Source organism: Pogoniulus pusillus, chromosome 26 (genome assembly GCF_015220805.1).
Source record: "Pogoniulus pusillus isolate bPogPus1 chromosome 26, bPogPus1.pri, whole genome shotgun sequence".
Lineage (NCBI taxonomy): Eukaryota > Metazoa > Chordata > Aves > Piciformes > Lybiidae > Pogoniulus > Pogoniulus pusillus.
Genome location: NC_087289.1, coordinates 1 through 134,428, shown reverse-complemented (window position 1 = coordinate 134,428; position 134,428 = coordinate 1). Strand labels below are relative to the sequence as shown.

Sequence of the window (134,428 nt, the reverse complement as noted above, 5' to 3'; positions counted from 1 at the left end):
ATGGCCTGGACGGCCACACGCAGGAAGCCCTTCACCTCGCCCTTCTCGCTGACGATGGCCACGCGGTGCACCAGGGGCACAGGGTAGAGGAGGTTGCTCAGGTAGACGAAAGCCCTGCCAGAGAGGGGGGACACACACACAAAACGGGGGGCGCGGTCACTGCTCCCACCCGCCGGTCCCCAGGCAGAGGTGGCGCGGCCGGCGGCGGCCGAGGTCCCAGGACACCGCTCACGGCGCGACCACAGCGCTGCAAAGCAAAACTTAAGGAGAAGGCAGCCAGGGCCAGCCGAGGGGCGGGGGGCAGGCGGGCAGCGTGCCACAGGCAGGCGGGTGGCAGCGCCACGGGCAGCACACGAAGCAGACAGGGTTTGCGTACCTCTCCAGCGGTCACCTCCGTGCTGGGCAGGGAGGGGAGGGGGGCTGCGTTGGTGCCACCGTGAAGCTGGGAGGGAAGAGGGCGTTCTCTGCGGTGGAGAGCCGGAGGACTAGGGCAGGAGAAGCTGCAACACGACTCGGGGGGCGGCTGCAGAGTCATCGTGAGCGGGACAGGGGCGAGGCAGGGGTGGGAAGGGAGGGTGAAGACGGAGGTAAAGGCCAGGAGTAAAGTGGGGAAGAGGAGGTCCTGTCTGGAGAACAGGAGCGTCCAGAGATGAACCTGCCAGCAGTGTTCTGGCCCCAGCTCCGCTTCTGGTGCTGCAGGATCACTGTTGGCTGCAGGTGGCCTTTGCCTGGCTGGGAGGGAGGCTGCATGACGTGGCTGGCAGCACGGATTGTGTGCGTGTTCCCTCCACATCCCTTTGCCTGCGTGGCTGCGGGGTCCCAAGCTGCCTGCCAACATGTCACAGGGACGGCAGAACCAGCTTCTCCCCGTGGGCAAGAAAGGAGCTGCCCACTTCCCATGTGGCAGTTCTGAGCCTCCTCACTGTCCTCTGTGGCATCCAGGTCACTGGTGCTGCTGCAGCATGGTGCCACACCAAGGTCCAACATAACAGCTGCACCACATCTCTGCTAGCACCTCCTGCCAGGCCACAGTTCCCTGTTTCTCAAGTGTTTTGTCTCTCACCATCTGATGGTCTTTCTGGCACTCTGGCAATGGTGATGTGCCATGCCCTCAGCAGTGACAAGTCATGTCCACAGCCCCTGGCACCGAGCTCCCTGCCAAGAGATGCCAGCTGCCATTGTCTGTGGGCTGGCCTCTCTCCCAGAAAGAGGGGGTGCAGGGTGCCCAGCGCCCCTCCCCAGAGTGCCTACTAGCATCTTGACAGGCAGCATAGCATCTTCAGGTATCATGGGGTGAGCTGGTTCTGGGGCCAGCCAGGACACTTCTGCTTCAGGAGGCTCCCATGAGGTACCCACCTTGCAGGTGTCTCTAAATACATCCATCTTTACTCAGTAGAGCCCAGGGGGCTCTTGCAGACAAATCCAGCCCTACATTTGCAGACTGAGCCCCCGAGTCCAGAGGTTCTCCCTGGTCTAATGACTCCCACTGACTTGCAGTGGCTACTTGAGGCTTTTTCCACACAAAACATCCCCAAAGATTCAAGTTGTGGAAGCAAAGGCAATGCCCTATCATTGTCTCTTGCCAGGCTTGTCTCACCACATTTCTTGGAGGCCACCAGAGACTGTGCAGTCCTGCTAGGGCTTCTGAGCTGGACTGCATGCCTGGGGCAGAGCCCTGAAGCCATGGGGAAGTCTCAAAAGCACGAGGATCTGGGAGTGTCCACACACCCCCCAAAATTGAAGGACAGCTGGTGTTGAAGCCAAGGACGTGGAGAGGGAGGAAGGGGGGTGGGAGGGAACTGGGAATGGACAGGCAGGAGGGGGACAAGTGTGTCACTAGAGGAAGGAGGGCAGGGACACTAACCACAAGATTGGTGAGGTGCAAAGATGGCATGCTCAGACCAAAGAAAAGCCTTTCCAAAGGAAGACAAAAGTGAAATAACCTCAATTTTTGCTAAAGCTTTGGATAGAGCCAGTAGCTAAAAAAATAAATTAAAAAAGAACAAAACAAAACAAATTAAAAAAAGAACTGAAAGACAAGGATCCAATCATAGACCAATCCAAGCACACTTCACAAGAAATGTGGCCAGCGGAGCTGCTGCGCGGGGAGCCAGACCCAGGGCAGACTCAAAAGAGCTCAGAAGGCACCAAGCTCCGGGGCACATGCCCCCAGCACACAGCCAGGCTGCGGCCGCAGGGCCTCCTCGGGGGCTGCTGAAGTGCCCCCAAGAGTTTTGGTTGGTTTTGTTTATTTTCGTGGTTGTTTTAAATAAGAAAAAAAGGGGGAAAAAAAGAAGGGGGAAGAACCCAGCTCTTTCAGTCTGAGGCTGCAGGACTCTTGCCCCACCTCCACCCTCTCTGCCTGCACACCTTGCTCCTGCATCCTGTCTGGCGGGCATGAATCTGACTTTAGCACGTGAAGGAAGAGAAGCTCCAACTCCACCCTATTGGGACAGCCTCGACAAGGAGAGGTTCATTGTCATGAGCCCCTCTGGCACCTGCTTGGAGCAGAGGCTTCAGGACCAGCTCTAGGTGCACATCCCCTTGGGAAAATCCCAGAGCAGAAATGGCAGCACCACATCCTACTTTGGGGATGGGCAGATTACAACTGTGTTTGGCAGCACAACTGGTTCTGCAGGGGCTCTTGGGCCTCTGCAAGGCCAAGGCTGTTTGTCCTTGGTCAGAGCCAAGGTGGAGTTGGAGCCTGCACCCCACAACCTCCCCAACTGTCTCCTGTGCCAAGCTGGCAGGGATGGCTCCAAGCCAAGCACTGTGTATGAGTGGCAAGAGAAAGTGTCACTTTTTGCAGAGCCCTCCTCTCCCTCCTGAGCTCAGCTCTCCCCTCACTCTACTTGGCTCTGTCCCCCCAGCCACTAGGGACATCCAAGCCTCCAGGTCTGGAGGCTCTCCAACTGGCCAACACAGCCAAGACAGCAAAGCTGGTGCCAGAGGCATGCATGACTTCAAAATGTCTGCGTGTCCCCAGCCAGCAGCATCACAGGGGGCTACCTCAAGCTGGCTAGGAGCCCTCCCTGTGACAGAAATGCCCAGGACCAAGACATCCATGTGTCTCCTTTGGTACGGGAGAGATAGCAGAACTCCCCTTTTGGGGTACCACCACGAAGAGGGACCTGCCTAAAGGGTCTCCAGCAGAGCTGGTGCTGTCCACCTTCCTCTGCTATCCCCTGCTGCCGTCTACCTCAGTGGGCACCTCACTGAGTGCTCTGGGCTTGGCAGCAATCCCTGCCGGCCATGCAGCCCCTGTGCCTCTGGGACACCTCGGAGGTGGGAGTCGTGTCCGAAGCAGTCCCCTCAGGTGAAAGAGCTAGTTCCTTCCCAGCATGCTCTCCTAAAACCTCACCAACCTTCCTACTAAACTGAACAGGGGGGAGCGGTCGTAAAACGGATCCCGGCCATCACACAACGGGCACTCCGGAAAGATGTCTTCCTCCAGGTCCTCCGCCTCCTCCTCCTCCTCCTCCTCCTGCCCCTGGTGCTGCTCGTCAGCAGGCTCGGTGATGTCGGAGTCGGGGTTCGAGAAGGTAGGGGAGGGGGTGAGATCAGCCATGCGCTCGCTCATGCATGTGTTGAAAAGAGGAGAGCTGTTGCAGCCAGAGATATCTGAACTAAGGTTAGTACAACAAGATAGAAGACAGGTTAACACCAGCTGTTCCAAACAGAGACTGAGAACAGGAACTGTGCTTTCACTTGGGCTTCATCTGAGTTGGGGGTTTTTGCTTTTTCTTATTGGTTAGGTTTTTGGGTGGCATTTTTTTCTGCTTAAACCAAGGGATATCAGGAAATAAAGACCTGCCCATTGAGTGCAGTTCTAAAGGAAGCCATCAATGGCTGTTGGCTATAAAGGGCAGAGAAAAGAGTGACCCAAGGAACCGGTGCAAACAGTGGGGTCTCCCCTCGTTGGCTTTGCAGGCAACATGGGGACGGAGCAGGTGGCACAAGGCTCACTGTCCCCCCCGCCGCCAAATAGAATCTCTCCATGTGCCGTGCCACAGGGGGATGCCTCCACAGCTGGTGCCATTCATTGAGCCTTGTGGCTTGGACTCCTGCACCCCCTGCCCGCCTGGGCAGACCCCCTTCTCTGAGATGGCCCATCCTTGTCTCCGGCACTGCACCCTTCCAACTGGCATGCGGAAAGCGCACGGAGACGCACGGCACATACCAGACAGACGGATGCTCAGACACCAACATGTGCACATGGACATGTGCCCACCGGGGCAGACATGGTGATGGCACAGGTTCTCAGCCCGCTAGACAGCCCCAGCCCCCTGCCTCCCCCTGGCAGCCAGCCAAGAGCCCCTGCCTTGCAGCATGGTGTTACAGCAGGCAGCAGGAGAATGGCCAGTGGCTCATGGGTCCCTCAAGGTCCCAGCAGCCAATGTGGAGGAGAGCCATGGCAGGCAAAACAGGCCCTGAGCAGCACGGGGAGGGCAGCACATCCTCCCCGGCAGCCATGGGAAGCTGCAGGTCCTGCAGGCAGTACAGGCAGCCTGCAGGCTGTCGGTGGGGCCCAGCCATGCCTAGAAGGAGCCGAGGCTCTCACCTGCCCACCAGCCTGAACCAGGGGAAGCGGTCATAGAACGGATCCCCGCCGGTCACCACGTTGTCGCAGTCTTCGATGACGCTGGAAGGCACCTCTGCTGCTCGGTCATACATCTCACGCATCAGGTCCAGGCGCTGCCTGTGGGCAGAGGGGGGTGCCGAGCACAGCAGTGAGAGATGAGGCTGAGGCTGGACAAGCCCTTCCCAGCATGGGCATCATTTGCCCACCTCAGCTTCTCCAGGGTCCAGTAATGTGTTGCCCCATTCTTCTGGTCTTGCACCTCCACAGCCACAATGGTCCGGGGAAATGGCCTCTTCTCCCGGTCCTTGGCAGCATCAGGAGGCAGCAGGTCAGGAGGGAGAGGTGAGTACAGTGTGTCTGTGAGGAGCACGAACTGGAACTGGACCTGGAGAGGAGTGTGGGGGGACAGTGAGCCACCCAGAAGGACATCAGGCTCCAGGTGATGCCTTCAGCAATTCCCTCCCCAGCACTTCCCCAGCTGCCCAAGCTTGTGGCCTCTGACATGGATGCCACAGCAAGCCAGAGGAGGCCCAGGCACCCACCTTCTTCTTCAGCTCCACGCTGATGGCGTTGGCTTCCTTGAGGAAGATGGCATTGCCCCAGAGTAAGTCACGAAGCGAGGTGAATTGGTACCACTTCCACTTCCTAAAGGCCCAAAGGGCCAGCTCAAACTCCCGCTCTGTCCACTGCACTGTGGGAGACATGGAGGGACAGTCACTCCACTGCCAGGAGGGAGAATGCCACTACCCAGGGGACTCATGGTCCACTCTTCTTCCTCCTGCAAAGAGCTTCGAAACCTGGTGCTGACATTCAGCCCTCACCTTCATCCTCAGGTTCTTCCTCTTCCTCATTTGCCTCAGGGTAATATCTGGAGTCCATCTGCTTCTGCAAAGCCTCTAATTTGCTCTCATAGTCCTGGGGGAAGCATGGAGAGGGATGATGCAACTCACGTGATGTGACCTTGCTGCCACACAGTCCTTCTCCCCAGCCCCCTGCAGGAGCCCAGCCTTCTCCCTTCTCTTGATTCATGTTTATGGGGATAGCCTCAGGCACAAGAGGTTTGCTTTTCTTTTTAGGGGACTGTACAGGGTTAACCCTCCAGGGGGAGTGACCTTGAACCTGACCCTAAGTGGTCTTGACCCCTCCCCAGGGGTGGGTCTGAACACTACCAGGTGATGGTTAGTGCCCTCCCCTTTCCTGTCTAAAGATCCATAAAAGCAGGGAGGACTTCCTGTTCTCTCTCTCTCTCTGCCCTCCCTGCCTACCTGCTTACCAGCATCACCATCCTGTTCCTGGTTCTCTTTGTTTTACCATGTGGCCATCACCGTGAGGTGGACAAACTCATTGCCATCAAAATCTGGCCGTACTTACAGATTTTGTATCTTGTTTTCCCCTTCCCTATACCTTTGTAACTTCCCTACCTCAGATACCTCTTGAATTTATCGTTAAACTTTTCTTCTTTTAACTTCCAAATCGAGTGAGATTATTTATTTGGGTGTGCTTACCTTTCCTCTCTCTACATCTAATTCCTTTCATTTGGGAAAGAAGGGGGAAGAGGGAAGGGCACTCTATAAATTGTTATTGGTTCTATCAAATATATTTGAGTCTCTGGGAATTTAAATTAGAACTGAGACAGGGACACAGAGCCACTCCACACAAACTTCTGCCAGGGTTCAGTCACATGTGGGAAACTTGAGAAGGAGACAGGTCCTGGCCACCTACCAGTCTCTGCTGCTCAAGAAGGTAATTTGCCTCCTCTCGCTCCCTCCGGTACTGATCTTCCAGTTCCTGGAGCCTGGGAGGAATAGGAAAGGAGAGAATGACCACCCTGTAGGTGGATAGCCAGCTCCCCACTGCCCAAACCCATGCCCTCACCGCTGCTCCATCTCCTGCTTCATGTCAATGCCCTGTTTCTCCAGCAGCTCTCTCTGGGCAAAGGCCCAGTCCACGGGCTCGGCGGGGGTCTCTGCGCACGGGGTCCGCTCCCGCTCCTGCCGCGCCTGCTCGGGGTGGTTGAAGCGAAACACGTGGCTCTTGCCCATGATGATGCGGTTCCCTACAGGGGTGTGCGTGGGGCCAGGGAAAAGGAGATGGGTTTAACGTGGGCCGAGCTGCAGGGCCCTGCGGGGTGGATGGAGGTGGGTCAGAGCAGTGGTGGTGTGCCAGCTCCGTGGCCCACCTGAGCGCAGGATGCTGGGCTCCGTCACTTTTTTGCCATTCACGTAGGTGTCGGCACCTTCACAGGGCTCCAGGGTCACAATCACTGCGGTGTGGGGAGAGAGGGAGGGGAGGGAAGGTGGAAGCAGAGGGATAAGTCCTGCATCTCCCACAGCCTCAGAAAGGGAGAGCTGCCCCAGATGGCACCCCAGATACGGAGCAATGGACACCAGAGTACCCACCAGCAGCACCCACACCCTGGGCAACCAACAGGGCTCAGCCATCCTCATGTTAATCAGAGCAGTCCCAAGGATTGAGAGTGGCTAGACATTGGAAAGTCAGAAGAGATCAGGGCCCCCAGCAGGCATATCCCATGGCCCTTTTGCCCCTAGGTTCCTGCTAGTTTAAGGGGTGTGCTGTGCTCTGCGTCTTGGCTGAGGGACTCATCTATGGCCTGCTCTTCTGTCCTGCCCCATCGATCTGGGTTGCCTCACCATGGCAGGCTTACTCTAGCTTCCCTCCTAGCTAGCTGAGGGTTGTATTTCACTCTGAAAGCAAGGGGCCACCACGGTGGTGCAGGAGAGCCCCACTAGTCTGAGGGGGCAGGTGCTGGGGATATGTGGAAGGACAGGGTGCCTGGGGAGGTGGAGCCCCTCCAGACAATACCTTCGCCACCAGTTTTGGTGTCACTGCGGAAAAGGCAGTGCTCTTCCTTGATGAAGTGCCCACTGAGGACAATGTCCTGCCTCTTCTCAGCATCTTCTCGGCCAACCCTGCCAGGAGGAAATTCAGTTCAATCCTTCCTCAAAGCAGTCCCTCCTGAGCCTCTTCCAGAACCACCCTTGGCACTGGAAGGAGCTGGCCTTGAAGCACAGCAGCACCAATGTCCCCAGTAAGAGTGCTGACAAAACACATTTTTCTGGCACACCTATGGCATTTTGGAGATGCCCTGGGAACACTGCTCAGCCTGGGGACAGCTGCCACCCTGACATCCACTCAGGCATGTCAGGCACTGAAGTACAAGTAGGCTCCCATTGCTGCACAGGATGTGGCCCTCACCTTGTTATCCCATCCTTGATGTAGTAGAGAAGACATTCAGACATGAGAGGGTCCTCATTGAGGTTGACCAAGTGGGGTGTCTGGGAAAGACAAAGAAGGAGTCACTCTGGTGCATCCTATATTCCTAGGCACTGAAGAATTTCCCAAGGGAGGTGGGAACACCTCACTCTGCACATGGACAGGCTCTCCTGCCCTCTGTAGCTCTAGGACAATATGCCCAGGCAGGTACTTTTCAGACAACTGAACAGCCAGAATGGGCATGACCTGCCTCCACACGCCTCCTTGCCCTCCTCCTCAAAGGCATGAGCCCTGTGTATCTTTCCTGGGGCTGCCTTTGAAAATGCAAACAGGCTCACCATGGAGAATCTCTGCTAACGTTTAGTGTCCCTTGGAGCAGGACTCTGCTCACCTGCACTGTGTCCACAGGCCCTTGCCTTACCATAGCCTCCAGCTGCACTCTGGGCAGTGTAGCTGAGGCACAGGCAGGTCGCCTGTAGTGGCTAGTTTAGGATAAAAGGAAGTCAAAGTGCCAATTCTTCTTCACTGACAGCACAAGGACAGATGAGGGACTCAAAAGAGCAGGTCCCAGAGCAGAGGTTCAATGAAAAGTAGTTGAGACCTGAAGCCGTATCTCCAGTCTGAATTTCATCCCCTGGTCTCCTTTCTAACAGTTTCCTTTCATCACTTTCTTTCCCTGGGTCACAAACCACTTTGGTTTTGTTGAGAGAGAAGTTTCACTCATAGCACAGACCACTCCAGCTGCAGCTAGTTTATCTCACCCCATTCAGAGCTGCTGTGTTTGCACCTTCAGGCAACAGGCAAAGTCCTGGAAATGTTGGTAGGTAAAGTTCTGAGTTTCTCAAAAATAAGAATAGAGACCATAGAAATGTCTTCTCAGACAAGCATGCAGAAGGTCTCCTGTCACACCAATGCTACAAGCCCTAGCTGTCAGGAGAGACTCACTCCAAGGAGTGTGGGAGAGCTGGAGGTCAGGAGGAGCACAGATTCTTCTCCACAGTGGCTGGCAGGGAGAATTTGGCCATAAAGTTTAGCCTCAGGCCCCAGGATCTTAGATTGCAGCCTCATGTTTTAATGAAGGTGTGCAAGGCTGGCTAACAGAAGTGAGCTGCTCCACCTTTCATTGAGCTCCTTGGAGATGTCACCACCCCAGTGGTAGCACAGCAGAGCCCTGCCCTGCTTTGCCCATATGAAATGGGAGCTTGCAGCCTGTCCATGCTAGCTTTCCTTGCCAGCCACAGGACAAGTCAGAGAGAGCTAAAGAGCAAGGAGGCACCAAAAGCACCACAGCAATGCCCCACCTCCAGCACCAACCTGCTTTGGAGAATAAACCCCCACACTTTCTACACAAAGGTCTGGGGTCCTAAAAGGCAGCAGCTAAGACAAGATTGAGAAACAAAAGTGATGGTGTAGACAGCTGTCCTAAGACCCATGCTAAGGCGCACAGGGGGAAGGTCCCAAAGCCTTCATCACTGAGTGGCACCCCCTCAGCTAGGGACATAGCCATCTGCTAAGACATTTGGCCAAGCCAGTCAGCATCAGCTGCCAGGGTGCTCTCAGAGCATCTCTCAGTGCAGCAGAGGGCTGAGCAAGTGCATCTTGGTCCCACCGGCACAAGCCTGCCCGTGCTGCTCTAAAGGATCCATGGTGGGTGGTAAACTGGACATCCCCACCATGATGGTTGTGCAGCCACATGAGGGGCAGCAATGTGCTGTAACTGGTGCTTGGTTCACTGGCGCACAAACTCTTTGGGGCATGGACAGTATTCGCTTAGGAAACACTTTCCAGGGTGCTGGAAGTAATGAAAGGTATGGAATATTTCCACACTCACATTTCACAGCAAGGACTTGTGAGAACAGAGGCAGCAATGTCAAGTACCCCAAAGCATGGATTTTGATGAGCTGATCCTGAAGCCCAGCACAACCACTGTCAGCAAAGCCTAACCTGAATGGGGACAGCATACAGGCAACAGGGGCTGGGTCTTTAGCCACATCTCCACTGATGTTTGTACCCAGCAGGGTCAACACTAGAATTTCCCTCACAGGTTTCTGAGCCAAGAAGAGGCAATCAAAATGTTTGGGGCTGGCCAGGAGTGAAAGAGCGAGTCAGAAGGGTGCTGCAGGGGTACAAACCAGCCTTTGTTTGACAGGAAGAGAACAAGATGATCCTACCTTTTTAGGAGAGAAAACACCCAAGGTGCCTCCATCCTCCCTCATGGCCACCCCCATTTCAGCCAGCAACGCCTCCCTGAAGGAGCAAGGGAAAGAAAAGCCTGTCATGGCCTCTGGAGCTCACACTAGACAAGCAGAGGACAGGATGCAAGCTCACGGGTTTGCCTCACAGTTCACAGCCATATGACTTGCTTCAGCTCTGTGCTTCAGGGAGGTTTCTCACAGAATGGTGGGTGTTGGAAGGGACCTCTGGAGAGCACCTAGTTCAACCTCCCTGTTAAAGCAGGGTCACCAAGGGCAGGTTGCATAGGAACATGTCCAGGTGGGTTTTGAAAGTCTCCAGAGAAGGAGAGTCCAAGACCTTTCTGGGCAGCCTGCTCCTGTTCTCTATCACCCTCAAAAAAGTTTGTACCACTGAAAAGAGCCCTGCCCCATCTATATGACCTCCACCCCTTAGATATTCACATGCTTTTGTAAGATCTCCCCTCAGGCTGCTCTTCTATAAGCTAAACAGCCCCAGGCCTCAGCCTCTACTCCTATGAGAGGTGCTCCAGTCCCCTCAGCACCTTCATGGCCCTCTGCAGTCCTCTGTCTAGAACAGAGCAAACTACATCTGTGCAAGCTTAACACGGTGAGGACTGGGGTGCCTAGGAAACAGCCAAGGTATGTCTGGATGGCAGGAGCTGAACTGCTGTAAGCATGGTTCAGAGGAAGAGAGATGCCTGGGAAAGCCCATCTTGTTACGTCCCATCTATACCCCAGCCCACTCACCTCTCCATCCGGATCGCTTCTGTTCTCCGCAGCTTTTCCTCCCATGTCTCGTTCAGCTCCGCGATGATCTTCTCCGTTTCCTGGCAAGCGAGGGGTCAGCAGGGGTTAGCACATCCCATGGGCAGCAGACCTGCCTGCTCCACCAGGCTCTGCCCAGCCTCCCACAGCAGGACACCGCTCGCAGTTTCAGGCTGGCTTTGAACAGGCTGAGGCAGCATTTCACCCACATCTTTCCATCATCCCCATCTTCAAAGAGCAAGACACAAAGGCCATCCTCTCCAACGCCTTGCTGCCAGCCTGCTCCTGCACCGTGCTGAGCTGGAAACACCCTTCTGCAGCCAGGAGTGCTCATCCCTCAGGCAGCAGACAACCCATGGGCAGGGTGGCAGCACCAGGTGGATGTCACCACACCAAACTCCCTCCCCTCCAGCAGTCCAGAGCACTGGGCACTCCTGAGTCTGTCCTAGCATTGTGTTGACCCCTCCCTGGAGGTGTTCAAGGCCAGGCTGGATGAGGCCTGGGTTAGGTGGAGGTGTCGCTGCCCATGGCAAGGGGTTTGGGACTGGATGATCTTTAAGGTCCCTTCCAACACAACCCATTCTGTGATTCCAGTAAGGGTCTCCAGAAAGCACCAAGTGCTGTGCAAGCCTCAGAACAAGAGCACTGAGCTGAGCCCTCCGTCCTGCCAGCTGCTGGCCTCCTACCTTGAGCCTTTCAATGGCCTCCTCGCTGCCCGGAGCAAACATGATGCGCTCGTGAAGGCTGGCCACAGAGGCAGCGCGGCTGGACAGGGCTGACAGGGAAGAAGAGGGACTGATCCCAGCGATGGCATTGGTCACTGTGGAGAGATTGTCACGGCAGTAACTCAGCTCTGCCCCTCGGGCATCGTTATTGTTCTCACGGTTGGACACATCTATGGATGGGCCAGGGAAAGACAGAGAAGAAGTGAGAGAGAAAGACAGAGACAAGAAAAGCTGTTGGGGAAAGAAAGATCCCAAGGAGTGGCCAGGTGCAAAGAGGAGAAAGCCAAGAAGTCCAAAGGGAAGGCACAGGCGGCAGCACAGCGGCACAGGCGGCAGCAGGGCACAGGCACACACATCTCCCCCGCAGCCCTGGCAGACCCCAAGGAGCATGGGCCTGTTTTGGGAAGCAGCTGCTAGAACAGCCCTGGAGCCTTCCCAGACTCTTGGGGATGATTCTTTTTTTCCCCAGCACCAGATCCTGCAGCCATCAGGTCTGGAATAAACTGTCCTCAAGAGCATACCACTGCCCTTGTCATCATCCCTCTGCAGACACAGCCTGGGTGGGTTTCACTGACCAGCTGTCCCAGACCAGCTGAATCAAGAAGCAGAGAATGAGAAAGGAAGGGAAGGAGAGGCAGTGGCCCTCCATCCTACAAAAGGGCCAAAGGGGCAAAGCAGAAGGGGCTGTGGGATCCCCTTGCTGGTAGAGGCCAAGCCTCTGGCCCACCTTGTCCAGGAAGCCAGAAAAAGCAAAGTGAGAGCAGAGGAACAACATGCCCGGTTATGGGCAGTGGCACTTGCCTGCCAGCAGCCCAAGCACTGCCTGCCACCAGACCCTACAGCAAAGGCACCCTGGTATCAGAGATTCTCCTCCAGCCCTGAGAAGTCACAGGGACTTGGAGCACTGTGCTGGAGGCAGGCAAGGCACAGGTTAGCGGCCGCAGCATTGGTTGCCCACCTCCATCAGCCTGCATCCCGGGAAGCCAAGGCAGGAGGGGACAGGCCAGGTCCCCAGCTCCTCAGGGGGCTCATCGCAGCCTGGCTGCACTGCCTGGCCCAGGGCAGGATGGGGCAATAGTGCTCATCCACAGGCAAAACCCTCCTGGTCCTCATGACACACCCCTCCATCAGGAGAGCACCGTGCCAGGCTGCCCAAGCATCGTGCTGGGCCTCAGCAGAAGCAGAAGCAGCAGCAGCAGTGACAGGAAACATCTTGACAGCATGGAGGAAGGAGTCCCTGTGGGGACTGGGCCCTTGGCACAGCAGATGGGGAGGACACTGGTCCCTCTGAGTCCTACCCCAAGCCCAGGTGCTAACTACAACTCTGCTAGTGTCCCTGGTGCCAGCTCCCTGGAGATAGCCAGCCTGTGGGCAAGCACTCTCCAACGGATGGGCCTGGCTACAGAAGCCCTTCCCTGTGCTGCGCAGGGTGCCCCTGGGTGCAGCCTACACTTCCCAAAGCCGTGAAGCAACAGAGAGTACCAGTGATGTGGAATACACACATTTGGATCCTCCTGCAGCAGGATGGGCTAAGAGAGAGAGAGAGAGGGCAAGGAGCAAGGGTAAGACAGAGAACAGAACAAGAGTGGGTTCATCTGAGCAGGGCATCCAACAGCACGGAGGGGAGGCCATGGGTGGCTGTAGCCCCGGAAGTTCTTCCAGGCAATTCTACTGGACAAAGGATGCTGAAGATGGGAGGTAGAGAGGGAGAAGGGGAGGTCTGCTAGGTACAAAGCAGCTCCTCTTGCCCACAGGAGTGGGCTGCAGGTTGTGAATGCATGTGCAGGGGCTTGCCAGAAGCATCCCAACCTCCGGCAGTGTGATGCTGCTGCACAGCTGGCAGAGCAGGATGCAGGGCAGCTGTGGGGCCACTGTTCTTCCAGACAGAGGGGACTCCAGCTGGCCTCTGCCTGGAGCCATTGCCTGAGGGCACTGGATGGTACCTACTGTCAATGATGTCTCCCAGACCCTGGGCGTAGAGAAGGTCGCGCAGGCGTGCCACCTCGTCCTTCAGCTCCCGGATGAGCTTGTTGTTGGGGTCCTCGTTGATGACGGCGTTGCAGCGGATCTGCTTGGCACGGTCAGCATACCTAGGGAAGGGCAGAGCCCTCAGCAGTGGCAGAGGGTCAAATCCCCAGATGCTGGGCAAGGAGGAGTGCCACGAGCCCCTCCTGCAAACGATCCTTTGGAGGATCCCAGCACTATGGCAATCCTTCAGCCTTCTGCCTGAGGTTGCACCCCTCAGCCAGTGTTGCTACAGAGGTGAGAAGAGCATGTGGCAGTGCTGGCATTTCAGAGACAATCTTTGCCCTTGCCCACTCTGGGGAGACAAGGGTATTACTTCCTACCTGAGGGTGCTGAGGGTCTCATCATAGTTGATGTCAGCAGGGCTGAGAGCAGCAACCATGGCTGTCCTGGAGTTGCCCCCTGCCCAGAAAGATGTGCCCACCTCAGGGAGATACTGGTTCCTGTGCCAGCCACCACCCTCTGCCCAGCAGTCATGCTTGCCCACACCCTGACCCATGTCCTCACCCAGGTTCTCCCGCAGCAGCCAGGTAAGCACTGAGTCCCGGTAGGGGATGAAATCAGTCTTCTTCTTCTTTTTGTTCTGGAGCATGGAGAGTAGAGAGAAGAGCTGTCAGGCTGCCTGCTGTCTTTGAAGGGAAGGTGACAGCAGGTCCCCAGCCATGGGGACTCAGAAGGATAGCTTTGCCAGGCTGTGGCAACCTCAGGCAGCTCTGTTCAGCTCCACGTGCCCTGCCTAGGCCAGGGTGGGCATTTTAACACCAGATAGTGTGAGTCACAGGGTGAGGAGGGTGAGGAGGATGCTGAGGGCTCTGCGAGTCCCTGGAAGAAGCATGGCTTGGGTCTAGGTAAAGTCTAACCCCAAAGCCACCCTGTGACACACTCCCACCCAACTGTGCTAAACACTGACCCTCGCCTTGCGCAGCCTGGCCAGGACACCTACCTTGTTTGGCCCTGAGTCCTGTAAAGAAAGAGGAGAGACCGTCTGAGTGAGCTGCTCCCCTCCTCAGCACCCGCCACAGCATCCTGTCTCCCAAGACAGCAGTGGGCACAGGGCTCTTGGGAGCCCAGTAGCCTCACCAGACTGGGAAGTATCTGCCCATTCCTCAGAGCTGGAATGCACCATCCATGGGAGCTGAGCTCACCTCTGCTGACCTGAGCCCATTACCCCATGGTGCTGCTGCTTGTCTGTGCTCCAGCTACCTACCATTTCAGCCAGGGCAGAGATGACTTTCCCCAGTGTGGTCAACGACTTGTTGATGTTTGCTCCTTCCTGGTGGAAAGAGGAAAAGCCCAGCTGCTCAGGTTCCATTTCAGAGAGACACAAAAGCCCAGAGTACCAGGATAGGGGCAGAATGGGGTGGGCAAAGAGCTCTGCTGGATAACCAGCACCTCCCAGCAGGGACTCCTGGATCCCAGCAGAACTGGCAATGGGCAGCTTTCAAACAAAACCATGTCACAGATTCCTAGAATGGGTTGGAAGCGACCTCAGAAATCATCCACTCCTCTCAACTAGACCAGGGGATGCTCAAGGCCTCATCCAACCTAGCCTTGAACACTTCCAGTGAGGAGCCATACACAACCTGGGCAACCAGTCCCAGGATCTCACCACCCTTGTTCTGAAGAATTTCTTCCTAAGATCCAGTCTAAACCTACTCTCCTTCAGTTTCAAACCAACACAAAGGATTTTAGCAGTACAGCAGCCAGGGAGCCAGGCAAAGAGGAGGACATGGTGGTAGGACACAACATCCCTGCTGGCAGAAGAGGGCCTTCTGCCAGCTCTCACCTTTAGTCTTGTGCCCTTTGCACCAGTGGAGTCAGCTCGCTCACTCCCTGCCAGATCCACCAAGCTGATCTTGCTGACCTGCAGGCAGAGAGGAGGCTGTCAGCCCCAGAAGGCACAGCAAACCAGGCCAAAGAGGGAACAAAGATCTCTTGCAAGGTGACACTGCTCTGCAGGCAGTGGGATTTGGCCAGGAAAAGGGATAACATCCTTGCAGGCAGGGTGGGAGGACACAGGTGCCAAATATCCTGTCCAGGGGGCAGTTCCTTGAAGGATCATGGGCCCAGAGTGCATGTGGGGCCTATCTCCATCATGTTTCCACCCTCCACCAGGCTGCACCATCCCATCTCAAGTGCTGTCAATCAGATATGAAGCCCTTCCCAGATCCACACAGGTTCTCCCAGTCCCTCAGGCTCTGCTCTCACCTTCTCAGTGGTGATGTCTGTCTCAGCATCGTGCCGCTTCTGCGTGAAGATGATGTTGAAGACGGCGTGGGAGCGGCTGCTGGTCTCATTCATATTGGTGGCAGCCACTGTGCTGTGGGAAGAGGAGGACAGGGAGGTGTGACACTCTGTAGGAGACACGGGAGTAGCTGGCAATGGGGTCGAGGCTCATTTCAGGACAGGGTACATGATGGGAAGGCAAATCTAGAGGACAGGAGAGGACTCTGGGAGGAGATGTGCAAAAGTCCAGGCTGCTGCTGCCTCCAGGGCATTTTGAGGTGAGGTGAAAATAAGGAGGTGGTACCCAGTGCTCATACAGGAGGAGACTTGCACCTCCAGAGAAGCTGAGCTAGCAAAGCAAGGAAGTTAGGCAGGACCTCCTGGAAATGTCTGCAGGCTATCCAGTCCTGGCCATCTCCTGCTGCCACAACTCACCGGGCCTTGTTCCCAGAGTCCATGAGGTCCTGGATGTCATTGTAAGAGGTCACGGCCAGCTTGGAAAGGTCCTCGACGTATGGGCCCATAAGGGGATGCTCCCTCACCCGCAGGTTCCCCTTGTTCTTGGGGTTCAGGAGGTCTCTCACGCGCTCACAGTATATCTCCATGTAGCTCACCTAGACAGGGCATGGGCAGGGCTAATGGCTGGCAGCGCATTGGCAGATTCAGGTCCTGCTCTCCTATCCCATACCCAGCGATGGGACCCCACAAAAGAGGGACCTGCACAGCAGCATGGTTGGAGCCAGACTAGCAGGCAATGGAGTGCCTACCTCCACAGAGTAGGACATGTTGTCATTGGTCGTGTCATTGATGCGAGAGAAGAGATCCTCACACAGCTGCGGAGAGAAGAACCAGGCTGCTCAGCTTCCTGCCAGGATGCTCCTGCCCAGGGGACTAAGGCCACAGGGATTTCTACCTCTCACCCCAAAAATCAGAGCCCCTGAGCAGCAGGATGGCTTCTCAGGAGCTGGCAGAACCCCTGCTACTGATTTGGGTGTTCAGCATCCCCAGAGGCCTGCCCTGGCACACCACTGAGCCAGCATCCAGCAGCTCTTGGCCAGAATAGTCAGCAACAGCTCAGTGCTGGGTCTCCTGCTGCCCGCAGCTACTGGCCTTGTGCAGCCAGACTGCAATTCGCCCAGGCTCGGAGCAGCTCAGCATGACCCAACTTCTCCCTCCACCCTGCACCAGAGCCATGCTAGGTCAATGCCACGGCAGGACTGTGGTACACCTTAGCCAAGCCTGACTCTTCTGCCCTGCTCCCCTCTTCACACCGCTTTTCCATTGGGCATCCTGCTGAGACCAGGTGGTACCTGTGGGATGATGCCTTGCTGGTCCTTCTCCTGCTTCCCCATCATGGTGTAGGATTTTCCAGCACCTGTCTGCCCATAAGCAAAGATGCAGACATTGTAGCCTTCAAAGGCATGTTGCAACATCTCCTCACCTATGTCCTGGTACACTTGCTTCTGAGATGCATAGTTGATGTCTGCAGGCTGCAGAGAAGAGGACAAGGAAAAATTGGCAAGAAGGTCCTCCTGCCTCTCCCCAGAGCAGCCCTGCATTCCAGGTGGGCTCACATCTCCCACCACTTACCGTGGTGTGGGACCAGTAGGAATAGTCAAAGCTGAAGCTTTTTGGCGTCTCTTTGGGTTGTTTCGGGTTCAGGATAGCTAGGGGCAAACAGATGGGAGTGTGAGGCCACCCAACTGCCTGCAATGACCTTGCCACCCATGTCCCTCTCACAAGAAGAGAAGGGTGGTGGGGTTCAATACAAAGCAGTCCTGGAGAGTGGGACCAAGACCCTCCAGCTTCACGGGTGGGCTCAGAGCCAACAGACTCCAATAGTCCTGGCAGAAATAGTCCTGGCACTGCGCAGCAGCTGCTCTGCAGATAAGAGCTTACAGGTGCGGGGCACGTGGGCTTGAGAAACCTTCTCTGGCTGACCAGTTACGTGTGGCAAAGGACAAAACAGCAACATCCTGCAGAACCAACTCTTCTTACAGGCTGCAATCTCTGACTGGAACCTGCTTTAGGTTATATATATGGCTGTGATAGGAAAGAGTACTTCAGCAGTTGCTCTGAGCAATAGTGTAGATGGGCGCTCGGGACACTGCCAGGGTGGCTGCTAGGGATATACTCAGGAGAGCTGCTGCTGCTGCTGGCTGCTTCCTCTGTTAAGGGCTGCTGGGACCACTTCTGGTAAGGATGCTCTAGGACTCTTAGTGCTGGGGATTTCACAATGCTCTGATAAAGGACTTCTGAGAGGATTTCTGAAATTCTCTACTCTCTGCATTTCTGGAATCTCCTGATGCAGCAGTGGGCTTCATGCTACATTTGTCATCCAAAGGCCCTTGAATCTGAGGACTGCAATAGGGCATCATGTCCAGCAGAGCCTGCACCAGCCCAAGATCAGGGCAGAGCCTTGCCTAAATGTCAGGCTGAGCATGATGTGGCGGACATAGCTCCATCCTTCAGGCTCCTTCTTGTTTCAGCAAGAGCCCAGACCCACACAGGAGGATCACAGCCTTCTTCCACCCCACAGTGGGAGGAGACATACCCAAAGCCAGACACCCTGGCATTGTGCCTGCCTCCTGCCTCCCCTTCCCTGAGCCTCCTTTTTGATACCTAGCCCCAGCAGGGTGACTAAGGACTCTCAACGGTGGAAATAAGAGCCTGCTTTTTCCCATCCTCTGGTGTAAAGGACGTTGCCATGGAAATGGGAGACTGCATTCTCTTCCTCATTCGCTGACTTTTCTGCTCCCTCCTGTAAAGCGTTTGCAGCGTGGCTTTTTTCTGCAAGAATAGATGCATCAGAAGAAACCCAAACCAGAGGGGTGATCACAAGATCCAGCCACCAGCTATATTAGGTGGCATTGGAATGACCTTGCAGTCTGGCACAGTACAGCTCCTGTGCCCGCAGCCTCCAGATGCTCCCTGCCACTGCCAAGGATGAGGAGGCCAACAGAGCTCCATTCCCTGCAGCCCCAACCTTGCCCTGCCTCAGGACCACTGTTTGGCCAGGATTTGCATCTGCTCTGAACTCAGGCTGGGACATTCCCAAACAGTTCCAGGAATGCTGCAGACCACTCCCTGTGAAGCCAGATGCCCTGATGTATTGCATTAAGCACACAGGCGCCCTCTGCTCCAAAGTCCTCATTCATTGCCACCACTATCTGGCAGAAAAGCACCTGGGGATGGTGGTTGACTGCAGCTGAACAGGAGTCAGCATGTGCCCAGGTAGCCAAGAAGGCTAGCAGCATGCTGGCCTGGATCACCAGTGTTGTGGTCAACAGGACCAGGGCAGTGTTTTTTCCCCTGGACTCAGCCCTGGTGAGGCCATATCTTAAATACTGGATTCAGTTTTGGGCCCCTCACTCCCAGAAGGACATTGAGGGGCTGGAGTAGGTCCAAAGAAGGACAACACAGCTGGAGAAGGGTCTGGAGAACAGGGCTGGGGAGGAGCAGCTGAGGGAGCTGGGGGTGTGCAGTGTGGAGCAGAGGAGGCTGAGGGCAGAGCTTATTGCTCTCTGCAGCTCCCTGAGAAGAGGCTGGAGTCAGGTGGGGGTTGGGCTCTGCTCCCTAGTCTGAGGTTTTAGAAGGAGAAGAAACGACCTTAAATTGTGCTGGGGAAGGGTTAGGTTGGAAATAAGGGAAAATTTCTTTGCTGCAGGAGTGGTCAGGGCTTGGCACAGGCTGTCCAAGGAGGTAGCGGAGAGCCCGTCCCTAGAGGTGATCAAGAAACCTGTGTCCATTGCACATGGGGACATGGTTTAGTGAGTTGACAGCTGGACTCAATAATCCTAGAGGGCTTTTCCAACCTAATCAGTTCTATGGTTCTGTGATTCTGTGACAGATTCTTCCCTGGAAGGGATGCACCACTTCTGGCCTGAGACCTGCCTATCCCTGCCTGCAAAGGCAGCAAGACAGGCAGAGGGAGGGTGGGAAGTGGGATCAGAATCCAGCCCCGACCTCAAAACTGCAGCATGGTGCTTCTTGGATGCCCTTTGCTGCAGGCAGGAGCCAGCTCCAGCACCAAAGAAGAGCTGGGCATTAGTTCCTCACCTGCCTGGCCCCTGGCCTCCTGCATCCAGGGCAGAATCGTTACCACAGCCAGAGCTGCTGCCTCAGGAGAATGGGCTGGGAAGTGACATCTCTGCAGCAATTGTCCATCCTGCAGATGCTAACAGGGAGATCCCTGCTGAGATCCAGACTGAAAGCACTCCTGGCCTTTCAGGGTCACAGAGACAGTCACAGGGACTGCCCATCCCTGATGGTGCCTAACTGGGGTGTTGAGGGCATGTGAGTGGCTGTGCCAAAAACAAGAAAGTGCAGAGACCGTGAAAGAAATCAGGTGGAGCATCTCCCATAGCTCCCAAGGTTCATCTGGCAGCTCTGCCATGCCACACATTCCCCCCAGCTCAGATCTTTCTCTGCCCTGCAAAGGCGACCCTCATTAGAGTGAACAGGAGCATCACCACCCAAAAAAATGGAAAACCAGGAATGGGCAGGATGCAGTTGCACAAGGCAGCTGTTCTGCATCCCAGTGCCAGTCCATGCCAGGCACAAGGCAGAGGAGCAGCTGAGGATGGTGCCAAGTGGCTCTGAGCATCTCAGCTGCAGCTGCTCTGCTGCCCTGTGTCTCACAGGGCAGAAGGGAGCACGCTGAGATGAGCAGGATTCCCATCCCCCAGCTGAATGCTCTGCCCATGTCCCTTCCATTTCCACTTCTCGGCCACCGCAGCTTTAGACGCTGCTGCTGGGACTTTCCCTCTCCGGTCACCAGGCATCTCAGGGCTTCTGCAAAGCTGCTGCAAAGGAGTCCTGCTCTGGCCAAAGGGGATTTAAAAAAAAAAAAGGGAGGGAGAAAGGGAGACAGACATACAGTCAAGAGGGGGAGGAGGAAAACATCTGGAGATGACCTTGGTCCTTGCCCTAAAGAGACAGCAGAGTGGGCAAGCACTGAGAATCATAGAACCCAAGATGCACAGGAGAGAAAATATTGGCCATGTTTTAAAGCCTGTGGAGGCACAGCTCTGGCCAGAGCATATTAATGCTCTCCTGGAATGAAAGCTATGGCGCCTTTCTTGCCATCCTGACAAGAGTTGCCAGGAGAGGGGCCTGGGTGTTGGTGCCCAGGCTGGTCCCCAGAGAGGGGAGGGATACCAGGAGAACAAAGCAGCAGTGTCGGCAGGCAGGCAGCCAGCTGTGGCACAGTGAGCTGAGGAGGTGGCGGCTTTATATGTGAGGAGAAAAGGAGGGCAGAGAAGGGCTGACCCCTTCCTGTCCTGTTTCCCAGCCCCCACTGTCCACCACAAGGCTCAAAGAATTTTAGGCAGCACAACCAGCCCTGCCTTGATACATGCAGGGCACTCTGCAAAGAAACCAAAGCAGGAGGAATCTTGCTCTTGCCCCCCTCCCCCTCACACATTTATGTTTGGCCTTTCTGTGAGAAGCTGGGGGCTGAGAGAGTCCTGCTCTGCAAGGGGAGCAGGCGACACTACTGCCATCCTCCTGCCTCCCCCTGGCCCCAGAGGAAGCAGGCACCAGAGCTCCCCTGGCACCCAACGCCCCCAGCTGAAGGGATTAGCTGGCAGTTTGTCCATTCATAGAGGAAAAGCCTTGCTGTCAGCAAAGGGCTGGCTGGGACACTGCCCCTGCCCACAGCCCTGCCAGCCCTCTTGGGCAGGGTCTGGGACACTGTCGGGTGCTGCAGAGCAAGCCGGGGCGGCAGGATGGGCAGGGGCAGATCACCCTAGGGAAACACAGCCATAGTGGAGGTGAGAGATGCCCAATGCTCCTGACTGGGCCTGGGGCATGCCGGGTTCTCCCTGCAAGTCAGGGCCAGAAGGGATATCTCCCCACCTGCCGCCTGGGGCCGGAAAGCTGCAAGGGCAGCAGCTCCACACGGCAGGCAGATGGAGCATGCCTACACAGCCAGGCAGGGAGAGCTCCCCCAGCATGCCAAAAAACAGCAGGCATTGCCTCCCGGATTCCCTCATTCCTGCTCCCCCAGGGCTAAGGTGAATGTGGGACCCAGCAGGGTCAGAGAGCTGCACTGGATGCTTGGGTGCCCTACTCTCCCTCCCCACTCGGGTTGTCATGGCAGCCCGGCAGTGCGCACTGCGGGGGTGGCTGGCGCCGGTGTTTCACCCACCAGCGCCAGTGACGCAGCAAGCCCCAGGCAGACAGGCAGGGAGGGAGCTATTTTAGACACTGCCCCATCTGGAGGCTTCCAGATCCAAAGAGGAGGAATTCAAATACTTCTCCCACCCTGTACTTCCAGAAGCCATTATTAAGAGGGGCAAATGCCAGACAGGCTCCTGACAGGACAGTTGACCCCAAGCCTCCATGCTACATCCCCACTTCTCAAGCACACTCTTCCCTTGGCAAATCATGCTTCCACCCCCTCCATCCTGCTTGTGTTGCAGCTTCAGGCCCCATGGAAGCAGGGATGGGTCCCAGCAAGCCACAGTGCATGGCACTCAGCCACACAGTGCTGTCATCAGTCACTCACTGGCCAGTGCATAGTTGCTACATTTGGGCAGGCAGCTACCAGCCAAGCACCCTGAAACCCATGTCCACACATCAGCATCCTCAGGTTCTTCTGGTTCTTCTTCCTTCATTGCCTGCCCCAGAATGTTGCCCCATTCAGCATCACCAAAACCCAAGGACTCAGTGCCACGTGGACATCACCACCACTGTTTCAACAGGAGGACTGCATTCCTCTCTGGGAAAGGTGACATACACCCCTAGATGCTCTCCTCCAAACAACACCAGAGATCCCAGCAACCCAATGCTCACTGCTGAGGCCAGACCGTGAGCACTCCTCCCCAGGCAGCACCCAAAACCTTTCCAAGCCCCTTAGCCCCCAACAGTGGCACTCACTGGTGGTGCTTCCTGACATCTGGATAATGCATTTGGATTCCCGGCTCATCTCCCGGGAGTTGAAGGGCCGGACACGCACTGCTACTTTCACTGACGCTCCTGCCATGGCGCCAGCTGGGGGGAGTCCTGCTAGCAGGGAGCAGTGGCTGTCCTGCAAGGGGAGAAGAAAAGAAGGTTGGTTAGGAAAGCTCACGCCCCAGGCCCCACCTCATGGCTGAACTGGAAACATGAACAGAGAGTCTGTGCGATGCAAGCTCCCATGCTCTGAAAGAAAGGGGATCATTTGCTTTGTCCCAGTCTGCCTGCATTTGGCCTCTCCCACTTACCCCTCGTAACTCAAGTCAGGACGCCCTGGTGAATCCCAGAGGACATCCCTGCCCTTACCCTAGGGCTGCACCCGTCGCTTCCACCACCCTGCAGCATCACTCAGTGGGCACCCACAGCAGCGGAGAGGGACACATTGGCACTGTCAACATCAGCATGACCCCACGGAGCAGCATTTGCATCCCAGAGTGCCAGGCAGGAAGACCCTCACCTGAAAGCAAGCCCCTGTCCATCACTGAAGCCTCCTGCCTGTGCTCCAGCCCCAGCAGAGCAGGGACCAGGCAGCAGGACCATATGGAGGAGGGGCAGGAAAACTATAGCATTCATGTGAGAAAGGAGGCAGCTGCTGAACACAGCCACTGGTATTTGCCTCTCATTCAGCTCCTGGCAAAAGCAGAAGCCTAGAGGCAGCAGGAGCGGCATCAGCCAGCAAGTTGCTGCCAGTTGCACCCCACTGGAGCTCCCAGGTCACCTGCATTTTTCCACTCCTTTTTAAATCATTTATCACAAACTCACAAGATGAACCAAACAGCTCTTTAACACTTCTCAGAGCCATCCTTCATCCCAGCAGCCCTGTGCAGGCTTTCTGCAGCCACTCCCACCTTTCACAAGCCCCAGTTAAACCTCACAAGCACTGAAAAGGACACTGGGGTCCTTCCCTTGAGCAGTGGGTCCTTTGGAACCAGCCCTGCCAAAATCAATTTCTGACTTCTACAGTCCATCCCCTTTCCTGCCCATCTCCTGCTCCTTGGCTTCTGCCAGCGGCGTGGGAACTCAGCACCCCACAGCATGGGCAGTCATCAGCTTCTTTGGCATCCCTGCCAGCAGGATTCCTGCAAGGGTGCTTGCAAATGCCCTGCACCTTTCTGAAATGGGCCTTTGTCAGCAGGATGCTCTCTGCTATATGGAGGAGATCAGACACAGCCCTGGTTACACAGACCTGAGAAGAAAGTGGAACAGTGGGTCCTGACACAAGATGGGTTTTCCTAGGGTGGAAATGAAAACCACATGAGGAAAAAAACCATAAATCCACAGAATAGAAAGTGTCCCAAGAGAAGGGGATGCCTTAAAAACTAACTGCTCTTTGACAGCTCTGGTTTTGTATCCAAAGGAGGTGGAAAGAAAACCAATATATGCTCTGCAAAAAAAGGCAGGTATATTCATGGCTCAGTGGAAAACTCTGCAGCTAGAAAGTATGATAAGCTCAGTGCTGTCTTTCAAAAATGCTCTACCTGTTTTATAAGCAAGACTGCATCCCTGGCAGCAAGAGGAGGACAAATCTCACATTATTCCCAAACCCTCCTCTCATTGCCCTGCTGAGAAGTCACTGAAGCTCCCAGTGTGCTTAGCCAGCAATCCCACCCTTAAATCCCACCAGTCCGAGCACCTGCTCCCACATTTTCTTGAGTGAGCATTGCGTGAGTGTTTGACAGAGAGTCCCTGAGCCAGCGAGCAGGCTGCTGCATGCCAACAGGCCTCTGCCCTCCCCACTCTCCTGCTTTCTCAGATGGGAGAGAAAAGGAAAATGAACCAAGACTCCTTGCCAAAGAGCAATAAACAAGGTGTCTTTCCCATGAAATGTGTTCCTGGATGGAAGCACTGCATCCTGACAAGGCTGTCAGCTCCAGCTGCCCCACCCTGTGGCACTGATGGTGATCAGGAACAATGGATCCGTTTTCAGGATAAATTCCATGCAGTACCTGAAAACTGCCCGTCAAATGCTTCCCCCTCCTCCCCCAGACTCTTTTAGTTTCTCCAGCTCCAAGACATGCAAAGTGGATGGGTCAGGTCCCCGGGCTCCTACCTTGCAGCACAGCCCTCAGCGGAGACACTATCACCAGGCCAGCACATCCATCAGCAACCCCACCACCTCCAGGGCTGACTGCTGCCCTGCTCCCCTTCCACCCTCGTGCCATTTGCATCACAGCCCCCCCAGCCCTACCACTTCTCACAAAGAAGCTCCAGTTTTTCCTTCACCCCACTTTTCTAGACATCATGTCTTGCCTTGCTGCATGCCCTCCATCGGTGGCTGCTTGACCCCTGCTGCCAGGACAGCCTGATCAGCTCTACACCAGCACCACCCCCAGCCCACCCTCGCTGGCTGTGAAAAGCCTCCTCTTCAGCAGAACCTTTTCTCTCTCCAGGCTATCCTGCTGCCCACATCCCGGTGTATTCCCAGCAAGCCAATCTGGCTCACCTAGCACGGCACCATGGGCTCCTCTCCCTGCCCACATTCCTTGCTGCAGAGCTGCAAGCTTGGCTCCATTTTCGGTCTCCATCCACTCCCTCCAGCCTCCTCAGCCAGCACTGCGCAGCTTCTTTTCTGCTTGCTAGCAGCTCTCTTGGCCCACCTCTGCCACAGCAGTGTAAAGACCCCAGGCAGCACCATGCACCCAGCTCAGCTTCTTCCTGAGCCTCTGCTCCTTCCTCCAGTTCACACTTTCCTGTCTTGGTGAGGATTTGGACCTGCAGCCCACACTGACATGGCAGCACCACTAGCCAGGGCCAGCACCCACATCACTGTCCACAGAGAGAGGGAACAGCCTGCTGCAGACAGGCTGTGGACACGCAGGGCAGGGGCAGGCAGGCAGCCCAACCCAGCCACCCCGCTCTGCCTGGGGACAGCCAGCCACCGCCTGCTTAATCCTCCATCGAGAGAAATTCAATAGGCTGCTATCAGCCTTTCACTGGGAGCGGGCCAGGCCAGCACCACGGCCATGCTCCCTGCTCCCTCTCTCTGTCTCCTCCCTGGGTCACTCCCACCCATGAAGTAGACAGCATAGGAGGACAGCAGAGTCAGTGGGGCCATGGTGTCAGCGGGCACATCCAAGCCTGTCCCCAGCTCTGCAGGGCATCTCTTTCTGCACTTTCTGTGCAGCCCACTGTGCTCTGCCCATCCCTACTGACGCATCCACTAGCCCCTGGTGATGAGCAAAAGGCATAGAGAGCAATGATTAAGTGGATTAGCTAAGATTAACTGGGCAGAGATTAGCTAACGAGAGCTACTGACTGACAGCCCTCCCTGCCATGGCTATGAGGTGGCCAGCGGGCAGGAAGCATTGTCCCCAAGTGCCGCCTGCAGCAGCCTTTCCCTAAGGATGCGGCAGGGACATGCCATGCAGCCCGGCCTCTGCTGCAGGACGCTAGGCTTGGGAGATTGCTAATATGGGCCGGCACAGGCAGGACTCCGCATTCCCTGTGCACAGCATGGGTCAGAGGCCACCTTCCTGGGGCCACAGGCAGCTCCGGCAGATCAAGAGCTGGGTTTCTCCTTTTGTCTGAGAGCATCCCCAAGTCATCTCAGTGGCAAGGATGATCACTGCATCTGGCTGTGGCTCTCGAGCCATGGTGCCCGCAACTGCTGATAAGCTTTGGTTTAATGAGCCCTTCACCTGCACCCCTCGTTGGGGCCCCTCCAGCCTCATCTCAGACGGTGGGAACCTGCCTGCTGTTTGGGGGCAACAGGGACAGTGAGGGACTCTGGAGGCAGCTGGCCCAGATGACAAGCCACCATCTGTGCCTGACAGCAAATCTCAGCAGCAGCTCTTCACTTGCGTCCTGCCCTGCACAGGGCAAGGGCAAGGGACCGTGACGGTGCAGTTTTCCCTAGAGCGGCACCAGCAGCCGAGGAAGCAGCCTGGAGGACAGCATGGGGCAGGGGCACGAGTCCCACCATCCCCAGCTGAAATTCATCCCCTCTGCTTCCCTGATGCCATTATGTCTGTCTGCCCTGTGTCTCCTCACCTCACATCCACCCCCAAGCTTCAGGGCAGTGTTTGAAGCTTGTTGAGAGTTCAATGTGGATTAAATTTGCAGTTGGTTCTACTTATACTGATGTCCTACTATGCAAGGATGTATCACAGAATCACAGAACTAATCAGGTTGGAAAGGACCTTAGAGATCATCGAGTCCAACCCATCACCTAACACCTTCTAATTAACTAAACCATGGCACAAAGTGCCTCATCCAGACTCTTTTTAAACACCTCCACCACCTCCACTTGCTGCCAGCCAGCTCCCTGTCCCTGCTATAAAGGCAAGGCCACTCTGTCATCTGTTCTCTTCATCCTCTTTTCTGCATGCTAAAACCCACGGCAGGGAAAAAGCTGCATGTAAAAGGCAGTGTGAGTTCTGACAGGTTACCAGCGTGGCTGAATACAGAGAGGGTTGGGCAGCCAGGCATGGGGGATGGAACACAGGTCCCAGCACCCCTCAAGGTTTTGGGGGCTGCAGCTCTGACCATACATAGGCAGGCAAGGGCGTGGTAGTGTCAGCACCAGCTGCAACCTCCCATTCAAAATGGAGGTCAACAGCAGTGTGTGGGGATGGCAGAGACTACCACATCCCTGACTGCACCCTGGGAGGAAGTCTACTGTATCTCCCTCCAATTCTCTGTGTCACCAAGGCCACCACCTGAGGGGCTGCTCTGGGCACTAGGGTGTGAAAGGATGGCCACGGGGTGGCAAGGTTGATGCTCAGATGGTTCTCCCCAAGCCCTGCATTGGAGGTGTGGGACCTAAGCAGGCAGGCAACTCCAGCACAGAGGAGGTCTGTAAGGTCCAGGAGAGGAGATGCTGACTGATGCGGGAGGAGGAAGACAATGGGCAGGTGTAGGGCTCCTCCCTGGGAGCCAGGGTGCCCAAGCACAGGGCTCTGCACCTGCCCCTCCACCCAGAGACCACCTCATCCTCCAACGACAAGCCATCAGCGCTGGTCCGTAGTGACATGGCAGCCCTTGCCTAGCTGCCCCCAAGTGCAAGCTCAGCAGCAGCAAGCAAAAGCCTCGGCTTGGCAGCCGTTTTGCAAGCCCACCCCGACGCCGCGACAGCCTCGGGGGCACCTTCAAACACTGGTGCTGCTCAGCACCGCTAAAGATGTCTCCGCTTCACGGACAGAGACACCTGCCCTCAGGGGACAGCGGAGCTGCCTCGGAGGTGACAAGGGCTCCCTGTGCTCCCTCTCACAGGCTGCAGGGACGTCATCCTCTCCTTCCCCGCCCCAGGCGGGTAGCGGGGCTGCAGAGGCGTCGCCTCGTTCCCAGCAAGCCCCCCCCCCGCCCGAAGCTCGATGCTTCTGGAAGCCAGGGAGGCACCCGCTGCCGGCCGCGATGCGGACCCGAGGGAAGCCCTCCCCGTCCCGGCCTCATTCCCCGCACCTCGGTGGTCCTCGTAAAATGGCGGCCAGCAGCAGGCCCCCAGCCCCGCCGGACTCCCGGAGGGGCGTATCGCTCCCCCCACGCCTCGCTGCTGTCGGGACCGAGAGGGACGGCAGCGCTAGGACCGCTCCTCCTGCAGCGTCCGTAGTGGCGAGGCTGCCCCGTCTGGTACCGTGCCGTCCGACCCTACCTGTGTCTGTGCCCGTGCCCGTGCCCGGTTCGGCGGAGCTCAGCGCTCAGCCGCGGCTGGAGGGCGCAGGCATGAAGCCGAGCCACGCCAAGCGGTGCGGTGCCGGTACTGGTGCGGTGCCGGTGCGGATGGAGGCAGCCCCGCCCCTGCGGTCCCCGCCCGCCCCGCCCCGCCCCGCATGTTGGTTGGCCGCCGCCGCCCGAGAGCAGAGGGGGAACGAGATAACGCGAGCTGGGGATGGAGCGGTGACGTCAGCGCATCCCACCCCCCATCCCTGGTCCGCGCTGCGGAACCGGCTGCAAGGGCGCGGGCAGGGGCGAGGTCCTCAGGCCACCTGGCAACCGTCGCCCGGCAACCGACCTCCCCCCCTGCCCCCAGCCCGGTTTCCCCGGGCGCAGTACCCCGGTCTCGCCGGCACCCTGCCTCTGGAACTGTCTCCCCTGGGTCTCCTGCCAGGACCGTGATCCCCGTTCTGGAGCCAGCGCTGGGGCCCCAGGCTCCGGCAGCCCTCGTCTGCCTGCATCCATCCAAGGTGTGGGACTGCTTCAGCCCCCGGCCCGGCCAGCCCCCCACCCCGCAGCCCCGGGACGACACGTCAGGCTCCCGCCCATCTGCGCTGGGGAATTGAGGCCCATGGTGGAAAGCAGATTATGCCACTGCTGCCAGCTGTTTCCAGCAGCACATCCTCCCTTGCCCCTCCAGGCCAGCCACGAGGTCACATGTCCCCTCCCTGCCCCAGCCTTTCCACAAGTCTCCCTGGAAGACAGGCAGCAGAGAGGTCCTCATCCTTCCGCCCACCACAATGGTGGTAGGTGTCCAGCGAATCTTTCCTGCCAGTGTCTTAGAGACCATTTTCAGCAGGCCATGGGTGTCTGGCAGCAACACCAGCAGTGAGAGTCCTCCCAGCCAGAGAAGGACATGGCTGGGGCACAGAATGAGGGGCTGGCTTGGAACGCCTTAGGACATCAGGACTTACAATCCTTACTTTGGTAGATGACTGGGCAGAAGCCTCCAGCTCAACCACAGTCTCCATCATCCAAATGTGGTGTCAGCCACAATGGCTCCCAGCTGCTCTCAGACATCTAGCTGCCTGGGCAGAAGTGCACTTGCCTGGCACCACTGCCAGCCTGATGTGCCTGTTCAAGGTGTCTTCACCACCAGTCACCAGTGATAGCTCTGGAAGGACTTCCAGTCACCAATGCTAGACTGGAAGGAGTTTCCACCCAATAATTGTCATTTCAAGACCAAAGCTTTGCTCACTGAATGATATCTCTGGCCAGGGACCCACTCCTGTACCCACCAGGAGCTGACAGCAGGCAGCTGGTTTGCATTTCTGACTACAGGTGGCAGAGAACATGCCAGAGGATGGGCATGATACAGTGGATTGTGGACATGTGTGGACAGCAGCAGGCAGGGCATACTGAAGAAGCACATATGGCCTGTGGCATCACCAGGACATGTGAACCAGGCCGAGCACAGCTGTCTGCAGTGGAATCTGTAGCCATGGCCTGTGGCTCTGCCCTTGTGCAAACCATCCCAGTGACCTCTCTCCTCCAGGTGGCTGTCATTAGGCCAGGTGTTATACAGTCATAGAAGTGTAAAATGCTTGGGTTGAAAGGGACCCTTAAAGATCATCTTGTCCAACCCCCCTGCAGGCAGCAGGAATATCTCTAAATAGAGCAGGTTGCTCAGGGCCCTCTTAAGCTTGACCTGCAACACCTTCAAGGACAGGGCTTCCACCACTTCTCTAAGCCACCTGTTCCAGTGTATCACTACCCTCACTGTGCAGAACTTCCTTTTGGCATCCAACATAACCCTGCCCTGCTCTAGTTTCAAACCATTGCCCCTTGACCTGTCACCACAGGCCCTGATGAACAGTCATTCCTCAGTTTTCCTGTAGGTTCTCTTCAGATATTGAAATGCAGCTCTAAGGTCTCCCTGAAGCCTTCTCTTCCGCAGGCTGAACAGCTACAGCTCTCTCAGTCTGTCTTTTTAGAAGAGATTCTCAAGGCTTCTGATCATCTTGATGGTCTTGTCTGGACACTTTCTATCAGGTCCATGTCCTTCTGTTGGGGCCCCTATAGCTGGACACAGCCCTGCAGCTGAGGCCTGCCCAGAGCAGAGCAGAGGGGCAGGATCCCCTCTCTCCATCTCTGGCCATGCTGCTTTGGATGCAGCCCAGGCTGCCCTTGGCCTCTTGGGCTGGCAGTGCCCATTGCTGGCTCCTGTCCAGCTTCTCACCCACCAGCACCTGAAGTCCTTCTCTGCAGAGCTGCTCTCAATCTCATCGCCGCCAGCCTAGACTGATATTGAGGATTGCCCTGACCTAGGTGCAGAACCTTGCACTTGGCCTTATTGAACCTCAGGAGGTTCTTCTGAGCCCATCTCTCCAGCCAGTCCAGGTCCCTCTGGATGGCATCCTGTCCCTCAGACTTATCAACCACATCACTTAGCATAGTATCATCTGCAGACTTGCCAAGAGTGCCTCAGTCTCACTGCCTGTATCACTGATGAAGATATTGAATGGCATTGGTCCTAATACAGACACTTGAGTGACAGCACTTGTCACTCATCTCCATTGGACGTCAAGCTGTTGACTACTACCCTTTGGATGCAAACATCCAACCAATTCTCTACTCATTGGACAGTCTACCCATCGAATCCACATCTCTTCAGTTTAGAGAGAAGAACGTTCATAGATTCATAGAATGGTTTGGGTTGGAAGACACCTTAAAGGTCACCTAGTTCGAGCCCTGCCACCATGGGCAAGAACAGTTTTCACTGCACTAGGCTTTACAGAAGTCCAGATAGATCACATCCATTGGTCTTCCAGTGTCCTTCTATAGGGCAGTTCCTTGATCAGCTGGCAGAGCTTTGTACTGCTGGAGGAGGAGTGATCGTGGCAGCTGTGCCAAGCCAGTCTCAGCACAACCACCCCATGCCACAGGACACCTGCATACCCAGGAGCAGGGATCCCACCTGCTACGACACTGTTAGAAACCATCAACCATAGTGCCCTGCAGGCCATAGGGATGATGTCTGCATGAGTGTTTTCCAGTCCCAGAGGCTGACATGCCTGGAGACCGCCCCTGCTGCAGCACTAGCAAGAGGGGAACCCCCAAACCATGGGGGGTGAGACAGCAGGGGCAGTGCTGGTGGCACATTAACTGGTTGAGGAGGCAGCCAGGGGCAGAGTCCAGACCAGTGGCGGGGGGGCACCAAGCCCCAGGGTCAGGGTCCATGGGGGTGCTGGGCACTGCCAGCACAGGATGTGCTGTGGTGCAGTGCTGGCTGCTGTGAGGGCAGCCTCCACTGCTCCTCTGCTCTGGGCTCGGATCCTGAAGCTGGCAAGTCACACTATGGCCGCCAGCCTACTCCGTGTTCCCCCACCCCAGGGGCTGCTCCGGCCCCTGACTGTGCCAGAGAGGTTGCTGCTGGGGCCAGGGCCCAGCAATGTGCCCCCCCGTATCCTGGCTGCTGGTGGCCGACAGCTCCTGGGCCATATGCACCCCGAGGTGCTGCAGGTGAGCTGACTCAGCCTGGCCTTCCTCCCCTTCTCTTTCCCACTCTTCCAACAAGGGGTCTGCTGGGATGAGGAGGTCAACAATGGTGTCAGCTGGTGTCCTGCTGCCACAGGTGATGGATGAGATCAAGGCAGGCATCCAGTATGCCTTCCAGACACAGAACCAGCTGACCTTGGCCATCAGCGGCACTGGCCACTGTGCCATGGAGGCTGCCCTCCTCAACCTCTTGGAGCATGGTGACACTACACTGGTGGCCATCAATGGCATCTGGGGACAACGTGCTGCCGACATCGCCAGGAGACTAGGTAGGCTATAGACAGCTGTATGGTGCTGATGGGGCTCAGGGGGATGGGCTTGCAGGTGGGATGCCAGAATACGACCTCTGGCTTCAGCCCCAGCAGCAGTGACGAGTGACATGGCTTCCACAGCCAGAAAGTGCTCCGAGTTTCTTTCCAGGGCCATGTCTCTCCATTTATGGTGGTTGTGGCTTTCCCACTGGGCCAGTCTGCAGGAGGTCAGACCCTGCTGGGCAGCTGTGCTCCTGGTTCATGCATGACCGACTCTCTTGTGGAATAGATTGCTGCCCAGTGGGAGGTATGCCCAACCTCACCACCCTCTTCCCAAATCCTTCCCAGGAGCCAATGTCCATGAGCTGCTGAAGCCGCCGGGTGAGTACTTCACTCCGTGGGACATAGAGGAGGTGAGTGCCAGCCATGTGTGGGGTAGTGAGCATGAACTAGCCCTGGAGGTAGTCACCTTCCCCTCTATTTCATACAGGGCCTGGTGCACCACAAGCCCTCAGTTCTCTTCATCACCCATGGCGAGTCCTCCACGGGGGTGCTGCAGCCGCTGGAGGGGCTGGGCAAGCTGTGCCACCGGTCAGTGTATGGTGGGCACCTACAGGGGCTGGCAGCATGCCAAGGTTGCCACTGGGGTTTGGGGCGCAGGGATTTACATGCCTTGAGTTCTCCTCTGGCTCTGCTGTGCTGGAAGCAGTTGATATCAGTGAAACAGCCTTGGGGGAGCCAGAATTTGGGGGCTGGGCTAATAGGAGTGGCAAGAGGAGGTGGCAGAGACATCAAGCCAAGCTTTGCACTCCTACAGGCATGGCTGTCTGCTACTTGTAGACGCAGTGGCATCACTTGGGGGAGCCCCCATCTTCATGGACCAGCAGGGTAAGAGACACAGTGCCATCAGAGGCACCTGGGGAGCAAGAGAGCTCACTCCTGGGCAAGGCAGGGTAGGCAGTGGGGTCAGCTCAACCACCCATGTTTCTCCGGAGGACAAACAGCAATGACAGGTGTTCCTCAAAGCAGGCCAAACACAGCAGGACCTGCAGCATGTGCCCCCCTGAGCTTCCCATTCACCACTCACAGACAGGCTGGGGGTGTGGTATGTTCCCGATGGGAATCCCAGTTTCCAAAGCAGCTCTTTCCTCTCTCAAGCAGAGGTTGATGCTCTGTACTCAGGGTCTCAGAAAGTCCTCAACGTCCCCCCTGGCAGTGCCCTCATCTCCTTCAGTGAGAGAGCCAGGTAAGAGCAACCCTGTCCCACTAGAGGGAAAGGCAGCGAGGAGACTGTAGCCCTCCTTGCTGTGCTGTCCTCCAGCTCCAACCCCACATACCCAGCAGCAGCTCTGCATGGTCAGAGCCCAACCTATCCCTGGGCAGTGATGGGCACTGGGGCCAGCCTCTGTGCCTGCTTTAGGGGTGCCCTCCCACAGGAGGGTGCCCTCCCCATCCTACAGCTGGTGAGGCCAAGGTCCAGCTTCTCCCCAGCACTCTACTTTGCCAGGGAGAAGATGATAAGGAGGAAGACAAAGCCCTTATCCTTCTACTTGGACATGAGCTGGCTGGCAAACTACTGGGGCTGTGATGGGGAGCCACGGAGGTGAGAGTAGGCAGTCCCAAGACAGAAGGCCACGGCCACACTTACCCACAGCCTTTGCCCAGCTCGGGGGCTGACTGCCCTGCAGGGCTCAGGCCCTGTCTCCACATCACCTTGTCTGCTGCTCACAAAGCGGTCCTGGGAGCTTTGCATCCCCTCTGTGCTGGTTGAAGAAGAGGGAGGATGTAATGCCTCAGCTCTGCCCATCATGAGCTGGAGTGCTGCTCTGCCACAGGCTGGACTGAACTCACCTGGGTGCCCCTTGGTTTTGCAGGTACCACCACACAGCACCGATCAACAGCTTCTTCAGCCTGCGAGAAGGCTTAGCCATGCTGGCAGAGCTGGTGAGCAACACTAGCCAGGCAGGGGGGCACTGACAGTGCTTGGGGGAATTGTGGATGCCAAGAGGTCCACCCCCTGCAGCAATGACCTTCTCCATCCTCTCTGTCCACAGGGTCTGGAGAACTCATGGGAGCAGCATCGGGCTAACTGCGCCCAGCTGTGCCAGGGCCTGCGTGATCTGGGCCTTGAGCTCTTTGTGAAGGAGGAGGTGAGTATGGGCCAAGCCCATCCCTGTGGTGCAGAGGTAGGATGAGGAGGACATGGTCTTGAGTGGATGAAGATGTGCCTGGGAAGGTTTTGATGCTTAAGAAAGAGCTCCCCTTACAGTAATGCCCTCTCCTGGCAGGCTACAGGCTTGCTGGGGGTCAAGGCCATAGCAGGAGCTGCATGTTTAACAGAGTTTCTCTCTTCCCCAGAAGGCAAGACTTCCCACCATCACCACCGTCAGGGTGCCCAAGGGCTACGCCTGGAAAGATATCGTGGCCTTTCTCATGGACAACCACGCCATCGAGATTGCCGGGGGCCTGGGTCCGTCTTTGGGCAAGGTGGGCAGCATCCTCCCCTCCCACTGACCACAGCCAGGCACTGAACCCACCTGTGGCCACATCGATCAGCAGCACACCTCACAAGTAGCTGCTGCTGGCTGGTGAAAATGCCAAGCACGGGACTAGATGCATCACAGTGCACAGGGGCTCCTAACCACACACAGCTGCTGCCATGGAGATGTGTGCCTGCATAACCCTGCATGTCACTAGTGCCACTACCAGGGTGACACGGCCTGGAAAGAAGCCCGTGTCAGGCAGGAGCGATCAGGGAGCTGCGCACACTCACTCGAGCCGCGCACATGGCCGCTCCTGTTTCGGCCCCTGCTCTGCATGGAAGCCTGCGCTCTGCCACTGGCCGCTCCGCTGACAGTGGGTTGGCCGCTGCAGACACCCTTCTCTTCCCAGGTCCTGCGAATCGGCCTCATGGGCTGCAACTCGACCAGCTGCAATGTAGACCGTCTGCTGCGTGCACTGCGAGATGCCCTCGGGCGCTGCCGCCGCAGCAGTCTGTGAGCAGCCCTGCAACAGGGTGGGGGAGCCAGGCAAGACGGTCCAGCACTTCCCTCCATGCCCAGCTGCAGGCAGCTGGCTAGCAGAGGGACTCCACTGCCTCCCTCAGATGCTGGCAGGAAACACTGCGCAGTGCAATTCAAGCCAGAGCAGAAAAAAGAATCTGGAAGAGCAGGAGACGTGGAGGTGAGGGCTACAGCTCGGCAAACACAGGATGTGACTCAAAAGCCTTTCTTCGGGTCCCCCATCCAGAGTCATTCCTCACTCTGACAGCCTAGCCCCCCAGCTCCTCCTCTTTCCCCGGCCCCAAGGCATGGCAGCCCTCACTGCAAGCTGACCGGATGGCTGGATGCAGGATAGAACAACAGGTCCCTCCCCTCCCACCACCATCAATCCCGGCTGTCCCTGTACCAGAGCCCAGCAGTGCAGTATGCCAGCCATCCTCCCCTCAGATTAGGTACCCTGGGCTGAAACACCTGCTCTGAAGGCAAGCTCTGTGAGAGGAAACAAGAGACTGTGCACCCTACCCAGCTGCAGCAGACATGCCCTCACTCCCCGGTGCCAGCTTTCCTCAATAAAGTGACATGCCAGCATGCTGCTCCCTGGCTCTGCAGCTCACCTTGCGTGCCTCCACTTCTGGAGTCTTCCAGATGGGGCAGCAGTGGCGTCCTGCTCAGCTATGCCGGGGAGTCTCTTGTCTGGATCCTGTATCCATGAAACTAAGCAGAGGCAGGAGAGGATTTAGGGGAGAGGGTTCCCTGCTCGGCTTGAGCCCCATACCCTAAAATTGCCATACTCCTGCAGCCTCCGCAGCTGGTATCTGCCAGGTGTCAGACTGCTCGGCGGAGGGGAGGGGGGTGTGGAGGTGGGGGGTAACTTCCAGTTCATCCTAAAATGCCCAAACCAGGTGGCTTCTGATGCTGCCACACAAGAATCACCAGGAGCCTGAAGACAGAGACATCCAGGTCCTGTCAGTCCTCTGTGGACAAAAAGAGCTCCCTGCTCGCATGTGTGCAGTGGGGAGGGCTGCAGGGCTGCATGCTTCCCCAGAGTGGAGGGTGGACTGGACCCCGAGGAGGGACTGTGCATGCGACTGCACCGTATTGTGCCTGAACAAAGCCTGGGCTGGTCCAGCCCCTTCCTTGAGGCCAAGCTGCCAGCAGGCCGGACGTGTGTCACCTTGGCACCTCTCCCTCCTGCAGCCCACCCTGGGAGATACCTCATTGCTGCTGCTGCTGCTAGAAACCCAGGTTTGCACCTGAAGGCTAAGCAGGGATCTGAGAGCTGCCACCCTCCACATGACCAGGCTTGAGCTCCTGCAAACGATTTGCAAGGACTTCTTCAGCTGCACCTCTCCCTCTTTTCTTGAGCTGTCTGAAACCTGGCTGAGATTTTCTCCCCAGCACAGAGCACTGGGTCTAGTCATCACAAGGGGGTGACTTCTCCCACCTGTTGAGATGTCCCCCCACTTTCCCACTCCCCTTTTGCCCACACCCAGCAGTGCTGCCAGCCAAGCAGGATCCTCAGCATAAGGTCACCTCACTCTGCATGCAGCCAAGCCACCCACCTCCTGCAATGGGGAGAGCCAGCGAAGAAGTGGGCCTCTTCTGTGGCCTTCCCAAGGCTACCTTCAAAGAAGCTCCTGACACCTTTTCACCACAGGGATAATGTCAAAGTGAACAGAATTCCAGCTGCTGTGGATCATCACAGAGATCTCCATGGCGTTGTCCTGCCAGTCTTGGTGCTGAGGCCACACAGAAGAAGAGGGTCTGACCATGTTTAGCTTACCACAGTGAGTCCCACAGGCTAAACCAGATCTGTCTGTGCCGCAATTCCCATCAGCACACTCCACTCAACTCAGCCCTTTCCAGAGCCATGATTCGTTTGTGGTTCTCCAGCAAAAGCCATTCTCCAGACTCTGCTGGGGTGGTTTTGGGGGAAGGAGCATTGCTCCAAGGGGGCTCAGGGTGAAGCCATCGATGTAGGCACAGCAGGGAGCCCTGAGCAGCCAAACAGAGTCATGTCACTGGGTAGATGAAGAGTGCTAAGAAAAATTACATGGTCCAAGAAAAACAGGTGAGGAAAGGCCTCAGATTACGAGGGTAGAGCAAACTGAAGGGCTCTGGCTTGGCTATGGAGGAAGGAGAGATTGATGAGCTTCCTGAGGCTATGTTAGGAAACTTCTTCGGAGATGAGGTCCCCCCACATTTCCCTTTCCATTAGGTCTGAGATCTCATCCAAAAAGCACTTTTGGATATAGAAATGGACAAAGAAGCTAATGAGATCTTTATGACAGTTTCCAGAGTTCCTTCCCCAGAAAGGAACTGCTGTCACTGGGGGCTGCTGTCAACAGGGGCTCATGTGTGCACAGTCAGACCCATGCCTCGAGGTCTCTGTCCACCTCTGATGCATTTCCAGCTGGACCTCCAGATATCCTACTGCAGGCAGCAGGCGCACTTAGAGGCCAGGAGAGATGGGAGGGTGGTTAGGATGAGCCAGACACACCAACTCCCTGAGCAAACCCTTCCTGGGGACTAACCACAGGGATCCGTGAAAGCTTCATGGAGCTGCCATCCACCAAGCAGGATACCATCAGCCCAGAGTGAAGACACTGCAAGATGATTCTGCTGCAACGGGACAGCAGGAAGAAGTCTGCATCTCCTCCTTCTTAGCCGAGCATAAAGCCTGAACTAGCACATGGCAGGGTGCTTGCTCACTTGGGCAGGCTTTGGGTGGGCCACGTGCCTGGGGACTTAAGCCTTAGCCCACTTGCACAGGAACCACCACCAAACTGGGTTCCCCGGTTGTGCTGGAGGCAGCTCCTGGCTGGGGAAGTGCCATGCCAATGTATGCACCTGGCTGGAGCAGGAAGCAGTGTTGGCAGCTCATGATGGCTGAAACAAGGAGCTCTTTCAGGTGCTGGAGAACTTTGACTGGAGCCAGGCACCCTGCACCACCTCCTTGCTCCATCACACCTAACTGTGCTGGTCTAGTCCTCCAAGTCAGTGCCTGGTGAGAACATTTCCACAGAACAAGGTCCTAGCCCTAGGTGGTGTCGGGCCGGGTTGCCCCTGGACTGACAGGGCAGTATACACTGGGCATCACCAGCAATCTGCAGGGTGACCTCCATGGAAGCAGCATCTTTGGAGGCACAGAGAGACAACTCTAAGGCTTCCAGGTTCCTGACATAGTCTATGAGGAAGCAGGGCTCCCTGACACAGACATCCTCCAGCAGGTTGGCAGGAAATTCTTCAGCCGCTGGTTCTCACAAAACACAATCACCCCGAGGCAGCTGTGCCAGTGGGAAGTGCTGGCTACCATGACTGCTCCAGCACCATTCCAAATCTGCTAAAAGTAGGAGTAAAAAAACGCGGGCAGGGAGGGCAGGGCTGGGAGCCAGGGCACAACAGGCTGAGGGAAGCTGCAGCTGGGTGTTGACAAGAACCACTGCTGGGCTTCTGTCAGGGAGAGCTGCTGGGAGGATTGTGTGCCCACAAGGCAGATCCAGGCTGAGGCACTGAGTCACACCATGATCCCTCTTGGCAATGCAGCAAAGTGACAAGAGATGCTCAGCCTGTGGATCATGCCAGGAAAATGCTGTGGTCCCTCATACCCCTCTCAGTCCCAGCAGCATCCCTCCACAAGCAGTGCCAGATGAAGGCAACCTATCACCCTTCTGTCCTGGCCTACCTGTCCAAGGCTGCCAGGGCAGAGCTGCTCTGAACTTGTGTTGTATCAACAGGAGCTGACAGCAGGCACCTGCTGGAGCCAGGCCATGCAGTGGTGGTGGTGGGAGGGGCTGCAGGACTCCATGCCTGCCATGTGAGTGCCCAGACCATCTCTGCAGGCCCAGGTCTGGTCAAGGTCAGACCTGTAGATGTGGGCAGCTCCCAATGCCCCTTGCCCAGACAGACCTCCTGGATGAAGCTCACTCCCATGTATGGAGCTTCCAACCCTGGAGTGGGGCTCAGACTGGGATCCATCTGGCCCTCTAGAAAGGGACCTGGGAGTCTTGGTGGATGCCAAGCTCAGCATGAGTGGACAGTGGGCTGCAGTGGTGAAAAAAAAAAACAAGACGCTTGGTGCATCACCAAGGGCATCACCAGAAGAGAAAAAGAAGTCACTGTCTCACTGGGCTCAGTGCTGGTCAGACCACACCTGGAGCACCGCCTGCAGTGTCCCTGCTGAGCAAAAGAGATGTGTCCAGAGATGGGCCAAGAGAATGGTCAGATGGTTGGCAGTCCTGCCATGTGAGGAAAAGCTGATAGAGCTAGGGTTGTTCAGCCTGGAGAAGACACCCTGGTGCCCTGCTCCCATCAATGCCATCACTGCACACCCTGATGCCCTGCTCTCACTGCTGCGTATGACTCCCCCAGTTTCTCATTACCTTTGGCATTGAGCTTTGCACACCTCCAGATGCCATTGTTGAGAGGTGGATGCTGAAAACTGTTGCCCTCTACCCCTTCTCACAGACCAGTGCCTTTCCCCTTCCTCCCTTCTCTTTCCCCCTTCCTCTTTCCCCATCCCACTTCATCTTTCCCTCGTCCTCCCTCTCCTCTTGCTTCCTTCCCCTTTTCTTCCATTCTTCAACTTCCTCCTTCCCCCTCTCCCTTTCTTCGTTCCCCTTCTTCTCCTAGAGGCATAGAACAGTTTAGGGTGGAAGGCACCTTAAAGACCATCCAATTCCAAGTGCCTGCCATGGGCAGGGACACCTCCCACCAGCCCAGGTTGTTCGAGGCCTCATCCAGCCTGGCCTTCAGCACTTCTACGGAAGGGGCATCCACAGCCTCCCTGGGCAACCTGTTTCAGTATCTCACCACCTTCTCCTTCCTCCTTATTCTTTCTCGTTTTCACTTTCTCCTTCCTCCTCTCTTCTTCTCTCTTGTTTCCCTCTCCTCTTCCTCTTACCTTTTCCCCTTCCTCTCCCCTGCAGGCAGGGGCCTGGCACAGACTCTGGAGCAGTAGCCAGCCCACTCCTTCCAGGCAGTGCAGGCAGAGGCCCTACTGCAGGCACAGCAGGAGAAGGAAGAGATGGCTGCAGCATGGTACTGGCTGGGAGCACAGCTGGCAAGACAAAGGGCCAGCTGAGAGAGTTTGGAGCAGCCAGAGGTGCTGCCAGATGCTGCCTGGTGCCCCATGTGGGGTGGGGGCAGCTCAGCAGGGGGGTGTTAGTGTGCAGAAGCTGGTTCCCCTCCAAAGCAGGAGGATGACCAGCAGGGCCAAGCAGATAGCTCACTGTGGCAGGTCTGGCTCCTGCCTGCACTTCACCTGCTGGGGGAAGCTTGCCCGGTGCTGTGACCTGTGCACCAGGACCATAGAGTACGACGCCACCTTGTGCCCACTGGCATCCCTCCCTGCTGCCTCAGGAGAGTTTAATCCGAGTGCCATCATGGTAGTCCAGGGCAGATGTCCTCTCCCTAGCAGGAGGGAGAGGGGCTGCCGTGGAAGGAGATTGGTGCAGATCAGGATGGTGGGGAGACACCAGGAGCTCCGTCCCGTGCAGAGGAGATGCACTGCATGTGAGGGCGAGCAGCACAGCCAGGCATGGTGCAGCACTGGGTGTTTGGGGCAGCAGCAGGACAGGTAACCCAGCCACAGGCTCAAACGTAAAACGGCTCCGTTGAAGGTGAAATGCAGGGGGAAATGTTCTAGCGAGGTCTCCAGGGCCATGGAAGGCATGGCTGGAGTGTGTGGTGTTTGCCTGGACCAGGCAGTGTAGCTGGTGGGGAGCAGCCTGGCACTGGCAGAGGGGCTGGGCTGAATGAGCTAATTGCTTATTTTCCATCTCAGCATTTCTTGTTTCTATGAATTTTTGCTCCGTTAGAAACCACAGAAAGAAAACAACCCAAAAATAAAAGCAAGGGCAAGTGAAAGAGAGGGAAAACCCGGGGGGCGTGGGAGCACCTGATGTGACATGAGGTGGACAAGGGAGCTACAGCAAGCACCCAGGGTCTTTCACCCAGCTGTCTGGTCTTTAGGGCATTGTGTACAGCATCACTGCTGAACCCTGCAAGATGCCACCCCAGCAGAAAGCCATGAGGAGTTTGAGCTGACAGAGCTAGGACCTGGCAGGGCACAGGGAGGTAGGTGATGCTCTGTCACAGCACCCAGACTCCGCGCTGGCCTCAGCACCACTGCAGGAGGCCACCCAGAGTAGCATGGTCTCTGGCAAAAGGCTGGAATGTGATGTGGCGATGCAGGAAAGGGAGATAGAGAGGAGGAGAGTAATGTAACAGGACAGGCTGTTTATTTTGGCAAAAGGGGGCTCTTTGCAAAAGATTTCAAAGCCTAGCCCTGGTGCTGGGGGGGACCACACAGAGGAGCGGGAGAGCGGGAGTGGGAGGGGGAGTTCAGTGAGGCACCCAGACAGAGAGGGATGAGGAAGAATCTCCGGCCTGATTGTCCCAGCGGTGAGCGCAGGCTCCAGCAGAATGCGCCCTGCAGAGTGCCCCCGCAGAGTGCTCCCTGCGGAGCGCCCCGCAGATGCCCGCTGCTCTTGCACACACGTGCTGGCCGCAGCACCCGCGCGTTCGCACGCTCCCCCAGCCCCTCTTCCTTCCTCTGGGCCAAGGCTCAGCTGGAGTCTTGGCTTCCCCCAGTGACATTTCAAAAGAGGCTGTTTATTAAAAGAGAGAGAGAATTGCTAGGACAGAAATAATGAATGGCTGCAGCGGCAGGAGAGCCTTGGCTGTAAAAGCCCTGCCGGAGTGCAGGCGAGGAGCTGCGGCTGCTAACGGCAGGGAGCACGGAGGTGGTTTTTCTGCCTTGTGCTCTGTACTTTTTTTTTTCAGTCCTGGTCCAACATGACACCTCCCCCTCCTTTTCCTCTTCTCTATCCTGGGAAATGAAAACAATTTACTTAATGATGGATCGTCCCTTTCTCTGGTCACTGACCTTCTGGGTGAATTTCTGCTGAGTTCGGTGGAAAACGAAAGGCTGGCTTGTGAATCCCATCTGTGGGTGGGGGAGGGGAATGTGGGGAGCTCACCCTCACCCTTCTCAAAAGCCCCGGCAACAGTCCTGGGGAACAAGACGTGGCCAGCAGGAAGAGTCCTCATGATATCAGGAGGCTTTTGTTTGGCCATTGTCCCCGCAGCCCTGACCCCCATGTTTCGGGAGCCAATGCAGGGGCTGCAGTGGCCCTTAGAGCCCCCCCAATCCATCCTTTTCTCTCTCTGGAAGACTGACAAGGGCTTCCAGCACCCACTACCTCCTTCCTGACCTGGCCTAAGGTGCAAAGGGAGGAGGCTGGGGTGAGGTGATGGACTGGAAGCAGAGAATGGAGTAGCTGTATCCAGAGTAGGAGCAGGTAACAGAGCGGTCTCCATCTCAGCAGCAGCCACATCCCCCCTTGCTGCCCGGTAACAGGGTGGCAAAGAGACTTTCTCAGCTCAAGGTGACCATGGCAGGTAGTTTCAGACCTGGCCAGGCAAGGAGGCCAGGGACAAGACTGGGAATGCAGGCAGGGTGGCATGGGGCTCCTAGTACTGGCCAGCAACATGCATCCCTCAGCAGGCAGCTCGGTCCCTAGCCAGTCCTTGGCTGATCTCTGATCCCTAGGGAGGAAAAAGCTGAGGAAGTGAGGAAAAGGGGCAGCATCACATTGGCCCCCCCACCTCTCACATGGGTGGGTTGTCAGCATCCAGTGTGCATCATCACTGGGCTCTGGGCATGGGTACAGCACAGTATCTCCCACCAACCCTGAGCTGACCTGCAAAGTAGGAATGGAGCAATCTGGCATGCAACCCCCTCCCCTCTGCTCCTTCCTCTGCTATGGCCTGTTGCTCTGAGCATGGTTCTTGTAAAAACGTGTAAATATTTATACAACAGTAATTTAAAAAACATGGTCTGTCAAGTAATCAAAGCAGCAGAACATCCCAGGAGCTTTCAGCTGGATTGGGAAATCTGGTGTTGCTTTCTGATGCCACGCTGTGATGCTGGATGTGTTCATGGACAGATGAAGCCCTGTGAGCTGCTAAACTTGCTGGCACGGGTTCACAGTAGGTTTGAGGTCCTACCTGTGGATGGGACTTTGCCAGGCACCAGTTTCAGCCTGACCTCCTGGTTTCTGTACTGTCTCCTGTGCTGGGGCTACAGCAAGAACCAGAGAAATCTCTGTGTGAAGCACTGCATTCCTGTTTTCCCTCAGGCTGAATGACAAGGCCAGGGACTAGTGTGAGGAGTGGTAGGGTGGCAGATGAGCTGGCAGGATGGCTCCTGGTGCCACAGGGTGGCAGGAGTACTCCCTGGTGACATCCCCATCCATCTAGAGCCAGCAGTACACTCATAATTTCAAAAGCTTGGCTTTGCAGTGCTGAGGAGAAAGCCTTGAGCTGGAGTTTCCCCCAGGAAATGAAATTTGTGTCCATCTGAATGTTGCTACATTCCCATTTGCACTGTTGTCACTGGTCAGATGCACAGCCACAGCTCCTCTCCTTCATGCCAGTGGCACCATGCCAGTGGCACCACTGAGAATCCCTGAGCTGCTACCCTAGAGGAGGGGATAGAGTTAGGGGAATCTGGACATCCCAAGCACCATTTCCTTCTGACACCAAACAGTGACCCTGGCACCTGTAGCTCAGCTTCAGCCCTGTGGTTCAGGGAGTGCCAGAGTGGTGAGGGAAGGTGAGTGAGCAGCAGAGAGGAAGGGGTCTCCTCTGTTGCTATGGCCCTGCGGAGCGAGGCGCCGTGGAGGGCTTAGGCAGTGCACGGGGGGTGGGAGCTGCATGCAGTAACCTCCTTCCTCCTGGCTGCCCTCCAGCCCCATCCCACCACCAGCATGTATGTGTGTGATTCATGTTCTTGCATTCTTTGAACACGGGCCAGACAACCAGTCCAAACCCCCTCCTTACAACCTCGGGTCCCCTGAAAAAGTCCCTGCACTACCTGGCTGTCTCATCTGCCCCAAGGAGGGAGAGTCAAGGGGTCAGCTCCCCTGCTCTGGGGGTGATGCTTGTGCTGTGCACGTGTTCCACATCCACAGGGAACAATCTCTGCACTTGACCTAATTAGCTGAAAGGGAGAGGGGAGCCAAATCCAAACCATGTGCTGACCTGCAGGCCACTCTACTCGAAAGAATCCACGCTCAGTGCTCTCTGGATCGTTAATAGCTCCCCAGGTCCTGAACATATGCCCTCCCACTCCGAAACGCGCAGGTCCTAGTGAGGAGGGGGTGGAGAGGGCTTTGTGCTCTTCCCCAGTGTTTTTTCAGGGCTGCTTTTCCTGGAAGGTAATGGGTGATCCCAGGGCTGTGAGAAGCAGACAGGAGGAACTGAGGAACAACTGACTATGGATCTGGGGCAACCTCAGCGCTGTGGTGCTGGAGAGTCATCCTCGGAGTTGACCAAAACTCATCTGTCTCTATCCCTTAGTCTTGGAGGCAGCATTCACCTCTCCCTCTGGTGCAACCTTGCAGTAGGCAAGCTTGCCTTTCAGCCAGCCTGCCTCCTGGTGGCCTCCTCTACCCTCTTGCCATAAGCCTGCAGAGCCGAGGAGGAAACATCAGGTCCAAACTCTGCTAGGAACTGTGCCAAAGCATTTCATGGTGGGGCCAAAATAGGCAGCAGAAGCTTGGGATGGGCATCTTAGGATGCAGCCCAGGACCTGCACAGTTCCTGTGCCAGCATGACAGCTCCACAAAATACACCCCTCAGAGCAGGCACAATTGGTCCTGGACCTATTTTGGAGGCCACTGAGAAGCTGGACACCCTAAACACAGCTGTGGGAGGAGGAAAGGGGCTTTTGCTCCTTGAGAGGGAGTGGGTGGCAGAAACCAGAGCTTGGCTGGATGGTGTGGGGAAAGGGCTGCTTCTCCCCATGTTCCTCACAGCCTTCCCAGCACAGAGCCTGGCTTTGCACCGGCTCCAGCTCCTGGCCCAGAGGAAATGGCTGCTGGCAGGGGCCCACAGTTGTTTTCCCTGCTCAGCTTGCTGCTTTCAATTTAACATGCTGGGGAGCTGGCCTGGGATGGTGCAGGGGGAGTGCTGCAGTGCTTTCCCGTGCGAAGCCTGCCTGGAAGAAAATCCTTCCCTCATGCTCGGGATGCCTGCTGGCAGGGCTGCTCTCTCCTGCCTTTCCTGCCTGTCTCCAGAGAGAAAACCCACATCATAAACCTGTGATGGCCCCTGTGGGGGTGCTTGTGGTGCAGGACTGGGCAGGTTGATGCCATAATGTCCCTGTGTCCCTTGGGATATAAACTTGCAGCAGGACCTGGCATGGTACCATAGAGACAGGAGACAGGACATTTGGTGGGTGTAACCCCAGCCAAAGGAATGAAGAGCAGATGGGGATAGCCAGAAGACCTTCCTATTCCATCTACTTCCCAGAAGAGATGGCCCTCAGCTGGCACCTGCAGAGCTGCAGACGGGCTGTGTGGGGAGGGTGGCAGTGCCCTACTGTGCTCCCTCACATGGTACTCCCCAGGCTAGAGAGGGAGTGAGCAGCCTAATGCCTTCCAGAAGACCAGCTGTAAATGGCCAAGGAGGGTAATTCATATCAAACTCATAAAGCCTTTATTGGTGTCTCAGGGGAGAAATCCGGATGTGGACGTTTGTTTATTTTGGATTTTGCTTTTTTTCCCCTCTCTTTTCCTTTTAACATTTTCTTGCAGGACGCTTTTAAAGGGACAAGGATGCCTTGCTCTGTTCAGCAGCAGGACATTTGGTACTAGAGTGTTCACGCTAGCCAAGGTGCCCTGGCATATCAGGGAGTTGAACAAGATCTCCAAGTTTGGCTTCAGCACCACTTTGAGGGAAGGGGAGAGTCCCAGCGCTGAGGGTGCCAGGGGTGCCATGCCGCCGCAAGGGCATTTCAGAGCCCTGTAGCTTTGCTCTGGGTGTTGCATCCCTGCTGTCCACAAAGTCCCACCTATGCCCAACCCCACTCTTGAACCTCCACTCCACACCTCAGTTTCCCCCACTCCCCAGAGAGGTGATGATCCCCACCCCAGTGCTGTCACCCCCTGGAGCAGTCAGCAGTGCACAGATGAGGATTTGGGGAGCATCACTGGGCCGATGGCAAGGCTGGTCCCCCAGTGAGGCAGACTTTCCGTGGCAGCATCCGTGGCTGATTCTAGCCCAGATCCACTGTTGTTTGCTCCTCTGCTTAGCTCTTTATATAATTTGTTCCTTGGCCCCTTTTCAAACGTACCTCGCAATGGTTGTAGCAGAGGATATTTATACAGCAGGGGTGTGGAATAACATGGAAAATCTCTGGAGCCAGGGACTGGATTCCCACATCATCCCAATGCCCAGGAGCAAGCTACAGCCCTCCCTTTTGCCGGGACCCTGGACTAGGCTGGATGGGGTTCCCTGTCGCCTTTCCCCCAAGCTACACCCAGATGCCCGTGCAAAAGAGTAGGTTGGGTGCAGCCGCGGGAGCCACTTGGTCCAGCTGAATGTCTCAGCCTAGCAGCTGCCCCTTGGTAGTGTGGGCAACACTCATCATTAACTGCCAGTTAACTTTCAATTAACTCTCAAAACCACTCACGGGTTTTAGTGGGATCTCCCAGGGGCAGGCCCCCTAGTTTTCTGGGGGTGTAGATCTCTCTCGATAAAGCCAATTGTTGCTGATAAACACAAGGTGAGTGTAGGTTGCTGTTTTTCCTTCATAGACAAATGGCCTCTTGAGCCTAAAACATAACTTAAAACATGGCATTCCCGAAAAGAATTTCCTGATAATATTTTTAGCACCTGAAAAAAAAAAAAAAAGGGAGGGGGGGAAGGGCGAAATAAAAAAGGCAAATAACATCCTTCTGTTTTCTCTTCGACTTTTTTTTTCTTTTCCCTGCTCCAGTCCCATGCTTTAAGGAACAGAGGGGACCTGCTGCTGAACTGCATCTGGTGGGAGGAGCTGGTCCCAAAGCAGGGGCTCCCAAGCCACACGTGTCTTTGGGTGAATTGTTTTTTTCCCCGGGGGGGATGAGGAGGCGGTGAGGGGTCTCCCCAGGAGGGTCTTGGGATGAGAAAGGCGACAGGGAACCCCCACCCTGGCCGTTCAGCAGCTCCCCGTGGCCTCCTCCTGGGGGGAGGAACTGCTCTCGGGACCCGCCTCCCTTATTTGCATATTCCACCCCTTGACACCACCCCCCTCCCGCCCTCCCAGCGCGCCCCGCGCCCATTGGCTGGCCGAGCCCGGCCAATGCAAATGAACGGCTGTGGCGGGCGGGGCCAGCCGGGTGAGGGGCCGCGTGCGCCGGCTCTGCGCGCGGTTGCGGTGGGTGTCGCTGGCTGCGGCGGCTGCTCCGCTCCGTGCCTGCCGCTCCGTGCCTGCCGCCTTTCTGCCGCCTTTCTGCCGCCATGCCGCGGTGCCCGGCGTCGGCGTGAGAGGCGAGACACGGGTCCCAGCGGCCATGTGGAGCCTGGCGGGCTGGGCCGTGCTGGTGGCCCTGGGCGAGTGGCTGTGGGCGGGCGGCCTGGTGCCCCTGGCGGATTTCTACCCCTTCGGACCAGCGCAGGGCGACGCCGCCACGGGGAAGCAGGATGACGGCGGCTCCGAGCTGCGGCCCCTCGCCGTCCCCTTCCCGTTCTTCGGCGCGGGGCACACTGGCCTCTACGTGAGTAGTGGGAGGCGGCCTCCCCTGGGGCCGGTCATTGAATTTGTTAGCTGCGGCACTGCTCGGACGGGTCCGAGCGCGGCTAAACTTCCTCAGGGCTCGTCGGGCGGCCCTCGTTTTGCTGCGAGCGTCAGGAGTGAGAGCGTGCTGAGGGCGGGCGGAGGGCTGACGGTGCCCCTGCCTTGGCAGGGCCAGGACTGCACCGGGTGCTGCAGCGAGGGGCCCGCCCTGCCGCGCTGGAGGTGCCAAGCGCCGTGCTCACCCGCAGCTGGGAGCACCGAACCCAGCCTATAGGTCTGGCTGGAGCAGGAGATCCCCGTGCCTTATGGGATCGGCCCCTGCAGCAGCCTGTCGTGAGGGTCTCAGTTACGAGGAACTGAGCAAAGCTGGAAGGTGAGAACTCGGAGCGACTGAGCGGCGTCTCTGGACGGCAGGCCTCAGCGAGGAGCAGGCGGCGGTGGGTGCGATGCAGAATAAACACAGCTGCCCGTTGCGTTGTTCTGGACTTGGGTGGCCACTCGGTGTATCCCACTCCTTTTCTTCTTCTTGTGCCCACCGCGGCGGCCGGGCTGCTGGGACCTCTGCTTGCATGCTCCATTGTAGCCCTCAAGCCTCTCAGAAGGGACTGTGCTTGGGTCACACCTGGCCCCTGGGGAAGCAGCAGCCCTGAGTGCCTGGTTGTCCCTAGGGCATTTTGAGTGGTGCTGGCTCCAAATGCAAGTGTTCTAGGTTGGAGGTCTCTGCTCCCCATGCTGGCTCCCACCTGGTGCAGTGAATCCGCTGATGTCCTGGTCCCTTCTCTTCTCCGTGGTTTTCTCTGGTCCGCCTAATGATCCAGAGCTGGCTGGCAGAAGCATGGGCTGGGCGTTGTTTTGGTGCCATTTTGGAGCTCAGCTTGCCTTGGCTGAGTGCAGGAGGACCTTGCTGCTGTTTCATTTTTTTCCCCTTGATAAAAGCACTAGCCTTGCCATCGGGCAGGAGGGACCTGGCCTTGGAGGTTGAGCCCACAGCAGGAGTATAGAAGAGGCTGGGAGAGTTAGGCGATTTGATGACCATCCCATATAGTATTCAGAGGACAGCTCTGGAAGGGGCTGCAGGGGCCAGAGGGTAGTGCATCGTTGTCCCCTAAACAGGGATCTGCCTCGGCTCTGCAAGGGTATCTGAGCTGCTACCAGTATGAGGGTCTGTGTGCCAGGACTGCTTGTCACTAGGGAGCCGCTGACCTGGGGGAGCTGTCTTGGGGCTGGGTTCACCTGAAAACCTTCATCCTGAAGAGCTGCCTTCACCCACCCCTTCCTTTTCTGTAAAAAAAAAAACAGTAACAACAAAAAAAACCCCACCTTGGCTCCAGTTCTCTCCCATCTTGCTTTAATCACGGGAAGAATGTTCCTCCACAAACACCACGGGGTTACGGAGGTTTTGGGAAACAGGAATCCTCTTACCCTTAGTCACAGCAAAGGCTGTCCCATGTTCAAATGCAGGGGCTGGGGACCCTCCCCCAGGCACTGAACGAGGCTGTTGCGGCCCAGTCACCCCCCTGCCTGGGCATGTGGGCAGCTGGTTCGTGGGCATGCTGGCTTCAGCATGGCCCCTGGCACAATGCTGACTCCCAGCTCCTTGTCAGCATCCGCAATGCCACTGCCTGCCCCTGCCTGCTACATGTCAAGGCTGCTCTCTCCACTCAGGAGCCTTTTGACTGTGCTGTGCTCCCCGCTTCCCCCTCTGCTGAGCTTTGCACCCTGGGGAGCCACACCTGGGCAGCTGTTTGCTCCTTGTTTTTCCTGCTGTCACTTGCAGGCAGCACTGTGGGCAGAGAAACAGAGTGACTGGGAGTTACCTGTCCTGCTGGGGTTGCCACTGTGTCAAGGTGCTGGAATTGCTCTTGGGAATTTGGGGGTTGAGTATGACAGAGTTTCCCTTCGATTTCCCACCTCTGTGCTGCCTGCTCAAACAGTGGTGCAGGCAGAGGTTTTCCAGCCCTTCCTTGCTCCCACTGTATCCCCAAGCAAGGCAACAGCATCCAGTATCTGCAGTTTCCTTCCCTAGGCTGATGGCCACCTCCACCGTGTATCCCTGGGCTGGGTGTCTCAGGACCCAAACAGCCCCGTTTATTTAGTGGTGGGGAAGAGCTCAGAGCTTGCCCCAGGTGTCTGGCATCCCTTGCTTTTAAAGAAAGCAGCCTGCTGAGGCCCGGCCAGCACAGGGGACTTTGCATTGGATGGTGCTGCTTGGTTACCTGGGGACCATAAGCCCTCTGTCTCCACCTCTCCATACCTCGCTCAGAGCACGCAGCGCATGCTGGTGGGTGGATTGCTGCCTGGCAAAGCTTCCTCCACCCTAATGTGGTAATTGCCTGCTTTTAAGCAAGACCCTGTCCCTGCCAGGAGGGTGGCAGCGGTATCTAGTCCTAGACCCCAGCCCTGTAGGCTGCGTGTGAGCCATGAGAGCAGGGAGCAAAGGAAACAGCCTCCTGTGCGCCAAGAGAAGTGGTGTGAGCTGGCCAAGCGTGCTGGGCGCTGTTTGTTTAAAGCGCTGGGGCCACCACAGTTTTCTCAGCTGTTCTCCCTTCCCTTGGCCGGGCTGCAGCGCAGAACAGGCCTGGGTTTGTTCAGGCGCTGCCTCCCCGCAGCCGTGCTCCAGCGAGCGCGCCGCTGGGGTGGGGGACTGCCGGCGCCAGGGTTTGTCTCCGCTTCCAAGGGCAGGAAGAAGTGCTTCAATATTTGTGGAAGGGGGGAGGTGAAGGGAAGGAAGGTGAAAGGGAAAGCAGTTCTGAAACATGAATTCCTGCTGGCAGCAGGAATCAGCTGTGGCAGCTCTTCCCTCCCTCCCTCCCTCCCCATAGGTGAACAACAATGGGATCATCTCGTTCCTGAAGGAGGTTTCCCAGTTCACGCCGGTGGCTTTCCCCATCTCCAAGGACCGTCGAGTGGTGGCTGCTTTCTGGGCAGATGTGGACAACCGGCGGGCAGGCGATGTGTTTTACCGGGAAAGTACTGAGCAGCCCATCTTGGAGAGAGCCAGCAGGGACATCGTGCAGTACTTCCCTGAGTTCCCGCACTTCTCTGCGCAGTGGGTCTTCATCGCCACCTGGTACCGAGTCACCTTCTTCGGAGGCAATTCATTCTCCCCCGTGAGTAGCTGGCACAAAGCAGCCGTCAGTTTAGGGGCAACGTCCTTTCTCAGAAAGGAGTATCCCATCAGAGCTTTGGTGCCTTCCACAGTGGTGGCACTGCTGCCGTGTGCAGCAAGGTGCTGTCAGCCGGGGTCAACAGGGAAAGGACTCCTCTCACTCCAGCCTCCTTTCAGGCAGATCTAGAGAGCAATGAGGTCTCTTATCCTCCTGCAGGCTAAAGGCCCTCAGCTGCTCCTCAGCATCCCTGTTCTCCAGACCCTTCACTAGCTTTGTTGCCTTTCAGTGGACCTGCTCCAGGCCCTCAATGTCTTTCTTGGAGTGAGTGCCCCAAAACTAAAACCAGTATTTGAGATGTGGCCTTACCAGTACTGAGTACAGGAGAACAATCACTGCCCTGGTGCTGCTGGTCATGCCGTTCCTGAGAAGCAAACTGTTCTTCTCTGGAACCTTAGGGTTAAAAATAAACCCAACTGCCTTTCTTAGCAGAGGAAGACTGGGACTCAAACACTTCTAAATGCTCGTTTTATTTTCTGACCATGTGTTTAGCTGATTCACCTGCCTTCCTCCTGCCTACTCAATGCTTTCTTAGAATCCCAGAACCCCAGAATTGTCAGAGTTGGAAGGGACCCCAAGGATCATCCAGTTCCAACCCTCCTGCCATGGGCAGGGACTACATCAAGTTGCTCAGAGCCCCATCCAGCTTGGCCTTAACTTCCAGGGATGTGGCTCCCTGGGCAACCTGTTCCAGTGTCTCATCACCCTCAAGGTGAAGAACTTCCTTCCTAACATCCAATCCAAATCTCCCTATTTCTAACTTTGTTGCATTCCCCCAGTACTATCACTACTCAACATCTTAAAAAGTCCCTCACCAGCTTTTTTGTAGGCTCCTTTCAGATACTGGAGGGTCACAATAAGGTCCCCTCAGCCTTCTCTTCTCTAGAATGAATATCCCCAGCCCTCTATCTGTCTCCATAGAAGAGATGCTCCAGCCTTTTGATCATCCCCGAGGCCCTTCTCTGGACATGTTCCAGCGTGTCATAGAATCAGTCAGGGTTGGAAGGGACCACAAAGATCATTGAGTTCCAACCCTTCTGCCATGGGCAGGGACACCCTACCCTAGATCAGGGGGATGTCCATATCCCTCTTGTAATAAGAGGTCCAGACCTGGATGCAGTACTCCAAGTGGAATCTCATCAGAGCAGAGTAGAGGGGAAGAATCACTTCCCTTGACCTGCTGGCCACACTTCTCTTGAGGCAGCCCAGGCTCTGGTTGGCTTTCTGGGCTGCAAGTGCACACTGCTGGCTCATGTTGAGCTTCTTGTCCACCCAAGTCCTTTTCTTAAGGGCTGCTCTCAAGTCAGTCCCTGCCCAGCCTGTATCAGTGCTTGGCATTGCCCATCCCCAGCTGCAGGACCTTGCACTTGATCTTGTTGAACTTCATGAAATTGTCTTGGCCCCAGCTCTGCAGCCTGTCAGGGTCCCTCTGGATAGATCCCTTCCCTCCAGCATGTCAGCCACACCACACAGCTTGGTGTCACTGGCAAACTTGCTGAGGGTGCACTCAATGCCACTGTCCATGTCACCAACGAAGATGTTAAACTAGACCAGTCCTGGCACTGATCAGTGTTCTTGCCCTTCCTGCTGCAGGTAAACACTTTCCAGATCATTCTCATCACAGATGGCAAGCTGTCCTTCACCATCTTCAACTATGAGTCCATTACTTGGACCACGGGTATGCATGCCAGCAGTGGGGGGGACTTTGCTGGACTCGGTGGCATCGCAGCACAGGTAAGTGGTTAACAAGGCCCCCAGAGCACCCAGGTTACTCTGCAAGCTTGCAGCTCTTACCTTGGGATTCTGGAGGTGGAAAGCCTCTTCCTGGATTGGTTTGTGGGTGGTTTGGGGTTGTTTTTATCAGTTGAGTTGGGGTTCTTTGGTCTTTGTTTTGTTTTGTTTTTAAAGCTGTTGAATATCTCTGTGCTCTGGCTCCCACAGCTGAGACCATACAGGGAATTTTGTTACTCTGAAACCACAGGTCTTTGCCTTGGCTACTGCCTCATAGTCCCTTTTCTTTCCTAACTTCGGCCTTTAAGAGCAGCTGCTGCAGTCAGCGCAGCTTTCACTTGTGTTTGTATTTCATCCTTGTGTGTGTTGCTGTGTTTAAAAGAAAACAAGCCAACATCCACACTCGCAAAACCCCAGTGCCCCTTTGGATGTGTGAATTTTCCGGTAGTTGAGCCGTGCTTGGCTCCCTACTCACCAGCCTGCAGCAGGCTGCATGTGGAGAGGAAGCCTGGTGGGTTTGGATCCCGAGGGAGGGGTGGCTGCAGTGCCCCTTGTGTCAGCTGCCGTCCTGGCTTGTGGGCAATGCTGAGTGCTGGCCAGTGGCATGTGGAAGGGAACAGCTGGTCTGGGTGGCGCCGCTGTGGAGCGGCAGGAAGGAGGAGCCCATGAGCTGCAGCCACCTTGCCCCATGTGCTAGTGATACCTCCTTACCCCCTGCCCTTGTCCTCTCAGGCAGGTTTTAACGCTGGTGATGGAAAGCGCTACTTCAACATCCCCGGATCCCGCACCGATGACATCGCTGACGTGGAGATGACGACAAATGTGGGTATCCCCGGGCGCTGGGTGTTCAGAATCGATGATGCCCAGGTGCAAGTGGGGGGCTGCAGCAATACAAGTAAGAGGACAGCAGTTAGGTTTATTTAACTTCCAACCCAACCCCACACTGTTCTCCAGCCCCATCTTTCCTTGCCTCACCCCCCACCTATGTGGTGTGGAGGATGTGACTTGAATGGCTTGGGGAGGGAGGGAGTAACAGCCATGGCAGAGGACTGTCCTCAGTACCTGCAGTGGCTGGGAATGGCACCCACAGGTGCCCTGGGGCTGGGAAGGGACTGGGAGAGAAAGTGGGGAGGGGAAGAAGACTGAGGCAAAAAGAGCCTGTGGGGAGCAATGAGGGAGGCTGGGAAGGAGACAGTGCACAGGAAGGACTTCCTGGCCTGCTACCAGACAGGGCATGAGGGGCTGGCATCATCAGGGGAGGCATCGCAGGAGGCCAGCATGAGCCTGAAGGACTGCTGGGTGCCACCCTCCTCTGGGACTGGGGCTGTAGGGTTGGGCCATGCTTTCTGCCCTGGGAGTCCTGATGCATCCTCTGCAGAGCCACTGGCCTTCCATTCCTTTGTCCCACTTCCTCCCCAGCCATCTTTTACCACCTGTGATCTGTGTGTGTCTCATGTTAGTGGTGGGTTTGCTGTACATGGGCTCTCCTGTCCACCTTGCCCTCTGCCCTGGGTGATAAGTGAGGGTGTGGCTGTGTCCCCCCCAAAGCCAGCAGAGCTGACACTGTGCAGCCTCCTGTTTCCCCCATGAGGAGCAGACCCTGCCTGGCTGTGAGGCAGGCAGCACCCATGGGCACCCTTGAGTACACCAGGGAGCTGGGTGTATGTGACAGCAGACTCTGGTGCTGTGGTGGCTGGAGGGTGGCAGGTGAGCCTTGCCGGGACAGGAGCCGATGAGGGGGCACCACCTGTCCCCACAGCCTCTGTCTGCCTGACCCTGCGGCCCTGCCTTAATGGGGGGAAGTGTATTGAGGACTGCATCACGGGGAACCCCTCCTACACCTGCTCCTGCCTGGCCGGCTTTACTGGGAAGAGGTGCCATATTGGTGAGTGCTGGCCCCATGCTCCCAGTGCTTTGCCACATGGAGTATGTCTTGTTCCTGCTGTCATTGCTGTGTGCTGACAGTCTGTCCCCTGAGCTGTACCAGCCCTGAGCTCCTGCCCCTGCTCGGGGCTCTGTTTCAGATGTGGATGAATGTCTCTCCCACCCATGTCAGAATGGAGCCACCTGCCTCAATGGTGCTGGCAGCTTCAGCTGCAGGTGCCCACTGGGCTTCAGAGGTGCCAGCTGTGAGACTGGTGAGTGTGGGGCTGCTGGCATGGTGGGGCTGTCTCTGCTGCCCTAGGCTTGGGGCTCTTTGAGACCAGGGTTTCTGTGGCAGCTGCTGGGCTGGAGCAATTTGGAACAGCTGGCTGGGATTTCGGCTTGCTGCAAGCAGAGGAAACTTTGTTCTGGCCATGAGCCCTTCCTGCTGCTGGCAGCCAGCTGCTCTGGGGGTTTGCGTCAGTGCTGCTGCCAGCACCTTTCCCCGGCACTGCTCCTCCGTGAGAAAGGCTGGCACTTCGTGCTGCAACTGAAGCCTCAGAGGCCCTGCTTTTGCAGGTGATGCTCTGCTGCTGAGCTCTTCAAAGCCAGCAAGGATTCTGCCAGTGGCTGGAAAGGGGCTGTGTTAGCCAGTTTTGCCCACTGGTGGAACTACCAGCAAAGCATTTGTCTCTCGGTGGGCCTCTGTGCTGGTGGAGAAAGCAAGCAGAGACTTGATTCTCAAGGAGAGGGAGAAATGCCTGGCATAACATGCTAGCGTCCAAGAGACGCAGGAGGATGAAAGGGCTGAGCTGCCCAAGGAGCGATCTGGGGAAGAGATGCAGCCAGGCTTGCAGTCATTGTTTCTTGCTGGAGGGTACTTTGGCTGGGAGCTACACTTTCTGCCCAACCCCAGCCATCACCATGTGTGCAAGGGAATGCCAAGTGCCAATCCTGCACCTGGATTGATCTACCCCTGCCCCCCCTTCTCTTTCTTTGGTGTTCCACTGCAGAAGAGTTGCCATGTGAGAACAAGGTGTGCCAGAACAATGGGACATGCCAGGTGGCAAATGGGACAGCAGTGTGCTTGTGCCAGCCAGGGTACACAGGAGCTGACTGCCAGACAGGTGGGTGGCAGAAGCAGATGTGAAGGGGAGATGGTGACACTTCATGCCTTGGCAAGCTACTTTCCTACCCCGCGTCACCTTTGGGAGAGGAGCACTCAGTGTTGCCAGTGGTGCTGACTGTTTGTTTTTTTCCTGGCTCACCTCCCACCCCCTGAGCATCCTCCAGGATGGGAGGCAGCAGGTGAACCAACAGCCCAGCAGTGCTTGTGCGTGGCCTGACCGCCCCTGCTGGCCTCCCCTTGCAGAGGTAAACGAGTGCGAGTCCAGCCCGTGCCTGAACGGTGGGCACTGCGTCGACTTGGTCGGTAACTACTCCTGCCTGTGCCTGGAGCCCTTCGTGGGACAGCGCTGTGAGACAGGTGTCTGCTTCTGCCTGCGCTCTGGGATGACCCCTGTCAGAGACACTCCCTCCGTCTTGTGTTGGGCCTTGGGGCCCCTCTCCCAGGGCGGGCTCTGCTCATCACCTGTTTGCTTTCATCCCACCCCAGACTTGTCCTCCTGCGAGGACCGGAGCTGCCGGAACCGACAGACCTGCAACTACATCCGCCCAGGCCGCTACATCTGTACTTGCTCCCCGGGTTATTATGGCAGCAACTGCCAGTATGGTGAGTGGATGCACATCTCACCAGCCTGGCACAGGAGCTAGTTGGCTAAAAAGAGGCTGAGTCAGCCATAGGTGCCACCATAAGCTGGCAGGCGTGTGGTGCAGAGACATCATGGTGCTGCCGGGAGGAAGCTCCTCCCAGCAGCACTGCCTGGCTGTGGTGGTGTCTCATGTGAATCTGGGTGAGACCAGCTCTGCCCCAGAACAGGAGATTGTTCTAGCCCTGAGCTGGGATGATTGCGGCTCAGCCTCCTCCTTCCCCACAGGTGGGCCCCGCATGCCCAGTGCCTGCTTCTCCCATCCATGCCAGAATGCAGGCAGCTGCCTGGAGATGGAGCAGGGCTACATCTGCGAATGCCAGGAGGGCTACACTGGGCAGGACTGTCGAGACAGTGAGTACCAGGGAGTCTCTCTGGGGGCAGCCCTTGTACTCCTGAAAGGGAGCCACAACAGCCTTGGCAAGCCTGTTCAGGGCTCCTGGACTGAACAGTGAGTTGATCCTGCTGGAGGTTGTGTCTGGCTGGGGAGTGAAAGGCTTATGGCTGCCACCCATCTGAGCTCCTCCCATGGGTGGCATCTGGCAAGGCTGTTTGGCTGTCCTAGCCCTGCAAGCAGTAGGGTCCTGGATAGCTCTGGTCTCTCTTGCAGAGCTCTCAGATGGCTGCGAGTGTCGCAATGGAGGCAGTTGTCTGGAGGGAAACGTCACTGTCTGCCAGTGCCCACCTGGGTTTTTTGGTCTCCTCTGTGAATTTGGTAGGTGAGGGCTACTCTCTTGCTGTGTTTGGTCCCCCACTGGAATGCTTGAGCCAGACCAGGTTGCAGACAAGTGAGGAGACATTCTCCCCATTCCTGACCCTGGTATGGTACCAGGGGCACAGACTGAATCTGAGCTTGGAGATAGTGTCCCCTGGACGAAGCAGTGCTCCCATCTCCGACACTCGAGCTATGCTTTTCCCATCCCCTGTCCCAGGCCAGCTCCCTTGGGTTGGGGGAGAACCACAGCTTTTGTGTATTCCCGCTCTGAGGCTTGTTGAGCAAGGCTTACCCCTTGCCTTTCACAATATCTGTGGTGCTATGGGTTCCTCTTGTTTCATCATACCCTGTAAAGCTAGGAGACCCCTGTTTCTGGCCAGGCAGCTGCTGGGTGTCTTGCCACCAATTGACAGAGGCTGGCACTGGCCATGTGTTTGCAGAAGTCACCACCACACCATGCAACATGAACACGCAGTGCCCAGATGGTGGGTACTGCATGGAGTATGGTGGGAGCTACCTCTGTGTCTGCCACACTGACTACAGCACCAACCACAGTAAGTGTCACCTGCAGTGTTGCAGGACCAGCTTGGGAGGGACACATATCAGGGTTGGGTGGCTGGGCAGGGAGCACCATCATCAGCTGAGGAGCAGCCCTTGCATTCCAGTTGTACGTGGATTGACAGAATGGTTTGTGCTGGAAGGGACCTTAGAGGTCATCTACTTCCAAACTCTGTGCCATGGTCAGGGCCACCTCTCAGTAGCCCAGAATGCTTGAGGCCCCATCTTATGTGGCCTTGAACACCCCCAGGGAGGGAGCATCTACAACCTCCCTGAGCAACCTGTGCCAGTGTCTCACCACTCTCCCTGTAAAGGCTTCTGTCTGATACCCAGTCCAAATCTACCTCCCTCAACCTTAAATCCATTCCCTCACCACAAGAAGCCCTTACAAAAAGTCCTCAGTGCCACCCTGTGTTTGGCTTTGCAGCGGTGCCATCCCCCTGTGACTCGGAGCCCTGCCTGAATGGGGGGTTCTGTGAGGTTCATGATGACTCGTACACCTGTGAGTGTCCTCGAGGCTTCCTTGGCAAGCACTGTGAGAAAGGTACCTGCTGGCCGTAGCATACCTGGCAGGGGGTGGGAGAAGAATTTGGACCCTTGTGGGAGGTGAGCAGCTGTCTGCTGAGCTGCAGGTGGAAGTGGGTGCAGATTGTCCTGCAGCATGGAGCATTGTGTGGCTCCTTCTATAGCCCCTGTGTTGCCTGCACAACAGCATCAGTGGTGGAGTTTTATTACAGTGCTGAGCTTCTGGCCTCATGAGCAGCCATTGGGTCTGTGGCACCATGTGCCTCTGCCCATGAAGGCCCCAGCAGCTGCCTGCACCGACATGGCTCTGGTGCTGCTGAGGTGTGGCTGCCATGTTGTGGCAGGCTCAGCTTCCCCGCAGCAAAGGGGTTTGGTGGGGTGCGGACAGGAGGTGGCAGCAGTGGGTGATGTTCACTCTTGGTGCTCTCTCTGCAGCCAAGCCACGGCTCTGCAGCACAGGGCCCTGTCGCAATGGGGGCACCTGCAGGGAGGCGGATGGCGAGTACCATTGCACCTGTCCCTACCGCTTCACTGGCAAGCACTGCGAGATTGGTACGGCCCCTCGGCCCCTGCCCGGGGAAGAGAGCTGGCAATTGTCCCCCTGCGCTGCTCAGCCCTGGCCTGCCCTCTGCCCCCAGGTAAGCCGGACCCCTGTGCCTCAGGGCCCTGCCAGAACGGGGGCACCTGCTTCCACTACATTGGCAAGTACAAGTGCGACTGTCCCCCGGGTTATGCTGGCCGCCACTGCGAGATCGGTAGGTGTGAGCGGCGAGCACCAGTGCCAGGGACTCCCTGGGGAGGCATTGGGGCAGTCTGGGGAGCTGCTGGGGTTGTGGGGGATACATTGGGGCTTGTAGGGGGTGAGCGGGGCAGGTGTCTGGGCTGTCGGCTGTGCTTTGAGTCCCCTTCCCTGCAGTTCCAAGCACTCCGGCGTTTCCCTGCGCCCCAGCAGAGGGCAGGGCGATGCTGCTGGAAGGAGAAAAGGGGTGGCTTTTGTTTTGGGGCACTGCCATCTGCACACCGGTCACTCTTCTCTCTGCTCTTGTTTTAGTGCCCTCCCTGTGCTTCCTTAGCCCCTGTGAGAACGGTGCTACCTGTGAGGATCTTGGTGGGGACTACACTTGCACGTGCCCTGTGGGCTATGTAGGGAAGCAGTGCCAGTCTGGTAAGGGCCTTCTACTGCCCCTGCCCCACCATGGGCTCAGGACGTCTCTGTGGGCCCCACTTACTCCTCTTGTCTTTCCCCAGAGGTTGATTGTGGTATCCCCAGTGAGGTGAAGCATGCCCAGGCCTCTTTTAACTCCACCAAGGTAGGCTCACTGGCTGAATACCAGTGTGAGCCAGGCTACATCCTGAGCCAGCACAACCACCCCCGTGTCTGCCGCCTACCAGGTGTCTGGAGTGACCCCCCCGAATGCAGTGGTGAGCACCATGGGATGGCTGAGCCCTGGGGTACAGTCCCACTAGTCTGTGGTTATGACACTGACTTGGTGACCCCAGGATGTGTACTCTAGTTCTCCCCTGCCCAAGTCTGCAGACACAGTCCCCACCCAAGGACCCCTGTCCCTTGCCTGATGCTCACATCTCTTGGCTTGTCTCTCAAATGCCTTCAGAGATTGATGAGTGCCAGTCCCAGCCCTGTGTGAATGGTGGCCAGTGCAAGGACCGTGTTGCTGAGTTCCTGTGCCTCTGTGAGCCAGGTTACGCTGGTCCCCACTGCGAGCTGGGTAAGAGACCTTGGGCTGCTGCGGGTAGCTATAGCTGGGCTGCCTGTGGTTGTGTGCTGGCTTCAGTCTTCTGTCCATGCCCTCAGATCCACCTGTGGCTAGGGCTTTTGTCCCAGAGCCCTGGCCAGCTGCGGGCTGTGGCAGTGGGGAGGTGCTGCTCCCGGTCAGGCAGTGAGGGCAGACCTGTGGCAGCACATATGCTACTTGTGTCCCTAATGGATGCTGTGTGGACATCTACATGGCTGACAGGGCAGGGGCTTCTGATGTGTTAAGCCTGTGCAGATAAGCTCCGGGTCTCTGGATCTAGATGGGAAGTGCCCAGTGTGGCTCCAAAGGTACTGGTGAGGAGGCAGTGGCAAAAAGCAGCCTGAGGTGACATTTTTGGTCGTGCTGTGCTCCTGTGTATACACATGTGAGCACTTGTTGAAAGGGGGAGGACAGGCAGCACAGGGGCCAGTAGGACTGACAGTTGGCTTTAACCTGGCTCGCTAGAGCCCAGCAAGGGATGGTGGTGGGAGAGGGTGGGATGCCTTCTGGAAGTTAGAGGAGGGGATATGTGCCTCTAGAACCCTATGGGGCATCTTGACACAGCTCCATGTGATCAACCATCCCCAGGTGTCCCTGTAGGCATGTCCTCATGCCCAGCTTCTGCCACACAGGGGCAGGTGTGGGGAAGTGGTCTCCCAAAGGCCTCAGGAGCTGTTCCTGGCTGAGCCTGGGGAACAGCAAGAGATGTAGTGATGGTCTGTGCTCTGTGGGCTAAGTGCTGCCTCTCTATGCCCCCTGTCGTCTGCCTCATCACCGTGCTGAGTTGGCACCTCGTCTCCCACTGCTTCTCAGATGTCGATGAGTGCCAGTCAGAGCCCTGTAAGAACAGTGGGACCTGCCAGGACCTCCCTGGGTCCTTCACTTGCTACTGTCCCAAGGGCTTTGTGGGGACCCACTGTGAAACAGGTAGGGACACTCCTTTCCCAGGGCAGTGGGAGGCTGCACTGTGGGCACTGGGACTTGGCCAAGCTTGGCAGTAAGCCAGACAGCTGCTTGCTGTCTTGGTCACCTTGACCCTGAGCCATCACCGTGGATACCTGCTGCCAGTTATGCCTCTTTGCCTGCCATTTCAGGGGCAGAGCTGAAACTGCTTGAGTGGCGAGACAGAAGGGAACAAGATGTCTGTCAGTGATGGATCCCCTTACAAAGGCCAGGGGATGCAGCCACCGCAGTACTTGGGTGGGATTCTGGCTGCATGGCCATTGTGGGGTTCTTTGCTGTTGCTCTACCTGTGCGAGTTGGCTGCCAGCATGTCCAGGGCCCCTGCTCATCACTGGCCTCCTCTTGCTTCCAGAAATGGATGCCTGTGAGTCAGGCCCCTGTCGAAATGGAGGGGAGTGTGAAAGCTACAGGGGCTCCTACCTCTGCGTGTGTCCAGAGGGTTTCTTTGGCTACCACTGCGAGACAGGTGAGATGGGGCAGGGCAGTCGGGTGCAGGGTGGGCACTTGGCCATTCAGCACTGCTGACACCGCTGAACCTGACGCCTCTCCTGCAGCCAGTGACCCATGCTTCTCCAGCCCCTGTGGGAGCAGAGGCTACTGCCTGGCCAGCAATGGCACCCACAGCTGCACCTGCAAAGTCAGCTACACAGGCAAGAGCTGCGAAAAAGGTAAAGGTCCTCAGCAGAGGCACCAGGACATGGCTCGTGGCTCGACGCTGGCCTGGTGGTGGCCATTGCCCACAAGGGGCTCGACGCTATCTGGAACCAGCAGTTATTCTTGAGGCAGGCAGGGCTGGGACCTCATCTCCATGGGGGGCAGCCTGACCCTCACCAGTGCCACAGATGGGTGCTGGTGTGCTGAGCTCCTGCCACAGGTGCCAGGCTCAGCACAAATATTCTGGAGGCAGGTACCTGTTCCCCTGCAGTGACAGCAATCTCTTGGCAGCCCTTAGGAGAGGAGACCAAAGCATCTGGGGGAGATGCCTCTTGCTGCTGGCACCAACCTCCTTGGAGCCCCTTGCTCTGTCTCACTGGTGCCCTGGGCCCAGTAACTAGTGGCAAGTGCTTGGCTGCTGGTGCTGTTGGGGCACAGTGATTGGGAATGCTCCTGACAGCCTGGTTGCTTTCATGCCCACTGGGCCAGTGGTGGCTGGTGCCCACAGAGTTCCCTGTCACGCGTGCTGAGGGGAGAGAGCAAGTGCTCTGTCTTGCATCGCTGCTGCTATCTCTTGCTGCCGGGGTCTGTTCTCTAAAGATTCATGGCGTTACCTCTCCTCTTTGCTTTTGCCCACACCTTGAAGAATTGCTGCCACCAACCTCATTAAAGGTGGAAAGGGTGGAGGACACTGGTGTGTTGATTTCTTGGCACCCACCTGAGGACGCAGCCGCCAGGCAGCTGATTGACGGCTACGCCGTGACGTACGTATCCCTCGACGGCTCTTACCGCAGGACAGATTTTGTGGACCGAAGTCGTTCTGCCCACCAATTGCGGGCACTCGCCTCCGGCAGAGCCTACAATATTTCTGTCTTTTCAGTCAAACGCAACGTGAACAACAAGAATGATATCAGCAGGCCCATCATGCTCACCACGCGCACTAGTGAGTAGCATCCCCAAGGGGATTGCGGGCGTGAGCGTGCATGGCCCCGGCTGGCACCGGGGCTTGTGCCTCCTCCCTGCCGCCGGCTCCAGCTGCAGCCTGGGCCCATGCTGAAACCAGCGGGTTTGGTGGTACACGTCCTAAAATCCAGCTGGGGGCCTTTGGAAAGTGCTTGGCACAGAGAATTGCCTTTTTCTTTGTTGTGAGTAAAAAGGGACCCCTGCTGTGGCTCAGTGGGTCCGTGCCCAGGGGCTGATAAGGGAGATGGCAGTAGGGACCACTCTGGGATCCTGTTTGTCAGGGCCAGGCTGCACCTGCTGCACTGGTACCTCTTTGTGACTGGGCCCAGGGTAATGTGGGTCACTGGTGCTGCTAGGCTGAACTAGAGAAGCACCTGTGTCAACCAAGCAGCAGGGCTAGTGCATCTCTGCAAACAAGCCCCTGGGGCAGTTACCTTGCCCTCCTGCTTCCTTGGCATGGAGATATGCTAGAAAGCAGAAGTTCTCAGGATCTCCACTCTTGTTGGCAGAGGGGAGGGGACACACTGGTGCCTTCTGTGGGGCCATGGGCAGGTATAGTCACTGTGGTCTGTCCTGCTTTCTAGAGCAGATAGATGTAGAAATAGTGTCAGTTGTGGGTGCGAGGGATTAGACATAGAAAAGCTGCCCTCTAACGAGAGGAGGGATAGTGTCAGGGAAGCCCACAGCATTCACCCCCAGCAGGCTGACACTGAGAGAAAACAGGAGAAGGCAAATGTGGTGCTGAGGACAGAAGGGGTCTGATCCCCTGGCCACAGCAACTTAAGAGGCCTTGAGCTGGGGCTTAATGTAGAGGCAGTAAGAACAGTGCTCAGGATGACAGGTTGGGGCATGTGGTGGGCTTAGGGCCAGGCCTAGGCCCTGCAGACCCATTGGAGCTGGTGATGGGTGGCTGGGGCCAGAGAATAGCCCTGGGGGTGCCACAGAGGTGGGACAAGGCCTTGTGGGCAGGCAGACAGATGTGCCTCCCACCTGTTCACAGGAGGTGAGGATGGGAGAATGCAGGTCTAGCAGGGCAGGTGTCTCTGAGCTGCTCCCACTGAGGAAGCTAGTCTGGAGGAGCAGGCATGAACCCCCATGCTGGGGCATGAGGAAGGATTGAGGTAACCCGTGATGACTAGCAGCTGACTGCAGCCCTTTCCACTTTCTCTGGCCAGGACCGCGTCCGGTGGAAGGCTTTGAGATCGTGAACGTGACGGCCAGCACCATCATGGTGCAGTGGGCTCTCCACAGGCTCAAGCACTCCACTGTCAGTAGGGTGCGTGTCTCCATCCGCCAGCCAGGGGACCTGGTGGACCGCACCGTGGAGCTGAACAGCAGCGTGGCCAAGTATACCTTCCTGTGAGTGGGGTGGTACGTGGGCACCAGGCCCACTGGTCCGCCTGGGCTGCCCAGTTCACCTCTTCCCACCCTGCCTTCCTGCTCCACAGGGACCTGCAGCCAGGAGAGAAGTACATTGTTCATGTCACCACACTGAGTGGCCTGGGGACAGAAGACCACCTCTCAGAGAGTCTGGCTATGACCCCCTTCCACGTGTGGACTAGTGAGTGGGGTTGCCTTCACCACCCCCCATCACTGCAGGGGCTCTGGGGCTTGGAAGGCGCAGGGCAGCTGTGGTTCATGGCCAGCAGGAGAGCTGCAGGGAGAGGAAGATGCAAAAGCTGTCAGTCTGTCTGGCCAGCACAGTTGGTAGGTGTGCAGGCCACCCTCAGGGAGGGCAGGCAAGGCAGTGGCACATCCTCCCTTGCCAGATGCTGTGCACTGCAAGCTCAACCCCATGTGCAGCTCACGTGGGCCTGATTCTGTTCCCTGCTGTATAGCAGCTGGATGATGAGGTCAGGACCTGGGTGCCAGAGTACAGTGGGGCTCTCCTTGTCTTGGCAGGGACCTGGTGCTGAGCATCTCTGTGTCTTGCACAGCTGGGGCATGACCAGGCAAGCAGGGGCCCTGGCATGCTGGTAAGGTGGTGTGTGAGCAAGCAGGGTGATTGCCATTCAAGGACACAAGTGCTGACCACTTCTCTCTTCCTTCCTGCCTGCCCCAGGGCCTCTCCCCCCCCAAAATCTCACTGCCTCCCGTGTCACTGTCACTGCTGTGTCCATGGCATGGGAACAGCCACCTGCTGGCACTGTGGAGGGGTACATCATCAATGTCACTACCAGTCAGAGCGTGAAGAGCCGCTACGTGCCCAATGGGAAGCTGGTGTCCTACACGGTGCGGGACCTGCTCCCAGGGCAGCGGTACCGCCTCTCCGTGACGGCCGTGCAGAACACGGAGCAAGGCCAAGTGCACAGCGAGCCTGCCCACCTCTACATCACCACCTGTGAGTGCCCAGCTCGCTGCAGCTGGGGACAGGGTAACAAGGAAGCAGGGCAGAGGGTAGGAAAGGAATTGACCAACAGGGTAATAATTCCATGGGGACCTGCTGCTGCAAACCCAGGTGTCCACACCAGGCGGTGGGGACAGGAGCAGACCTCCTTCGGAAGGGAGATGTGTGTGGTGGGGTGCCGCCTCCGTTAGCAGAGGGTGGATGTAGTGTTACAGCTCAGTGATGATTCACTAGGATTGGCACTCGCTGTCCAGATGTGTGGAGAGTGTGCACAGCCTTAAATGATAGCCTGGGGACAAAGGGACTAGCAGCTGGGTTGCCGTGCAGACTTGAAGCCTGCCTCCTGTTGAGCCTTACCCTTTGCTCTGCAGTGCAGAGGGACGGGGCTTTGGAGAGACGCTGGAGCCAAGCGAAGCCTAACCCCCGGGTGCTGCGCAACAGGCTGCCCCCAGCTTTCCTGCCCGAGCTCCGCTTGCTCGCAGATCGTGACACTGCTGAGGAGCCCTCGCCAGCTCCCAGGTAGGCATTGCTCCAGCACTCCTGGCTCTCCACCAACACTTGCCCCAAGTGTTGCGCTGAGCAGAGACTCTTTTCCCAGCTCCTGTCTCTGACTGCACACGGGGTCAAGTTTTTTCCTCCTGGGTTGTGCCTTTTGCCTGCCCACTGGAATCCTGAGCCAGGAAGGCCTTCACCCTGTGAATAGGTTGCTTCCTTAGCAGGTTGCCCCTCACACTGCCTGCAGGACTTAGACTGAGCCTGATGCCACCAGAGAGTGCTTTATTCGGCTACCTCCATCCCTAGTGCTTGAGGTGGCTGTGGCCTGGTGTAGTGGATTAGGAATTTCTCCCCTCAACTGCCCAGTTGAAACTTACTGGACTAGCTCAGATGACTTGGAAGTAAGCTAAAGCTGTATCTACAGCAAAGCTAAATGTACCAGCATATAGACACAATATATTTACATGTATTTACAGTTAGATATAAGTAAGAAATAATACAGAAGTCTAAACTTGCCCCACTGGACAAAGAAAAGAAGCCCTGAAGGAGCCAAAGCTACAAGGCCACCCCCTCTCTCTCCCAGACGGAAAACAGCCAGCAAGGCTTAGCTGTTACTGTTAGCAAAGGTCAATGGAAGAGATCAGAGCAAAGGAGAAGTGAAGGGAGCAAGTGCCCAAGAGCAAAGAAGGGTGACTCATTGGTACTTGGGCTTTTTATACCTTTTAGCAAACCAATGTATGATATAGACTTGAATTTCTTTTTACAACCAATGATCTAATTGCTCTTACTAGATTATTGCAGTGAGCCAGGGTACCTAAAGTGCCTCATACCTTATGGTTCTTCTGTGCCAGGTTCACTGAGCTGGTGGATGGCAGAGGGAGGATCAGTGCCAGATTTGGCACTGCACTGGACAAATCCATCACTGTGAAAACACGTGAGTCCTCTGCTGCCTTTCTGGCCTGCTCCTGTCACCTAGTACCATCTACTGTGCCTCACACCAAGGACAGGCTGCTGTAGGGCTGGGGGAGCCATAGAGGAGGGCAGAGCCTTCATATCTCTCTCTGGGCAGACAAACTTCAGCCCTGTTTGCTATGCCTCTGCCCATGCAGAGAGGTGGTGCACAGCCAGTTGGAGTGGCCCAGAAGGGACCCTTGCTGATGTAAGGCAGTGCTGGCTGCAGCATGGGATACCTTTCTCCATTGCCAGCAGCAATTGGAGTCCAGGCTGTCACTCTGTAATCCCTTCCTACCTAGCAGCCTGAGCCCCTACTGCCAAGCACAGAGTTACACTCAAAGAGGGCACCTGGGCAAGAAGCCCCTTGTTTGCCATACCAGGAAGATCATAGATACAAATGCCAGCCCAAGATACCACATCAGGCCTGGAAGCCTCATTGTCACAGGATGAGGAAGGGGCCTGCCACTCCTGACAGCAGTCCTGGACGCATTTAATGTGTTGGTTCTGCCTCCTTAGGGCTCTGTGCCCACAGCCCTTCAGGAAGGGCAAGGTGGTCATCCCCTGGGACACAGAGTGGCTGGAGAGCAGCCAGGCAGAAAGGGACCTGGGAGAGCTGGTAGAGAGTAGCTGAAGATGAGGCAGCAGTGTGCCCAGGTGGGCAGCAGAGCCAATGGCATCCTGGGGCTGGCTCGGGAGCAATGTGGGCAGCAGGACAAGGGAGGTTCTTCTGCCCCTGTGCTCAGCACTGCTCAGGCCACACCTTGAGTGCTGTGTCCAGTTGTGGGGTCCTCAATTCACAAGAAATGTTGAGGTGCTGGAAGGTGTCCAGAGAAGGGCAGCAAGGCTGGGGAGGGGCCTGGAGCACAGCCCTGTGAGGAGAGGCTGAGGGGAGCTGGGAGTGTGCAGTCTGGAGAGGAGGGGGCTCAGGGCAGAGCTCATTGCTGTCTGCAGCTACCTAAAGGGAGGCTGTAGCCAGGTGGGGTTGGGCTCTTCTGCCAGGCACCCAGGGACAGAAGAAGGGGACACAGCCTGAAGCTGTGCCAGGGGAGGTTGAGACTGGATGTTAGGAGGAAGTTGTTGGCAGAGAGAGTGATTGGCATTGGAATGGGCTGCCCAGGGAGGTGGTGGAGTCACTGTCCCTGGAGGTGTTGAAGCAAAGCCTGGGTGAGGCACTCAGTGTCATGGTCTGTTTGGTTGGATAGGGCTGGGTGCTAGACTGGACTGGATGAGCTTGGAGGTCTCTTCCAACCTGGTGGATTCTATGGTTCTATAGTCCCGTAGTTCTAGGGGTGCCAAGTGGGAAGGGCTAATCCACTGCCTTGGGCCCGATCAGCCCCCTGATGATGCAGGCAGGCTGGATCCTGTTAGAGAGGCTGTCTTCGTGGGTCTGGCCCTGGCTGCTGGTGACATCTGATACTCTTGTTGTGCAGAGCCAGAGGCTCCATTGAAGCTGGAGAATGTGGAGGTGTCCAGCCAGGGCAGTCTGGTGCTGCAGCTGCACAAGTCAAAGAGCAAGAGTAAGTCTGGGGAAGTGGGATACACGAACAGCAGGGACCTAGTCTGGACCCTGCAGGTATGCAGGGCACTTGGCATCAGCTGCTCTCCTGTTACTCTGAAGCATACAAGCGGGCCTCTAGTGGATCTCCCATCCCTTTTTGCCCACTTGAGCTCTTCTCAGGAGCACCTGGGCATGCCAGGAGACTGGGCAGGGCTCCACTGTGGTCCTGGGGTGTGACAGCCATGTATTTTTTAGGTGAGGAGCAGAACTGCTCAGTGAGCCCCTGCAGGAATGGAGGCACCTGCACCAGGGACTCTGAATCCTACCACTGTGACTGTCCCCCAGGGTTCAAGGGCCAGCTCTGCGAGCTAGGTGAGTGCTGCACTGCAACCTGAGCCCTGTGCTCGGTCCGCAGGCAGATGGCACATGCCCAGAGTGACAGCAGTCCCAGACACAGGTGGCACAGGGCACTGAGCTTACAATGTCAGCACCTAGGCCCTCGTAACTGAGGGAGGACCACTAGGCTGGACAGGACTGTGCTGTGTCAACAGCAGAGAGAGCCTGGGCTCAGCTTTTGCCAGTTGGGGTAGCTCTGGGAGTCTGGCTTCTGCTCTGCCCACGTAATCCTCTGGGCACCTTTAGGCTGGGGGCTCTGTTTCTCCTGATGACTCAGCTCTGTTGAGCCCAGCTCTCCAAGACAGCAGAGGGGAAGCCAGGAGGGCCTTGCTGGCCCCTTGCCATGGGGTGCAGGCAGAGCAAGAGGTGGGCTTGTTGATAGTTCCCCTCTCCTGTTCCCTGAGCAGCCTGCAAGAAGGTGCCACACTCCTGCACACGGCTGTACTTGGAAACCAGGTCATTCCCCATGTGGGAAGGAGGCACCTGCCACTACCTGTGAGTACTGCCTATGGGTTGTGCTCCCCCCTGCCCCTTGTGCTCAGAGCTAGAGATGTCTTCATGCAGCTCAGCTCCAGGGAAAGGAGAGTACAAGGCTTTCTCAGACTGTGGCTGCAGCTGCCTCCTCCCTAGTACAGGCTGAAAAGCCTCACGTGCCCTTGACTCTCTAGGTCTGCCCTGCCAGCTGCATTTCAGGGCAGGGTGAAATGCTGACATGACAGCCTCATAGCAGCGTTACCCACTTATGTGGCAGCAAGGTTATATTTGGTGTACACGACCCCTAGCTCGTAGCAGCCTTTCCACCTGCAAGCAGAGGCCTGGGGCCAGCCCTACTGTGATACCAGGTCATGGCAGGGAGGTCTCTGCCTGCCCTGCCCCCTCAGCCTTTCTGTGATGGAGGCACAAGGGCCTGGCTGTGTGAGCTCAGCCCTCCTACCAAGGCCAGTTACTGCAGCCTGGAATGGAATGGAGAAGACACTCAAGACACCCCCTTGCACTCATAAAAGCAGATCTGTCCCTCTTCTCTGCAACTCGCCCTCTGCTGTGTATGCAGGTACAGGAGAGTCTACAAGGTACACCAGGATATCTGCTACAAGGAGAACTGTGAGAGCACTGCTTCTAAGAAGACCACCAACAGGTACAGCTGGCAGCAGCACATTGAGTGCTGGCCTTCCTAGGGTCTGGGACAGGAATATACAGCCACCCAGCATTTCTGTAGTTCCCCAGCTGGGGGCAGACTTGGGAGAGGGGAGCAGGTGCCCTGTGCAGAACAGAGTATGATCAGAACTCTGCCTGCCCTCCCTGTGAGCATCTGCAAGACTGATGGCACTCTTCTCCTTTTCAGAAAAACAAGCAACAGTCACACACTGAAGAAACCACAGAGTAAGTATCTGCTCCAGGCCTTCCTTGACTCTCTGCAGCTAAGAAGGTGAAGGGTAGGCGTCAGAGGGCATCCCAGGTGCATGGTGCCACATTTAGGGGTTACAAGGGCTCTCTAGCTGCTGTGCTGGTCAAGCTTGGGTACATGATTAGGGCTTGCTCTGTTTCCCTGCAGCTCTGCAGCCCCACCAACAGATTCCTGCACAGAAAAGGCCTTGGTGCTGCCTTACCAGTGCAGGGAAAAGGCTGCAGCCTTGGAGGGGACAGGTTCTTTTTCCTCCAACCTAAAATGAATGCACAGGGTGGGAAGAGGCAGCTGTGGGGCTTTTGGGGGTTCTGCACACCAGCTTATTCTTCTCCTGCTCTTTCACAGGGCTCAAAGCAGTAGAAGCTTCATCTTTCCATATCTAAGGGTTTTTGAAACACCAGGACAATCATATCTGCCCCCTGGGTTGAATACTGGGGGACTCTTTATGCTTGGCATCAGCCTCTCCCTGCCACGCTCGCAGATGGATAGGCATGCTGAGCAGCAGCTCCCTTCTCTCTACCAGACCAGCTCTGCCCTTGCTCCAGCTACATCTTCTGCCCCCCAGGAACTAAGCACCAGTGTACCACAGCAGCTGGCTGGCTATCCCTGAGGGCACCAGCCCTGCTCTTGCCCCCTTGTCACTCATGACTGATAGGCTCCTAGCTCTGCTCAGGCACTGGCAGGTCTGAGCCTGGCGCTCTGTCAAAAGCTTCTGCACCAACCAATTTTCATAACTCAAGGTTATAAACTACCAATAACCCCCAAATAAAACAGTTTAATGCAGATCAAAAAGCTTTAGCTATCACCTGAGATGTGGCCCACAAAAATAGGGTTGAAGACCTTCCCTGTGCAGACCAGTTAGAAATAGCGAGCAGCTTCATTGAGCAGTGATGCAAGCATGGGCAGTAGATGGGTATCCTCATCTCCTCTACTCTAGTGAGGGAAACTGGGGGAGCTTCTACTGATGTTTTTTTTGGGGTTTTATTTGCATTGTAAACGTTTCCTGTTTACAATTTAAACCAAATTCTCACCTCTGAAATCAACAGAGCACCTAGAAAGAATTTAAGTGATCTTCAGGGTGAAATTTGTCAGCTGAGGTGCAACACCATGCTTGTTCTGACTAATCCTCTCTGGGCTGGTGCAGGGTACAGTATGGGCTTAGTGACAAAGCAAGCTCCTTGTCCCATTGCCCTTGAACTGCTCCTAGTGTTTGCATTCCAGCTGGTGCCAAAATGACAGTGCTGTGTTGCTTGCAGAGAAGAGCAGCATACAGTGGCTGCCCCACCAGCTGCAGCAGGACAGGGAAGGAAAAAGTGTAGCTTAGAAACATTCCTAGTTTTTGTGAGTTTGTATGACAGCGACAGTTAAACATAGATTTGTGTATGGGGTGCACAGTGTATATTCTAAATCCATACCAGAGAGATATTGTAGTTAGGGTTAGAGTCGTGTTTTCCTAGCAGCCTTGGTGGGCATGGTGGCAGGGCAGCCCTCTCTCCTCCCAGAAGCTCTGCAGGGTGCTTTATTGTTCAGCCATGTGTGCCAAGCTGCAGCCTGGAAGATGCTGAGTGGAACAGGCCTGAGAGTTTTGGTGCTTCTGGCACCACCCTCTCCCTCCCAGGAGCACTGTAAGAGTGCTCAGGCCAGAGAAGTGCATCCAGCAGGAGCCTGGGAGCAGCAGGAAGAAGGTAAAGCCATGACAGGCTAGTCAGTGTGATGCTCCCTTCCTCCATGGGCTCTAGCTCTGCTCTCGGCAGAGAATGGAGATGGACGTCCCTTGTTTTCTGCCAAGGCTGACTGATCCTGCTGCAGCCCCTCTCCTGCAAGATGAGCACAGGTGTCCTGCCTCCCTCCCCCCCCACACCTATGAAGTCAGCCTAGCATGGAAGAGCAAGGCAAGGGGAAAGTCAGAATAGCTTCTGCTCTCTGGGAGGGAGATTTTGGGCCTGTGGTCAGAAAAGCCTTTGCTCCTCTACCTAGTCAGCCTCCACCGCCCCCACCACAGAAAATGAAGGCAGAGACGGCCCTGCCCTGGGCCAGTCCAGTTGCAGCAGGTCCTGGAGCCTGCAGCCACAGGACAGCATGGTTCTGTGAGCCAGCCCATCAGCCTCCACCTCTCCCCCCACCCCCAGCACACCACCTAATGCAGCCCGCAGGTCTTGACCTAGCCTTGGAAATAAATTAGCCCTTCAGGTTTGAGATTTTTTAAAAATTTTTAATAAAAACACTTTAAGGAAACTGGATAATTGTTCAAGTAATTGATTGAGGAGGAGGGAAGGATGTTATATTCAGAAATGAGAACTGCTGCTGCTTCTCAGAGTGCAGTGGGGCAAGGGACTGCTCGAGCATAGAAGAGCTCAGGCACCTTGCTCTCTCACTCACACTCTGTTTCACTTCCTTCGCTGTCGAAGACATCAGTTTCCTGTGGGTATAGCGCATCGCTATCCTCTTCTTCCTCCTCCTCCTCCTCCTCCTTTTCTTCCTCCTCCCGAGCCAGCAGCTGCTTGAAGACCTCGTACTCCTCTGGTGTGGAACAAGCCAAGCTCTCCAAGAATTCTTTCTCTGGTAGCTGAAGGATGCTCTTCAGTTTCGGGTTACTGGTTTGCATCTGCCCTTTGAACGGGGTCTGGTAGAGCCCCCTCCGCTCCAGGAAGCTGTGCCGGTTCCTGAGCTCGGAGAAGGGCATCTGGAAAAGCCGGGCCTTCACCATCTCCTTCTGCCGAACGCCCATCCTGAAGTAGGCATACTGCAGGCGGGACAGGACGGTTAAGGCCGGACACGTTCTCAGGGTCAGCCGCCGCGGCGAGCAGCCCGGGCCCTCACCTGGAAGTGGTGGTGGAGAAGGTGCGTTTCTTCCAGCACCACTGCGGGGCTGCTCCCCAGCACCTCCCTCAGCTGCTCCGCCGTGAAGAGGCACTGCTCCCGCAGCAGCCGCACTGCAGCCGTCATCCGCCGGCGCGGCACGGTGAAGAGCTGGGGGCAACGGCTCACGGCCCGCTGCAGCTGACCTGCGGGCACCAAGCTGAGTGGGCCGGCCAGGGCCGAGCCCCGCCGCCGCCCCGCCGCCGCGCTGCCCTACCTCCGGCGAGCCCCAGGCGCCGCAGCAATTCAGCCCGCTCACGCAGCCGCTCCGTCGGGAACCGCAGCAGCGCTGGGCTCCGCTCCAGCAGGTCGAGGGCGGCCGCGGTACTGAGCCCTAGCAGCAGAAGCTGCGCCGCCGCTGCCTCCCGGCGCTGCGGGCAGAGCTGGGGCTGCAGCCCCAGGAGTCGCCGAGCCTGCTCCTCGCTGAAGCCCATGGCCCGTAGCCCCGCCGCCTCCCCGCAGCCGCGGCGGGGGCACAGCCTGGGAGCGGCGGGAAGGCAGCGGGGGCGTGGGCCCCATCTCCTTCGACCGCAGCACCACAGCACTCGCCCCGCCATGGCCCGGCACAAGCGCGGCCACCGAGGGGAGGAGCCGGAGGCGGCCCCGCCGCTGTGCTCCGCCTCTGGAGCCCGGCGCGGCAGGGCTCGTGGTACTGCGCCGACAGCGCTGGGGCGCCAAGCGCAGTGCCACAATGAAGCTGCGTAGTGCATCTTGTCCTGGAGTCATAGAATGGCTGGGTTGGAAGGGATCTAAACGAACACCCAGTTCCAACCCCCTGCTGTGGGCAGGGACACCTCCCACCAGCACAGGTTGCTCAAGGCCTCATCCAACCTGGCCTTGAACACCTCCAGGGTCAGCCACGACCTCCCTGTTCCAGTGTTTGTCTCACTGAAAAGAATTTCTTCCCTCTCCCAGCTCATTGTCCCTCATCCTGGCACTCCCAGCTTTTCTCCAAAGTCCCTCCCAAGCTCTTCTGGAGCCCTTCAGCTGCTGCCAGGCTGCTTTGAGGTCTCCCTGGAACATTCTCCAGGCTGCACAGCCACAACTCTCCCAGCCTGGCCCCACAGCAGAGCTTCTGCAGCCTCTGAGCACCTTCATGGCCTCCTCTGGAGCCTCTGCAGCAGCTCCAGGCCCTTCTTGTGCTGGGGTCCCAGAGCTGGAGGCAGTGCTGCAGGTGAGGGCTGAGCAGAGCAGAGGGGCAGGATCCCCTCCCTGTGCTGCTGCTCTCCTGCTCTGGCTGCAGCCAGCACACAGCTGGCTCTGGGCACACTGGCACCAGGTGACACCCCCAAGGCCTTCTTCCCCAGGCTGCTCTTGAGCCACTCCTCACTCAGCTTAGCTTTGTGCTTGGAATTGCCCCGACGCAGGTGCATGACCTTGCACTTAGCCTTTTTGAACTTAATGAGGCTGGCTTGGGCCCACCTCTGCAGCCCATCCAGGTCCCCCTGGATGGATCCCTTCTCTCCAGTATGTCAGCTTGGTGTCCTCTGCAGACTTGCTGAGAGTGCCACTGTCCACGTCACTGACAAAGGCATAAAATCGAGAGGCTTTTAGCAAATGTTCCTGTCCTTGGTACCTCTGCGAAGGGTGCGTCCCCTGGAGGTGTTCCGGAAAACCGTGGGAAGTGGCACTTCGGGACATGGTTTGGTGGCCATGGTGGTGTTAGGCTGATGGTTGGACTAGATGATCTTTGAGATATTTCCCAACAAAATAATTTCTATGACTCTATGATCTATATTTAGAAAATAAGCTAGAGAAGGAAGTCATCCGCAGTGCCGTTCGAGTGCACCTGTTTTTCTTTGGTGAAGATGGAACTTGTTAGGATTTGGAATGCTTCCAGCCTTCTTCCTTAATCTTGAAACAATTGATGTAGGCTTTAAATTGCAGCCATAATAATGGTTCTATGACACAAGCTGAAAGAGGAGGAAAGAACTAGGTGTTACTGCACAGAGGTGTCCTTCTAGATAACCTATGTGTTATCACAGTAATCCAACAGTCGCATTTTGGCTTGTTTGGACACGAGATAAACAAAACACAGGTCCTAATTTTGCTAGAAATTAACCCAGCCTTGCCTGGCAGCATTGTTGCAATGCTTACAGTGCTCTCAGGAGGGAGACTTTGAACAGCCTCTGTCTTCTTTCCTCTCCCACCTGTACAAGAAGATGGCAAGCACAATGCGCTTGTTTGGTTTGTTTTGTTGGTTTGGTTTGTTGGGGCTTTTTTGTTAGGAGCATCAGAGTTCATTGTTACACTCCTGCAAAACTATTTTTATCCCAACTTCACTTGGAAGGTCCTTTGATTTCTCCAGAAGGATATCGTTGTGTCCCTCTGCTAGTGCAGGATGACAAAGAACTCAAGAGTGAAGTTTGGTATAAAGGATACAGCCACTTCTAAATTCCTTTCTTCTTTCTGCATGATTCATGCTCCAGTGGCACAATTAAGAATAGCATCAGAATTATATCACCTTGGAGACAATCGTGATCCTCAGCACCATACTCTGAGCAAGAAAAACAGATGGCTGAGGGAGGAGAGTTTCTATTTATAACACAAAGTTCCCTCTGCAGAAGACTGCTGTACAGGCTTGGAGTAACAAAGCAGACCTACGAACTTAAGGTGGGTTTTGGAAAAGGGCCTCTCTGTCAGAAGTCTGAAGGAAGTGGCAGCCGCAGTTTGCGAGTGCTCACTGCGCAGCAGGCACAGAGAAGGAGCAGCGCTTCGGCTGCCATCTTCCATCAGCACCTCAGGCAAGGGGACCATGGGCATAGTGGTGCCTTTACCACAAAGGAATTCCTGCATACCTCAGAATTTACTCCAAAACAGGTGAGAGAGACTTAATGGGGAATTGCAGTTGTGGTTTACTGTGTCCAACTCTGGGGCCCCCAACACAAGAGAGACAGGGACCTGCTGGACTGGGTCCGCAGAAGGCCACAAAGGTGACTGTAGGGCTGGAGCACCTCTCTTATGAAGACAGGCTGGGAGAGTTAGGGCTCTTCAGCCATCAGACTTGATGTGGCCCTGGGCAGCCTGCTCTAGTTGGAAGTGTCCCTGCTGACTGCAAGGGGTATTGCCCAAGATGATCTTTGACTATCCCTTCCAACCCAGTGCAACCTGTGAGTCTGTGAACAAAGGATAGTTCAGCTTTCAGATGAGCTGCTGACTCACAGTAAACTCCCTCAAGTTATTTTGCATGATGCCACATTAAAATGATTTAAGTCCCTTACAAAGAGGAGAGCACTGTAACCAAGCACTGGTTTAAGTGTGGCTTTTAATGAGGTCTGGGGCAACTTCCCTGTACTTTCCTTCTGAAACAGAGGAGGGGACTCTGTTGCCCTATGTGCTGTGAGAGTTGTGGCTGTTCAGTCTGGGGAAGAGAAGGCTCCAGGGAGACCTTAGAGCAGCCTTCCAGTACCTGAAGGGGAGCTACAAGAAATCCAGGAAGGGACTTTTTACAAGGGCTTGTAGTGAGAGAACAAGAGGGAATGGACTTAAGCTGGAAGAGGGGAAATTTAGACTGAAGATTAGGAAGAAATTCTTTCCAGTGAGGGTGGGGAGACACCGGAACAGGTTGCCCAAAGAAGTCTAAATTTCCCCTCTCCCAGCTCAAGCCATTGTCCCTCATCCTGGCACTCCCAGCCATTCTCCAGAGTCCCTCCCCAGCTCTCCTGCAGCCCTTCAGCTACTGCCAGGCTGTTCTAAGGTCTCCCTTAAGCCTTCTCCATACTGAACAGCCACAACTCTCCCAGCCTGTCCCTATAGGGGAGGTTTTGCAGCCTCTGATCATCTTGGTGGCCTCCTCTGGACTTGCTCCAACAGCTCCAGGTCTTTCTTGTGCTAAGGGCACCAGAACTGGACACACTTATCCAGGTGGGATTTGTCATCAACTATCACCCCCAAGTCCTTCTACCTCAGGCTGCTCCTGAGCCACTCCTTACACAGCCTGTATTTGTGCTTGGGATTGCCCTGACCCGGGTGCAGGATCTTGCACTTGGTCTTGTTGAATTTCATGAGATTGGCTTGGGCCTTCCTCTTCAGCCTGTCCAAGTCCCTCTTGACACTTAGATACTGAGACAAGACATAGCTTGGGCTGGAAGGAACATCCAAAGGTCATCAGGTGCAACCACCTTGCACTCAGCAGGGACATCCTCCACTGGATCAGGTTGCTTAGAGCCTTAACAAGCCTGACCTTGAATAACTCCAAAGATGGGTCCTCAGTCACCTTCCTGAGCAACCTATTGCAGTGTTCCAGCAGCGTCCTGGTGCAGAACTTGGTTCTCACATCCAATCTCAGTCTGCTCTGCTCTCATTTCAAACCATTGTGCCTTGTCCTGTCCCTGCAGGCCTTTGGAAGCAGTCCCTGTGCAGCCTTCTTGCAGCCCCTTCAGCTACTGGAAGGTCACTGTTAGGTCTCCCTGGAGCCTTCTCTTCTCCAGGTTAAGAAACTCCAGCTCCTTCAGCCTGTTGTTGCAGCAGAGGTTCTTCAACACCCTGATAATTTTCACGGCCTTCCTCCAGACCCACTCTATCAGGTCCATGTCTTGCTTGTGTTGAGGGCTCCAGAGATGGATGCAGTACTCCAGGTGAAGTCTCCCCAGAGTTTAAGGGCAGAATCACCTCTCTCGACCTCCTGGCCATGCTTCTTTTGATGCCGTCCAGGACGCCACTGGTCTTCTGAGCTTCAAGCACATGCTGTTAGCTCATGCCCAGCTTCTTACCCATCAGCTCCCCCAAGTCCTTTTCTGCAGGGCTCTTTTCTATCATCTCATCCCCCAGCCTGTAGCATTGTCTGTAACATTGATAACAAATATTAAATACCAAAGGTTCCAGTATGGACCCCTGAGGGACTCGACTTGTCACTGATCTCCATCTGGACTTCATGCCATTGACCCCTACCCTCTGGATGTGCCCACCCAGCCAATCCCTTATCCACTGGGCAGATCACCTGTCAAATTTTTGTCTCTTCCTGACATTGTTTAGAAAAATATTTCTTGAGTAGTTATTTTTAATTGGAAGAAACATAGTTTTAATATAGTGATAAAAGGGTCTGCAAGCAATCCCTGTGCATACACAAGATGTTCTCCTTGCTGTTTTTGTGTCTTGTCCCTCTGCCTCAGGAAGACTCAAGGCATTTTCTCTCAGCACAGTGAATGTGCCAATTCTTGCATCCAGTGCCAAGTGCCTCTGAAAGGTTACTTAATGGCTATCCCATGGTGCTCCACCTCAGTAACATTGTTCGTTTCACAATGGGGATGGTAAAATACTGGCCCAGGTTGCCCAGAGAAGTGGTAGATGCCCCATCCTTGGAAACATTCAAGGTGAGGTTGTTTTGGGCTCTGAGCAAAGTGACCTAGTTGAGGATGTGCCTGATCACTGAAGTGTGGTTGAACTAGATGACCTTTAAAGACCCTTTGCAGCTCAAACCACTCAATGACTCTGTGATTCCTCTGCTCCCTTTTTTGTCTTCCTCTCACCAGTGACCACGCCATCACATCTGCAGCTGGGCTGGCCCCAAAACACACTTTAGTGTTATTTACCTCCCTCCTCTCTGGATCAGTTTAGGAAAACGGGATGTTTTGGTGTGATCACATCAGCTATGACAGCCTATACACCTCTGGCTGTAGACATGGGGATATGTAAGCAGGAGAAGTATTTTTTCCATCTGTAGTATCACGCTGATCCTCCAGATGAACTCTTTCTAACCCTGCTGACCGCAGTCCTTCATCGCAAAAGCAGAGGGAGGAGCCAGAATGGCTGGTCTACACTGGAAGGAGGTGAAGAAACACCTCCTTCAGCGGAGCTGAAGAAACAACAGTTTCATTCCTTAGAGGAAGAGACATTTCTCAAATCAGAAGATGTTTACTAGCAGCCTGCAGTCTTCGTGACAAGCCTTTTATCGTTGTTCTGTGACCCTGACATAATGAGTTTATGAATTACACAGAATCACAGAAACATTCCCGTTGGAAAAGCCCCTCAGGATCACCAAATCCAACTGATATCCCTACTCTGCAAGGTTCACCCTAAACCACATTCCCAAGCACCACATCAAATGGACTTTTAAACACATCCAGGGTCAGTGACTCAACCAGCAACTTGGGCAGCTCATGCCAGTGCCCGACGACCACTCTTGCTGAGAAAAAATTGTTCCTCATGCCCAGTCTAAACCTATCCAATCGCAGTTTGAGGCCACTCCCTCTTGCGACTCCCTGGAATGGCTGGGGCTTAGAATCAGTGCTCTTAGCAAGCACTGCGGCTCAATCCTAGACTCCACCGCATCGAGCGGGCTCCGGTTTGCTCCCTCGGCACGCAGCTGAGCGCCCGAGCGCGCTCCTCCCGCCAGGGGGCGCTGTGGCTCCCAGAGGCGCACCAAGGGGCACAGGTCAGAGAGGCTCCCTCTGCCCTCAGCGCACCGCCTGCGGGGCTTGATTGGCTGCGGCTCGGCACCAGTGCTGAGCGCTGATTGGCTACGGTGGCGGCCGAGGCGGCTTCCGGCAGGGGGCGGTGAGAGGAGAAGCAATATGGCGGCGGGGAGTGGAGCGGGACCGCAGGAGATGATGGAGGGTGAGGACCCGCTGCGGAGATCGAATCAGCTCGCCGCTCCGGCAGCGCTGCTCGGCGGGACGGCTGCGGGAGATGGGGCTTGTGGGCCCTTGTCCATTGAGCTGTGGGGGTGGGATATGTGCTGCCTGAGGCACGGCGCGGTACCTTCCCCCTCCCCCGGGTGCTCCACGCCAGAGAGGTGGAGGAAGAAGTCGATATGTGGCCGTGACGCAAAACATTAAAGATAATACGTCAGAAATCCCTTGCGTCACGTCGCGCCTTCGCAGGAGAATAAGTAATGTCGGGAAAGGGGGAAAGTAGGAGTGAGGCTTCAGGTCCTCAGAGTCAGGGTGAGGCAGCAGCGTTGTGTCTGGGTAGGTGGTGCAGGGGTCCCGCAGGCTGTTCTGGGAAGGCAGTTGCTTTTATTGCAGAGCTGTTTTAATGCCGTCACTTTCTGTGTCATTAGTACTATCGTACATGATACTGATTTTTTTTTTCTGAAAGTTTTAAAATGTAACAGTTCTACTTCCATTTCCATAGTCTTTGGAATTGCACTTCATTGATCTAAGAAATTTCCTTTTTCCTCCAGTCTTCTTCCCAGATTGTTGGTTTTAGGAAGATGTGATGGGAGGAAAAAGTGCATCCAAAATCAAAGTAGAAACAAGGGGTAAGAGGCCTTTTACTTAAGACTAAACCTTTCATTTAGTTAACTTAGGATTTCTACTAACTTCGTAGTGGTAAATGTGAGCCCTGGTTATTATGCCTGCTTGCTACTTCTTCCCCTCAGCCCACTACTGAAAATAGCCTAATTCTGCTGTTCTGGCTCTTACGCAGTGGATAAACGGATTGAGTCTGAGGAGTCGGGGGACGAAGAAGGGAAGAAGCAGGCAGTGCGCTTAGTGACAGACCTCAGCCAGCAGAGCCTGAGGGATGAGCAGAACGGCGAGAACTCTGCAGGTACTTTCCCCACCTACCTAGTGGCCTCAAAGTGTCTTAACTCCTCTGTGCATACCAGCCCTTTGTGCTTCTTGTGACTACCTAATCATAGAATGGTGAAGATTGGAAGGGACCTTTGAAGATCGTCAAATCTAACCCCCCGCCAGAGCAGGGTCACTCAGGATCACGAGACCCAGGTGGGTTTTGAAAGGCCCCAGAGAAGGAGAAGACTCCACAGCCTCTCTGGGCAGCTGTGCCAAGGCTCCAGCACCCTTACAATGAACAAGTTTCTCCTTGTGTTGAGGTGGACCTTTTTGTGTTCCAGTTTGTGCCCATTTTCCTTGTCCTGTCAAGGACACTGAAAAGAAACTGGCCCCTTCTTGACAACTGGCTTTCAAATATTCATTAATAAGAGCTCCTCTCTATCTTCTCTTCTGCACACTGAACCAGTCCCAGGTTTATCAGCCTGGTGGTTGTGTTAGTGAACAGAGAAAATCTACTAAGTCTGACTTAGAGAAATCTTCTTTATAAATAAAAGACAGTGTCTCGATAAAATGCAGCTGACTTCAATCACTGATACCTGTCTTTTCTTTTTTTCTTACTTATCCATCCATATTTCTCTCTGACACCTTTATTATCACAATGCAAACCAGCTTTATTTGTTCTGTGTTTCAGAGGAAGAATGCTGGAAATGTTCTTTAGAAATAAACAGAAGCAGCTTTTCAGAATTCTGCTATAGGATATTTATTTTTTTACCTAAATAGTTGGCAGGTTCTTTTGGAAGGCAAAGATCCTGATCTCATTGGAGAGGTCCCTGCTCACTGCAGTGGGGTTGGGCAAAATGACCTTTGAGGAGGTGCTTGGAATAGATGATCACTAAGGTCTCTTCCAACCTAAGCCATTCTGTGAAGGGTTTCTCACAATTAGAGTGGGTCCATTTCTGAAGACCCAGTATGGTTTGAGCTTCTGGTGCTAGCTAGCAGTCAGAGATGAAATAGCATCCTTTTGCTAGAGATATTCATGCCACTGTTGCTGGTGTGGAAATTGAAATTAAATAACGCAGCAAAGTTTAAACCTTTTTTTTACTCTGCATCTACCGCAGGACCTTCCTAATCTTAGTCTTGCCCATTAGAATTTACAGAAGTATTTTGTAAACTGCTAAAATTATGATGAGAATTTAAAATCTTATTTCCCAATTAAATGAAGAAACCCCTATACATAAAAAAATGTGTGACTGTGAAAATGTAAAAGGTGTGCCCTTAGATCTGAAACACTGCACGAGTAATCCAACTTTTCAGGTCAAGCTGTCACAGCTTTCCTTTGCATGCCATAACATGGAGCCTTCATTCAGCTGATGTCATTTAATTGGTTGGCTGAGATTGCATCTTGTGTGTTGTTCCCCTGGCAGCTGTAATGTTAAAGAAAATACCTCAGGTGGTGTGCTTTCAGTTCCAATTAAAGCAGGAAAAACACATTCGCTATGAGTGCCCTCAAAAGGCAGCTGTGTGCTGGGCCATATCTAGAGGAGTGTGGCCATCAGGGCAGGAGAGGGGATTCTGCCCCTTGACTCTGCTCTGCTGAGACCTTGCCTCAAATATTGAATCCAGTTCTGGCGTCCCAAATATAAGGACACAGAGCTTTTGGAGAGAGTCCAGAGGAGGATGCAAGTTGATCCAAGGGCTGGAGCACCTCTGGTATGAGGAAAGGATGAGGGAGCTGGACTTCATCCTGGAGAAGAGAAGACTCCAGGGAGACTTTCGAGCTTCTTTCCAGTTAACTGAAGTGATCCTACAGGAAGGCTGCAGAAGAACTTTTCATTCACTAGGACAAGGGGGAACAATTTGAAGCTGAGGGAGAGCAGGATTAGACTGGATTTGAAGAAGCAGCCCTTCAGTCTAAAGGTGATGAGACTCTAGAACAGGTTGCCCAGGGAGGCTGTGGATGCTTCCTCCCTGGACGTATTCAAGGCCAGGTTGGGTGAGGCCTTGAGCAGCCAGGTTTAGTTGAGAGGTGTCCCTGCCCATGCAGGTGGGGTGGAATAGCTGAGTTTTAACGACTCGAAGTGCAGGGTTCTGTACTTTGGTCACAACAACCTCATGCAGTGCTACAGGCTGGGCACAGAGTGTCCAGAGTGGCTGGAGAGCAGCCAGGCAGAGAGGGACCTGGGGGTGTTGGTTGGCAGCTGAACAGGAGCCAGCAGTGTGCTCAGGTGGCCAAGAAGGCCAGTGGCATCCTGGCCTGTATCAGGAATAGCAGGACCAGGGAAGTCCTTCTGCTCCTGTACTCAGCACTGGTTAGGCCACACCTTGAGTGCTGTGTCCAGTTCTGGGCCCCTCCATTTAAGAAGGATGTTGAGGTGCTGGCAGGTGTCCAGAGAAGGGCAGCAAGGCTGGGGAGGGGCCTGGAGCACAGCCCTGTGAGGAGAGGCTGAGGGAGCTGGGGGTGTGCAGCCTGGAGAAGAGGAGGCTCAGGGCAGAGCTCATTGCTGTCTGCAGCTACCTGAAGAGAGTCTGTAGCCAGGTGGGGTTGGGCTCTGCTGCCACGCAGTCAGGGACAGAAGAAGGGGACACAGCCTGAAGCTGTGCCAGGGGAGGTTGAGGCTGGATGTTAGGAGGAAGTTGTTGGCAGAGAGAGTGATTGGCATTGGAATGGGCTGCCCAGGGAGGTGGTGGAGTCACTGTCCCTGGAGGTGTTTAAGAGGAGGCTGTGCGAGGCACTTAGTGCCAGGGGTTAGTTAATTAGAAGGACTAGGTGATATGTTGGACTGGATGATCCTAGAGGTCTTTGCCATCCTGCTTAATTCTGTAATCTCTGAAGTCCGTTCTGACCTTAGCCATTCTGTGATTTGGTTGCTGAATTATACTGGTTTCTATTTAATTTAATGATAATTTTATTATTTCTTCTAAACTGTTAGGATTTTGGAAACTTCTAAAGCAGAAACGAAACAGGAATCATTTTGAAACGTTTGAGTTAGTTTCTGCAGCCAGCTACAAGTTTCTCAGCTGAAAAGAAAACAAAGAATTTTCTTCATTTTTCACAGAAAATCATGAATAGAAGGGGCTCAGGCAGCTGAAATTTCAAATTTGTTATTTAATGGTGAATTCCTAATCTCTGAGGAATAGAATTCTCTAAGGAGCAGGGCCTCTGTTTAAAAGGCTTCTTAGCTATTGATAGTATTTTTCATGCGTGTGCAGTTAAAGTGTAGCTGGGCCTTGAGTGGCTGTAAATACTTGTGGTGCTGTGAAGTTACGTAACGAACTACAGAATTTGGGTTTCCTGAATGCTGTCAGGTTTTTTTCCCCCACATCTGCAAAGCTCTGTAGCTTGCAGGCACAAAATTCGCTTTGCTAATTGCACTGCTAGAGCAGCATCTGTTCTCCTGAGAAACCTGCTGTGTTTAAAGCTGCTAAAGCACGAGCACTGTTTGCTTGCTTGCTGCATGCAAGTGAAATTGTTCTCTTCTTAAAGTGATTTTAGAAAGGTTGGTGTAGAGTGTGTTCTGTCTGCATGGTTCATAAATGAAATGTTGGTTGGCAATTAAGGCTGTTCAGCCTGGAGAAGAGAAGGCTTCGGGGAGACTGTAGAGCAGCCTTCCAGTAACCAAAGGGGGCCCACAAGAAAGTAGGGATGGACTTTGCCAAGGACTGGGAGTGCAGGACAAGGGCAATGGCTTTGAGCTGTAAGAGGAGAGATTGAGAGTGGAGATGGGGAAGAAATTCTTGAGAGCAAGGATGGGGAGACAGTGGAATAGGTTGACCAGGGAGGCTGTGGGTGCCCCTTGCCTGAAGGTGTTCAAGGCCATGTTGGATGAGGCCTTGAGTTGGAGATGCCCCTCCCAATGGCAGAGGGTTGGAACTGGATGGTTGTTAAGGTCCCTTTCCACCCAAACCATTTTGTGAATCTACGAATTGATAAAGCTGTCAGTTTTCTAGAACCACTTTTGTTTCTTGTCTTAGAGAAAGCTTCCTTTACCATTCTCTGATGAATCCTGATTTATCAGTGCTATCCATACACGCTGTCAATACTCTCACAGCCTGCCTCGTGGATGGTGTTTCATACACAGTACATACACCTTTGGAGTGTTGGCCTTGTTACGTCAATACCAATGCCTGTGTGTTTGGTTTTATATTGCTTTTGTTTCAGTGAATTCAGTGCATGTGTTTTGTGTGATTTGGGTTTGCACGATTGAACTGAAGTCCTGCCCTATCAGGGCTCGTTACTCAAAGCCATATGGCAAAAGTAGGAGGAGATCCCAGAGCAAAGTATTTAACACACTGACACAGACAAATGTGTGTGAATACTCTGCACTGGGTGTTATGATAAAACATAAAAAGTTTTCTGGAGAAACTTGCCAGCCAAACAAGGTCAAAGATTTTTTTTCTACTTGATTTTTTTTAACAAGTTTTTTTTACTGAATACATGACTGACTTTACTGCTGGACAGCTTTAAGGAGAAAGTCCTTCACCATGAGCACTAACTTACTGCTGGTATGACTTAGTACAAGGTGAATAGTTTGGGTTTTTCTTGTGGTATCTCAAATACTTGTTGTTACAAACCTGGGCTGTGTTCCTATTGGCTGCACATTCATCTATGGTGCCTGTTTGGCTTGGAGGACTTTGTGCTTGGAGCCTGGCACCCTAAAAGTCAAAGAAATGCAGCCTTGGTAGCAGCAGCATAGAGTATCCCAGTCCTATGCTGAAGTGCGTAGCTCCTGATGGAGAAGAAAGATGCAAAAATTCAAGTGTTGCCCATTGCTAGAATGCTGTCAGGCAATGTTCTGTGATATGTTCTGCATGTCAGTTATAGTGGCATTTCTGTGCTGCCATTTAATGTCACCAAGCCTACCAGCTCATTTTGCATCCCCCAAATTCAGTTGATGCTCCCTGCTAACTGATGCTATGAAGAATATTAAAAGAGGAGTGCAAATGATTGCTTTTCAGTTTTCACAAATCACAGAACCTTAGAGTTTGGAAGGGAGAGATCATTGAGTCCAACCTCCTTGCCAAGGCAGGATCACCTAGGGTAATTAGCCCAGGAACAAATCCAGGCGGGTTTTGAAAGTCTCCAGAAGAGACTTCACAACCTCTCTGGGCAGCCTGTTGAGGGCTACATCACCCTCACTGTAAAGAGATTTCTCCTCATGTTGAGGTGAAACCTTCTGTGTTCCAGTTTGTAGCTATTGCTCCTTGTCCCAAAAGAAATTGGCCCCATCCACTTGACACCCAGCCCTCAGATATTTTTGCACAAGGTATTTGTCTTGTGTGAGTTACTTCAGTTAGTGTTTTTTCAGGTTGGAATGCCCAGGCAAAAGCAAACTCAGCAAAGGAAATGATGGTGAGTGGAGCTATCAAAAGGAGTTTGATGTTGATATTAAAAATTGTAATGCTTGCGCTGTTCATCCTTAAATTGGTGCCTACGGTAGATAAAGCACTGATTAAGTGTAAGGGACAGTTGGCATCCATGACTGTTGGGGAACACGTTGGGTGGAGCGCTATGGGAAGATGACTCTTTGTTCACCAATATGGTTAGATGGTCAAATCCACTTTATTTCCGTAATACAGTGACTTATATGCGTTCTAGCAAGAGGCGTGCTCAGCTTAAGATTGGTTACAGGTGATAATTGAAAGGTTACATGTAATGTGCACATAGGTTAACTTGTCACAACATTCTAAGGGTCAGCCTCCCAGACCACCCACTCCAGCCCCTTTGGTTATCTAGTCTCTGCCCACTGCAGCTGTGTGTGGGGTGCTCAGTTGTTTACATCTCGATTTCCTAGCCTCGCTGGGAACCAAGGACGTTCTCAGCGCCAGTTACCCACGTTTATGACTTTATGTCCTCGACTGGCGAGAAATTCTTCCACACACGACGATCGTTAGCATAGAACATCTGTGTTAATGAACGAGCGTGCATTCAGTAGCACAAGAGTTAAGGCAGAACCTTTGGGATCTGCCTGTAATTAAAGTTCTTGAGGGTTCTGGCAGTAGGTACAGAAGCTACACACATGAAATGCCAAGGGCTTACATGTTCTAGGACTGGTTTACAAAGGTGAAATAGGCTTCCTTTGGGAATTGATGCAACCAGCTCACAATTTTCAGCAAATGGGAATAAGATAGGAATTATTCAGCATGAATTTATCCTGTAGACTTCTCTCCATCTTGTGCTGTGATAGCCCAGTATTTGCTGTGCATCTGTCTTCCAGACCTGGAAAGGCATTTTCTAACACCGTGTAGCATGATAGCCAGTGTTTTCTAGCATACTAGTGAGTTCAGGCAACCAAATGCAAAAATACACCCAACATTGACATAAACTGGCAGTATTTATGAAAGAAAGCAGAAGAGTGGGGTTGCTGAGATGCTTGGTCATTCCTGGCACTGTCACTAGGCAGTTTAGATAATTTCTTGGCCATGTTTTCTTAGGTTGGAGGAGGAGTAGAGACAATTTTGAATCGTGTTATCTTCAGAGGGATGCTGGCTGTAACTGTAAAGAAAAAGGAGTCCTGCCCAGGTCAGTCTTAAGCCAACATCACTCAGCAGCCACACAGGTAGGCTGAGGAAGGTGCTGTTCTTTCTCTTGCACCTAGGCATCTAATTCTCTTGTTTAGAAAGCTTTTTTCCATGAGTAGCTGTCACAATGAGAGTCAGAATAGGCAAAATGTATTTTTAATGTGACAGAATATCCAAACTGCGTTTTGTGTTTCTTCTTCTTAGAAACATTTACTCCCTTTGTCTTCCTGAATGTTAGCAACTGTTACTTTACCTGTAGCAGGTAGCAGAGGTTTATAAAGTATTTTTGCTTGTCCTGCAGGAGAAGCAGAGACACCAGTTGACATGGAGACAATTAACCTGGACCCAGAAGCTGAGGTAAAGGGACGTTTTTGTCCTTACGGGCTTTATAGGGTGGAAGAAAAGGTAGGCAGAGTATTGAAACCTGATTAGAAGATCGAATTCTTCCAAAGGTGCTGGCTACCACAGTCTTCCCCAGAATTAATTCAGAGCCTTTAGAGGTGAAGTGGAGGTGTTTTAATCAGCAGCTGAAACATCTCATCAGTAACTTAGAATTGTAAATGAAGCTTGCAGGCACTGAAAGTCAGGCTGTGCTGCAGTCATCCTGGATGGGTGGGAGTATCTAATGAATTGATTGCTACTGTCAGCCCTGTGAGTTAGGATCACAGAATCATCTGGCTGGAAAAAAGACCTTATGATCATCAAGTCCAGCCATAATCTCGCATCTTGCTATACACAACTGCAAGCATGCACAGTGCCTTAGCCAGCCTTGTGCTTTGGCACCTGCAGCTTCATGAGCTTGTTAGCTGGAGTGTTTTTGAGCTTGGGTGAGGAAGTGCTCAATTTCTCCTGGATTGACTCACCAACAAAGGACATAGCTGGGGCTGGACAGTATGAATGTGAACTGCATCAGCTCATAGCCACTGCAGAGCTAACTTTCACAAAGCTGCCAGATTATTTGAGCTGTCAGTGGTTCCTGCTCATCTGAGACCTCAAGCTGGAAATAGCAGGGTTTGTTCCTGTTAGCTCCTAGCAAAGTGGGTAAGAGAATTTTATGCAACACTTTATTCGTGCTAGAGAGTAGAATGTGTCTGTTTCAGTAAATTCAGAATTTACTGCAAAAGATTTCTAAGTTTGTTGAAACTGCTCAGACTCAGAAGGGAGCTGTGGCCTTTATGCAGATGCTGTGTTTGCAGTTGACAGGCTTAGGCCATAGGCATATAAAACCTCGTGCCAAACCCAATCTTCACAAGGTCTTTGAAGTGAAGTTTTAATGAATTACACTGTTTCAAAACACCTGCTGGATTCTTCCATTTCTCTTTCAGGATGTTGACTTGAATCATTTCCGAATTGGCAAGATTGAAGGATTTGAGGTTCTCAAGAAAGTGAAGGTAACAGTCCTAAGGGGTGTCTGTCGGAGCTGGAGATTTTCCGTATCTAACCTGTAAGAGGACAGATAGAGGACTCTCTTTTTGGCTGAGATCCTCATGAATTCGCTTCATGTTTAACTGAAGAAGGTAGTGATAGTTCTGCCCCTTTGTCAAGTAGTAATACAAATCTTGTTTTTTTGTAAGTTCTTTTTGGCAGTCCATGAGAAAATCCGGAGAAGTATATTCAGGCTTAACATAGCTGGAGCATCTCTGCTATGACACGCTGAGGGAGCTGGAGTTCTTCAGCTAGGAGAAGACTCTGGGATGGCTTCATAGCTGCCTTCCAATACCTGAAAAGAACTTACAGGAAGACTGGAGAGGGACTTTTCATGAGGATATGTAGAGATAGAACAAGGGGCAATGAATTGAAGCTGGAGGAGAATAGGCTTAGGAAGAAGTTCTTCAGTAGGAGGGTGGTGAGACTCTGGAATAGGCTGTCCAGGGAGGTTGTGGATGTTCCATATCTGGAGGTGTTCAAGGCCAGGTTGGATGAGGCCTTGAGCAGTCAAGCCTGGTTGAGAGGTGTCCCTGACCATGGCAGAGAGGTTGGAGTAGGTGATCTCTTAGGTTGCTTCCAACCTAAGCCATTCCATGTTTCATATAGATTGGAAAGGACCTTTGGAGGTCTGTAGTAAACCTCTGCTCAAAGCATGTTGCTTAAAGCCTTCACCAGTCAAGATCTTAAGTATTTCCAGCCTCTCTGGGTTGCTATTACAGTATCTGACTGTCTTTGTGCTAAAAAGATGTTTGTTAGAGTTGAAACAAAATAAGAAAATATTCTGTTTTAAAATACCAACAAAACCCAATGAAACAATGAGGGAGGGGTAGGGGAATGCCCTCAGCCTTGTTGCTTTTATACCGAAATACATTCCACACTGTCACTCATGCATTTGCCTGTTTGCTTTTAACATTCTCCCCAACTCTTAGACTCTGTGTCTCCGTCAGAATTTGATTAAGCGCATTGAAAACCTGGACCAGTTGCAGACCTTGCGGGAACTGGATCTTTATGACAATCAGATTCGGAAGATTGAGAACTTGGAGTATCTGGTGGAACTTGAGTGAGTCTGAGGGAATTACTAGGGCGAATTTGAGGATGGTTTGCCACTGAGTTACTCATGCTGTACTTATTCCACTGCTTATCACCCAGGCCTTCCTCATGATTCACTTGGGTGCTCTGTGAAGGATAGTCTGTTCTCCATTGGTACTAAACCCATGCAGTAAGCTGTCAGCTGGAAATAAAGCATGCTGTATAAAGCAGCAAGTGTAGTAGGTGGGTACAGTTCCTGTGCAGGTGTGGAAGCACTCAGGACCCCCTTGCTTTTGGCAGCCAGAGCTCCGTATGACAGCTTTTTATTCCTGCAAAAACGGCAGGAGATTTCAGGTGACATGATGACTTTCTTGGGAGGGTGTTAGGGGACAAGTTTCTGGCGGTTTTTTTCCCCCAGTTTCTGTCAGTTGTCTGATCACTCTGGAGGTATGTTACAAAACTGTTCCCACTGGAGTGAGGTGGCCTGACCTACTTCTCGTGCTTACAAAAGGCCTTGATGTCCTGTCATAGACAGATCTTGTAGGCAGGGATCTTTCCCAAGGAATATGAAGTAGCTTCCTCCCACATTGGCAGCTCCACTGCTGGACAAAATAATGTCTGTCATCTGCATGTAACAGCCATTTTAGTTGTCACTTCTGATTAAAAGAAAGGACACTTTAGGACCTTTAGCTTCAAGGCCTAGCAGAGTGCTTGATCTGTGCTGATAGTGAGGTTCCGCACCAATTTACAAGTCACTCTTCCAGAATCATCCATGCCTGATGGACTGGAGATGCCTTTGTTTTGTTTTCCCTCAGGATCCTGGACATCTCCTTTAACATTCTGCGACACATTGAAGGACTAGATCGGCTCACTCAACTTAAAAAGCTCTTCCTTGTCAACAATAAAATCAACAAAATTGAGAATCTGAGCAACTTGCAGATGCTACAGATGTTGGAGTTGGGATCAAATCGAATTCGGGTAGGCTAGTTCTGCGTGATGATAGCTGGAGAGTTTTGAGCTCTGGCTTGAGATTAGCCTTTTCTGAAAGTGCGGTTCGTTGACTGGCAATTTTGTTATTCCTGTTGTTCTAATAATTTAATGTGTAATTGCTTACTGCTGCACATCCTGGTTCCGTGAATTAAGTACGCATGTAGTACCTGGCTACTGCATTACTGTTGAATTCTCTCCTGCATCCCCCATGTGTTTCCTTTTGCAGAGTGTGGTTTCCATCTGCTAGAGCGCCAAGCCTATCAAAAGTAGCAATTGCTGTTTTCCCTTCCTGGAGCTGGGCATTGTGTCCGTCAAAGTAGTGAACGCAAATTTAATCCTAGTTTGATTTCTATATATAATTGATAACCTGCTGCATAAGTCTCTCTCAGGAACAGGATTTTCTTGAGTCTTTGCTTTGAACTGCACTGTACCACGCTGACTGCTCTTCATAGATTCACAGAATGGTTTGGATTGGAAAGGACTTTAAAGATCATCCAGTTCAACCCCCCTGCCATAGGCAGGGCCACCTTTGACTAGACCAGGTTTGAAACTGAAGCAGAGGAGATTTAGGTTGAACATCAGGAGGAAGTTCTGTGCAGTGAGTGGTAAAATACTGGAACAGTCTGCCCAGGGATTGAGGCTCTGTGCCTGGAGACATTCAAGATCAGATTCAGTGTGGCCATAAGCAGCCTTACCTAGTTGGAAGTGTCCCTGCTGACTTCAAGGGTGTTGGGCAAGATGATCTTTGAGGGTCCCTTCCAACACACTGCAATTTGTGAGCCTGTTCCAGTGTCTCCCCACCCTCACTCTCAAGAATGTCTTCCTCATTTCTATTCTCAATCGCCCCCCTCCCAGCTCAAAGCCATTGCCCCTCGTTGTGTCACTGCAAGCCCTTAGCAAAAGTCCTTCCCCAGCTCTCCTGAAGCCTCTTCAGGTACTAGAAACTGCTCTCCCTGGAGCCTTCTCATCTCCACACTGAAGAGATGCAGTGTCCTCAGCCAGTCTCCAGAGGGGAGGTTCTCCAGCCCTATGATGATCTTTGTGGCCTCCTGGACTCAATTCTGCAGCTCCAGGTCCTTCTTTTGTTTGGGGCACCACAATTGGATATATGGAACTCTTGTGCAGAGAAGCTGAACAGTTTGCCTCTGACTGTGCTGTGCAGTCACTGCTGGTCAGTGACAGACTATTCCTGCTTCATACGTTGGTAGCTGCTGCTCTCGATGTACCTCATGAGCCACCCAGGGAATGTCACTGTCTCTGCTTTCTGAGCCTTTTCATTCTCAACTCTTGCTACTGGCCAGTGGAGGTAGTAGCAGGGACCCTTCCCCAAAAAATCAGTAAGAAGTGCCACAAGTCATCTGTCACACTGTCTGAGGTTCGCTGGACTGCACTGAGCTCTGCTCTTGGGTCATGGTGGAGGTCCTGCCTTGTGCACACTTTGTTTTGTATTGCCAAGCTTGTGTTTCTTGGGAGTGCAGCTCTATGGTGAAGGCTGTACACAATGCCAGGCACAGGAAGAGATTGGAGTTGTGTATCACAGCAGTCAGTGTCTCCTGTTGTTGTGTTGCAGGCAATTGAAAACATTGACACCTTGGCCAATCTTGACAGTCTTTTCCTTGGAAAGAATAAAATCACCAAGCTCCAGAACCTGGATGCGCTGACAAACCTGACGGTGCTCAGCATACAGGTACTGCCTCTACTTTATTCTGTTTTGCAACGGGCTTGTTTACCTGCTCCCTGGAGATGTTCAAGGCCAGATTGGATGAGACCTGGGCTGGCGGAAGGTGGGGGCTGGAACCAGATGATGTTTAAGGTCCCTTCCAACCCAACCCGTTCTACAAATTTGTGATAAGCTCTGATGAATCAGCAGGTCTTCAGCGTTGGAGTGGCACTCCCCTGCTGAAAGGTATTGTGATGTTCTCTCCGCTGCCTGTTCTCGTCCTTTCATCCTAAATGAGATTGACAGACACTGATAACATGAAAAAAGTGAATAGTTTGTTTCTTTATGGAGGTCATAACAGGAAATGAGTGGGTAAGACACTGGAACAGGTTGCCAGGGAGGCTGTGGATGCCCACTCCCTGCCCAGGTTGCTCAAGGCCTCATCCAACCTGGCCGTGGTCCCTTCCAACCTCAATCGTTCTGTGAATCTGTGAAATTAGCATTATCTCCTGTTTCCCTCTTGAAAAAGATTTTTGTGATGTATCTATAGGAACATAAGCTTACTTTGTTTTTGGCATTATTTTCTGTTTATCTGTTAATTCTAGTTTCTTCAAACAGAAGTTCTCTCTGATTGCTTTCCTGGCTAGGTGTAAAGAAGTGCATCTCCTGTTGTTTGGGGTCACCTAGAATGCTTAATCTTTTTTGGTGGTGTCCTGACTATATAATATATTTTTCCTGATTTATTAGGACAACATCAAATGAGTGATAGCAGGGAAGCCATTTTAATGGTACTGGGCTCTGTGCCTTTTTCCTGGGGAGGGAAGAACTGTGAACAAGGCTGTGCAAATGCAGTCTATCCTTAATGAGCTTATGGGAAGTTTCTTCATTTGTAGCAGATGGCCATTCCATTAGAAAGACCTACAAGGTCTGAGGAAGAAATTCTCTTACAGTGAGGGTGTTGAGACACTGGAGCAGGTTTTTGAAGGAGGTTGTAAATGCCCCATCTGTGGAGGTGCTCAAGGCCAGGTTGGATGAGGTGTTGAGCAACCTGGGCTAGTGAAAGTGGGGACTGGAACTGGATTGTCTTGAAGGTCCCTTCCAACCCAAACCATTCGATGAACTTGTCAAAATGAATGCTAGTAGCCTGTGAGCCTGTTGTCTATAAGGACAGCGAGCAGAGAACTTTCAGGCTACAACTTCTTGATGGGAAGGTCAGAATCTGATTCTTCTACACCTAGAGACCTCTTGCTTCCGTAGAACATCCTTGAGCATTGGTGGTAGATAGCTCAAACGAGTTCAGCTCATGAGATTAATGTGGACCCAAGCAGTCTGTTTCTCCCACCCAGCCATACCTCAGAGAAAAGCCTTTTGTCCAGTGATTGACTTGCTTTGGTTTGTTTAGATGCCCTTAAAGCACTGTTAAACTTTCAGAATAACCGCCTGACCAAGATCGAGGGGCTGCAGTGCTTGGTGAACCTGCGCGAGCTGTACCTCAGCCACAATGGCATCGAAGTCATCGAGGGACTGGAGAACAATGTGAGCAGGCTCTTGCTAACTGTGGCTGAACTGTTGCCCTAAGCTGCTCCTACCCGTGGCTGTGCTTTTCTGGAAGATTTTTTTTATCTCAGCTTTCCCCACCGACGTGTAGGGTTCTGAGTCTCTTGAGGAGACCTCAAAGATCCAAGTATTTGTATGTTAAAGTACCTTGCATAAGTGAAGCTCCTCCAGACTTTCTGTTGTAAACTGTTTTCATGGAGAGGGAAAGCACAAGATGCAGTTAATGCAGCAGCCTGGCTCATGCCAAGACACAGAGCTTTTGGAGCGAGTCTGGAAGGAGGGCTACCAGGATGGTTCAAGGGCTGAAGCTGAAGACAGGCTGAGGGAGATGGGCTTGCTTTAGCCAGGGGAGCCTTAGAGCTGCCTTCCGATAGCTGAAAGCATCTTACAGGAAGGCTGCAGAGGATCTTTCTGTGAGGGTGTCTAGAGACAGGACAAGGGGAAATGGTTTGAAGCTGAGGGAGAGCAGGGTTAGACTGGAGCAGAGAAAGCAGCTCTTCAGTGTGAAGGTGATGAGACACTGGAACAGGTTGCCCAGGGAGGTTGGGGATGAACATCTCCCTGAAGGTGTTCAAGGCCAGGTTGGATGAGGCCTTGAGCAGCCAGGTTTAGTTGAGAGGTGTCCCTGTCCATGGTGGGGAGGTTGCAGGAGATGATCTCTGAGGTCAGTTCCAACCTGAGCCATTCTAGGATTCTGTGCCTTCCTGTGTCCTAACTGCTGCCTTCAGAGGAGCCGGACACCCCAGCCTGCCCCCAGGCACAATGTCTTGCAGTGAGCAGTTTGCAGAGGAGATAATGGCATTGCCAGTTTTCTTAGGGAAGAGATAAAGAGGGGGGTAAAAAAGAAAGGAAGCTAAGTGGTGCCTGCTTTTCCTGAGAAGGGAAGAACTGTGGATAAGGCTGTGCCAAATGCCTGGAACTTAAATACTCAGCTGCTGCTGATCTTGCCCCCTCCTCCAGGAACCAGCTAAACTAATTAATTCTCTAGCACTCTATAATGAAGGCTAATAAACACCTAATGGGTTTTCTTGAACAATCTTGGCATGGGCCGTAGGAAGCCTGCAGTTGGTTGCTGGTGTTGGGGAAGACGAGGTAGCAGGGCAAGGGTTGCCCAACTGAGCCCCCCTGGCTCAGTACCTCTGTGCCCTCAGCCTGGTTCACCACTCCCATGGAGGTTTCGGCTGCACAGGTGAGGGATTTTGACAGGGGCTTCTAGTGACAGAAGGAGAGGGAAAGGCTTTGAGATGGAAGAGGGCAGATTTAGATTGGACATCAGGAAGAAATTCTTGACAGTGAGGGTAGCGAGACACTAGAACAGTTTGCCCAGGGAGGTTGTGGATGTCCCATCCCTGGAGGTGTGGAAGGCCAGGTTGGATGAGGCCTTGAGCAACCTGGGCTGGTGGAAGCTGTTGACATGAGGCTTGGAACTCATTGGAACTTGGAATGCAACCCATTCTATGCTCTTCAGCCATGGAAAGGCTGACTGGCTCTGTGGCTGCCGCCTTTCACCCTGCAGTTGGTAGGTAACTTTCAGTTCTTTTTGATAGGGCATCTATTGGAGCTAGAAGTAGGAGGGAAAAATTGGCGTGTGGCTTTCCTTTGTGTTAGTATTTGGTTTTAGATTTCTGCCCACAATTTGCTTTGGGGAAGCCTGTAGCATTTTCATTCTTGCCCATCAGTAGATGGTATTCTCGGAGGGCAGAGATAATCTGGAATTTAGCTGACTGTGTGCAAGGCAGGAATAAAGTCTGGAACTCTCCAGTTTCCTGGCTGCAAAAATTTTGTTCAAGTGACAATTGTGATCTGATCTTTAATGGATTCTTCTTCATGTGTTATGAGGAAGGGCTCACTCTTTAAGAGCTGTTGGCTGACAGTTGCCGTCAGGCTAGTAATTGCTTTAATTTTTGTCTTATGGCTTCTGAGATACCAATCACCTGGCTTAATTAAAAATAATCTTCCGTGCTATGCACAGGCAGTAAGAGTTCTTGTGCTGTGTGTAAACAGCTGGCAATAATTTGTCTTTCCATAGTTTCCAATGCTAGGCTTGAAAAAAGTGGAATGGAGAAGATGAAAAGGAATCTGATGGTTTTGTGTTTGCTTGTCTAGAACAAACTCACGATGCTGGATGTTGCATCCAACAGAATCAAGAGGATTGAGAACATCAGTCACCTAACAGAGCTGCAGGAGTTCTGGGTAAGCATGGGATGGAACTGTCCCTGGAATGTCCCTACAGCAGTGAACAAAATCCTCCTGGTGAGAAGCAGTGGGAGAGTGGCATACATCTGTGTCTTGGAGTAAACTCAGATTCATAGATTGCACTGGCTTGGGAGGGACCCTCAAAGGTCATCTTATTCAGCCTCCTTGGAGTCAGCAGACACGCTTCCAACTAGATCATGCTGCCCAAGGCCGCATTGAGTCTGATCATGAATGTCTCCAGGGATGCCCCATCCCTGGAGGTGTTCCAGTCCAGGTTGGATGAGGTCTTAAGCCCATGGCAGGGGCTGGAATTTAGATGATCTTTAAGGTCCCTTCCAACCCAGTCAACCCCTTCTATGAGTATCTGCCTCACAGCAAACAGTACACAAAGTTTCCACTTCACTGTGGATGCCCAAGGTGAGGAAGAATTGTTCTGGAGGTGGTGGTGTGGTGGTTTTTTTTTTAATTGTTGTTGCTGTTAGTGTTTAAAGGTGATACTGCTTTAGTCATTGCCTCTGCATTCTAAAGCAAAGGATGGCTGAAGTCTCCAGTTTGCCAGCAATTGGAGTACCATCCCCTGTGCAGTGACAACAGTGAGGCTGCTCCTGTACTGACAGGAGGAGAACCTGAATCAGGGAGCTTGGCACATTTTCTGGAGTGTAGAAGCAGTTTTGTTGGGGAAGTGATGTAAAGGGGAGAGGAAAATGCTACTTTTCACATGAGTTTGGGACCTTTTTTAATGTTTCCTGGGAAATCATGAAAGTGAAGATGTCATAGTGGAGGAAAATCTTGACAGTAAACCTTTTCAACTCTTAAATGTGCAGTGGATCAACTGGGACACTGTTGTAAGAAGACTGTCTCAGTGTCTTGCAGGGTGTTTTATACTGGTTCATAGATTCATAGAATGGTTTGGTTGGAAGGGATATTAAAGATCATCCAGTTCCAATGTCCTGCCATGGGTAGGAATGCCTCCCACTAGGCTAAGGTGCTCAAGGCCTGGATATACTCTAAGGGAAGGAGTCTTTGACCACTATCCCAGGATAGTGTGGGGATGGTTACTGAGGCCTGGAGTGTCTGACAGGGAAGCACATCTGGGAGGTTCCAGGGGGAGAAGGGTCACATAGCCAAGGCCATCTTACATGTGCATGAAGACTGTCCAGTGCCATTGCTCTGGGGTTGTAAGAACCCCCCTGCATGGCGCCACTGTGCTGCTAACCAAGCTTAGCTTGCAATTATCTGTTGGTGTGAACCTGCTCTGTTGTGCCCTGCAGATGAATGACAACTTAGTGGAGAGCTGGAGTGACCTGGATGAACTGAAAGGAGCCAAACATTTGGAAACTGTGTATCTGGAGAGAAATCCCTTGCAGAAGGATCCCCAGTACCGGCGCAAAATCATGCTGGCCCTCCCCACTGTCCGGCAGATTGATGCCACCTTTGTTCGATTCTAAACCTCCTGCTGTCTTCTCCACTGGCCTCCTTGGAGAGGCCCTCCCAGCTGGGTTTTTTTATCCACCTAACCACACAGCCCAGGTCTTCAGTACACTGACACTCACAAAGCAGATGGTCAACAAAAAGCACTGAGTACCAGATCTTGTGTACAATGCACTCATTGTTTTTGAGATGTTGTTGTTATTATTAAATCTTAATATGGAGACTTCCCTCTGCTTCTGCCTCTTACTGAGGGGGGAGGTTTGGCCAGCAGCTGTTTTCCACAGATCAAAGTCACCTACAGCCACTTGCTGACTTCTGTTGGCTCTGTGACACAGCTTTGGGTTAATGATGTCCTTGCAAACATCACTGCCAGATCCAGTCTCAGTGTTGGTCTGTCAAAGTGTGGAAAGATGAGGACACTGTTGATGTGGGGAAGAGTCTGATAGAGACACCCATCCAAGTCACCCTCAGGGCTGCATCATATCCTGCTGCTCTGCCAAATAATGGAAAACTACAAGAAGAAATAAACGAGAAGGGTGTTTGAAAATTTTCTCTTGGTAGTGCTTTGATTGAAATCCACAGCAGACCAGAATGAATCTTTGGAATCCTGGAATGGATCCCTTGTCTTCAGCAGGAGACCAGTAGCATTAAACAGGTCAAGGTGGCCCCGTGGAAACCTTTGGAGGGTCCATTTGTGGGCTGTTTTCCTTGTATGTGCCCAGCAGAGCTCTGCTGTAAATTGAGACACCACAGAAGCCACTGAAGATGGTGGGGTGATACTGGGCTTGATGGTGGAACTTGGGCGAGTCATCTCATCCTGCTGCAAGTCTGTGTTTTTTGAGGGCTTCAAGCCCCCTCATAGCTTCAAAATCTCCCCTTGGGGTCTGTAAGAGTAGCAGCATCTTGGCTGCTCCAGTGGCCATCCCCGCTGCACACCCACCTTGGGCTCTGGGCTGCTGCCTGGTGGTGTGCCCCTTGGGCAGCACCTGGGAGGCAGACCTGGGCTTTCCTTCCCACCAGCAGGAACTTCTGCTGGTGTGAGGCAAGCATGGTGCTCTAAACTTCTGTGGCACCCCAAAATCCTTGTGCCAGGCACTGCCCCTATATAAGTCTCTATGCAACTCCCTTGCAAAACAAAGAGATTTGGGGCTTACAACCTGGAATGTTTTGCTTTATGTGCTACTCGGACAAGTGCATGCTCTGGTTCAAAACTGCACATCTTGCTCCTGTGTCCCACTGTGTCCCGCCTTTCCCTGTCCTACTGTGTCCCACCTTTTCTTGTCTCCTTGTCCCTCTCCTTTTCCCATCCCCTGAGCCCCTCTTTTCTGGGTCCCCTTCTCTTCCTCCTTTCTCTATCCCCCAGCGTCCCACATCTTCCCGTCCATCTATGTGCCACCTTTTCCCATCCCCCTGCATCCCTCTTTTCCCTGTCCCTCTGCTTTACATGTCACCCTGTGTCTCTATGTCACGCATTGGTCAGAGACCAGGGCAATGTTCTATTATTTGGAACATAGTTAAGACTCAAAATTGAGCCAATCACTGAGTAATTTTAGCTGCCCAACAAAAAAAAACTGCAAATGCAAAGGAGAGAGGGAAAGAAAGGGACAGTGGAGATAGCTGCCACCACCACTGACCTGCAGCATCAAGAAGGCTGAATCATCTTCCTGCTTGATGAACATTTGTCCAACGTTGCCAGTCCTCTTCATTTGTTTGCCTTACTGTATATTCTCTTCTGAGCATCATTTAGCATGTTTTGCTTAACCACAGTCATCTCCTGGCGCTCGTGTCATGTCCAATACTGTCACTGGAAGGGCTCCGTTGGTCTTCAGGGGTCTCTGAATACCTCTGTGGGTTTGAGCACAGGTGCAGGACAGTTAGAATTTCTCAGAATCAGCTCCAAATTCAGACGCAAAAGAAAACGAAACCTCTGCCTAGTCTTGTCCGATTGAGACAATACAAGCAACCAGTCTCTTATGAGGAAGTTTTCAGACAGGGGGAGGAGCCTCTGCCCTGGTGAGACTGATAAGTGTTGTTGCTTTAGCTAAGATCTCCGTCATGGATTTTTTTTTTTTTTAGAGAAATTATTGTAATGCTTTTCATTAATTGGGTAGCACAAATTTAAAGCCTCTTGAAGGACAAATAGCTGAATTTCATTGCTATTAAAGTAGGCAGCCTCAATTGTATTAGTGTAAGGTGTTCCGATAGAGAAAAAGCTCTATTTTTTATCTAGATATTGGGGAATGGTATTAATTTATATGCAAAAAAGATTTTGAAATGATCCTCCTGTAGCTCCTCTATAATGTATAAAGGTGTCAAGATAGAAAAACAAATTCTATGTAGAACCACATGGGCTGTTGAACTATAAACTGTGTCCATATAAATGAAACATAGTGAATTTTCCTGTGCGTGATTTTTTGTTCAAAAGGTAGATGGAAAAACTGGACCGAGCCAAGCGGAGCTGCTCTGCAGGCACAGGGGCAGGAGGGGCTGTGACGGGGCTCAGTGCTGCCGCCTGCTGTTTAATTTTAGACACTGCAGCGCCGCAGCGGCCTGTGCCGCCCGGTCAGTGCTCGGTGCTGCTGCCTCGCCTCTCACTGCCCTGAATGCTTTGAATGTCTACAAATTCCTGGGAGGTCGGTGAGGGGGGGATAAAAAATTATTTAGATCTGTAGATAGGAGTCTGAGGGTCAAATAGACAGAAGTCTTTCCCTTTTTTTCAGCGGGCTGGCGCTAAGCGAGTGCGCCCCCGTGCTGCGGGGCCGGAGCAAGGCGTTGCTATGCTCTGCGCATGGAGCACTGCGCTGGAGGCGTGCGCGGCGGTGGCGGAGCGGAAAGGACGCGAGTTGAGCCCGCCGAAATCGAACTCAGCCGATCCGGACGCAGCGGAAGGTAGCCGAGTCGGAAGTAGCCGAGACCGGCGGAGCCGAGCCGCACGGAGCAGCGCCGTACGGGGCCGAGCTGGGCCTCGCAGTCCGTTCGCTGCCGCTCTCGAGGGAGGTCCCCACTCCCCAGCACGGGGAGCTGTGTCCGCCTCTATCCCCTCTGTTGCACAGAGGCATCTAGAATATTAGACAAGTCCTGAGTCTGAGCCCACGTGGTGGCTTGGATAGCAACGAAAGAGCGGATTTATACATGCGCGGTGCTCTCTGAAACGGAACAGAAGGCAGCCGGGCGGGACCGCGGCGCAGCCACCCCCGCGCACCGAGGCACGGCCCGTGGAGGCGGCCGGCCTGCGGCTCCAGAGCGACGCCTGCGCGGTGACGTCATTACGCGAGAGGCGGAGCTCCGCAGCGCGGCGCTGGCGGCCCGGGGCGCGGTCCCTTGGCCTGCTGCCGCCTGTCCTCCTGGGGCGCCTCCCGAGCGAGCTTCCAGATGCTCCCAGATCACTTTAGAGCCCCCCCCCCGTATAGATCTGGGGTGCCGCGGTTGAGCCCTACCCCCCCCAGTCTCTGGATGGTCACAATCCGAGTGAAGCGAGCTAGGAAACCCTCACGGTGGGGGCTCGGGGGTGAAAGGCCGCGGCAGAGACTACGGCAGAGGTGACGGGGGGTTGGAGGGGGTGAAAAGAGAGTTTGGGGGGAGCAAGAAGGGCTTGGGGGGATTTAAAAAGGGTCTGAGAGGTCTAAGAGGGGTTAGAAAAGGGCTGGGACGGAAAGGGGTCGGGGGGGGACGGGAAGGTTTGGGGGGGTCCAAGGAGTCTACGGGGTTCTAAAGGAGATTAGAAGGAGCTGGGGGGGAAGAGTTTGAGGAGCCTTAATAGGGAGGGGGTCCAGGAGAGCTGGAGGGGGGGTTAAAGGGAGTTTGGGGGGAGCCGGGGGAAGGGCAGGAAGGATTTGAGAGGGGTTGGGGGGGGATATGAGGGGATTTGAAGGGCGTGGCGGGAGTTCTTTGAGAGTCGGGGGGGCCAAGGGGGTCCCTTGGTGGGCGAAGTCTCACACCCCTCACCCGCACTTCCTCCCCAGTTCTAAATTTGAGCCCCTTCTCAGGAGGAGGTGACCGAGGGTATGGGAGGGGTCGAGACTACAGAGAGGTGAGTTCGGGGAGAGGCAGCCCAAGGGGTCTTGGGCGGGGGCACTCTATGGGTGCTGGCGGGTGAGGGGAGCTGTGGGAGGTTGTGGGGAGGACTGTGGAGGGCTTTAGGGTGCTTGCAGGTGGGGTGAGTCGGAAGGGTCCGGGGGGCTGCAACAGCTGCCTTAGGTCAATGCGGTTTCATGCCTTGCTCCCTCCACGTCACAATGAGGCTAGTAAGGCAGTTTTCTTCGCCTAGCTAGTATGATTGCAGTACTCAGCAAAAGCTTCTTCTCCACAAGTGTCCTGAGGCTCCCTCTGGGGAAAAAAAAGGCAGCCCTGTTGAACTTGGACTGTAAAACCCTGGAACATTTTCTTTGTCACTTCTATGGGCCTCACCTTGCTACAGTCCACGTGGGCATGAGAGCTTTTTGTGTCTGTCCTACGTAGTTGTAGACTCATTAAGGCCAAGATCAATTATTCTGTGCATTAAAGTGGGAAGGGAAGGAAGGAAAGAGAAGGGAAATGGGAAGGAAATTGAAAGTGAAAAAAAGAGAAGGGGAAGTGAAAGGGAATGGGAAAGGAGAAGGAAAGGGAAGGGAAAAGCAAAGACCTTGCTGGAGGGGAGGAAGGCTGTGCAAAGGAAATCTGGACTGGCTGCATGGGTGGACCAAGGTCAGTTAATGAGGTTTAAAACAGCCAAGTACCAGGTCCTGCACTTGGGTCACAACAACCCCGTGGACGCTGCAGGCTTGGGGCAGAGTGGCTGGAAAGTGGCCATCAGAAAAGGGCCTGGTGGTGTTGATCAGCAGGCAGCTGAAGATGAGCCAGGAGTGTGCTCAGGTGGCCAAGAAGGCCAGCAGCGTCCTGGCCTGGATCAGCAGTGGTGTAGCCAGCAGGAGCAGGGCAGGGGTTGTCCCCCTGTACTGAGGTCTGGTGAAGCTATGCCTCAAATAGTTGTTGAGTTTTGGGCCCTGGCTCCTAGCAGGATATTGAGAGGCTGGCATGGGTGCAGAGAAGGGCAAGAAAGTTGGCACAGGGTCTGGAGCACAGGTGTGGTGAGGGAACTGGAGGTGTTTAGTGTGGGAAAGAGGGGGCTGAGGGCAGACCTCATTGCCCTCTTCAGCTCCCTGAAAGGAGGTTGGAGTGAGGTGGGGGTTGGGCTCTTCTCTCTATTACCCTGAGACAGAAGGAGAGGAAAAGGCCTGAAATGGGGCCAGGGGAGGGTCAGGCTGGAGATGAGGAAGAACTTGTTTGCCGCAAGAGTGGCCAGGGATTGGCACAGGCTGCCCAGGGAGGCGATGGAGTCCCCATCCCTGGAGGCGTTCAGGAAACCTGTGGCTGTGGCAGCTGGGGACACGGTCAGGTGGCCGTGGCGGGGTTGGGTTGGTGAGTTGGACTCAGTGATCTTGGAGGTCTCTTCCAATCAGAACAATTGTATGGCTCTAATTTGTCAGTGGCTTCACAAGGGCAGGCTGCTCTTTGAGCTCTGCTGCTGTGTGACTCCTGTCCTGTGGCTGTGAGTCGTCACACAGCTGGTGCTTATGCTGAGGAGAGCAGTGCCCTGCAGCAGCTGGCATTCATTTGACTTGGTTCTCCTCCTTGCTAGAGCCCAGCCAGTGCTGAGCAGCCCAAGAGATGCTGCTGGGCACGGGGCCGGACAGGCTCCAGGCTGCGCTTCTGCCGCTGCTGTTCGTAGCAAGGAGTCTCTAAACACAGTGGTGAAGGAACTGGGCAGGAGCCTGGATTTGGAATTCCAGCTGGCAGATGGTCAAGCAAGACAAGGAAGAGACATTTTTCTTGTTGTTTCTTTGCTGTTTTAGAGTTCTCTTCATTGCTTTGTGGCAGCACAAACCAATCAGGGCTGGGAAAAGGGAACACAGCTCTGAGCATGAAACTTTGGTGTCTGACTTCTTTCAAAGGGTGAGCAGAAGGAGGCAGAAGAGAAACTGGAAAGCGGGAGGAGTGCCTGCCAGCCCCTCAGGTGGTGCTGCCATTCAGGCAGGCCTGGCCAGGGTGGAGAGTTGGGTGGGGAGAAATGGAATAAAATGCGAGGAGGACAGCTGTAGAGTCTTGCAGCTGGGAAAGAAGCAGCCCAGGGAGCAGGATAGGCTGGGGGCCCTGGTGGACAGAAGGATGCCCATGAGCCAGCAATGTGCCCTTTGTGGCCAAGAAGGCCAGTGCCATCCTGGAATGGATTAGAAGGGCTCCCAGGAACTGCAGAATCTCATCCAAGTGCTCCCACTAACACCATGTGCACTGCCAGCCCCTCCTCGTGCTCCCAGCGTGGCTCCAGTGTCCACTCGGTGCCCCTAGCGACCCCCAGCTTCCCAGGCCTCCTAGTTATCCCTGTGCCATCTCAGGCCCTCTCAGTGCTTCCAGCCCCTCCAAATTCCCTTGCCAGTGCTCTCCCCATTTTCCTAGTGCCCCGAGTAACCTCTAGAGCTCCTTGCCAGTGCCCCCCATGTGGCCCCAGTGACCTCCCTGTTTCTCCCAGTATCCCAAACTCTCTTGCAGTGCTAGCAGTAACAGCATGTGCTGCCAGTAAGAGCTGATGCCTCCCAGTGCTACCAGTGACCCCGTCCCTGCATGGCCATTCCCCAGGCAGCAGGATGTTTCAGCCCAGCACCAGCTCATGCGGGAGGAGCAGATGCTGAGGAACATCCCCCACGAGACGCAGGTGGCAGAAGATGCTGGGTCAGGTAAAGCTTTGTGTGGAGTTTGTGCTCCTTCTGGCAGTCAGTTGCACCTATTCAGATGAGTAGAAGCATGGAGTGGTTGCTGTTGGAGAAGAGCTTCCAAATCATCCATTGCAGCCCTTAAGCCAGCACTGCCAGGTCACCCCTAAAGCATGTCCCTGAGCAGCACAGCTGTAGGACTTTTCGCTCCCCCCACGGATGGGGACTCCAGCACTGTGCTGGGCAGCCTGTTGCAGGGCCTAAGGACTTCTGGGGAGGAGACTGTTCCTCCTGTCCAACCTAAACCTTCCCTGGTGCAACCTGAGGTCATTTCCTCTCATGCTGTCATTTGTTAGCTGGGAGAAGGTATCCAGCCCAGCCTGGCTCCAGCCTCCAGAGAGAGGGCGTCCAGGACCTCCCTGGGCAAGCTGTGCCAGTGTCTCCCCAGCCTCTCTGTAAAGAAATTATTCCCAATGTCCATTCTGAGTCTCCTTTTCCAGAGTCAGTCCCTTCCTTTTTGACTTCCTTACCAGACAAAGGCTACTTTTTTTTTCCCACGGTGTGAGCAGATCAAGAGGCTTAAATGAACGTTTCTGCTCTGCTCCCCAAACTTCAGTTTGAAGTCCATAAACATGGGGGCCAAAGCCCCCAGCAGTTAGAAGTTCAGGCAGTAATCCACCCCCGTCTCTTTGCTTTCTTTCAATGCTGTTTTTCTCTTGTTTCTAGTCTGGTGAAGACTCTTCAGCTTCTAGGGGACATGTCTGAAGCTGGGTGCGCACGGAAAGCGAAACGAGTGCGGCCGGTCCTCACGGTCTGCCCCTGCTGCTCGTCCCCTTGCTGCGGGGTGGAGCTGGCAGCCAGCAGGGTCAGTGCAGCTTGGCCTTTTCCAGCTGGCAGGAGGTGGAGTTTGTCTTTCCTCGTGTGGAGCTCCTAAGTGCGTAGGACACAGGTTTGCTGCATGGCAGCACTGGAGAATGGAAGCACGCTGAGGCTGTCAGACTTGCAACCATCTCTGCAGTCTGTCTGTGCCGGTTTGCCATGGTTTGGAGCTCTGCCCCAGAGGGTTGTTCTGAGCTGCCTTTGAAGAGGTCTGCTGCAAATGAAGCCCTGCAGCTGAGCAAGGGCAGAGGCCACCAAGCTCAGCAGGAGCCAGCAGTGTGCACTTGTGGCTGAGAAGGCCAGCAGGATGCTGGGCCGCATGCCGAGTGTGAGCAGCAGGTTGCGGGAGGTTCTCCTGCCCCTGTGCTCTGTCTTAGCGAGGCCAGCCCTGGGGTGCTGAGTCCAGTTGTGGGCTCACCAGTTGAGGAGAGGCAGGAAACTACTGGAGAGAGTCCAGTGGAGGTGCCAGAGGTGCTGAGGGACCTGGAGCAGCTGTGTGAGGAGGAAAGGCCTCTCCTCATAGGGTTTGTGTTCCAGGCCCCTCCCCAGCTTTGCTGCCCTTCTCTGGACACCTTCCAGCACCTCGACATTTCCCCTGAATTGAGGAGCCCACAACTGGACACAGTACTCAAAGTGTGGCCTGAGCAGTGCTGAGCACAAGGGCAGAAGAACCTCCCTTGTCCTGTTGGCCACACTGCTCCTGAGCCAGCCCAGGATGCTGTTGGCTCTGCTGCCCACCTGGGCACACTGCTGCCTCCTCTTCAGGTCCTCTCTCCCAGCACCCCCAGGGCCCTCTCTGCCTGTCTGCTCTGAGCCACTCTGTCCCCAGCCTGCAGTGCTGCTCGGGGTTGTTGTGGCCAAAGTGCAGAACCCTGCCCTTGGCCTTGTTCAATCTCATCCCTCTATTAAATGTGGCCTCTGTTAAATTAACTTCTCTATTACAACTGTAACTTAGGTTTTCCTTAGTTAACTCTGCAGGGCATTAGGCACATTCAAAGTTATGTCAGTTTGTAACTGGGGCTGTAAAGAATGGTTATGCATTGCCTGTGCTTCTGATTTCAGGAGAGTCCCATTTCATTCTTGATGCTTTCTTTAAGAGAGGCATACAACTGAGCTCCCTCAGAGAAGCAGCATGAAGTGCATGAAGGATGCTGGCTGCACTCAGTACAGACAAGGCACATTGGAGTAGGTTAACAAGATGCTTGACATTTGCCCTTAATGGTCATTGTCTTCAAATGCATCATTCGGGAGTGAAGTTGCTTGGCATTTGCAGTTGACTACTTCTTCTCTGGCCTTTGGAGTGAAGGAAGGGAAAAACCAGAGTTGAAGATGTCAGCTCTGTAAGTTTTCTCTGGGTGATCAAAGCATGCACAACATCCTGTGCTTGTGCTCTGGAAGATTCTAGGAGCTTCACGGGGACTCAGGGAGCACAAGTTCTGGATTTCTGTGGGCTGTCTCTAGATGAACACCTGAGTGCAGTGAATCTAAAAGCAGCTGTCTCTCATTTGAAGTTAAAGTGATGTGACTGATCTGGTGCTTTATAGGTGCCAAAAAGGAGACCTTCTTCACCTGCTTCTCCTGTGCAGGCTCTTCTGTCTGTCTGCTGAGATGTTTCTGGCTGTTTCTCTGGCAGAGAAGTGTTTGCTTTTTGGGCTGGGTAAGTAGGAGATTTGTTTTGTTGATTTGCTTTGTTTTGTCGCTGAATACTTGGTGCAGCTGGCCTCAGATGCTGTTTGTTCACAAAGGACACACTACTGTGTGATTGGTGGGCATAGAAGCAGTAATTGCTGACAGAAGCACGCTTGTGACCTTGGCTGTAAATTCATGAACAGACATTACAGTGTTTCTGTCTCTGCAAGCCAAAGTACTCTCATGCTGAAGAACTTCTTCCTCAGATCCACTCTAAGCAGCCCTGCTCTCCCTCAGCTTCAAACCATTCCCCTTGCCCTGTCTTTAGACACCCTTATGGAAAAAGTCCCTCTGCAGCCTTCCTGCTGCAGGTTCCCTTCAGGTACTGGGAGGTAGCTTTAAAGTCTCCCTGGAGTCTTGTCCCCTTCAGGCTGAGCAGCCCCAGCTCCCTCAGCCTATCCTCTTAGAAGTGCTCCAGCCCTTGGCTCATCCTCGTGGTCCTGCTCTGAACTGGTTCCAGCAGTTTTTCGTTCTTCAGCTGGACTGTGGCCATGTGGAATGTTTTGGGTTGTGCTTTTGCCTTTGCATGCTGAAAGACTTCCTGTGTTACCTTAGTAGTATGTTTCATGTGCAAGGTTCCTGTCTGTGATCTCTTGCTGCTGGGGAAGTCATGAGCTACCTGTGGGGGTGTGAAATGCAGTAAGCTTCCATCACGTTGCCTGCACGGATGTGAAGGGACAAAATACTGCTGAGAAGCCTTTTTGTACCATTCTCTTCCCCCTTCCCCTCTTGCCTTTAAGGGAACACACACAGGGAGAAGCTCACTGAGCGCCCTCTGACATGCTGTAGGAATTCTTTGCTTTGCAGTGTTTTACACTGTGGCTCTTCAAACCTGTAACCCATCTGCTTTCCATTGCCAGCGAGCTGACCATCCGTACTACCGTCGCCTTGAATGCCTCCAACCAGCAGTGTTCGCTGCCAGACAGACACCTGGAGAAGACAGAGGACATGGTTAAGTTCATGAAGGATATCTTGGATGGTGCTGCTGAAGTAAGTCTTTGTTGTGGCTTGAGATATATTGGTTGGTGTTTGGTTTTTCCCCCCTTAGCTGCGGTGGCTCCGATTGTTACGCCGTGTGATTTATCTTCCTGTCCTGGCTGTCTTCCCGTGCTGGGTGCTGGCAGTGAATACGTGGTGAGGAGTGCTTGGGGTGTGCCATCCTTTGCTGTTCTCACTGTGGGAACTCCAAGAGCCATGGAATGGGTGCGTTATGAGTGATGCACAATTAATAACCAATATTAATGTTGGTATCCAGGCAAAGGTTGTTAATAACTACAACCAACCTGTTTCTTATCATTCAGTCTCTGCAGAAAGCTTATTGACAAGGTTCAAAGCACACAGCTGGGGTATTTGTACACTTAGAATCGTGGAATCAGCCAGGTTGGAAGAGACCTCCAAGCTCATCCAGCCCAACCTAGCCCCCAGCCCTCTCCAGTCAGCTAGGCCATGGCACTAAGTGCCTCATCCAGGCTTTTCTTGAGCAGCTGCAGGGACGGCGACTCCCTAGGCAGCCTCTGTGGTCTGAGAGCAGAGCAGCAACTTGCTGTTAGTTTGCTGTGATGGTCTCAAACAACTGTGGGAGAGTTTGGCATGAGCCTGTTGGAATGCTTAGCCTTACTGGAGGAGCTGGGAGCGTCTGGGCAGCATGAAATGCAAGAGCAATTGCTTTTCACTGCCTTCTTAAGGGACTTAAGGGTTGGGAGGTCTGAAGAATGAACTGTTGGGATCATAACTGCAAAGTGTCAGCAGTTTTGACATGGTTCCATTTGACATTGCAGGCACAGGCTGGTGATGGACTTCTGCAACGAAGCAAGAGAGTCCTCTATGAGGCCAAGGCTGCTGTAATGGTAGAGTTCATTGCTTATTCAGTGAGGTGATGCTCTTGTCAGTCAAGAAGGACTTAGTTGCAGAGGCTTTAGAAATGCTTTGATGTAAGCTTGTTGCTATGCTGTGCCTAGTGTATCTATTGTCACTATTTAGAACTAGGCTTAAACCAAATGAACTTCTGGATTAAAACAGCCAATCATGTCTGCCACAGTTCTAACTGTTCCACCTGCAGGAATGTCACATTTTTCACTCTGCTGTTAGTCTGATGTATTTTAAGGGACAGAATCATGAAAATCCAACCTCTTTTCCTTGAGCTTTTTGCCATCGCTTCAGAGGTTCTTTTGTGTTCTGAGCAATGTTTTGGTTTCAGTCTGTCCCAGTCCTCTGTCAGCCTCCCAGCCAAGAAATCTCTGCTGCTGGTGAGGCGGAGCAGCTTCTGTCTGTTGTTACTTGTCCTAGTGCTGAGCACCACCAAGCAGCAGCTGGCACCTTGGTGCTGACCCCTGCCCCTCGGAAATGTATAGACGTTAAGGAGATCCCTTCTCTTCCCCAGACTAAACAGACCCCTCCTCTTCGCTCTCCCTCCTCTTCGCTCTCCCTCCTCTTCGCTCTCCCTCCTCTTCGCTCTCCCTCCTCTTCGCTCTCCCTCCTCTTCGCTCTCCCTCCTCTTCGCTCTCCCTCCTCTTCGCTCTCCCTCCTCTTCGCTCTCCCTCCTCTTCGCTCTCCCCCCCCTTCGCTCTCCCCCCCCTCCTCCTCCTCGCTCTCCTCCCCCTCCTCCTCCTCGCTCTCCCCCCCCTCCTCCTCCTCACTCTCCCCCCCTTCCTCCTCCTCACTCTCCCCCCCCTCCTCCTCCTCACTCTCCCCCCCTCTCCTCCTCCTCACTCTCCCCCCCCTCCTCCTCCTCACTCTCCCCCCCCCTCCTCCTCCTCACTCTCCCCCCCCTCCTCCTCCTCACTCTCCCCCCCTCCTCCTCCTCACTCTCCCCCCCCCTCCTCCTCCTCACTCTCCCCCCCCCCTCCTCCTCCTCACTCTCCCCCCCTCTCCTCCTCCTCACTCTCCCCCCCCTACCTCCTCCTCGCTCTCCCCCCCCCACCTCCTCCTCGCTCTCCCCCCCCACCTCCTCCTCGCTCTCCCCCCCCACCTCCTCCTCGCTCTCCCCCCCCACCTCCTCCTCGCTCCTCCCCCCCCCACCTCCTCCTCGCTCCCCCCCCCCACCTCCTCCTCGCTCCCCCCCCCACCTCCTCCTCGCTCCCCCCCCCGCCTCCTCCTCGCTCCCCCCCCCCGCCTCCTCTTCGCTCTCCTCCCCCCCGCCTCCTCTTCGCTCTCCCCCCCCCGCCTCCTCTTCGCTCTCCTCCCCCCCGCCTCCTCTTCGCTCTCCCCCCCTCCTCCTCTTCGCTCCCCCCCCCCGCCTCCTCTTCGCTCTCCCCCCCCCCCTCCTTCTCTTCGCTCTCCCCCCCCCCCCTTCTCTTCGCTCTCCCCCCCCCCTTCTCTTCGCTCTCCCCCCCCCCCCTTCTCTTCGCTCTCCCCCCCCCTCCTTCTCTTCGCTCTCCCCCCCCTCCTTCTCTTCGCTCTCCCCCCCCCTCCTTCTCTTCGCTCTCCCCCCCCCCTCCTTCTCTTCGCTCTCCCCCCCCCCTCCTTCTCTTCGCTCTCCCCCCCCCTCCTTCTCTTCGCTCTCCCCCCCCTCCTTCTCTTCGCTCTCCCCCCCCCCTCCTTCTCTTCGCTCTCCCCCCCCCTTCTCTTCGCTCTCCCCCCCCCTCCTCTTCGCTCTCCCCCCCCTCCTTCTCTTCGCTCTCCCCCCCCTCCTTCTCTTCGCTCTCCCCCCCCTCCTTCTCTTCGCTCTCCCCCCCCCTCCTTCTCTTCGCTCTCCCCCCCCCCTCCTTCTCTTCGCTCTCCCCCCCCCCCTCCTCTTCGCTCTCCCCCCCCCCTCCTTCTCTTCGCTCTCCCCCCCCCCCCTTCTCTTCGCTCTCCCCCCCCCTCCTTCTCTTCGCTCTCCCCCCCCCTCCTTCTCTTCGCTCTCCCCCCCCCTCCTTCTCTTCGCTCTCCCCCCCCCTCCTTCTCTTCGCTCTCCCCCCCCCTCCTTCTCTTCGCTCTCCCCCCCCCTCCTTCTCTTCGCTCTCCCCCCCCCTCCTTCTCTTCGCTCTCCCCCCCCCTCCTTCTCTTCGCTCTCCCCCCCCCTCCTTCTCTTCGCTCTCCCCCCCCCTCCTTCTCTTCGCTCTCCCCCCCCCCTCCTTCTCTTCGCTCTCCCCCCCCCCTCCTTCTCTTCGCTCTCCCCCCCCCCTCCTTCTCTTCGCTCTCCCCCCCCCTCCTTCTCTTCGCTCTCCCCCCCCCTCCTTCTCTTCGCTCTCCCCCCCCCTCCTTCTCTTCGCTCTCCCCCCCCCCTCCTTCTCTTCGCTCTCCCCCCCCCTCCTTCTCTTCGCTCTCCCCCCCCCCTCCTTCTCTTCGCTCTCCCCCCCCCTCCTTCTCTTCGCTCTCCCCCCCCCCTCCTTCTCTTCGCTCTCCCCCCCCCCCCTTCTCTTCGCTCTCCCCCCCCCCCTCCTTCTCTTCGCTCTCCCCCCCCCCTCCTTCTCTTCGCTCTCCCCCCCCCCTCCTTCTCTTCGCTCTCCCCCCCCCCCCTCCTTCTCTTCGCTCTCCCCCCCCCGCCTCCTCTTCGCTCTCCCCCCCCCTCCTCCTCTTCGCTCTCCCCCCCCCTCCTCCTCTTCGCTCTCCCCCCCCTCCTCCTCTTCGCTCTCTCCCCCACAATAACGAGAGCCACACCAGAGGCCAGAGCTGTGCTGTCGCAGCAAGCAAAGGAGGCAACGAGATGCTGTAGGGACTCTGACTCTTGCTGCCAGGCTGCAACAAGAGGAAGGCAGATTCTGGCCCCCAACAGGTGAAAACAAGAGAGGAGCAAGGCAGGAAGCACAAAAGCAAACCTCTCTCATGAAGGAAACAGCACAACTGCAAGCACAGTTTTAAGCACAGCATACCAAGGAGGAACAGAAATCCCAAGCAGAGCAAAGGGGAGGAGTGGCTTAGAGAAAAGCAAAAGCACCCCACAAAGGACACAGCCAAAACACCACCCCACAAAGGACACAGCCAACCTACCCCCGCAAAGGGGATCAGCCAAAGGCTTCTGCCTCTCCTGGGGCAGCTTAAAAAGGGGAGGTCAATTGAAGTCTCCTCCCACCCCAGCTGTGGCCACTTTGCCCTCCCTGCTCAGTGCCCTTTATAAGCAGAGCAGGAGGAGCCCAGCCCCAAGCTGGGCCCATTGCGGGCCAAGGGATCCTCCGCCTGGCATCCCAGGTGAGTGCGCACGGGTGAGCACCGGGTGCGTGGTGGAGGGTTTCAAAGGCCGGGGGGCCTGGCTGGCCCCCTGGCTAGCTAGGGCCACCTTAGGGCTAGGCTACTGACCCACTGCAACATCCACCTTAGCTCACGGGTGCTAAGTCTGTGTTGTTGCTGAGGTTTCTCTAGGAGGTTGGATCCTCGAAGGTTTTGCTCTGGGTTCTGCGATGGAGGCAAAGATGGAGCAGGAGCACCAACTGGAGCTGGTAACGGACCAGCAGCAGCAGCTGGTAATGGAACTGGTAATGGAGCAGAAGCTGGTAACGTAGAGTGGAGAGGAGGGGGAGGGGGGAGGGGGAGGAGGAGGAGGAGGAGGAGGAGGAAAGCAGCAGAGACTGCCCCGGGGGAAGGCAGAGAGTGGGGGCAGGACGGCAGGGGCTGCCCGGGGAAAGGTGGAGGGCAGCGGCAGGAGGGCAGGGAAGAGGTACAGAGCTTTCAGGTGCTGAGCTTCAACAGAAAGACCTGATGGAAAAGAAAAGAGACTAACTTGTTTAGCAAAAGTACTCTCTGGAATTTCCCAAGTCGCTTATTTATTGAAGGCAGTCATTTGTTGGTCATTGTCATCACGAGAGAGGACCTTTTGGTTTGCGTTAGGGTGGTTTGGGCTTGCCTGTAACTCCAGGCCCCTCAGAAATTGATGGGGGGGTGAAAATCCCAACCCATGGATGTTCTCTTGGTTGTCTTTAACAGATAAACCAAGAGCAAGTGCGACTGAAAGAGCTTTGCAGGTAGCAACTCTGTGACCCTGTTTGGAGAGTTTTGAATTGCTCATTGCCAGCGAGATCAAGGTAGTGCCCCTTGGCCTTGCTGCATGTGGTGAACTGCTCCTAACACAGCCCAGCTGAACACAGAGTCAGGTGAAATGAAGGCTGAAGAGATAGGAAAAGTCTTTCTCAGCCTCATAGCTAAAGACAGTTTAGTTTCCCCAAGAAGTCCCATTCTACCTGTTGTGCATTGGTTTGATGCCAAAGCCAAACAACTGCCCCAGACCTTTCTATTTTCTCAGCTTTGGTGTGAATGAATATGAATTGAGGTTGGATGAGGCCCTGAGCAGCCTGTTGCAGTGGGAGGTATCCCTGCCTAGAGCAGAGGGTTGGGACTGGATGATCCTTGAGGTCCCTTCCAACCTAAACCATTCAATGAAGTCTTTTATCAGCTCCTAGGATTAGTGACAGTGGGGAATGTTTGCTTGCTATGAGCTGAGGGAGCTGTTTCCTAAATGGAATGTTCATTAGTTCTTTAGCACCTGAAAATGTTGGCAGGCTACTTGATAAACCTCCTGGAACGCAGGGGCCTGTTGAATTGTTTTCCCAGTGCCTGAACAACTTGCAGTGCTGTAATGGGTTAGCCTCCTGTTTCCCTCCAACACAGAAGTGAGGCAAAAGTAACACAGCCAAGGAAAAACCCTCTGGGTTGAGATCAAGAGGTAAATACAAAATGAGATCCTGCAGTGCACAATTACCTTAGCCTGTTTCTGTTTGCAGAAAGCAGGAGTCAGCCACCTGCCACCCATCCCCTCCTGACCCCAACCCCAGAAACCCAAAGCAGCACTTGGCACAGGAGGTCTCTCGTGTTGCAGTCTCAACTTCAAGCCCTGGAATACTTTGCTTCAGCCAGCAGCATGGGGTTGGATACCAACAGCAGAGTCGACTTAACCTGTGACTAAGTGAACTTTAAGTGTTCTGACTCCACAGTAGAACCTGATAAAGAAAGATGTGAATGGAAGCAGGCTCTGACTGCTCTGTGTAACTGATGAGAAGCTTTCTGAAGGAGGTGAATTTGTTTTACAGCCCTTCCCTCAGCTGGTTACAGATCTTCAAGGTAGCTGCTGGTGCAGTGTCTGTTGGAGACTGTTAGCCACTCTGAAGGAGGGAGTTAGTGGAGCATCATAGGACCATGTAGAGAGATTGGTCAGGAAAAGGCATTTGTGTTACCCTTTTGAGTCATTTGAGTCACTTTTATTGTAATCCCATGGCTGAGAGCAGGACTCCTTTGTGTCCAGGGTTAAAATCTTCAAGGAGAAACAGTGCCAAGGCTCTGAATTGATTGGGACTTGGTGCTGCTAGTTACAATGTAGGACAGTTAAGGCAGTCCTATGTTTTGTGATTTGCCTTTTTTCCTGCCGTTCTAGTTTTGGCTCGGGCTAGTGTGAAGTGTCTCTGGAACGAGGTCCTTGTGGTCCCTTCTGACCCTGACTGATTCTGTGATTCCAGCAAGCAGCTTTTGACTTAAAAACCCCTGAGGTCACTGCAGCACCTCTCTATGGAATAAAAGAAAGGGATTTTGCTGCACTGCTGAGAACTGTTTCCAGCTCTGAGCCTTTGTTGTTGTGGTTGTTTTTGGTTCGTGTTTATAAACAGCAGTAGCTAAGCAATCCTCTCTGAGCTATGGACCAGAATCTGCTGCATCCTGTGCAAGAAGCAGATCCCAGTGTGATCTGGTGCAGCTGTAGCACTTCCTAACTGCTAGGTTTGGGAGGAGGGCATGTGTCTCAGTCGTTTCTGAGCTGTGATAGCAATCAGGTGTCTGCTTAAGTCTTGACCCTCTGCCACGTGCTGCCACGTTCACCAGATCTTTCTCCCGGCTTCAGGGAGAGAAGGAGTGTCCAGCTCCCAGAGTGGGTGTCAGAAGCGATGTGAAGTGAAAGGGGTTTGCTGAGGTCATGTAGGAAGTTGTGTGAGGGAATCTGGCAGTTTGGTTTTTGATTTCTTCAGTCTCTAAAGTTTTTCTTGGAGCAGCTTCACTGCAATCCTTTTAAATGCACAGAGTATCAGCACAGGCCCTTTTAGACAGTCCTCCAGCTTTGCTGCAGGTCCCTTTCAGATACTGCAGCGTAGCTCGAAGCTCTGCCTTCTCTTCTGCAGCCTCCACAGCCCCAGTTCTTTCAGTCCTGCTTCCCAGGAGAGGTGCTGCAGTCCTCTGCTCCTCTTTGTGGCCCTCATCTGGCAGAAGAGCTGTGTTTTTCCTCTAGCTCCTGCAGAAGGGCCTTAATTCTGGTGGCAGCAGCTCCCCCTGTGTCTCCTCTGCTGTCTCTAAATCCCTCCAGAGTAGATCAAGGAAGTGCTGAGTAGCCCCAGCTGGAGTTGAGAGCTGTCCCTATAAACTGAGTGTGTAGGAGTGGCAGAGCGTGGGCTGTGCCTTGCGTGCGGTGTGCTGTTGGCAAAGGCAATAGGCAGAGCGGCGCTGGGCTGAAGGCGCTGCCCCCGGCCGGGCGCAGAGGCGCTCTCGGTTGTGTGTGCTGCCCTCCGGTGTTTGCTCGTGGGTACTGCAGTTGTGTAGCAGCTGCGGTGTGGCGCCGGTGCTGAGTGCTGCCACCGTGTGTTTGCTTGTCCACACTGCAGTTCCTCAGCCGCGGCGGTCCCCCGTTTTCCTGCCTCGTCTCTAAAGGCCGTGCACGATTGAAGTGGCTGAAAGCTGAGGGGAGGGGAGGGGAGGAGGAGAAGGTGAGAGGTGGGAGGGAGAGCTGAGAACTGGTTTGGATTTGTAAGTATTGGAGTGAGGAGTTAAAGGCGGCAGGCAGGGGGGGCGGGCCGGCGCTCGGGCCGGCTCGGGGTGACAGATTTGGAGCTTCCTTTGGAGGAGGAGTTCAGGAGGTGGCTGCTGATTGGTGGATTGTGGTGGGCGTGGTTTGCCGCTTGTTCTGCCTCCCTCATTTGCATACATTTCAATACCAGGCTCTGCCTTTGAGTACCTTGGAGATGTGTTGGGGGTTGGGGAGGGGTTACCGGGAGGGTCAGCAGCTGATTGGTGGATCCTGTGGGGGCTGTGGGCATGGTCACCCCTGTGCCCCGCCCCCTCATTTGCATAAATGAAGGCAGGGTCCACCTGGCGGAGTTTGGTGCTTTATTGGGGGGGGAAACTGTTTAGGATCGGGAGGGTCAGCAGCTGATTGGTGCGTCCTCTGGCGTGGGCGGGGCCTGCCCCTGCCCTGCCCCGCCCCTCCGAAGCGCTCAATGGTCTCCAGCACAGCCCCAGCAGCTCCAGGAAGGAGGAGACCTCCCCCCGCAGACCTCCAGCCCCCCGGGAGACCCAGAGCCAGCAGGGGGAGGGCTCAGGAACCCCCAGACCCTCCCAGGGACCCCCAGACCCTCTCCGGGACCTCCCAGGGACCCCTATATTCGCCCACTGTCCTCCCATTGACCCCCACTCACCTCCTTGTATGCCCCCACTAATCCCCCAGCCCCTCCCCGTCCCCGCCCAGCACCCCCCAGTGCCCACTCAGGCCCTCAGCTTGTCCCCGCAGCACTGCAGCCTGGCCTGGGGGCGCTGCTGAGGCCCTCACCGAATCGCCACCGCTCGCCGCAGCCTGTCAATGGCCATCTGCAAGCTGGCACTGCCCTCACCGAGTGGGCACTGATCTCACCAAGATGGCATTGAACGCGACGGGTTGGAGGGGACCTTATCAATATGGCGCCGAGCGCGACGGACTGGAAGCGACCTCACTAACATGGCGACAGGAGCGACAGGCTGAATGTGACCTTACCAAGATGGCGCCGAGCGCGACGGTCTCGCTGTGACCTCATCAATGCGGCGCCGCGGGCTGCCGCTGCCGGCAGCAATCTGGCACTGGCCGCGGCAGGCTGGCAATGCCCTCACTGAGTCGCCAGCAGTCGCCGCAGGCTTGCAGTGGCCCTCTGCAAGCTGGCACTAGTCTCACCGAGTTGTAGTGACCTCACCCAGAAGGCGCCGAGAGCGACGGACTTGCTGTGACCTCATCAATACAGCGCCGAGCGCGTCGAGTTGGTCAGACCTTACCAAGATGGCGCCGAGTGAGACCGGTTTGAAAAGACCTCACCAAGATGGCGCCAAGCGCGACGAGCTGGCAGAGATCTCATCAATACGGCGCCGAAACTCCGCAAGCCGGCGGTGACCTCACCAATATGGCGCTGAACGCCGCGGTCCTGGCGCTGCCCGCAGCAAGCTGGCAATGCCCTGACCGAGTCGCCACCGCTCGCCGCAAGCTGGCAGTGACCCTCTGCAAGCTGGCGCCGCCCCCCGTGAGCTGGCACCGCCCGCTCCTAGGCTGGCAGTGCCCTCGCCATGACGGCGCCGCCGGCAGCGCAGGCTCGGCGGTGACCTCACCAAGGTGGCTCCGGGGGCGGTTCCCGCCGCCCCTCCCCTCTCGCTTTCGCAGAGCGCTCAGGCCAGGCCGCAGGGAGGGGCGCAGGGGACAGAGCCACTCTGAAGGCTGCCCGGGGGGCGTCTGGGCCCCGGAGGTGGTGAGTGGGGGTCGGAGAGGGAGGGGAGAGGTCTGTGTGGGGTGGGGGTGGCCGCTGGGGGGGGGGCGGTGGGCAGGGGGGGCAGTGGGGGGAGGGCCTGGAGCGTCCCCAGCAGCCTGGAGGGAACAGGGAGGGGAGGAGGGGGAGGGGCACGGACACATACCCGGGGGGGGGGGGGGGGTCCGGGAGGCCGTGGGGGAGTTTTGGGGGGTCGAAGTTGGGGGCGAGGCCGCGGGGCCTGGGCCTGGGCCTGGGCCTGGGCCTGGAAGGGGTGGGAGAGGCTGAGGCCTGCTGGGAGGGGCGGGGGCGGAGAGGCCTGGGAGGGGTTTGGGGGTCTCTGGGGGGGACCTGGGGAGGGATTTGGGGGTCTCTGGGGGGGACCTGGGGAGGGATTTGGGGGTGTCTGGGGGGGGTCTTCGAGGGGGACCTGGGGAGGGATTTGGGGGTGTCTGGGGGGGGTCTTTGGGGAGGACCTGGGGAGGGGTTTGGGGGTCTCTGGGGGGGGTCTTCGAGGGGGACCTGGGGAGGGATTTGGGGGTGTCTGGGGGGGGTCTTTGGGGGGGACCTGAGGAGGGATTTGGGGGTCTCTGGGGGAGGTCTTTGGGGGGGACCTGGGGAGGGGTTTGGGGGTCTGTGGGGGGGTTCTTCGAGGGGGACCAGGGGAGGGATTTGGGGGTCTCTGGGGGGGGGGGGTTTGGAGGGGAGCCTGGGGAGGGGTTTGGGGGTCTCTGGGGGGGGTCTTCGAGGGGGACCTGGGGAGGGATTTGGGGGTCTCTGGGGGGGGTTTTGGAGGGGAGCCTGGGGAGGGGTTTGGGGGTTTCTGGGGGGGGGTCTTCGAGGGGGACCCGGGGAGGGATTTGGGGGTCTCTGGGGGGGGGTCGTTGGGGGGGACCTGAGGAGGGATTTGGGGGTCTCTGGGGGGGGTTCTTTGGGGGGGGACCTGAGGAGGGGTTTGGGGGTCTCTAGGGGGGGGTCTTTGAGGGGGACCTGGGGAGCGATTTGGGGGTTTCTGTGGGGGGTCCTTGGGAGGAGTATGGGGGTCCCTGGAGGGCTCTTTGGGGGGGACCTGGGGGGGTCTCGGGGGGGGGGGGGTCCTTGGGGGAGGGTCTTGGGGAGGGATTTGGGGGTCCCTGGGGGGGGTCTTTGGGGGTGTCCTTGGGTTGGATTTGGGGGTCCTTGGGTGGCTTTGGAGGGGTCTTGGGGAGGAGTTTGGGGGTCCCTGGGGGGGACAACCTGGGGAAGGATTTGGGGGGCCTTATGGGGGGGCCCCTGGGAGAGATTTGGGAGGGGTTCTGGGGGTTTCTAGAAGGGTCTGGGGCTGTGCTAGAGGCTTCTGGGCTCATCTGCAGTGAGCCTGGGGGCCCTCGAAAGGGTCTGGGGACAGGTAAAATGGGCCTGGGGTGATGCAGCAGGGTTCAGGGGCATCAGAAGGGGCACTGTGGGCATCTAAGTTGGCCTGGGGTCCTCTGGAGGTTGCCTCCCTCTTTCTGTCTCTGTTGTTTGTGCCTGGGTGAGAGTTCTCTGCTGTGTTTGTTCTCTCTTTTTGCAGGGAGCTGAACTGCTTTGCCCCAGCCCAGCTGCAGATCTGCACTCAGCCTCAGCCCCAAGCCCTGGCAGGGTGGGATGCTTTGGTACCAGGCCGTGGAGCTGTTTGAAATGCAATTGCTGCTTGCAGCTGGTTCAGAAATGGATTTCCTGTGGCTGTGGGGGCAGAAATGTGTCTGTGGTGAGTTGGTGCCAAGTGCCAGCCTTGCTTAAAGCCTTCTCTTAGGCCTTTCAGTGTGCTGATGGTTGCAGAGGAGAAGCTCAGGGTGTGAGGGAGTGAAAACTGAAGGGGGTGTTCAGGTGTGGGGAGAGGCCTCTGCCCTGGAGAGGCTGCTGGGCAGTGCTGCTGCAGCTAAGGTCTCCCTCGGGGAGCTGTTCCCCTCAGGGGCACTCTGGGGGCACTGTGCAGGAGGTGGCAGCCAGAAGGCAGAGCTGCCTGGGCCTCGTTGCTGTGCTGGCCAAAGCAGGTCACTTGTGCAGCTGTGCCACTTGCTGCTCAGGGCTGTGCTTGGGCAGAGAGGCAGCTGTGCCAGCAGCCTGTGCCGCAGTGCAGTTGGTGCTGGTGCAGTGCAGCCTTTGCTGCTTGGCTCTGGGCTGATGGCAGTGGAGCCCCAGAGGCAGCGGTGCCAGGGCAGCTGAGCAGGGGCTGGGCTAGGGGCCGAGGCTGTGCTGCCTGCAGAGGCTTTTGTGTGCCTGTGTCGGGGTGGATTTAACATCCTTTTACTGCTGGGATGTGCTCCTGCTGCTGCCTTTCTGCTGCCCGGCTGGGAGGGGTCCAGAGGGACTGGGAGACACCAGGAGGGGTTGGGAGGAGACTGGGAGGGCATTGGGATGGAGTGGGAAGGGATGCATGAGGGACTGGGAGGGAATGTGAGTGACTGGGAGGGGAATGGGTAGGGCTGAAGGGGTTGGGAGGAAATGGAAGAGGACTGGAAGGGACTGGGACCGAGAGAGACTGGGATGGACTGGGGAGGGGCTGGGAGGGGAATGGGATGGAGGAGGAAAGGACAGGAATGGGAATGAAGGCAATGGGGAGGGAACTGGGAGAGGACAGGGCCAGACTGGGAGGGATTGGGATGGATTCAGTGGAAATGGGAGAGACTGGGATTGGGAGGAGACTGGGAGGGCATTGGGATTGAGTGGGAGGAGTGGGATGGACTGGGAAGGGCCTGTGAGGGGATTTGGAGGGACTGATGGGAACTGGGAGTGGAATGGGAGGGACTGGGAAGGGACTTGGAGAGGCTGAGAGAGACTGAGCCAGACTGGGAGGTGTTTGGGAGGCAGTGAGAGGGATTCAGTGGAACTGAGAGTGACTGGGAGGGATTGGGAGGAGAGGGAGGGGTCTGGGAAGGCATCAGGGATGGCCTGAAGGGATCGGGATGGGGAAGGCCTGGGAGGTAGTGGGAGGGGACTGGGAAGGGGCTGGGAGGGGAATTGGAGGGACTGGGAGAGAGTGATAGGGGATTGGGAGTTACTGAGGGGACTGGAAGGAGACTGGGATATACTGGGAGATAGTGGAATGTAGAGGGAGGGATTGTGAGGGGCTGGGTGGGACTGGAAGGGGACTGGGAAGGACTGAGAGAGACTGGGCTGGACTGAGAGGGGACTGGACTGGCAATGGGAGGGAGTGGGAAGGCATCTGGAAGGGATCAGAAGGAATTGGAAGAGACTGAGAGGGAATTTGGCATGGGAGGGTATTGGGAAAGGCTCTGGGGGGATTGCAAGAGACTGGGATGGACTGGGACGGAGTGGGATGGGCTGGAATGGGAGTGAGAGGTGTGAGGGAGGGGAATGGGACTGGGAGGTCCTGGGATGGGACAGGAAGGGGAATGGGAGGGACTGATGGGAACAGGGAGAGGAATGGGATGGACTTGGAGGGACTGGGAAAGGACTTGGAGAGGCTGAGACTGAGCCAGACTGGGAGGGGTTTGGGAGGCACTGAGAAGTACTGGGAGGGAGTGGGAAGCCTGCAGAGGAACTGAGAGAGACTGGAAGGGGATTTGGAGGGAGTGGGAGGGGAATTGGAGGGACTGGGAGAGAGTGATAGGGGATTGGGAGTTCCTGGAGGGGACTGGAAGGGGAATGGGATATACTGGGAGGTAGAGGAATGGACTGGGAAGGAGCTGGGTGGGACTGATGGGGACTGGGAGGAAATGGGAGGGGACTGGGATGGACTGGAAGGGATTGGGAGAGAGTGGGAGGGGATGTGGAATGAATTTGGAGAGACTGGGAGGGACTGGAAGGGATTGGGAGAGAGTGGGAGGAATTCAGAGAGACTGGGAGGGACTGGGGTGGAGTGGGAAGGAATAAATGAGTGACTGGGAGGGATTGGGAGAGACTGGGAGGGGATTGCGAGGGACTACTTGGAACTGGAAGAGGAATGGGATGGTCTGGGAGGGACTTGGAGAGACTGAGCCAGACTGGGAGGGGTTTGGGAGACACTGAGAAGGACTAGGAGGGGACCAGGCTAGACTGGGGGGGGATTCAGAGGAACTGGGAGAGATTGGGAGGAGACTGGGAGGGAGTGGAATGGAGTGGGAAGGGATTGATGAGGGACTGGGAGTGATTGTGAGTGACTGGGAGAGCCATGGAGGGGAACAGGAGGGGCAGATGGGGAGTGGGATGGGATTGGGAGGGACTGGCGAGGAGTGGGAGGAGACTGCGAGGTAGTGGGAGGGAAGTGGGAAAGGATGAGGGACTGGGAGGGACTGGGAGGCAGTGGGAGGAGACTGGGAAGGGACTGGGAGGGGATTTGGAGGGACTGGGAGAGAGTCATAGGGGATTGGGAGCTGATGGAGGAGACTGGAAGGGGACTGGGATATACTGGGAGCCAGTAGGATAGACTGGGAAGGATTGGGAGAGGACTGGGTGGGAGTGATAGAGACCTGGGAGGGACTGGGAAGGGACTGGGAGAGACTGGGAGGGGACTGGGATGGACCTGGCAAGAACTGGATTGGGACTGGGAGAGGACTGTGAGAGAACTGGGATGGGCCTGGAAGGGACTGGGAAGGACTGGGAGTGTGAAAGTACTGGGAAAGGAGTGGAATGGGATTGTGAGGGACTGGGAGGGAGTGGGTGGGATTCAGAGGAACTGGGAGAGAGTTGGATGGACTGGGAAGGGATCTGGGAGAGACTCGAGGGGACTGGGATGGACTGGGAAGGGGACTGAGGTGGCATGGAGGGGTATGGGACTGGGAGGTACTGCGAAGGGACTGAGAGGGCAATGGGATGGACTGGGAGGAACTGGTGTGGAACTGGGAAGGGGGGGGAAGGCCAGAGAGAGAATGGGAGGGGAATGGGTTGGACCTGGTTAAAGACTGGATTGGGACTGGGAGAGGACTGGGAGGGTATTAGGAGAGGCCTGGAAGGGTCTGAGAAGGACTGGGATGTACTGGGAAAGGCCTGGAATGGGATTGTGAGACTGGGATGGAACTGGGGGGGGATTGGGAAGGGAGTGAGTGGGATTCAGAGGAACTGGGAGAGTCTGGGATGGACTTAGAGTGGGCTGGGCTGGGAAGGGATCTGGGAAGGAGTGAGAGGACTGGGAGGGACTGGGAAGAGGACAGAGAGCTGTCAGGGAGGGGAATGGGACTGGGAGGTACTGGTATGGGACAGGGAGGGGAATGGGAGGGACTGATGGGAAGTGGGAGAGGAATGAGATGGCCTGGGAGGGGATCTGGAATGGATTGTGAGAGAGTGGGAAGGGATTGGGATAGACTGGGAGCTAGGGGGATGGACTGGGAAGGATTGGGAAGGGGCTGGGTGGGAGTGATAGAGGATTGGAAGGAAATGGGAGAGGACTGGAATGGGACTGGGAAGGGACCGGGATGGACCTGGTAAGGACTGGATTTGGACTGGGAGGTATTGGGAGAGGACTGTGAGGGAACTGGGATAGGCCTGGAAGGGACTGAGAAGGACTGGGAGGGGACTGAGAGGTGGCAGGGAGGGGACTGGGCCAGGGAGAGGATTGGGGGGAATGGGAAGGGGTTTGGAATGGATTGGGACTGGGCCAGAGTGGGAGGGGAGTGGAAAGGTAGTGGGAGGGTGTGCAAGGTAGTTGGAGGGCACTGGAAGGGACTAGGAGGGGATTGGGATGGACTGGGAAGGGACTGGTGAGGATTGGATTGGGACTGGGAGAAGCCTGGAAGGTACTGAGAAGAAGTGGGAGGGGACTGGGATGTACTGGGAAAGGAGTGGGATGGGATTGAAAGAGACTGGGGTGGGACTGGGAGGGGGTTGTAGGGAGTGGGTGGGATTCAAAGGAACTGGGAAGGACCGGGAGGAGACTGGGAGTGGGGTGGACTGGGAATAGTGGAACTGGGAGGGGACTGTGAGGGATTGGATGGGACTGGGAAGGGGCCTGAGAGGTGGCAGGGAGGGAAGTGGGACTGGGAGGTACTGGGATGGGATAGGGAGGAGATTGTAAGGGACTCATGGGAACTTGTGGAGAAATGGGAGGGAATGGGAAAGGACTGGAAGGGGACTGGAATATACTGGGAGACTGTGGGATGGACTGGGAAGGATTGGGGGAGGGCTGGGTGGGACTGATAGGGGCTTGGGAGGGACTGGGAGAGACTGGGATGGACCTGATGACGACTGGACTGAGACTGGGAGGGACTAGGAGATGACTGTGAGGGAACTGGGAAAGATCTGGAAGGGACTGAAAAGGACAGGGAGGGGAGTGGGATGTCCTGGGAAAGGAGTGGAATTGGATTGTGAGAGACTGGGCTGGGACTGGGAGGGGGCTGAGAGAGAGTGGGTGGGACTGGGAACAACTGAGCTGAACTGGGAGGGGACTGGGAAGGGGCCTGAGAGGTGCCAGGGAGGGGAATGGGACTGGGAGGTAGTGGGATGGGGCAGGGAGGGGAATGGGAGAGACTGATGGGAAGTTAGAAAGGAATGGGCTGGGCTTGGAGGGAGTGGGAGGGGATTGGGAGGGAATGTGATGGGGTCTGGAATGGATTATGAGTGACTGGGAGGGCACTGAGCCAGAGTGGGAGGGGATTGGAAGGGATTGGGATGTACTGGGAGCTAGTGGGATGGACTGGGAAGGATTGGGTGAGGCTGGGTGGGACTGGGAGTGGATTGAGAGGAACTGGGAGAGGTTGGGAGGGACTGGAGTTGGACTGAGACTGGGAGGGGACTGAGGTGGACCTGCTAAGGACTGGATTAGGACTGGGAGGAAAATGGGAGAGGAGTGGAAGGGACAGAGAAGGACTGGGAGGGGAGTGGGATGTACTGGGAAATGTCTGGAATGGGATTATGAGAGACTGGGAAGGAGACTGAGAGGTGGCAATGAGGAGAATGGGTCTGGGAGGGACAGGGATGGTAATGGGAGGAAGTGGTGGGAACTGGGGGAGGAATGGGATGCACTGGGCTGGAGTAGGAGGGCATTGGGAGGGAATGGGAAGGGATCTGGAATGGATTGTGAGTGACTGGAGGGGACTGGGCCAGAGTGGGAGTGGACAGGGCAGATACTGGGAGGGGAATGGGAAGGCAGTGTGAGGGTGTGAAAGGAGTTGGGGTGGCCTGGAAGGCCCTGGGAGAGTATTGAGAGGGAGTGTGAGGGGACTGGAAGGAGACTGGGATATACTGGGAGCTAGTTGGATGGAGTGGGAAGGATTGGGTGGGGCTGTGTGGGACTGATATGGGATTGGGAGGAGATTGGAAAGGACTGGGAGGGGAGTGGGATGTGTTGGGAAAGGACTGGAATGGGATTGTGAGAGACTGGTAGGGGATTGGGAGGGAGTGGATGGGATTCAGAGCAGCTAGGAAGGACTGGGAGGGCATTGGAATGGACTGGGAGGGAGTGGGATGGACTGGGAAGGGATCTGGGAGTGAGTGGAACTGTGAGGGGATTGGGAAGGTAGTTGGAGGGGGCTGGAAGGGACTTGGAGGGGATTGAGAGGGAGTGGGAGGTGACTGGTAGGGGACTGGGATATAGTGGGAGCTGGTGGGAGGAACTGGGAATGATTGGGAGGGGGCTGGGTGGGAGTGATAGAGGACTGGAAGGGACTGGAATGGGACTGGGAAGGGACGTGGGGGGACTGAGAGAGACTGGGAGGGGACTGGGATGGACCTGGTAAGGACTGGATTGGGACTGGGAGAGGACTGTGAGGGGACTGTGAGAGGCCAGGAAGGGACTGAGAAGGACTGGGAGGGATTGAGAGGAACTGGGAAGGACTTAGAGGAGACTGGGAGGGCATTGGGATGGAGTGGGAAGGGGCCTGAGAGGTGTCAGGGAGGAGAGTGGCCTGGGAGGGCATTGGGAGGGAATGGGACGGGATCTGGAATGGATTGTGAGTGTCTGGGAGGGGACTGGGCCAGAGTGGGAGGGGACTGGGAAGGTAGTGGGAGGGTGTGAAAGGTAGTTGGGGTGGCCTGGAAGGCATTGTGAGGGACTGGGAGGGGACTGGGATGTACTGGGAGCTAGTAGGATGGACTGGGAAGGATTGGAAGGGGGCTGGGTGAGACTGGGAGGGGATTGGGAGGGAAGGGAAAGGGATGGGAAGGACTGGATTTGGACTGGGAGAGGCCTGGAAAGGACTGAGGAGGACTGGAAGGAGACCAGGAGGGATTGGGTAGGACTGGGGTGGGATTGTGAGGGACTGGCAAGGCGTGGGAGGAGACTTGGAGGGACTGAGAGGTAGTGGGAGGGAAGTGGGAAAGGATGAGGGATGGAGTGGAGGGATTGGGAGGGACTGGGATGGGCTGGGAGGGGATGTGGAGGGCCTGGGAGAGAGGGATAGGGGCTCGGGAGTTAGTGGAGGGGACTGGGATATACTGGGAGATAGGGGGATGGAGTGGGAGAGATTTGGAATGGATCTGGAATGGATTGTGAGTGAGTGGAATGGCAATAGAAAGGGACTAGGAGGGAGTGGGAGGGGACTGGGAGAGGACTGAAAAGGCCTGGGAGGGCAGTGGGATGTAGTGGGAAAGGAGTGTAATGGGATAGTGAGGGACTGGGAAGGGATTGGGAGTGAGTGGGTGGGATTCAGAGGAACGGGGAGGGAGTGGGAGGGAGTAGGATGGGCTGGGAAGGGATCTGGGAAGGACTGAGCTGAACTGGGAGAGGACTGGGAAGGGGCCTGAGAGGTGTCAGGGAGGGGAATTGAATGTGACTGTGTGGGGATTGGGAGAGACTGGGATAGACTGGGAGGGATTGGGAGGGCATTGGGACAGACTGGGAGGGAATGGGATGGAGTGGGAAGGGATCAGGGATGGACTGGAGGGATTGGGAGGGACTGGGATGACCTGGGAGGGGATGTGGAGGGAGAGAGGGATAGAGGCTTGGGAGTTAGTGGAGAGCACTTGGATATACTGGAAGATGATGGAATGGAGTGGGAGAGGATTGGGAGGGAATGGAGAGGGATCTGGAATGGATTGTGAGTGACTGGGAGAGGACTGGAATGGCACTAGGGACTGGGAGAGACTGCGAGGGGACTGGATTGGGGCTGGGAGGGAAATGGGAGAGGACTGGAAGGGACTGGGAGGGGAGTGGGATGTACTGGGAAAGGAGTGGAATGGGATTGTGAGAGACTGGGAGGGAATGGGAAGGGATCTGGAATGGATTGTGAGTGACTGGGAGGGGATTGGGTCGGAGTGGGAGAGGACTGGGGACTGGGAGGCACTTGGGAGGTGACTGTAAGGGGACTGGGATGTACTGGGAGCTAGTGGGATGGACTGGGAAGGATTGGGTGAGGCCGGGTGGGACTGGGAGTGGATTGAGAGGAAATGGGAGAGGACTGGGACTGGGATGGACCCAGTAAGTACTGGATTAGGACTGGGAGGGCAGTGGGAGAGGACTGGAAGGGACAGAGAAGGACTGGGAGGGGAGTGGGATGTACTGGGAAAGGAGTGGAATTGGATTATGAGAGACTGGGATGGGACTGGGAGGGGAGTGAGAGAGAGTGGTTGGGACTGGGAAGGAGACTGAGAGGTGACAGAGAGGGGAATGGGTCTGGGAGGGTAATGGGAGGGACTGTTGGGAACTGGGAGAGGAATGGGATGCACTGGGCTGGAGTAGGAGGGCATTGGGAGGAAATGGGAAGGGATCTGGAATGGATTGTGAGTGACTGGAGGGGACTGGGCCAGAGTGGGAGCAGACTGGGAGGGTAATGGGAAGGTAGTTGGAGGGGCCTGGAAGGGCCTTGGAGGGGACTGAGAGGGAGGTGACTGGAAGGAGACTGGGATATTCTGGGAGCTAGTGGGATGGACTGGGAAGGACTGGGAGGGAGCTGGGTGGGAGTGATAGAGGACTGGGAGGAAATGGGAGGGGACTGGAGTTGGACTGGGAAGGAACTGGGTGGGACTGAGAGAGACTGGGAGGGGACTGAGATGGACCTGGTAAGGACTGGATTGGGACTGGGAGAAGACTGAGAGAGAACTGGGAGAGGCCAGGAAGGGATTGGGAAGGACTTGGAGGGGAGTGGGAGGGATTGAGAGGAACTGGGAAGGACTTGGAGGAGACTGGGAGGGCATTGGGATGGAGTGGGAAGGGGACTGGGAAGGAGTGAGTGGGACTGGGAGGGATTGGGTGAGACTGGGCAGGGGCCTGGGAGGTGTGAGGGAGGGGAATGGGCCTGGGAGGTCTTGGGATGGGACAGGGAGGGGAATGGGAGGGAGTGATGGAAGTGGGATGGGATTGGGAGGGACTGGCGAGGCGTGGGAGGAGACTTGGAGGGACTGAGAGGTAGTGGGAGGGAAGTGGGAAAGGATGAGGGATGGAGTGGAGGGATTGGGAGGGACTGGGATGGCCTGGGAGGGGATGTGGAGGGCCTGGGAGAGAGGGATAGGGGCTCGGGAGTTAGTGGAGGGGACTGGGATATAGTGGGATGGAGTGGGAGAGATTGGGAATGGATCTGGAATGGTTGTGAGTGAGTGGAATGGCAATAGAAAGGGACTAGGAGGGAGTGGGAGGGGACTGGGATGGAGCTGGAAAGGACTGAAAAGGCCTGGGAGGGCAGTGGGATGTAGTGGGAAAGGAGTGTGATGGGATAGTGAGGGACTGGGAGGAAATGGGAGGGGACTGGAGTTGGGCTGGGAAGGGACCGGGTTGGACTGAGAGAGACTGGGAGGTGACTGGGATGGACCTGTAAGGACTGGATTGGGACTGGGAGAGGAGTGCGAGGGAACTGGGAGAGGCCTGGAAGGGGCTGGGGAGGACTGGGAGTGGGAAGGAGTGGGATGGACTGGGAAGGGATCTATGAATGACTGAAGTGACTGGGAAGGATTGGGTGAGGCTGGGAAGGTGCCTGAGAGGTGTGAGGGAGGGGAATGGGACTGGGAGGTCCTGGAATGGGACTGGGAAGAGAATGGGAGGGATTGATGGAAGTGGGATGGGATTGGGAGAGAATGGGAAGGGATCTGGAATGGTTTGTGAGTGACTGGGAGGGGACTGGGAGGCAATCGGAGAGGAGTGGGAGTGAGATGTACTGGGAAGGGAGTGGAATGAGGTTGTGAGAGACAGGGATGGGACTGGGAGGGATTTGGGAGTGGGTGGGATTCAGAGGAACTGTGGGAGACTGGGAAGGACTGGGAGGGCATTGGGATGGAGTGGCAGGGAGTGGGATGGAGTGGCAGGGAGTGGGATGGACTGGGAAGGATTAAGCGGAACTGGGGGGGGGACTGGGAGGGATTAGGTGGGACTGGGCAGGGGCCTGAGAGGTGTCAGGGAGGGGAATGGGCCTGGGAGGTGCTGGGATGGGACAGGGAGGGGAATGGGATTGACTGAGATGGAGTGGGAGGGGACTTGGAGGGAATGGGAAGGGATCTGGAATGGATTGTGGGTGACTGGGAGGGGACTTAGAAGGGACTGGGAAGGGAATGAGAAGGAATTGGGAGGGTCTGAAAGGTAGTTGGAAGGGACTGGGAGGGACAGAGAGAGACTGAAAGGAGACTGGGATGGACCTGGTAAGGACTGGATTGGGACTGGGTGAGGGCTGGGTTGTACTGGGAAAGGACTGGAATGAGAGGGCTTGGAAGGGGCCTGGATGGGAACTGAAAGTGATCCTAGGAAGCACTGGGACAGACTAGGAGGGATTGGGAGGTGGTCTGGGAGAGACTGGAGCAGGATTGGGCAGGGACTGGGATGGGATTAGAGAGGGGCTGGGAGAGGTCTGGGAGGGAACTGGAAGGCACTGCAGAGGAATTGGGAGGGACTGGGAAGGATTCGGAGAGGTCTGGAAAGGAACTGGGAGGGACTGGGAGGGGGCTTGATGGGACTGGGAATCTTACCTGGAGGCACTGGGAGCAGCTCTGGGGGCGCTGGGAGCCTCCACTGTGCCCCTGCCGCCGTTTGGTCTCCCTCCCCCCCTCCCTCCCTCCCTCCTGGCGCTGACAGAGCAGGAGGGCCAGAGCCACGCTCTGATTGGCCAGCGGGGCTCGGGCAGCAGCGCTCCCATTGGCTGCGCTGGGCCAGCCCCCCAGTTTGGGAACAGTGCATCCCAGTTCAGGACCAGCCCCCCAGTTTGGGAACAGTGCGTCCCAGTTTGGGACCAGTCACCCCAGTTTGGGAACAGTGCGTCCCAGTTCAGGACCAGCCCCCCAGTTTGGGAACAGTGCGTCCCAGTTCGGGACCAGTCACCCCAGTTTGGGAACAGTGTGTCCCAGTTCGGGACGAGCCCCCCCAGTTTGGGAACAGTGCGTCCCAGTTCGGGACCAGCCCCCCCAGTTTGGGAACAGTGCGTCCCAGTTCAGGACCAGCCCCCCCAGTTTGGGAACAGTGCGTCCCAGTTTGGGAACAGTCACCCCAGTTTGGGCACAGTGTGTCCCATTTCGGGACCAGCCCCTCCCAGTTTGGGAACAGTGCATCCCAGTTCGGGACCAGCCCCTCCCAGTTTGGGAACAGTGTGTCCCATTTCGGGACCAGCCCCTCCCAGTTTGGGAACAGTGCGTCCCAGTTCGGGACCAGCCCTTCCCAGTTTGGGAACAGTGCGTCCCAGTTCGGGACCAGCCCTTCCCAGTTTGGGAACAGTGCGTCCCAGTTCGGGACCAGCCCTTCCCAGTTTGGGAACAGTGCATCCCAGTTCGGGACCAGCCCCCCCAGTTTGGGAACAGTGTGTCCCAGTTCGGGACCAGTCCCCCCCAGTTTTGTTCCAGTGTGCCCCAGTTTTGGACCAGACCCCCCCAGTCTGTGACCACTCCCCTGCAGTTTGGGTTGAGTGTGTCCCAGTTTGGGCCCAGTTTGCCCCACTTGGGGTCCAGTTCCCTCCCAGTCCCTTCCATTCCCCTCCCACTTCTGTTCCAGTCCCTCCCACTCCCCATCCAGTTCTTCCCAGTCCCCTCCAGTCCCTCCCAGTCTTTGCCGGTTCCCTCCCACACCCTCCCAGTTTCCTCGCAGTTCCTGCCCAGTCCCATCCCAGTGCTTCCCAATTCCATCCAGTACCTCCAACACACCTTCATGTCCCCTCCCAGTCTGTCCCAGTCCCTACCACTTCGGTTCCAGTCCCCAGCCCTCCCCTCCCAGTCCCTCCAAATCCCTTTCCAGTACCTCCCAGTTCCCTCCCAACTCGCTCCCAGTCCCTAACAGTTCTCTCCTACTCCCTCCCAATGCCTCCCACTTCCTTCCCAGTCCCCCGCCCAGTCCCCTCCCATTTCCATCCCACAACTTCCCAGGCCCTCCAAATTCTATCCCAATCCTTCTCATTTCCCTCCCAGCCCCTCCCAGGGAGCCTGACTGGGAGGGACTGGGAGGGAACTGGGTGTGATGGGCAGGGATGGGGCACAGGGTGCAGTCTGTGAGGGATTGTCAGGGACTGGGAGATAATTGGTAGGCACTGGGAGGGAACTGGTTGTGACTGTGTGGGGATAGGGAGAGACTGGGAGGGCATTGGGACGGACTGGGAGGGAATGGGATGGAGTGGGAAGGGATCAGGGATGGAGTGGAGGGACTGGGATGGCCTGGGAGGAGACGTGGAGGGAGAGAGTGATAGGGGCATGGGAGTTAGTGGAGGGGACTGGGATATACTGGGAGATAGTGGAATGGAGTGGGAGTGGATTGGGAGGGAATGGAGAGGGATCTGGAATGGATTGTGAGTGACTGGGAGAGGACTAGAATGGCACTAGGGACTGGGAGAGACTGAGAGAGGACTTGGATGGACCTGGAAAGGACTGGATTGGGACTAGGAGGGAAATGGGAGAGGATTGGAAGGGACTGAAAAGGACTGGGTGCGGAGTGGGATGTACTGGGAAAGGAGTGGAATGGGATTGTGAGAGAGTGGGATGGGACTGGGAGGGAATGGGTGGGATTCAGAGACACGGGGAAGGAGTGGGATGAGTGGGAGGGAGTGAGATGGACTGGGAAGGGATCTGGGAAGGAGTGAGCTGAACTGGGAGAGGACTGGGAAGGAGCCTGAGAGGTGTCAGGGAGGGGAATGGGCCTGGGAGGTGCTGGGATGGGACATGGAGGAGAATGGGAGGGACTGCTGGGAAGTGGGAGGGGACTGGGCCAGAGTGGGAGGGTGTGAAAGGTATTTGAGGTGGCCTGGAAGGCATTGTGAGGGACTGGGAGGGGACTGGGATGTACTGGGAGCTAGTGGGATGGACTGGGAAGGATTGGAAGGGGGCTGGGTGAGACTGGGAGGGGATTGGGAGGAAATGGGAGCAGACTGGGAGGGACAGAGAGAGACTGGGAGGGGATTGGGAGGGAAGGGGAAGGGATGGGAAGGGGAGTGGGAAGGGGCTGGTAAGGACTGGATTTGGTTTGGGAGAGGCCTGGAATGGACTGAGGAGGACTGGAAGGAGATCAGGAGGGATTGGGTAGGACTGGAATGGGATTGTGAGAGACTGGGAAGGGATTGGGAGTGAGTGGGTGGGATTCAGAGGAACGGGGAGGGAGTGGGAGGGAGTAGGATGGGTTGGGAAGGATTGAGCTGAACTGGGAGAGGACTGGGAAGGGGCCTGAGAGGTGTCAAGGGAGGGAAATTGGACTGGGAGGTGCTGGGATGGGACAGGGAGGGGATTTGGAAAGGATTGTGAGTGACTGGGAGGGGAGTGGGCAGGTGGTGGGAGGGTGTGAAAGGTGGTTGGAGTGGCATGGGAGGGGACTGGGATATACTGGGAGCCAGTGGGATGGTCTGGGAAGGATTGGGAGGGGGCTGGGTGGGACTGATAGAGGACTGGGAGGAAATGGGAGAGGACTGTGAGGGACTGGAGTTGGACTGGGAAAGGACTCATCCCAGTCCTCTCCCAGTCCTCAGTCCCTGCCAGTCCTGTCCCATTCCTTCCTAGTCCTCTCCCAGACCGTCCCAGTCCCAATCCAGTCCTTCCCTGTCCATCCCAGTGTCTCCCAGTATGCCCCAGTCCCCTTCCAGACTAGGGTGATTGTGAGTGAGTGGGAGAGGCAGGGAGGGGAATGGGAGGGAGAGCTGGGAAGTGGGATGGGATTGGGAGGGACTGGTGAGGAGTGGGAGGAGACTGAGAGGGAAGTGGGAAAGGATGAGGGATGGAGTGGAGGGATTGGGAGGGACTGGGATGGCCTGGGAGGGGATGTGGAGGGCCTGGGAGAGAGGGAGAGGGGCATGGGAGTTAGTGGAGGGGACTGGGATATACTGGGAGATAGTGGAACGGAGTGGGAGTGGATTGGGAGGGAATGGAGAGGGATCTGGAATGGATTGTGACTGGGAGAGGACTGGAATGGCACTAGGGAATGGGAGAGACTGGGATGGAGCTGGAAAGGACTGGATTGGGACTGGGAGAGGATTGGGAGGGAAATGGGAGAGGATTGGAAGGGACTGAAACGAACTGGGTGCGGAGTGGTATGTACTGGGAAAGGAGTGGAATGGGATTGTGAGAGAGTGGGATGGGACTGGGAGGGGTTTGGGAGGGAGTGGGTGGGATTCAGAGACACGGGGAAGGAGTGGGAGTGAGATGGACTGGGAAGGGATCTGGGAAGGACTGAGCTAAACTGGGAGAGGACTGGGAAGGAGCCTGAGAGGTGTCAGGGAGGGGAATGGGCCTGGGAGGTGCTGGGATGGGACAGGGAGGGGACAGGGAGGGGACTGGGAGGGACTGCTGGGAAGTGGGAGAGGAATGAGATGGAATGGGAGGGAGTGGAAGGGGATTGGGAGGGAAGGGAAAGGGATCTGGAATGAATTGTGAGTGACTGGGAGGGGACTGGGGACAGGGAGGGGATTAGGAGGGAGTGGGAGGTGACTGGAAGGGGACTGGGATATTGTGGGAGCCAGTGGGATGGACTGGGAAGGATTGGGATGGGGCAGGGTGGGAGTGATAGAGGACTGGGAGGGGACTGGGATGGGACTGGGAAGGGACTGGGCGGGACTGAGAGAGACTGGGAGGGGACTGAGGTGGACCTGGTAAGGACTGGACTGGGACTGGGAGTGGACTGTGAGGGAACTGGGAGAGGCCAGGAAGGGACTGGGAGGGGAGTGGGAGGGATTGAGAGGACCTGGGAAGGCCTTGGAGGAGACTGGGAGGGCATTGGGATGGAGTGGGACGGAGTGGGAAGGGGCCTGAGAGGTGTCAGGGAGGAGAGTGGCTTGGGAGGGCATTGGGAGGGAATGGGAAGGGATCTGGAATGGATTGTGAGTGACTGGGAGGGGACTGGGCCAGAGTGGGAGGGTGTGAAAGGTATTTGGGGTGGCCTGGAAGGCATTGTGAGGGACTGGGAGGGGACTGGGATGTACTGGGAGCTAGTGGGATGGACTGGGAAGGATTGGAAGGGGGCTGGGTGAGACTGGGAGGGGATTGGGAGGGAAGGGAAAGGGATGGGAAGGGGAGTGGGAAGGGGCTGGTAAGGACTGGATTTGGATTGGGAGAGGCCTGGAATGGACTGAGGAGGACTGGAAGGAGACCAGGAGGGATTGGGTAGGACTGGAATGGGATTGCGAGAGATTGGGAGGGGATTGGGAGGGAGTGGGATGGACTGGGAAGGGATCTGGGAAGGAGTGAGTGGGACTGGGAGGGATTGGTTGAGACTGGGAAGGGGCCTGAGAGGTCTTGGGATGGGACAGGGAGGGGAATGGGAGGGAGTGATGGAAGTGGGATGGGATTGGGAGGACTGGTGAGGCATGGGAGGAGACTTGGAGGGACTGAGAGGTAGTGGGAGGGAAGTGGGAAAAGATGAGGGATGGAGTGGAGGGATTGGGAGGGACTGGGATGGCCTGGGAGGGGATGTGGAGGGCCTGGGAGAGAGGGATAGGGGCTCGGGAGTTAGTGGAGGGGACTGGGATATACTGGGAGATAGTGGGATGGAGTGGGAGAGATTTGGAATGGATCTGGAATGGATTGTGAGTGAGTGGAATGGCAATGGAAAGGGACGAGGAGGGACTGACAGAGTGGGAGGGGACTGGGATGGAGCTGGAACGGACTGGATTGGGACTGGGAGAGGACTGGAAAGGACTGAAAAGGACTGGGAGGGCAGTGGGATGTAGTGGGAAAGGAGTGTAATGGGATAGTGAGGGACTGGGAAGGGATTGGGAGTGAGTGGGTGGGATTCAGAGGAACGGGGAGGAAGTGGGAGGGAGTAGGATGGGCTGGGAAGGGATCTGGGAAGGACTGAGCTGAACTGGGAGAGGACTGGGAAGGGGCCTGAGAGGTGTCAAGGGAGGGGAATGAGACTGGAAGGTGCTGGGATGGGACAGGGAGGGGATTTGGAAAGGATTGTGAGTGACTGGGAGGGGAGTGGGCAGGTGGTGGGAGGGTGTGAAAGGTGGTTGGAGTGGCATGGGAGGGGACTGGGATATACTGGGAGCCAGTGGGATGGGCTGGGAAGGATTGGGAGGGGGCTGGGTGGGACTGATAGAGGACTGGGAGGAAATGGGAGAGGACTGTGAGGGACTGGAGTTGGACTGGGAAAGGACTCATCCCAGTCCTCTCCCAGTCCTCAGTCCCTGCCAGTCCTGTCCCATTCCTTCCCAGTCCTCTCCCAGACCGTCCCAGTCCCAATCCAGTCCTTCCCTGTCCATCCCAGTGTCTCCCAGTATGCCCCAGTCCCCTTCCAGACTAGGGTGATTGTGAGTGAGTGGGAGAGGCAGGGAGGGGAATGGGAGGGAGAGCTGGGAAGTGGGATGGGATTGGGAGGGACTGGTGAGGAGTGGGAGGAGACTGAGAGGGAAGTGGGAAAGGATGAGGGATGGAGTGGAGGGATTGGGAGGGACTGGGATGGCCTGGGAGGGGATGTGGAGGGCCTGGGAGAGAGGGAGAGGGGCATGGGAGTTAGTGGAGGGGACTGGGATATACTGGGAGATAGTGGAACGGAGTGGGAGTGGATTGGGAGGGAATGGAGAGGGATCTGGAATGGATTGTGACTGGGAGAGGACTGGAATGGCACTAGGGAATGGGAGAGACTGGGATGGAGCTGGAAAGGACTGGATTGGGACTGGGAGAGGATTGGGAGGGAAATGGGAGAGGATTAGGGATGGAGTGGAGGGATTTGGGAGGGACTGGGATGGCCTGGGAGGGGATGTGGAGGGCCTGGGAGAGAGGGATAGGGGCTTGGGAGTTAGTGGAGGGAATTGGGATGCAGAGGGAGGGAAGTGGTAGGGACTGCAAGGGAATTGGGAGGGACTGGAGGGATTCGGAGAGGTCTGGAACGGGCCTGGGAGGGGACTTGTTGAGACCGGGACCCGTACCTGGAGGCACTGGGAGCCATCTGGGAAGCACTGGGAGCCATCCTGGGAGGACGGGGAGCCATCCTGGAGGCTCTGGGAGCCATCTGGGAAGCACTGGGAGCCAT

The 134,428-nt window shown here is 55.4% G+C and overlaps 7 protein-coding genes and 1 long non-coding RNA gene across 59 annotated transcripts in view; 4 read left to right on the top strand and 4 right to left on the bottom strand.

The window, feature by feature from the left end:
• The window catches only part of KIF1A (kinesin family member 1A), a 42,999-nt gene extending 14,562 nt beyond the window's left edge, over positions 1-28,437 (bottom strand). For 4 of the 22 annotated variants that reach the window (XM_064165732.1, XM_064165733.1, XM_064165735.1 and 1 more), the window contains exons 1-28: positions 28,303-28,437; positions 22,635-22,785; positions 17,343-17,419; positions 17,063-17,242; positions 16,520-16,585; positions 16,188-16,366; positions 15,735-15,846; positions 15,313-15,390; positions 14,734-14,799; positions 14,470-14,487; positions 14,034-14,109; positions 13,850-13,928; positions 13,449-13,591; positions 13,004-13,030; positions 11,463-11,671; positions 10,759-10,838; positions 9,988-10,063; positions 7,799-7,878; positions 7,406-7,512; positions 6,762-6,845; positions 6,458-6,638; positions 6,305-6,377; positions 5,404-5,497; positions 5,125-5,273; positions 4,789-4,967; positions 4,562-4,699; positions 3,366-3,626; positions 1-114 (exon numbers count right to left, since the gene is read on the bottom strand). The exon at positions 1-114 is cut by the window's left edge and continues 5 nt beyond it. In XM_064165732.1, the coding sequence (XP_064021802.1) occupies positions 1-114; positions 3,366-3,626; positions 4,562-4,699; positions 4,789-4,967; positions 5,125-5,273; positions 5,404-5,497; positions 6,305-6,377; positions 6,458-6,638; positions 6,762-6,845; positions 7,406-7,512; positions 7,799-7,878; positions 9,988-10,063; positions 10,759-10,838; positions 11,463-11,671; positions 13,004-13,030; positions 13,449-13,591; positions 13,850-13,928; positions 14,034-14,109; positions 14,470-14,487; positions 14,734-14,799; positions 15,313-15,390; positions 15,735-15,846; positions 16,188-16,366; positions 16,520-16,585; positions 17,063-17,242; positions 17,343-17,419; positions 22,635-22,740 (3,032 nt within the window). In that variant the 5' untranslated portion in view covers positions 22,741-22,785; positions 28,303-28,437. The remainder of the gene's footprint in view (positions 115-3,365; positions 3,627-4,561; positions 4,700-4,788; positions 4,968-5,124; positions 5,274-5,403; positions 5,498-6,304; positions 6,378-6,457; positions 6,639-6,761; positions 6,846-7,405; positions 7,513-7,798; positions 7,879-9,987; positions 10,064-10,758; positions 10,839-11,462; positions 11,672-13,003; positions 13,031-13,448; positions 13,592-13,849; positions 13,929-14,033; positions 14,110-14,469; positions 14,488-14,733; positions 14,800-15,312; positions 15,391-15,734; positions 15,847-16,187; positions 16,367-16,519; positions 16,586-17,062; positions 17,243-17,342; positions 17,420-22,634; positions 22,786-28,302) is intronic. The other 18 variants (XM_064165744.1, XM_064165745.1, XM_064165746.1 and 15 more) reach the window with 7 other exon arrangements.
• AGXT (alanine--glyoxylate aminotransferase) lies at positions 27,409-35,723 on the top strand. Its single transcript, XM_064165756.1, has 11 exons — positions 27,409-28,280; positions 31,882-32,131; positions 32,462-32,526; positions 32,604-32,704; positions 32,931-33,001; positions 33,275-33,359; positions 33,621-33,716; positions 33,988-34,057; positions 34,168-34,263; positions 34,472-34,600; positions 35,006-35,723. Exons 1-11 carry the CDS (start codon positions 27,558-27,560, stop codon positions 35,111-35,113), a joined length of 1,794 nt encoding a protein of 597 aa, XP_064021826.1. The 5' UTR covers positions 27,409-27,557; the 3' UTR covers positions 35,114-35,723.
• Positions 35,724-36,649: 926 nt separating this feature from the next.
• MAB21L4 (mab-21 like 4) lies at positions 36,650-38,549 on the bottom strand. Its single transcript, XM_064165766.1, is given in 5 exon segments — positions 36,650-36,749; positions 36,751-36,854; positions 37,880-38,086; positions 38,088-38,353; positions 38,356-38,549. Coding segments are annotated over 5 exon segments (753 nt in total). The 5' UTR covers positions 38,432-38,549.
• Positions 38,550-47,393: 8,844 nt separating this feature from the next.
• Positions 47,394-71,683, top strand: SNED1 (sushi, nidogen and EGF like domains 1). Of its 8 annotated transcripts, none has more exons than XM_064165713.1 (33): positions 47,394-47,663; positions 50,506-50,793; positions 52,444-52,584; positions 53,314-53,476; positions 54,341-54,466; positions 54,606-54,719; positions 55,461-55,571; positions 55,817-55,930; positions 56,060-56,176; positions 56,442-56,567; positions 56,824-56,928; positions 57,369-57,482; positions 57,914-58,030; positions 58,447-58,563; positions 58,650-58,766; positions 59,063-59,176; positions 59,260-59,433; positions 59,625-59,738; positions 60,579-60,692; positions 61,081-61,194; positions 61,283-61,396; positions 62,029-62,325; positions 63,521-63,704; positions 63,794-63,906; positions 64,408-64,686; positions 65,064-65,211; positions 66,039-66,121; positions 67,572-67,658; positions 67,895-68,011; positions 68,443-68,530; positions 69,087-69,170; positions 69,378-69,415; positions 69,786-71,683. In XM_064165713.1, the coding sequence occupies exons 1-33, from the start codon at positions 47,460-47,462 to the stop codon at positions 69,821-69,823; spliced, it is 4,374 nt and encodes a 1,457-aa protein (XP_064021783.1). In that variant the 5' UTR covers positions 47,394-47,459; the 3' UTR covers positions 69,824-71,683. The 8 variants fall into 8 exon arrangements, with proteins under 8 accessions (XP_064021783.1, XP_064021782.1, XP_064021784.1 ...); XM_064165712.1 differs by having other exon boundaries at positions 55,458-55,571; XM_064165714.1 differs by lacking the exon at positions 60,579-60,692 and having other exon boundaries at positions 55,458-55,571.
• On the bottom strand, positions 71,681-72,904 carry MTERF4 (mitochondrial transcription termination factor 4). Its single transcript, XM_064165721.1, has 3 exons — positions 72,517-72,904; positions 72,261-72,445; positions 71,681-72,183 (listed from the first exon to the last, which is right to left on the bottom strand). Exons 1-3 carry the CDS (start codon positions 72,854-72,856, stop codon positions 71,812-71,814), a joined length of 897 nt encoding a protein of 298 aa, XP_064021791.1. The 5' UTR covers positions 72,857-72,904; the 3' UTR covers positions 71,681-71,811.
• A 5,845-nt stretch (positions 72,905-78,749) lies between these two features.
• PPP1R7 (protein phosphatase 1 regulatory subunit 7) lies at positions 78,750-96,790 on the top strand. 8 transcript variants are annotated; one of them, XM_064164869.1, is made up of 13 exons: positions 78,751-78,854; positions 79,423-79,500; positions 79,668-79,790; positions 85,060-85,103; positions 86,186-86,273; positions 86,574-86,629; positions 87,598-87,663; positions 88,630-88,760; positions 89,545-89,707; positions 91,290-91,406; positions 92,811-92,915; positions 95,043-95,129; positions 96,404-96,790. In XM_064164869.1, the coding sequence occupies exons 2-13, from the start codon at positions 79,458-79,460 to the stop codon at positions 96,578-96,580; spliced, it is 1,200 nt and encodes a 399-aa protein (XP_064020939.1). In that variant the 5' UTR covers positions 78,751-78,854; positions 79,423-79,457; the 3' UTR covers positions 96,581-96,790. The 8 variants fall into 8 exon arrangements, with proteins under 8 accessions (XP_064020942.1, XP_064020939.1, XP_064020943.1 ...); XM_064164872.1 differs by lacking the exon at positions 91,290-91,406 and having other exon boundaries at positions 78,750-78,854; XM_064164870.1 differs by lacking the exon at positions 79,423-79,500 and having other exon boundaries at positions 78,768-78,854.
• Positions 96,724-99,690, bottom strand: LOC135186814 (uncharacterized). Its single transcript, XR_010307117.1, has 2 exons — positions 98,198-99,690; positions 96,724-97,074 (listed from the first exon to the last, which is right to left on the bottom strand). It is a non-coding gene; the product is annotated as an uncharacterized LOC135186814 (long non-coding RNA).
• A 303-nt stretch (positions 99,691-99,993) lies between these two features.
• Positions 99,994-118,555, top strand: LOC135186813 (protein disulfide-isomerase TMX3-like). 17 transcript variants are annotated; one of them, XR_010307115.1, is made up of 9 exons: positions 100,008-100,102; positions 100,526-100,593; positions 102,395-102,494; positions 103,176-103,273; positions 103,976-104,114; positions 105,673-105,785; positions 106,678-106,807; positions 107,596-107,664; positions 112,453-113,269. XR_010307115.1 is itself a non-coding variant. In XM_064164877.1 (7 exons), the coding sequence occupies exons 1-7, from the start codon at positions 105,277-105,279 to the stop codon at positions 112,628-112,630; spliced, it is 681 nt and encodes a 226-aa protein (XP_064020947.1). In that variant the 5' UTR covers positions 105,085-105,276; the 3' UTR covers positions 112,631-113,269. The 17 variants fall into 17 exon arrangements, 4 of the variants coding, with proteins under 4 accessions (XP_064020949.1, XP_064020947.1, XP_064020950.1 ...); XR_010307112.1 differs by having other exon boundaries at positions 103,089-103,273; XR_010307110.1 differs by having other exon boundaries at positions 99,994-100,102; positions 102,395-103,273.
• Positions 118,556-134,428: the final 15,873 nt, after the last annotated feature.

Coding starts and splice junctions, on each gene's coding strand:
- AGXT (XM_064165756.1), top strand. CDS start 27,558: ATGGGCAGGTGTAGGGCTCCTCCCTGGGAGCCAGGGTGCCCAAGCACA. Junction 32,705..32,930: donor CTGGGCAAGCTGTGCCACCG/GTCAGTGTATGG, acceptor GCACTCCTACAG/GCATGGCTGTCTGCTACTTG. Junction 34,264..34,471: donor AGCTCTTTGTGAAGGAGGAG/GTGAGTATGGGC, acceptor TCTCTTCCCCAG/AAGGCAAGACTTCCCACCAT.
- SNED1 (XM_064165712.1), top strand. CDS start 47,460: ATGTGGAGCCTGGCGGGCTGGGCCGTGCTGGTGGCCCTGGGCGAGTGG. Junction 47,664..50,505: donor CGGGGCACACTGGCCTCTAC/GTGAGTAGTGGG, acceptor CCCTCCCCATAG/GTGAACAACAATGGGATCAT. Junction 55,572..55,816: donor AGGAGCTGACTGCCAGACAG/GTGGGTGGCAGA, acceptor CTCCCCTTGCAG/AGGTAAACGAGTGCGAGTCC.
- MTERF4 (XM_064165721.1), bottom strand. CDS start 72,856: ATGGCGGGGCGAGTGCTGTGGTGCTGCGGTCGAAGGAGATGGGGCCCA. Junction 72,446..72,516: donor GCGCCTGGGGCTCGCCGGAG/GTAGGGCAGCGC, acceptor TGGTGCCCGCAG/GTCAGCTGCAGCGGGCCGTG. Junction 72,184..72,260: donor TTCTCCACCACCACTTCCAG/GTGAGGGCCCGG, acceptor TCCCGCCTGCAG/TATGCCTACTTCAGGATGGG.
- PPP1R7 (XM_064164869.1), top strand. CDS start 79,458: ATGGGAGGAAAAAGTGCATCCAAAATCAAAGTAGAAACAAGGG. Junction 86,274..86,573: donor GAAAAAGGAGTCCTGCCCAG/GTCAGTCTTAAG, acceptor CTTGTCCTGCAG/GAGAAGCAGAGACACCAGTT. Junction 92,916..95,042: donor TCGAGGGACTGGAGAACAAT/GTGAGCAGGCTC, acceptor TTGCTTGTCTAG/AACAAACTCACGATGCTGGA.
- LOC135186813 (XM_064164877.1), top strand. CDS start 105,277: ATGCTGGCTGCACTCAGTACAGACAAGGCACATTGGA. Junction 107,021..107,595: donor CTCCAAGAGCCATGGAATGG/GTGCGTTATGAG, acceptor TTGACATTGCAG/GCACAGGCTGGTGATGGACT. Junction 111,697..112,452: donor CGACTGAAAGAGCTTTGCAG/GTAGCAACTCTG, acceptor TTCTGTTTGCAG/AAAGCAGGAGTCAGCCACCT.